A 142,959-nucleotide genomic window follows, 5' to 3' on the forward strand; every position below is an offset into this window, starting at 1 on the left:
TCAACATCTAATTTAATTATAATGAACGCATAAAAGTAAGCGAAAAGAGTTTTAATTATAGTTGCTTGTTACTACCATGCACTTTTATGGTTCATGTTATTAGTGTGGACTATGGAACAAGAACATAACTATAATTTACGTAATGTTTATGATATGTCTGTTAAACTTATAAAAATCATGCTTTTCTCCCTTTCAAATTATTTACATATTTAATATATTAAAGTGTATATGAAAAAAGTTTATAAATGGGATAATGCCCAAGTACTTCCTCAACCTATGCCCAAAATCTCAGAGACACATTTATACTATACTAAAGTCTTATTACCCCTGAACTTATTTTATTAATAATTTTTTACCCTTTTTTAGCCTACATGGCACTATCTGGTGGGCCTAACGATAGTTGACTTTTTTTTTCAAACTAGTGCCACGTAGGCTAAAACGGGATTGAAAATTACTTATAAAATAAATTTAGGGGGTAATAGGACCTTAATATAATATAAGTGTGTCTCTAGAGTTTCGGGCATAGGTTGAGGAGGTACTTGTGCATTTTCCCTATATAAATTGCTTATAAGTATATTTCTAATTGGACTAATTAACTCTATATGCTTAAATTAATCAAAAAAAAATCTATACATTAAGTGTTTATATAAATCAAAATAGCCAATATAGTTATAATATGAATGTCATCTATATTATCTACTAATAGAATGAATGTTCATATAAATATAATCCTTTTGGAATATGAAAATTTGAATTGTTAATTTTCACATAAAATAATTTTGTGCCACCCTTGTTCTCTTCTCTATATTCTCCATCGTCTCAAAATTATAACTTATCGTGATTTCTAAAAATAGATATCTCAAGTATTTATCAATTTAAAAATTCAAGATAAAATTTCATTTTTCATTTTATCCTTTGAGTAATTATTCTTGAAAATGGCAAACACTTCAATTGTTAAAAGATATAGATAAATAAAGGGATAATGCACAAGTAACCCCTCAACCTATGTCCGAAATAAGTGTCTCTCAAATTTCACACATAGATTGAGGGGGTATTTGTACATTTTTCCATAAATAAATAAATATTAAATAAAGAGAAATTATATTATACATTATAATTAATAATTTTTTTTATATAATTTATAAAAAGATAAACACAACAAATAATTTGCAGACATCTTTTTCAAATTTACTTAGCTGCATAATACTTATTTCCTCACGACTCATTTCAAATGAACTATGTTAATTCAATTATATACATTGATATTGTGTCAAATATTATTTGCATTATAATACGTCATATTCTTTTTTTTAAAAAAAAATTGATTATTCGATTTAGACTTGTATTAGTGATTGTATACATGCTATGATTATTCTTTTTTTAAGCTAGTTCTATTTTGTCTACAAAAAAGTTATTGTTAAGTTGAAGTAACTTATCAATGTAGTCTACGAATAATTGGAGACAAAAAGAATCTTATGACATGGTATTACTTTACTTATACAACATATACATACAATATGATTAAATAATTGACCATGCATATATAAAAAATAAAATAAAATAGGTAATTATTTTCTTGTTGGAGAGATCAATGCGATATGAATAAAATACACTCCTAAATTGTTGTCAAGTTTAACAGTGTTTTTAAAATTTTTCTCGACTTTTTAAAGTCTCATACTTCTAGAAGAGTTTGCGACTACTTGCTATGTCATGTGATAGATCGACAGTGTATCAAAGTTTAACTAGTCATCTAGAGATTTGTTTTTACGGCTACGAAATTCATAATTTGAGCTAAATTTAAAAAATGTTTATCATACTTTTTTTTTTTAATCTTATGATCACTTGAATACAACTGTAATATAGGAGCCATAATTTCAAGTTTATGGATTCAAAATTCTAACTCTTTAAAATTACTCAATTCTATAGATTGATAATTTATATATATTCAAACGAATTTAAAATTTATACCAAAATTATTATATTCAACTGATTTAATCAACACATTAAATTCGCGCCTAAATACAAATAGTACAAGCAATAATTCTAGTTATTTTTCGAACATGTGGAGAGGTACAAATGCCATAGAAACATAAGTAAGCACTAGGCCTCGAGGCATTAAGATCAAAAGAAATGAAAAGTACAACCTATATATAATAGTTGGCGTTTCAATTTATATGATTTATATTTATTTTTTGATTAATTAAAAAAACTGATATATTTCTATATTTTGTAATAAATTTAATTTTAAAATATTCATTTTATCTTAGTAAAACTATTTATAGTCACACAAATATTTATCACTTATTTTAGCTAAATCACAAATCTCGAAAGTTCTTTTTCTTAAATTCTATTGTCAAATCAAACTAACTCATATAAATTGAGATAGTGAAAATAGTAATTATACTGAACCAATAGTCTTCTTTTAAGTGTGAAATTATGATAAATGAAGTTGAAAAAGAGGTTGAGGTAGATTAATTAAGACGTACAATTTCTTAAAATCAATGCAATTTAACTAAAAATGGGATATGATGATTTTTTCTATTTATTATTATATAGATGACATATTTACTAGTTGAAAATAGATTTTAATCTTGTTAGTATAATTGATTTTGAACTTATTAAATACTTTTCTTTAAGAGTACTGTTTTGGCATTTATTTATCTAAGAAAAGTGAGAATAGATCACTTTTTTATTTTTTATTTTTTTATATATAATGTTTGAAGCTTGTATTAAAATTTTAACTAAATTTAAATTGTGTATTACTAAATTTACTAAAAATAATATTTTCAAACTTCAACAAAAAAAGAATTATATTCAAAATTTAAACTCGATACCAAATTTTTTCTTAACCCAACAAGTCATGTGAGAAATAAAGCAATCACCATAAACTCGACAACTTATCAATAATTCTCTCTTTTTTTCTCACCATCCATTATCATTATTATCATCATTATTATTCTATCTTTTTTCCCTTGTGTTTTTCTTCTAACAACAACATTTGTGGGCTATATGAAAGTCAAATATCCAATCAAAATTATGCTCATTTCACTACATTTAAAGTTTTTCGAACCCACCAATATGATACGTGGTAGAATAGTGATAAATTTTCAATCTTTAATCTGATATTTCAAATTTAAATTTTTAAAAATAATGAGAGAAAAATTCGTCGATCATCTCAGAAATATATCCTACTATATGTGAAACTGAATCTAAATGAGTCCTAATATAAATATGAAAAAAAAATAGAAAAAGTTTTCCGACCCCACACCTTACAAATAAGTACTACTAGTATATATTGCCTTATTATTGCTTCGCAACACCCTCGAAATGTTAATTTTACAATAATGTATAGATTATATTATACAAAATTCTAAAACTTAATTATTCCCTTATTGTACTTATATGTGTAAAAATAAAATGTTAATTGTTGGTTGAAAAGAAAGACAAACACAATATATTCCCTTAGATTATTGCTGATCAAAATAGTAATAATTTTGGCTGGCCAATATTTTGGTATACTGTGAAATGATTCTCTTCTTTTTCAAAAAAAAAAAAACAAAAAATTATTTTGGTGGATACTTATAAAATGACACTATTTCTAACTTACTCTGTATTCAAATCTCAATGATATTATTATATTAGATTATGAGAGACACATAAAAGAAAATCAAAATAAATAAATGAATTTTAATATCTTAATTTTTTTACTGTGGCCTTTATAATTAGATTGTTGTATGATACAAAAGTCCTTCTAAAAAAATGAAAAAAACACATATATTTGATGACTGAGATAGTATATAGGGAAAAGGGTCTGATATACCCCTCAACTTTGTTATTTAGAGCTGATATACCCTTGTTATGAAAGTGACTCATATATATCCCTACTTGTAAGCAAATGGCTCACATATACCCTTTTTCTCTAACGGAAATGAAAAAAATAATAATTTTAATCTAAATTTTTATTATTTTTTCTAAAAAATATATTCCCATATGAGTAAATTTAATCCTCGTCAAACATATTTTTTTTGATTTTTTTTATTTTAATGACTAATTTATAATTATTATTTTGATAATCAAATTTATTTATGTTTCACTAATAATCTTGTAAAACTTATTGTAGATAACCAAATTTTTTCTTCGAACACGAAATTAAATTACAATACACACAAAAAAAAGTTTAATTTTTTATTCTTTAAACTAAGGAATGAAAGAAAAAAATAAAATAAGAATAAGAAATTCAAATAATTATAATAAAAGAAGTCAAAAAATAATTTATGTATGAAAAAAATTAAAATATACCTTGAACTTTGATAGAAGAATCATATATACCCCTAAATAATTTTTTATAAAAAATTAGATGTAATAAATATAAATTTAAAACTAATTTTTTAACTTCCGTTAAATGAATTTAAGGGTATATGTGAGCCATTTTGTAACGGCAGGGGTATATGTGAGCCGTTTGTATAACGGTAAAAGCATATATGAACCACTTTTATAACGAGGGGTATATTAGCTCCAAATGACAAAGTTGAGAGGTATATCAGAACCTTTTCCCTAGTATATATAACAAATGCGATTTCATAAGAGAAAAGTATATCTGATCGCTAGTTTATGGCATTGGATTTATCTAGCGCGATTTACATTTTTTGTAATTAGCAAATTGTTACATAAGAATATATTGACCTATTGTGCGTCAGAAAATTATAAATTATATGATTTATAGGTCATAAGTTTAAATCGTAAAAAAAATGGTAAAAAATATCCTTAAACTATGTGAAAGGAATAAAAATGTTATTCCTTTATTATTTGACTCAAAAATACCGTTAAACTATGTGAAAAACAACATAAATAATCTTATTAATATATATGACTCTTACGATATTTTCGAGCCAAACTTCTTGATTTATGCATCGAACTGTACTCACATGTATCAAAATCATATACCCCACATGATATAACTAGTATATCTATTGCACAAGAAGTTATAACAACAAACTTTTAACAATTAAAAATTTCAAAATGCAGTAACCATTTTCTCAAATTTACACCCCCATGAAAAAAAAAAAAGAGTACAAATTACATTATCCCTGGATTTATTCTTTTATTATGTCTCTTTTCTCTCTAACCTTCCCATCCCTCAATAAAAAAAACTTTATTTTTTTTTTTCAAATTTCAAATAATAAATAAATAATGAAAATGAAAAATATACTTTTAACACAAACTAAAAATTAAAAACTATACCCCCTTACCAAATAAAAAAAAACATGTGTAAAAACTTAAATGCCTTTTGCATTAATTTCCAAATTATAATTTATTTATTTTTTTACTGCAGTCACCATCTTCTCTTGCCCAATACGACAAATCTCTGCACAATCTGTTGCCCAACTTGCCATTCCCAATGCACAGTAACTACTGCTGTTTATGTTGTTATCAATTTTAATTTTGTGCTTTAAACTGCAGCAGCAGAAGTTGTTGTTGTTGTTACTGGGGTAGCCGCCATTGATGATGATTGTTGTTTATTTGTGATTATTATTTCATAGCCATTACCTTCATCTTCTTCGTCCTCATCCTCGTCCTCTTCCAAATCGTGATCCATGCTGTCGCTTTCATTATCGTGATGATGATCACGATTTTGCTGTTGCTGTTGCTGGTGAAGTTGATTTTGAGGAATTGGCCATTGTTGCTCGGGTTGAGCCATGATGGGAGGAGGAGGAGGATTGTTTTGGGGTGTTAATCCGAAGATAGTGTTGTGTGGTACAGGTTCGAGCTTGGCTTTTTCTTTGTACAGTGCTTCCAGCTGGTGGAAATATGGGCAAGTTTTGGAATCTTCTGGTCTTTTTTTGTTGCTTTCTTTTACCTTCTTGAAGTACTTGTTGATGTTCTCCCATTTTTCCTTGCATCTCTTTGCATTCCTGTTGTATCCTATCTTTCTCATTCCAGATGAAATTTCTTCCCACAGTGGTCCTTTCGGTCCATTTTCTTGGTATTTTAGATCTAAACAGGTTCGGAGACTTATCAATGCTTCGATTTCTTCTTTCGGCCATCTTGACGAGCTTGCTGGAGAGAAATTCTCACCACCATTATCGGATTTTGGAGGTTCAAGTGATTTTGATGATACTACAGGTAATGTCAGTGTCTGTGGTGGTGCTGGTGTTGGTGTATGTATTGTCATTGGCAGTGATACCGCGATAGCTGATGGTTGTGGTTGTGGTGGTGTACTGAATGGCTTTTCGGACAATTTTAATTGAATTTGAGCAATTGGAAAAGGAGAAGGAGAAGTGTTATTTGTACTATTCGGGGTTTGTGTGTTTTGCTGTTCAGTTATTTTTTGCAAGAAGGCGATGATTGTTGCGTCTTTAGCTGCTGCCATTGATCTCTCTTGGACTAAAAGATCATGTTCCCTATTCAATCTAGCCATCTCTTGCACTCTCCATGCCTCCTCTCTCATCAACCTATCCCTCTCGCGCTTCTCGAGCGTTTCCAAAAACTTCTTCTGCAATTCCTCTTGCTTCTCAATCACATCCTTCATTAAACTCTCAAAGAATTCCTTCCATTTCCGCTTCTTCATCTGCCTCCTTTGTATATCCTCATCCGACGAAGTTGAAGATGATGATGAAGTTGAATTCGACAGGAAACTTGTTTTTGTAGTAGTAGTATTACCTTGAGGCCGATGCATCTGGTTCAAGTTATTATTACCTATCGGCACTTGTGACAGTGGCAGCGCAGGTGCAGCAGGCTGCGCTGCTCCTGTCACAACACTTTTCTGCGAAACACTAAAAAAATGATTATGATTTTGTGGAGTTGGCGTTGGCGTTGGCATTGGAGGATTTGCTGAATTGTTTCCTGATCGCATTGGCATTGCCATTGTTATGGGTGTTGCTGCTAATGGAGGTGGCGGTATGTTAGAATGAGAAGATGGATTGTTCTCCAAAGCCTGTAACTGATCAAAGAATCGATAAGTTTTTCCATCTGCTTTCGAAGCACGACCATCTTTGGTTCTCCTGTGATACTTGTAAACATTCTCGAATTTCTCTTTACATTTCTTAGCACTTCGATGATAACCCAACTCCGCAAGTTTTCTGATAAACAACAAAGTTCAAAATGGATACAAAAAGAAAAACACCTTGTCTTAATTATCTCATCTCATATTCATCATTCATTAGTAATAAAAAAACAAAATCTCATACTATTTTTATATACATAAAATAAAACATAATAAACCATCAATCATCAACATCTTAGCTTGAATTTTCTGGAAAATAGGGAAAAGCACAAAAAGTGTTGAAGATGAGTAGAGAAATTAAACTCATCCTAAATTTCTTGCTGGAATCAGCAGAAAATGGTATAACAACAAAACTAAAAAAAAAATAACACTTTCCATCAAATACGAATTTTAATTCCAAATATAATAGATCTTTTAATTTTCTGAATTCTATGCATATGATGATGATGATGAAAGAGTTAATCAAAATGACCAAAAAAAAAAAAAAAACAGTACCTGGAAACTTCTTCCCATAACGGTCCTTTAAGACTTGAATCTTTGAAAACAACATCCATTTCCGATCTAATTTTCAGTAAAGCTAAAGTTTCTTGCCTTGGCCATCGATTTCCAGCTGAGTTCCTTTCTCCATCTTCACCGCCAATCGACAAATCTCCTCCACCGCCACCACCTTCACTACTCCCACCACTCTCCGGAGCTTCTTGTGGTGGCGGTGCTAACTGTGATGGAGCTGCCGAAATGGCAGCTCCATCACCTGCAGCACCAGCAGTAATACTAGTATTACTGCTAGCTATTAAACTTGAAGAAACACCAAGCATCTTTTTTCTTTTTTTTCTAATACTAAAAGAGGAGTCACCCCTCTTCTTCTTTTTTTCTTCTTCTCAACAAGCAAAAAAAAAATTATTATAAATAAAAAATAAATGAAACAACAAAAAAGATTGGTGAATTCTGTGGGTTTTTATGAAGATGGGGTGTAGTGAATTTGTTAGTAATTTATTTCGGTGGGATCTGTCTGTCAATCTCACACCCCCCTTAAAATACAAAAGAAAAAAAAAAGTATACACATACACAAAATAAATAAATAAAAAAGCAAATGTATTTTCTTTATTAACAAGATAACCCAAAAGGGTCACTTTAGTTCATTCAAGCTCTGGTATAATATTAAAATACATACCAAATAATATGTATCATCTATTTATCAATATAATCTAAATATATACACTTTAATTGTGTTTTTATATATATATATATAATGTAATTTTTTCGTATATTTTTTTTTATATATATATGAAAAATATATGTATGAAAGAGGAAGAGGTGTAGAAAAAGAGGATGAGGATAATAAGTTGGTTTTTGTCTGTCCAGCTAAATATAGTTAAAAGCCGGCTCAAGTAGGTCATCTTTGCTTTTTTGGCATTTTGGATTTCAGTGGCTGTTGGCTATACTTGTAAAAAAGGCAAATAAAAATGAGAAACAAGGGACGGGAGTTACTAGTTCAGTTCGTTAACTATTTGAATTTTCACTTTGTTGGTGTAGTTTAGATTTGATTCCTTACTCTTAGTGATTCAATTCGTCTGCTATCTGAACTTTCACTTTGTTAATGAGAATAGATTTGAGCCCTCAATTTTTTTTCTGTTCGACCCAATTTTGAAAAGAGGGGGTGGGGTAAACTAGGGGTTGATAGGGGGGTGGGGGTTGTAATATTGAAAAGGCAAAAGCATCTATAACATGAATCCCATTGACCTTTTAAATCATAGATGCTAATCTGACTAATTTTATATTACTTCACCTGATGATGAATGATATGAGATCTCCTTTCTTGTTATACTTTTTAGATTAGTTTAATTGTAGGAAATTCCTAAAATGTCCTTCAAAGTTGATTTTTTTTAAGGCAAAAAATGACCTATTACTATAACTACTTATAAAATGATTTTTTTTTCCACACCCAAATTTCTTATATGATAAAAAATATATATATAAAATAGTCTAGTAGTTAATAAAGTAGTTGAGAGTCATGAGGTCTCATGTCCTAATTTCATCGAAGACAAAAATATTAGATGAGTTATATGGTACATATCACTTTTATTAAATACATAATAAAATAGTCTTACATTTTATTCTGAGATTACTAAATGGCTCCATAATATTACTCTCTTTATTTCATTTTACTTATCATATTTTATGACTCCTTGTTATAATAACTTGATTTTCTTTACATCAATACTTATTTTATGTTCTTACTTTTATATAAGAACATTCTATATATAAATAAAAAACAATGATATTTATTATAGTAATACACTTTTTGTAAAATCAATCGTCTATAACAATTGCATGCAAATACCATATAACAATATTTTATACGAATTATATTATGTAAGAACAATATGAAAATGTTGACGAATGATAATACTACTTGTTTTTTTTTTTTTATAGAAAACAATTATTAATAATCCTACTATTTTTTGAAAAATATTTTTATTTTTAATGGAGTGAGTAAATAAATTTATAAGATTATGGAGCTTATGTAGCCACGTAGGTATAGGGGACCCTACAGCTGGAGGGTGACAATTTTGGAGTTTGAAAAGAAGTTGGTTATAATAATTTGTTCAAAACCTAAGGGTTAAAAGATTAACGAATATAGTATTACTCGAATCGAATCGCAAGTTGTAACTCGCTTTTATTGAAATTAAATTATTTTTAATAAATAAATCGATTAATCAAATAACGGTAAAATTATTTCTATATTACATACATTCGCTACGCTTATCACCCACTGAAAATCGATCATAGTTAATTTTCAAATATTAAACTAGGATTATAAGTATTTTTCGGAAAAAAATAGTTAGAAATTTCAAATTCAAGCTTTAAAATGGAATTATAATTCATACAAAATATTTTAATTTTAGATTAATCAAAATTTAAAACAGATACAAAATATCGAAGCAAAAAAAATTAAAAATTAGTGAGATGTAGGTCATTTGATGTTGAAATTAAGTAAATTTTGTTAGTTAGGCTTGCAACCTACCGTAATAAATGGTTAGAGAATTTCAAGAGGAAGTTATCATCATTTATTCAGTGTTTATTTTTAGTGTACAAATGAAAAAAATTAATTTTTAGGGGCCATTTTACGTAGCTACTTTTTTGTCTTTTTATACGTATGCAATACTAGTTTTTTATATATATATTTTTCAAAAAAAAAACACTCGTATAAATCGATACAGCTAATTAGATTAAAAAAAAAGTAGTTGAAAATAATTTAGTAAGTAATTATATGTTAGGATAATTTTGGAGACCTTCTTTCAAATCTTTTATGATTTACGATAATATATTTATCTCTCTCATTTTGATTTTTTTTTAATAATAATTCTTTGTATCTATTTAAAATAAATACAATTTAATTATGATTTAATAAATTTATCCTTCTTTATGTTAATTTCTTCATATTAATTCATATTTTTTTTAAATATAAAATGACTTATTTAACAAGTATTTCAAAAATAAACAATATGAAAAAATGTGAAGTGTTTTTGTTGGAAAAAAAAGCACACGTATATGTAGTACTAACTTATTTGTGTTTGATTTTTTAAAATTATTTATTAAATAAGTCATGATTTTATCAATATGCATGGATATGAAGAAGTTAATATAAAAAGAAATAATTTCATCTAAGTTATAGCTGACTTATATTTATCTCTTATGAATTTAAAAAATAATTTAAAAATATCAAAATAAATAAGATTGACATAATAGGATCATATTGTAGAGTGAAAATTGAAGTGAATCCTCTAAAATGATCCTAATTAATTTTTTGTTTGGTCCAAGTACTTAGAAATATTTACTATTGTTGCTCTTTATAATTTATTTTATAAAAAAAGGAAAAATGCATAAGTACCTCCTCAACTTATGCCCGAAATCTCAGAGACGCACTTATATTATACTAAGGTCCTATTACCCCCTTGAACTTATTCTATAAGTAATTTTCAACCCCTTTTCGGTCTACGTAGCACTAGTTTGAAAAAAAAAGTCAACCAGCATTGGACCCACAAGATAGTATCACTTAGGCCGAAAAGGTGTAGAAAATTATTAATAAAATAAGTTCAGGAGGGTAATAAGACCTTAGCATAGTATAAGCGTGTCTCTGAAATTTTTGACATAGATTGAGGGGATACTTGTATATTAAACCTATAAAAAAAATTTAATAATTTGTGAATAATAAATAAACAATTATTTCCCCATGGTGGGCCTAATTTGCCTATGATTGCATATAGGTTAGTTAAATGTGTGGAGTCAAAACTTTTTTTTACCTAAGAGTTACCAATAAAATAATGTCAATTATAGACCCTACCAATCAATAATTCATGTAAATACAAATGAGCAATAATTACAAATGATTTATAATCAAAAAATACTAGTAGATAAATTATACATGTAGAATCTTGATTTATAGTTTACGTGAACAAGTGAGATAAGCAAAATATATTGTTTTGGGAGCTAGGCTGGAAAATTTTAAATAATGCATTATTTTGGGTTATTTCAACTAATTCCAAAGTGATTTGTTAGAGTAATATTAACGCGATATATGATTTACTTTTCTGTTTAGTTAATTTTGATTTAAAAAAATTGAATATTTTTATATTTAATAATTATTTCATTTTATTTTTAATAAATTATTTATAATAATTTTTTTAAAAAAATTCATATCAAATTAAATAACGTCATAAAATTGAGACAAAAGAGTATACAATAAGGTCTTAACCGACGTCTATTTAAATTTTTGGTAATAATAACGTCGAAATTTCATATCAAATTAAATAACGTCATATAAATTGAGACAAAAGAATATACAATAAGATTTTAACGGACGTCCATTTAAATTTTTGGTAAAAATAATGTCGAAATTTCATATCACTAAAAAATTTATGGACTATCACACGCGAAAATCAATAAAATAGGAGGTTTATTTACTGCTTTGAAGCTCGTTTGACCTTGAAAATGTATCGTTTTAATCGTTGTGACCAACTACCTCCATACCTAAAATCTTAACAGATATTTATATAATTTTTTGATAAAAATAATATCGAAATTTTGAATCACCAAAAAATGGTGAACTATGCAAAATGGGACACCATTCTTTTTGTTGCACATACTTTGAGAAAAAAGAGGAGAATGGCACGTAATTGATGATGAGAAGACTAGCCACCATTTTCTTTACATTTTACTACTAATCATATTTGCTTTTCATGAAAAAGAAAAAAAACAGTAAAAAAAGGAAAAGACAAATATATCCTTCAAATTATTATTTAAATAGAATATTTATTGTTTAAGAATAGTAATATATATTTTAAAGTCTGATAAATAATGTGTATTTTTTTTTGGTCAGTAAATGTATATTTCATTTTAACGTGTATTAAATATCTTCATATTTTGAAAATATTTTTTAATTGAATTTATAAATAGTTATAGAAGATCATTTCATCAATTTCTATTATTGTATGTGTGAGAGAGATTTGATTAATTATATGTATATTATGAAATTTTTTATGTATATATTATATGGAAGGTAATTACAAATTGATCCATATAATTAATTATTTTTTTGTAGCTCGTTTTTTAGCTTACTTTATTTTTCTTAATTTGTTTTATGTATGTGTTTCATTGGATCCAAGGTGTTTACCTAACTATATACTCTGTCCATATAGTATAATTTTATGTATTGTTATGTCCTCTTGACAGTCCATTTCGATTTAACGTCGACGGTCTATTAGAAATATAAAATGATATACTGAATATATTATTATTTAATATTAAATATTACTTCATTTATTCTATTTTATGACGCTTTTATATCAAAATAAATTCAAGCCCCAATTCTTTTGTGTTTTCTTTCATCAATTTTTTTTTCATGGTTCGAATTTAATTCTTCTTATATTAAATTAATTTGAATATCTCGAGTCTCAACCTAAACCATCTCAACAAATTCCAAAAAAATTTATGGACCTTTAAAAAGTTTGAAATTAAGGAATAAAATTCGAATACTCAAAATGAGGAATTGATTTTTTTACGAATACATGTTGTAAAACCTGACATCAACAATGAAAGACGGATTCAAAATTTAAATATCATAAATTCAAATTCGAGATTTTTTTACACAAATATTTGATTTTAAAATTTTATTATACATTTCATAAGATTTGAGCTAAAATAATTGAATTTTGATGATTAATTATAAGTTACTTTCTACATACGTCCACACTGACGAAGACAATAATATAATGTATAGATAATTAAAGGGCCATAATTAAATTAAAAGTATAGGGTATATATGTATAATTGATGCCAAGCACTACTTACTGTCAATTTAGTGGTGAGTAAGAAAGATTCTTCTAGCTGACATTATTAATTAAATTAATTAATGTGATTTAATCTTAATTAATTACAAATCCTTGTTGGCAATGTGAAAATGGATGTTGTTGGCATAATTGAGTTTACTTTTAGAAAATACATAAATGAAATAGTTGATGTCTTCATGTTAGTAACTATTATTACCTATTCGAGATGTGCTGCGATCGATGGTGTTGTTTCGATTTTAATCAGAGGTTTAAATTTCAAATTTTGAGTATAAATAAATTTTTAATAAAAAGTATTAATCCCACATAAATTATATTCAATATGAATTTAGATTAATCAAATATTAATATAAATATCGAACGTCGACGACTAACATATAATATGAGATTGTAATCATTGTAAATTAAATATACTATACCCATATACTATTGAAGAAGTTAATGCTATGAGTTGGATGAAGATGATGTGTCAACATCCATATTTTAAATTATTAAAAAGACACTTGGATATACATCTTTTTTTGTACAGTTGTAAATCAATTTAATATGTTTTAATTTTTAACTGAAATCACTTAATTGTTGATGATAGCATTATAATTTTCAAACTCTAGTTTTATTAATTGATTAATTAATACCCCCACGATAACCTTGCAATATTTATTATTTTTGTGTCAATTTTTCTTTGGGTCAAATTTTTCAGTTTGATTAATACTCTATTAAGGTATAGTGGTGGTTAGCTACCATGTATAATTGGAAATTTGGTATGATACCTTTCTATTTCTTATTTTTCTCATAAATTTCACGAAGGGTGTTCAGAAATAGCATAATAAGAACTCACCAATATTGGTTGTAGTGCACTGTAGGAGTGTTTCATCCTTAAACAGATTTTTTGGGTTCGAGCCCTTGGTTTGAAGAAAAATCCTGTTGGAGCTCCACCTGAATGGCCATGCAGAGCGCGATTCGAATTTAGTTGAAGCTCCAATTTGGGCTCTGGACACTAACAAGAAACCAAAAAAATAAATGCATAATAAGAACTCTTTTCAAAAAGTAGAACAGACGAGCATTACTTTATTTCAAGGAGGTGAAACACTAGGTTACAATAGCATGTTATGTTAAGGGTTTAGTGTTATGTTAAGGGTATCTAAAATATGTTATTTGATTATTTCGTATATCATTTTATTTGTATATATGGTATTTTTTCGACGAAGGGTGTCCAATTGAACACCTTGTGGCTACGCCACTGTTTGTTTGATAATTATTCTAAAGTTTGACTAATTTGAATTTATACGGAAAAGTCTCTTGATATGAGATAAAAACGATTGCTACTAAAGCCATATTAATTTGTTTTCTGGCTTTTTAATCTCAAAATCTTAATTTAAAAAAATACTTATTATTTCATCAGATTATCGTGTAAATTAGTTGTGTGATATTTTGATTATTGTCACGACCCAAACCGGGTTGCGACTGGCACCCACACTTACCCTCCTATGTGAGCGAACCAACCAATCTAACCTTAACATTTCAATATAATATCAACAGAAAGTAATGCGGAAGACTTAAACTCATTAAATAAAGACCAATTCATTAACTTCTAAAATTCAACATCTATTATTCCCCAAAATCTGGAAGTCATCATCACAAGAACATCTACGATGAAACGACTAAACTAAGAGTATTCTAAAAGCTAAAAATACATAAGAAGCTAGTCCATGCCGGAAGTTCAAGGCATCAAGACTTGAAGAAGAAGATCCAGTCCAAGCTAGAAGCATTAGCTCACCCTGAATTTCCGATGTAGTAAGACTGGCTTGAATTACTGTTGAGTTGAAGACGATGACACGTTTGCTGCACTCCACAAATAAACAAGAAGAGAACATAAAAGTAGGGGTCAGTACAAAACACGGGTACTGAGTAGATATCATCGGCCAACTCAAAATAGAAATCAATATATACCGAGTAATATCATAAAATCAACTATGATACTCAACATGTAGCAACAACAAATACTATATCATTAACAATTACCGTCAAGTTCACACATGAGGACTCAAGCCTCGATACCATACTCATTTGGGAATCATGTTCATTAGATTGAGTATATTAACATCTTTCAAGATTCATTATCTTTATTTCTCTTGTGTCGGTACGTGACACTCCGATCCCCTAAATCTATGTGTCGGTTCGTGACACCCGATCCCCTAATTCTACGTGTCGGTTCGTGACACCCGATCCCCTAAATCTACGTGTCGGTTTGTGACACCCGATCCCCTAATCTCCTTCCATCAATTCATTAAGCCTTCTTTCTTACCAAGGCATCATCAATCCCATTATTTTAGTTCATCACGCCTTCTTTTATACCAAGGCCTCATTATTAACAAGGAGATTAAGATTTTGCAAGATTTGGGATTCAATAATTTCATCATGCTTATATAATCACAATTATATAATTACATTCATGCAAGCATACAATTAAGCACATAGCAGGGTTTACAATATTATCAATACATATCATTCTCTATTAAGAGTTTACTACGAATATCGTAAGAGAAACCATAACCTACCTCCACCGAAGAATTGCGATCAACAAGCTATCTTCTCAAAATCCTTGCTATCCTCTTCGTTTCTCTCTCTCTCTACTCGTTCTCTTTCTTTTTCTGTCTCTCTTCGTTCTTTCTATTTTTCTTATTCAAACCCTCTTTCTTTTACCCTAATTAGTATATAATTAAGAATAAAAGATGGCAATAATACCCCACTAATTAACTTAGGATTACCTCTTTTAACCCCCAAGAATTTGAGTTATTAATATAAACCCACGAAATCTATAATTAAGGAAAGAATAGTCCCAAAACGTCCCTTAAAACGTGTAAGGAAATCCGATTCTGCCTGGGATTTGCGCAACCTGTGACGGACCGTCGTGCCTGCGACGGTCCGTCCTGCAGGTCGTCGCAAGGTTCAGAGACCCAATATTTCCACCAAGGGTCTGTGACGGTCCGTCACACCTGTGACGGTCCGTCCTGCCATTCCGTCACAAAGTTCAGAGAGTCGATTTTCAGTACCAAATTTCAGATTTTCTAAGTGTTTTGAAACGAGACCCTGCGACGGTCCGTCGTGCCCATGACGTTCCGTCGTGGGGTCCGTCGCTTCTGCCAGTTTTTCCAGAATTGAAGTCTGTTGCTCAAAACGACTAAACGGGTCGTTACATTGATTTATACTCAAACTGCTCTAGTAAAATAAATTAGAAGAATTATTCCACTTCCACGTTACCTGCATCATATACCAACGGTGGATTCTTTGTTAACTTTGTTAGTTAATTAATTATAATTAGTAGGTTTATAGATAAAATAATATTTGATATTTTAAAACAAAACTGTACTTGAAATTGAAATTAAATAAATATATTTTAGAATTAGAATTATTTCCTATGTACCAAAAAGAATTTAATGTTAATATTATACTCGTTGAGTTAAATAATTTTTATTCTTTTTTTTGATTTTGATATACTTATGTATCCGATATCTAAAATTTACCAAGTACATTTTATATTTCATAGAAGTAAGAAACTAATATTCGTACATCTTTCACTTTCAATCTTAAAATTATGCCCTCTATAAAATAATCGTCACTGATTGAACAATTTTTCAAATTTATGGATATTCTAAATTTTACTCTATTTTTTTTTTTCAAATTACGAATAATTAATTTTAGAAATAATTTTTACATATAAACACAAACACGAATTCACATGGACATTTTCTTTTTGAACGTGGCAAGAACTATTTTGCACAAACTCCATACTACAGCAAAGCACACCACATTATGGTAGGGTCCTTCAACTTTGTAAGTTGTAAATTGGGGGCGGATTTATCGAAACTCAGTAATTTTTCTCCATATATGTTAGAATATTTATTAAAATACTTGATCCTGAATCTTATTACTATCATATATTATCTGAAAGATATTATAAAGATTGTTAAAATTTTTAAATTTTAAATTCGAGTCTAATAGTAAAAAAAAACATTTTCCCTAATTTTAGTGAACTATGTAAACACAAATGGATGGCCCAAGCTCAAAGGGGGAATGTGGCAAAGGTTATCCCCTCTTGTTGACATCATAAAGATTTTTTTTTTCTTTTCAAAACATTGCATGATTTTGTCTTTTTATTGCAAATTTTTTATGGTCTTTGCATTTATGGTGATTAGATAAATTTAATCATAGAATTTTATTTATTCATAAACGATGTTCAACTGATTTTCCTTCATCGTATGTGGCTGAGCTATTGGCTTTAGTTCAAGTTTTATCTTTATATAAATTACATTCTATATACAAGTTATAAATTTTAAATCTATTATATTAAAGGATAAAAGAAAATTCAGAACTCATAAATTTTAAATTTGAATATCCAGGCAACACTCTTTATCTTAGGCGAAACTAGGATTTTCAATAAGGAAATTTGACATCTATTGTATATACGTATAAATTTATTTTAACCACATATAAATAATATAATTTTATATCAAAGAGAATTCAGATAAATCCCTTTGCATGAAGTAGCTCCGCTCCTGCCCTTTATCACTCACCAATATATAAAATCTATAAATAAAATGTTATTAGATTCTCAAAACAAGTCATGATTGTGGAGTTGTATTTAAATATGAATTTTCCCCTCTCTTTTTCTTTTTTTGATTCAATTAATCTCTATATTTTTATTCTTTAAAATTTAACCTTTTTTTTTTGCAACTTTAGTTGCTGTAAGTATCTATTATTTCTCTTTCATCCACCAAGAAAATTGTTGAAAAGATAAACAAAAACCATTAATAAACAAAGTTGAGAATTTATCTTTTCTTTTTGTTTTTTTAATTCTCTTTAAAGTATAATATATATTCGATTACAAACTAATTCTTGGTTGATCTAGCACGCAGTAACTTTATAAAAGAGTTATTTTTCTGTCTCGATCTATATGACATCTTTTAATTTTAAGTATCAGTTTTTCATAATTAAAAATAACTTTATTTTATTTATTTTTTAATCTTTAATGAAATAATTTACAGTAATATAAATACCTAAATCATGAATTTAAAAATTTACTGTCATATAAATTAGGATGAAAAAACATACAAAAACATATACTCTCAACTTTATCGGTATAACAATAAGAGTATATATGAGTCACTTCTATAATGAGGAACATATCAGCTTCAAATAACGAAGTTAAGAAACATGTTTCTGACTCCAATTTTTTTTTTTTTTTAATATTTTTGAAACAAACCAAGATTGTGACATGGACCAAAGTGAGTTGTCTATATGGAAAAGTTACAAAGGGTTTAATTGAACATGGTAGGCATGTGAATATTATTATAGACATAAACCATGTGTCATCCATGTGGATTTAACCCTTTCAATTAAACAAAATAAATAAATAAACTTTCAATTTATCTGTCATTAGCTAAGCAAACCACCCAACTACATTTTTCTTTTTCACCTTTTTCCTCATCCACAAAAATATAATTATTTAATTCTTGGTAAAAGAAAATAATTATTGATTTTCATGTAGTAGACAAATTAAAAGGGAAAGAGTAATTTGCAATCCACAATTCTTTAGGTAAGACTTATATGGAGATTTATTCTGGAATAGTTACGGACTCAGAATTATTTGATTATTTAATTTATAAAATATGTATACAATGTATACAAATACAAATATATAAAAAAGTTAAAAGAAGATTTAACATTTACTAATATATATAAAAAAAAATTAATATAATGTTATATAAATAATGTATTTTTTCAATACACGATATAAGGGTAATATATATATATATATATATATATATATATATATATATATATATATATATATATATATATATAAAAAGTTGCTACTAACATTATATTACCTTCAATTTGCTAATCATAACTAATTAAGTTGCTTTCCCTTAAATGAGAAAATGTAATTAATTTCACTTCCTCACATGGGTAGAAAGGAAAAATGGAGAGACAAACAATCAATAATAAGATATTTTCTTGAAAATTTTAAGTTGTTTTTAGTCAAAATGTTACTCCATCCGTTCGGTATTATTTGTCGTGATTTCTATTTTTAAAGTCAAACTATAAAAACTTTGACTAATATTTTAAGATGTATTTTCATTATATTAATATGCAAAAAATTACAATATATAATACTTTTTATATAGTTTTAGAATATCTAATTTTTTTGTTTAAAATATTAAATTAATATGATCTAATTTAACTTTAAATATTAATCAAATTAACTTTCGAAAAGCGCATATGACAAATAATACCAGACGAAGAAAATATTAATCAATTAAACGACAAATAATACCAGACGGAGAAAGTATTAATCAATTAAACGTAATTTTCTAAAAACATAATTTCAATGTCAAACGTAACTCATCCTTGGTTTTGAGATACCTAATGTTCAATTATCCATAAAATGTTTCTCGATATATTAGATGTGTTATTAGATACGGAGCTAAGTGGAGGTTTGTGGATTTAGATATATCAAATATATTTTTTTTGTAGACCTTGTATATGTATAAGAAAATTAAATAAATATATTTTTATATTAACTTGTGTGAACCTCCTAACAAAATTAATTGATGATTCAATGATAAGAAAAAGGTCATGAAAACGCTTTCCGCACAAGTAACCCGGATTCAAAAATATTTTTCTCTTCTATCCTAAAAGTTAGAAATTCTCAAACCCTTAATTATGGCTCCACCTCTGAGTGTTATAATCTCTCATTAACTAAGTGTGTGCATGTCTTTTTTCTTATATAAAATATGGTGAAAATAATTAAATATATCCTTGAATTATTTTAAATGGATCTTTTTTATTGTATGTTATATTTATTTATTTTTTTGGTTAAAAATGTTCTCAATGTTAGTATTTTTGGGGGTTTATAATATGTCCTCCAATTACTAATAAAATAAGTTAACGGTTGCTTAAAAACAAGAAAAAGTTATCTAATATCATTGAACTATTTGAATTAAGACATTTTTGCCCTCCATTTTAAAATTTGGAACAAGTTTTCTGATTCATAAAGAGTTTGAAATACTTATATCGGAGATTGATTTGACCGGCTCGGTTGACACCCTTAGGATCATCTTCCTTTACTTCAGAGTCTTAGGTGTAACTTTTCTAATCGAAAAAGAGTCTAAATTTATTGGATTTTTTCCTTCGGGTACCTCAACTACGTTATTTTTCTATTGAATCATTAAACCATCCATAATTTGTTTCTTTAAAACACTGTTGGTTGATTTTGATCGGCTTTTTTGTTGTAAATGCCTTCAATTGTGTTCGAATTGTAATAATTTTAATTGAAGGAAATGAAGACAAACCGTGGTAGTCTCATTTGTTTTCTAATGTGTTCAAATGACTTAAGTAAAATACAATTATTCTTAAACATTTTCACTATCAATTGAACTAATGACTTGTGGAACAACATATGTATCCTCTATCAATACCCTTCATAAATCTGGTTCAACATCAGACAACGGTGCTTGTTTAAACGGAACAAATTATGGGAGTTCAATGATTCAATAGAAAAATGACGTAGTTGAGTTACCTGAGAGAAAAAACCCAACAAGTTTAGGAATTTGCTTATGTATTTGGCCTTACTTCTATTATCACAAAAAATCGTGTGATTCTTTCTATATATCACTCATGGAATTGTATCCTCCTTTGTTTTTAATGTTGAAAAATAAAGCTTAAATAGTATTTACTCCACAAACTCTACAATATTAAACCAATTTTTTTCTGAGACATGAGAGAATACATTTTGTTCTTGACTTACAAAACCAAAATTTGTTTCAATAAAACCAAATGAGTTTTTCTTTCTTTTGTCTTTGAAAAACCTTTCTAATTAAGCTAAACACTAGAAAAGTATACAACCTAATATCTAATTAAAGGATTATGTTGGAGAACACATAGTCTAGAGGTAATTAATCAGATAATTCTAGTGTGATTAAGAAGCAAGACAAGCATGTGAAGAGATTTAATTGAAATCTAATATAGCTCTATGAGACAAAGCTTTAATAACACACATGAAAAGATGTTGCTAATTAATTAATATGTTTAATCATCAAATTATTAAAATTAACAAAAGTCATAATGTAATCCACATGCCTTTGTTTACTAACAATATATGTTAGCATCTACACATGCCTCCAACTAATTAATTAAGAGAATATACTAAAAACTAATTTTTCATATAATCACATCAAATTCAATTATCAGGGTGATTTTTATATACTTACATGATTTCCGAAGTAGAAGAATTATCCATTTACAAAATTGTCTCTTTAAAAATAATTATAGCACAAATTTGACGTTATATACACATGGGATATACAATTATGTTGTATCACGATGTTGCATTCTCGAATACTATTAAAGTATATATAACATGTGAATTTTACACTTCAAAAGTATACAATAGTTTAGTATCATTTATAATATTAGCCAATTTCATTTTATTTTTTTTTCAACTTATTGAGGAAGAATTTGTAAAATTATAAATTTGGTTATTTTTTTCTAAATAGATATAGAATATGATATTTTCTACGTCTAAGAGTGTTTTCAATCCCTATTAAAGAAGGTAAATACTTTTGAACACAAATTTATAATGAATTAGTTACAAATAATTTATTTTTTCAAAAAAAATCATCGACTAATATGGAAAGAGAATATTTTCAATTAACGATCCCAATAACACTACGATTTTATATTTATCTCTAGACATCTATTGAATGTGCACATTAGTAATTTAGAATTCAGTAATTCAAACGAGTTAAAATTTTAAATCAATGTTTTAGATTTTGAATTCACCTAAATTGATTAAAATTTTAAATTAATGTTTTCAATTTTGAATTAGCCTTTGATGGTCTGTTTTAAGTTCCTTGTGCATTTAAATACATTTTCAGTTATAAATTAAGTCTCTTGCATTGAATCATAACGAACTAAATATTGTTATTTGTCTAATTTATCAAATAGTATTTCCTTCATTTCTATTTATTTATCACATTTCATTTTATGAGAACAAATTTGACTAGTTTTCAAAGATAAATAAAATTCAAATAATTCAATATTTTAAAATTTTAATTTTCAAAAACTTTATGAAAAAATATTATAAATTATCTTTCCCACATTAGTACGATGAAAAAATATATATTTTTAAATATTAATTAAAATTTATATAATACGACTCTTGAAAAGCAAAATATAAGAGAGTAAACGATATAGATGGAGTATGTTTTTAGAAGCTAATTTATTCAAAGTTTTCGAAGAGAAGGTGAATATCACATAATGATATACATGTATAATAATATTTATTAATTGTTTTATTTTTTCCATGCTAACCTCATATTTTTATTTTATTTTTATTTGAGGATGGGCGGCGGAATATAAAAAGTTTTTTTTCTTCTTCATTTGTCTTTAATAATTAAAAAATAGAATTATTAAAATTGAAGAGTAAACTGCAGGCCAGCCATTTCAAGTGCAATCTGTTATTCTTGTGTCATGTCTTCTATTTTAATTTTTTTTGAGAAAATAATTATAATAACATAGCTTATTTCTTTCATAAAAAATAAGAACACCTAATAACCTAAGTATATAAAAGGTAAAGTCTTTGATTTGTGTTATCATTAAGTTTGTTATCATTAATTAAGAAGTTTATAACGTATATTGAGGAAGATATATCTAGATCCATTTTAAAAAATGAGAAAGGAGAGCGAGATGGAGAGGTAAGCGAGCGAGATATATAGTAATGTATCTCAGAATCATGTGAATCACATTAGATACATGTATTTGTATGTTATCTGATGTGATTCACATGTACCAAAGATATCATATACACAACAGAGTGACGGGCGAGACAGAAGGAATCTAGGGAAGTAAGCAAGATTCGCCTATGTATAGAGATGACAATGGGGCGGGGTTAGTGAGCTTAAGCTGCAAAAATTTTGCCTGACCTACTCTGCCCTGCACAATAACTTTTTTCATTTTCAATTCGCCTCGCATAAAATTTGATTCTTCTTCTTTTTAATCAAGTTTGATACAAAAATAAAATTCATAAAAATATATTCATTTTCTCATTAAGTTGTTTAATTCAATAGATAATGACTTAAAGAATTATGATTTTAGAGGTTAATCGGGAAGCATGTCAGAAACTATATTAATTTTGATTGTACTATTTTCATTTACTATCTTGAATATTTTAGTAACTTTAAGGAAGTCATCTTGATAATAAAGACCAATCACACTCTAGTAACATGCATGTGAAAATTTAAAACTAAATTTGAACCTGCATAAAATTGCATAGACTCACAATTCACCTCTCCCCACATTACTTTTTAAAAAATCCACTTCAACCGCGCCACATCCCACCCACCCACATAGCCTTAAAACCGCTCTGTCATGTATCCACCCCGCCCACTATCTATGTATTGCAGATACATATGAATCTACTTCGATACAGTACATTTGGGACAAGTTACACCTAATTTTGGCTCCATTATCACGAGATACATATGTCTAAATGCACCAAAATTAGATATATTTTCGTAATATTGTAAATTAGCGCGTGTTTAAATAATTAGCCCCTAATCTAGTGAGATTTCTATAATTTTCCCTTCCTATTTCTCCGATTTTTCTTGTGTCAAAAGGATATTCTTCACGATACACTTTCCTTTAACAAACCCTGTCTGATTCGTACAAATAAGCAAAAAAAAAAGGTCATACAGTAGATATATCGAGTTATCGCTCTAAAATAAGAATAATTATTTCCCTCAAAATGTCAATGTCATCTTAAACAAAGAAAATAACAAAATAAAACAAAAAAAAATGAAAGAAGGGAATCAATCCCCATTACCAAAAAAAGAAAGGAGCATAAAAAAGGTGAAGAAGAATAATTTACAAGTGGGTAATAAATTGAAAAGTGAGGCCCATGAAAATGAAGCTGCATGTTGAGTGTCACTATTAATGGGCCCATAATAAATGGACCAAAAGAAATGCCCACATTGAGCAGCTGTGTGTAAAAGGGACATTTTAAAAGGGGGAAAAATAAGTTCATGTTGACTTCAAATAACCAAAAAAAAATAATATAATCATTTACAAAATTGTGATGATTTGAAAATAAAATATTTATTTCATAAACATTTCTTTTTCTAATTTCATAAGAATAGTAGGATTATAGTGTTTTAGAGTACATGACCAATGTATATATATATGTTTGAGTATTTTATAAACATTTTTTTTCTTAAGAAGGTATGAGAAAAATATTTAAAAAATTAATATTTTTGTTTCATGGACATTTCATTAATCACCCAATAAAGAAATTCTTTGTGGGTATATGGTTGATGTTACTTTCAAAGTCTTAAGTCCACTTCTTGTTTTATCCTTGGTTTGATTTTACTCATATCAACTTCAATGTGATGTAACAAGAAAGGATAAATTAACAAATAATTGGATTAGCTTTTTGTTTGCAAACTATATTATTTTATGTTTTTTTTGGTTTATTCATAATTATCATATTATTTGTTCTTCAATTGACAATCCAAATTATAGTGCACAATTACATCTGGTTATTACTTTTTCAGTTGTAGTGTATGGTTCTTCTAACAATAAGCTCCTGTATAGATTCAGGATTTTCATTGAGTAGGTTTGAAAATAAAAATATAGCGCTTGAGACTTAAATTTATACCTTTAAGGTGAATTCTTGAAACCCCTAAACCACGGAGCTAGCTAGCTTCTACCCGTGTTCAGGGAATTCAAAATCTATACAGTGTTATTTTTTGCTGAGGGAGTTCGGCTGAACAACCTGGCAAGGCCCTATATCCACTCCTACCTCCGAACGGATGATAAATCAGAAATCCAGAAACAAAAACAACAATTGGACTTGCATTATAAGGACTCAATTGAACAAATCGAGCAAGCTTGAATAGACTAACATGAAACCTATTAGGCCAAAAGCTCCATGAAGAGAAACAAGAGTCTATAGACACCCCAATTGACACCAACGAGTAAAATCTCCTTGTACTTCACGAACCAAACAACAACGAATGTGTTAAGCGATTAGCAGGAGTAGAGACCGTGGCAGTTAGATGAGAGCCAGCTGAAGGGCTTCTACATGTTCGAGTAAGATGGAAGCCATACAGCTAAATGAAGAGGCTTTCCCCATTGTGAAGCTCGAAATATGGGGCAAAAAGTGGAACAGAAAATGGATACCTCTAATTTATCGGCGTCTTTGCTTGGAGTAGCTCGGGGGTCCAACACTTTGAGATCCTCTACCGGGAGAATCCATTGATCCTCTAAAAGAAGCATAAGCTGCTTTTGCTGAATCTGGGACAGAATCCGGAGAAATTGACTCCACAAAGCATGCTGTATTGATTCGTGTCCTCTCGAGTTCAGATTGAAGTAGGTCAGAACTGTACTGCTGTGCAAGAGCCTGTGAAATTGAGAACAATCCAAAGGTATGTAAGAAAAGGCGATGAAACACTTTAATGACAATGTCGAAACTAGATTGTTTGGTGCGAGGCAAATATCATAGCCAACTGGGAATTTGCTGGCTGGAATGAACCAACCTTGTGATGATAAACAATATTCTGTAAGAAAATTTATGTCTTAACGACGTTTAAAGCATATTGCAGAGAGAAAAGACATGACAAAAAATCTGGAAAAAAGTCTATAGAGAGTATTTCATACAATCAGATCATCAGGTGATATAGTCCCCCCTTGCTGCCTTTCATCCTGAAGTCCATCATCATTTCCACGTGTTTGCCGACGACTATTGGTTGGAGTCTCAACAGTCTCTGGGACACTCTCAGTTGCTTTCTCTAAAAGGACCCCTTGTAAAGTTTTTAGAGACTCCCTTGCTTCATGTGTAAAGTAAGTGTTCAATATGGTCTCAAAATAATCAAGCTGCAGGATTAAGCCATACAGTCTATCAGAGTCAACGCCATGCAGTTAGTCGTGAGAGAGCATGACCTATCCATTTCAGTTCCCTGTTTTATTCTATCAACTTTCAGTAGTCCATAAAAAATATGTAGAGAAACAAATGCAAGAACACGGAATCGAATCTGAACCATCTCTACATTTTTGTTTTAAAGTATACTTCTGCTTCTACTTGTTGCAAACAGCATAAAAGCTTAAGCAATACAAAAGCACTCAACAAAACAAAAGCGGAAAAAAATATTGTATTTGCACCATCCAAACAGAAAAAAAAAGTGATTCCGGGAAGCACTAACAATTTAACTAACCTCAAGCATAAGCTGACAAAAGCCATTCACGTCTAATACTGTAAAATCTGTTTCTTGGTTTTCATGGAAAAGGCTTAAGAAAGTGTCGATTAGACCTTCAACAAGAATACCAAGTGTCTTATCCAACAGAGGCTTACAACCGGCAAAGACCTGTAAGAGAAAAACCAAAATTAGAACGTTAGACTAAGCAACGCGGGAGAGAATGGTATAAGAAAAACACCAAGTAAAGATAGAGTAAAGATAGAGTTTGAGATTTAGAACTTTTTAAAACTATGCACCAGACAAATCGATTAAAATCTCCGTCTACCTAAACTATGAACAAGCAACAATATCCCCAGAAAAGAGTCGGAGAATTTACCTCTGCATGTACAGCAACTAAAGTGTGTAGTAAATCCACAGCAGCATCTCGTACTCCCTGCAATGCATAGAAAATCATGCTATCATTCCAAGTGGAAAACATTTTCTGCTATAGCAGGCCAAAATGAGAAAGACTTCTTGCCTTAACTGCTGGTGCAGCACCCCATTGTACACCACTCTCCAACAAATAGTTTACAGCAGCTGTTCTGAACAAATTTCTCTGACAAAATATTTCCAAAAAAAAAGGAAAATTTACGAATCATCCAATCAGGGACAAGGCAAAGTTTAAGAGCAATTCTCTATTCTTTTAGAAAAATCTTCTCCAATATCAAGCACAAAGTATCAATATCTTGTTGTCAACTTTTGGTTTTTTCAGGTTAAACCTCCCAATTATTGAGGATCAAGTCATCAAGGGTCCAGGAGGGGGGGGGGGGGGGGTTAATTGTTCCTTGAGGATACTGATAAAAGACACATTGTTTAGGGAAAAAAGAAGTAAAAGGACATGATAATTAGGAGAATACTAAAAGGGGAACTGACACTTTTTTCAGCGACAATAGGGAGCATAAACTTTTTATAGTTATGAAACCAAGAATGTTCTTAAATCATTTATTTCAAAAGGCACAGGTATCTCTGATAACAACTAACAAGTTGTGCATCTAGCATAGTGCTTTGTGCACCATTCATATACTTGGAATTCCTACAGACATGTACCTTAATTTACTATTATTTCTTTAAGAGTTCTCGATAACGATAACAAGTGGAAACAATAATGAAACAAAGCAAAAGGATATCCATTACAGATGAATACCTTTGCCAAAGTATACTGCTCAAGAACATTCTCTTCAAACCCAGAGAAAGATGCAATGAGATCTTGCATATCAGCGTCCTCTTCATCCTTGCCCCTACGGTAGCACAGCACTTTAGTATCAGTGTTAGCAAAGGTTAAAAACGTAGAAAAACGCCAAGTATCTTCTACGGCTTTTTACATCACACCCTTTAATGTGCGACCCTTCCTCGGAACCTGCATAAACATGGAATGCATTGTGCACTGGCCTACTGTTACTCATATCTTTTACGGTTTTATTAAGTACAAAGCGAGAGCTGAGTAAACAAAAAAAGTAGAAAAGAAACAAAGCTATATACATATTGCGTAGTCCAGGAAAAAGTAACTATGAATACAAATAATTCTATGGAAACAGAAAATATGGAGTGCAAGTTCAGTGACGTGATGTGTGAGAGGAGGTGGAATTGAAGATCATTATGCAAGTCATACTCAACAGAGGAATTTTCAAGTCTATTGTGTCTATAATCCAAAAAAACCGGGGAGATTGACGATGATATCACACATTGTATTGGAGCAGGGGTGGGCAAAATGGAGGCCCACAGCCGAGGTGTTGTGAGATAAGAATGTGTCACCAAGTGATAAAGGTAAGCTCGTTAGACTCACATTGTCGTATGTGGCAGAGCGTTGGCTAGTAAGAACGCACATGTTCAGAATATGAAGGTACCAGAGATGAGGATGCTCATTTGGATGTGTAGGTATACTAGGAGAGACAAGATTACGAATGGAGTGGTTCAGGACAAGGTAGTAATGGCCTCCATGGAGGCCAAGATGAAGGAAACGAGGCTGAGATGATTCGGACATATGAAGAGGAGGTGCACGGATGCACCGGCAAGGAGATGTGAGAGGTTGGCTACAACAGGTTTTAGAAAAGGTAGAGGTAGGCCGAGGAAGAACTGGAGGGTGGTGATTAGACAAAACATGACATATCTTCAGCTTACTGATGACATAGCCCTATATAGGAAGGTCTGGAGATTGAGGATAAGGATAAAGGGTAAAAGTACCAGAATATTTCATAACTTTATGTGGCATAGATAGGGGGCTAGTCTTCTCTTCTCATCTTCTCCTTATTTAGTAGTACTATTTAGTATCCACATAGTATCTTATTCTTAATCTTACTACTACTTTTTTTTTATCTCTCCCCGGAGCTCCCACCTTTTTTTCTCCCTTGATAACTCAAACCCACAACCTCAGAGTTGGAGGTGGAGAGTGTTACCATTTGAGTGATCCCCTCTTTGCTCCATTTGCTTTGTGTATTGCTAATTTGTTGTCGCTATTTTTATTTTGATTCTGATTTGATTTTACTTCTTTTGAGCTAAGGATTTATCGGAAACATCCTCTCTACAAAAAAAAGAAAAAATAGGAATAAGGTTTGAGTACATCTTAGCCTCCCCAACCCCCACTGGCGGGACTACTCTGGGTATGTTATTGTAGTACAAATACTTCTCTAGATCAAAGGATTGAAAAACTTAATAAATTGGGATATCTGAAGAAAACCATGTCAGCCAATTTCAATAATCATTTGAATTTATGATAAAGAGTACAGATAAGGGACTAGTTAAGATTTTTTAGTGTCTAATTTCCTATCCATACCCACTCAAATAATCCTAAAATCCGTATAGTACTTTCTCATTTCCCTTTTATTGTTTACTGTTGTTCATTTATGGATGAGAGCCAAGAACATAGAGGTACAATGCAGTGCCTGTGCTAAAAGCGCTGCTTGAGCAAGATATGTGCCTAGACTGCATTGCACCAACTCTCAAGAATGAAGAGCATCTCAGGTGGGGATCAAAGACAGTAGATGGTATGATGTTAGGTAGCTCGACAAAATGATATTCTGTCGAAATCTCTAAAGATGAGATGACTGCAAAAAAGAAATATTCAAGTGAACATTTTAGGTCCTAATGGCGCATTGCTACTTCTTTGTTCAGAGACATCTTTCAAATATCTGGAAATAGAAAAAGTTTTCCAACTAAAATGTTAAGAGATAACCCTTTAAAAAAAGACAATAGTTTCGGTGTTATCTTACAGAAAGTAGAAAAAGTTCGGAAAACAAACAAACTCCTATTGCCCAATCAACCTGGACGTAGTTCTGCAACACATTGATATAACGAAGTACCCTTAATCCTGTCAACCATTATTGAGTGGATTGTTCGCAATGTTTCTGACATTATATTCGACGAAGAAATCATATGAAGTGGACAAGCTATACAGTACTAGAGAGCTACTTGTACTGCTTAACTTGATTTAAAAGCTATAAAGTACTCGAGAGCTATTATTGTACCTCGACTGCTGCCAAGTTCGTCTGTACTTGCTGTACAATTCATGAGCAAGTTCATCTTTGAAATATCCAATATTACTTACGACCATCAGCAACTGTCGATGTGGATTAACAATACTTCCTGGAAGAGGATCCGATGATTTATCTTCTGGTTCAGCATGTCCATTTTGAAAATGTGCACTCTCTCTGTCATGTTCATTCAGAAGCTGATTGCCAGTGTGGCCCAGCTGGCCTAATTAGAGTGTAAAATTTTCTATTATATTCCAAACTCTATCAGCTACTGAAATGCTGAGGTATCAACTGCTTTACATACCGGCAAAATTAAGCAAACAGTTCAAAAAGGCAAGTCTAACAGATTCCTGAATTTCTTGAAGCAGCAAGAATATGTCCTCTAACTTCATAGCCTCATTCCTCAAAGACTGGATCAATCTGGAAAGAATAAAAATACAGAAACGAGTGTGCAATAATCGACCAAATGTTCGTACATTTTGCAAAATTTATTCCGAGTAACAGTTCCAAGTCTATTTCCTTGAGGCCTATATTAAGTGCTCAAGCAACTTAAGAAGACAAGAGTCACTACATCTTACTAACAAGAAAACTATGTATCTGCTAAGATAGAGCCAGAAAAAGATCTTTGGTGTATAATCCTGCATAAATGTTCCGGTACATAGACCAAATAATACAATGCAAGCAGAAGTTCCTAAATTCATGGAGATATAGAACAACATATAAGTCATCGTGTTTTCATATTCGTGTTTTGAGTCTTCAATAATTTCATATCGGATTTGGCCTTATGGACGAATATGTAAAGCAATATCAATGAGACTTCCCAATATAATGCTAAGAGTAGCTAGGATTTCCATAAGAAGATGCCATTCAAAATTGCTTCACTTATAAAACATTCAAGGAGGAGTTGTCGCATAACTAGTTACAATAAGTATCACCAAACCACAGTACAATTAAAATCAAATCCCCCTTACTTAGTATGTCTGGACACGAGCACGTATCAATAGCACTGAGGAAACACGAAAGTCTAACTTTAACATAATACATTTCTTCGCGAGCCTATGTATACTTGAATCTCTCTTGATAGCTTCACATACACATGCATTTGGATAACGTATTCTATATTTAAAATACTTGATGCTAAACTAAACGACTTCCTGGCAAACATTAAAGGCAAATTTTACAAGTATTTTGCGAATTGAAAAGAATGTACCTACAGAAAAACCCTTCAGCTTACCGAGATATGTAGCAGGAGGGTTAGATCACAGGTACAGATATGTTCAAATACACATACAGCATTTTGTGACATATATAACTTACGTATTGATCTGATCCATTGCAAATGTGATAATTGAACGGAAAGCCAGAGGCAAGGAAGAAATTGTATATGGAGATCTGTTCCTCTCTAAGATAGATACTGGGATCCAGGTCTCATCTTTTGTTATCTTCTCAGTTGTAGTACGCATCCAAGAACAGAGCCTCAATACATTGATTTTTGTGACCTCAGACTGAAGTGTGCGCAATGCCGTAACTGTTAATCACCAGAGATATCACTTAGAAACATTTCACAGACAATAGCATATGTCAACTTAGAAAAGTAACATACCAGCAACTGGAGGTGCTGATTCTTTGGCTTCAAAAGCACGACATGCTTTAGATATCTCTTTTATGGCATCACTCATGTATGGGCAAAGAATATTTGATTCTTCAAGATCTCGAAATGTGTTCTGAACCTGTGAGTAATTTCAACATTCAATGATGTACGTAAGGAAGAAGCATGATACATATTAAATCATAAAAGCTTATCCGATCTACTAGAAAAAGCTCCATATCAATTCTGGAATCATCGTGAGAATTTATATTTTGCAGGAAAGTCATTTCTAACTACCCCACTGTCTTTATCTTTCGATGAGATCTAAGCTAGTCTATTTTAATATGGATTGTGATAGTCGGATTCTCTTCCGAATTAGGCAGTGGTTAAACTGGTTGTTTGGCAATAATGATACTGTTTGTCTCAACAGAAAGTGATACAAAAGGTAAAATATAAAGACCAATTTTAGAGGAAGCATTTACCTCAGATCCATAAGCTGATAAAGTACTCTGCAACATCCCAGCAACTTCATCAAGAGAATGACTACAGTACTTTCCATCTCCTACTTTTTCTTCAGTTCTCTTTGCAGGGGCATTGACATTTGAATCAGAAGACACCTGGGATGCCTATTTACAAGAAAAGAACCATTAAATCAAGAGTAAGAAAATGGAAGCAAATTTCAATGGAAAAGACTGCAAAACTAATGCGCATCCACCCAAAATTGGAGAAGCAACAAATTTCTCTAGTAACGAGAAAAAAATGGCAATAACTAGATCTATCCCCAGGAATATACCACTTGAAGTTGCCAAGCATTACAAGAAGAATGAAAGTGAAACTATAATTAAAAGAAACAAGATAGATGGCCATCACAGATGGACACAGCCAAAAATCAGTGCGGCAGATTTCACCTAACTAATCACGGATGCTTATTTTCATAGTGCCAAGAATCCCAGAAGTTGAGGTCCGTGAGTGTGCTATTTCACAGTACTACCAACACAAAAAGTTGCAGAAAAGTAACGACACTGAAAAATAAATGGGTAATGTTGAGAATACTATGGAATTTACTGTCTACAGGGTTGTTTTGCATCAATAAAATGCTCGGGAGATGCAAGTTAAATTTTATATGCTAAATCAACTTCACAAACATGTGAGACCCGGACAAGAATCACCTATGATGAGCTGTAGCAAAAATCAAGGAACCTTTATTGTATCCAGACTGAGTTACCTAATGTGATTGGATTATATTTTACATTCCCTGTCGATATACTTATTGTAGAAGCAACAAAATTTCATAGCATTATGCTTTGACTGGCCTGTGTTAACGACCATCATTCAGATACTTATCCTTTTCATCAAACCTCCAAGTATATAATATTATAAAAATCACAATGTCTATCTAAAATGCCCACAACATCTAAACATTTAATTTAATACACCACAATAACATTTTAAAGTACAACCAATTGGCAGTGAAAAAAAAAATAAAATAAATAAAATAAAATATATATATATATATATATATATATATATATATATATATATTCATTTTCATGCTATACCACAATTGTTTTATCCTCTTCATTTTTGGGCAAAATGTTCCCTACCAACTTTATGTGTCTTTCCGTGAGTGCTTTACAATCTCCATTTTCATTTATCATCCTTTTATTTATCTGTTAATCCAAATCGCATGTCCAAACAAAACTTCAACTTCATCTCATCATTTCATTTTGTATGACCAAACGGGCTGTTAATATCTAATTTTTAGTCTTAGAATATATGGACCGAGGATAAGAGAGTCTCATTACCTTTGCAAATTTCCCACTGAACACTGAAACAGAAACTTTCCAGAAGGCAGGTACATGATGGATAACAACAGCAGTCAATCTACGTATATATTTTCCTCTAAAAGCATCACCTTGTTCACCGGTCATCACTAACAGTTCCGAATCAATGTCTGACTGACAATCATTTATAACATTTAATGAGGATCATTAATAAGTAGTCAAATTGATAACCACAACAGATTTCTTATTACAGACAGTAATGCTTACGGAGTGGTTCAGATCTTGCTGAATTTGCCTCCATTTTGCATCATATGAAGCTTTGGCTCTCATCTCATTCTGTAAATTCTCCATCCTAGCTTCATGATCTGAAGAACATTTCTCAAGCAAGCCTCGAATTCTGTGATTCTGAAAAATAGCATAATTACATCCAACACTTTTTCCTATGGTAGATAAGTCAGATTCAAATGTCATTCATAAAGCTAGATATCATTTGCCACATCCATAAAGGGGACACTATCTTAAAGGGGGAGACACTATCTGAGGGGTCCAAACCAAACACCTTCCAGCAAAGGGTATTGGATCTTGTGGGGGCAGAGCGCCCCCACACCCCTCTAATCCACCTAAGCATAATGTTAATATGTAATTAAAAGGATGATATTGGATTTGGATGCTTCACCTGTATATTTAAGTAGTGCCATACAGGATCTGATTCAGGTTCCAACTCCAACAAGAGCCTCACTATATTTTCAAGCTACAAGAAGCATTAAGTAATCACACATAAGTAAAAAGTGAAGTTTGAAATCTCAAAAAATTTTGATAACTAAAATATGAGTAGAACTGTCAGAATTTAAAAGGTTGAACCCAACGCCAAGGTATGTAGAGTCAAGCCAAATGGAGATGAAGACTGTGACTGAATCAATTTTATAAGAACAATGATAATATCAAAGTGTTTGGTGAATACTGAGATCTGACTCACCTTAACACAAGCAGGACAACAACAACAATAACAACAAACACAGTGTGATCCCACAAGTGAGGAACACAAGCAAGACAAAGATACAGAATTACTAAATCTTCCATCAGGTATAAGTGGAATATGATACAATTTTTATTGGCATCCCCCGTGTACTGCAAAGATAGATTTATAGTCCAGTAAGTATTTTCCTCTATCTAGTACCGCATGCCCCACAATATTAGCAGATAATCAGAAGTGTTTTACATCTAAAACACACTCTTGGCTGAGAAGCAAGATGATACATTTGATTCTGGCTGGACATCAAAAACCTTTAGATGTAACTGAACTAGGATGAAAAGGAAGCCAACATGTCAAAAAGGAAGAGTAAACACCACATAATCCGTTGTGATTGCAACCAACTTCATCCAGCATTGTTCTTAAATAATCTCTTCTTGCATAGTTCTTTGAGTAGATATATCTTATCAAGGACACTTTTAAATGGATTTGCATCCAATGTAAAAACAACATACTTATGGGCTCAGAATTGACATTTGATAGATGATATTGGTCCATGTAATGTGCACTAACAAATAAGATAGCAGGTAATAGGTAAAGAAACTGAGTTTACTTTGTTGCATCCTGAACGTTATTAAACTTAAGCAACCTTTCCGTGAGACTGAGGAGTCATCTCTAAGAAGCTCTTGGTAGATTTATAGAACCTATTTTCCTCTTCATTCTTCCTCCTTTTGACTTCCTTCTCTGCAACAATTCATGTATTTTTTTAAGAACTAGTAACATCATATTATCTCAGCATTAAGGACATGCTGGCAACCTTAAGAAAGAATTACAAACTAGGAGAAAATATTACAAGGAACCTAAAAGATCTAGTATCTGTTCAACTTCATCTATACATCCCTCTTTACACCAAAATAAAAGGGATATAATACATTCTATTTAACTTTACGAATGGAACTAAACCTATCTGCAGAACATCTCTAATTCCTCTCTCTCCACACTATCCACCATATGCATGTCGGGATTCCTATCCACTATTTCTTTTGGCTCTTGGTCCCACCCCTCCAAATCAAACAGCTCAATAAATCAGCAATATTGTTCTGGAATTGGCCAGTTTGTTTCTGCGGGACTTAGAAATATTGACCGATCCTTGAAGTTAATTTGCAATGCAAAAACAGGCGGTTGTTAAGTTTCTTCTTCTTCTTTACAAAAAGAACATCTGGAAACTATTTGAGACCCCCTTCTTTTCAGCCTCACCTGTGTTAGACATGCCTTAGCCACCACCCAGGAAAAAATATTTAACCTTAGTTGGTGCAACTTTTCCAGATCTGCTCCCATGGTCCTGTTTCCCCACCTGGTCACTCCCTCACCTCTTTTTTATATAATCTGTTCACTGAGAATTTGCCATCGGTATCAAGCCTCAACTGATGGTATCCGAAGTTGGAGAAGTTCCTTTGAAGGTGCTAATATCTTGTAATAGTTGATCTATTCTATCCATCTCCCAATCACTCAAATATCTCCTAAGTTGAATATCACATCCATTTACGGACCAAGTTTCAGCCACTGCAGCCTTAGGCTGTGTTGCTCCTCTCCATAATTGTTGCCGCACCCCTGTTGGATTCACAAAAATGCACTACTTTTGGAGTATCCAACACGCTCCTGTGACATTTTTTAAGAGTCCGAACAGCATAGGCCTCAGGGTTAGTGCACAAAGAAAAGAGAGCAAGGTGTTCTTCAATGCCGCCTGGCCATTCCATTCATCCATCCAAAAAATATTTCTCTTATCATTTCCACCTTATGAGTAACATTCTTCGAGAGTTTGGTCCAAAGACCCCTTCTTGACCTCCAAACTGAAACTCCGTAAGTACTAGTGACAATATTGCACCATGACCTGCTCTGCCCAAACATGTTCTGAACAACCTCCTTCCACTGTTTCTCCACAGATACTTCATCATCAAACATTCATTCTGTACCCTCAGATTCTGATACCAAGACCATTTGAGTTCTCGCTAAACTGTTGTCCATCTAACTTAGTGCATACCCTTACCTTCCTTGTCCCCAAGCCACATAAAATCCCTTCTCAGTTTGTCTAGCTTCTTGACCACTCTGGAAGGTATTGAAAATAAAGACATAATATACGTTGGTGACAAATCTAGTACTGCATTTATCACTGACAATTTCATATATTCTTTTTTGCCAACAGAATATTTAGAACTTCATATTAAAAAGTTACGATTTGTTTGGAAACTAAAGACAGAATATGTTAAGGAGATAAACTCGTCCTAAAATTAATTGTAGGATTAGTTATCCCTTATCCCTCGTCCCAAATGAGCCCTTAGAGAACCAACATCCCACGATTATGTCATGCAGCACTTTCCATATATAGTACCTCCCAAAAAAATAACTCAAGTTGGTAAAATAACTCAAGTTGGTAAAATAACTAAAGGATGACTTACGTTTGTCAGGTCAATATTAGGATCTTCCAGAGACTTGTAAAGCATGCCTTTAAACTCTTGCATAACTTTTTCAACCTCCCCAACGACACGCTTCAAAATTCCCACCTGAAGAAGACACAGAAAACAATTTGTGACCAAGACAAAAGCAAAACCTTCGAATAATGATGACAAAAATAACAAAAAAGGCAGAATCTATATGCAAAAAAGTAGAAAAACTAAACAAAGAAACTTAAGTAATTATCAGAAAGATAACCTCAAAAGTGTCAAGCATCACAAAAGTTGAGCACACATTTTTACTACTAATTCAAACTGAAGATTTCAAAAGCATGAAACTCGATCAAGTAACGTTTTACCATGTTAATGCCTACCCAAAGAATCTACATTTCAAGGAGCATAAATAACCTGCACTAGTCAGAAATAAGGGAGGCCTTAAAGCATTTCTTTTAAATAAGCATGGAGTCAGTAAACAAGGCAATGAGGACATTTTGTTTCATCTACATTGAGGTGAATACAGATGGGTTAAGCAAAGAAAAGACAGTAATTCCTAGCATATCGCATTCACATTTGCCAAAATGTATGTCATAGGAAGGACCTCGCTAAAACTTACAAGTAACTCTAAAATAGTTCTTGTAGTTAAAATTTTGCTACCCAAATTACTAGAGTTGAACATTGTCAACAGCCATGTACTAGTTTGGAGTATACTACGTTACTGTGACCACAAGGAATCTTCAATTAATTGATTACTAAGACCAGGAAACATAGGATGCCACACGCAGAGAGACGTGTACATGCATAGCTGCAATAAAATTTTGCATATTCTTGTGTAAGTATACCTGTTTGCAGGATTGAGATCAATTTAAAACAGTTTCAAACAGAAAGCAAAATCCTTTACTGCAAGTGTAAAAGTCACAGAATAACTAATTAAATCTTGCATACATGAGAAGGCAGCACAATTGAATTTGCTTTCCTGTACTCCCTGACTGCCAGGTCATATTCACCCTTACTAATGCTTTCACGAATGGCACTGGGTAAGTTAAACAATGTTCGGAACCTCTGAATCGTTCCTTGAACAGATCTTATCTTCTCAGCTTGAGCCTACACGGAAATGTTTCTATTTGTTACATACTAACAACAAAAGAAGAGTAAAAAAAATCCACACCTTACAATAATCAACTTCACTAAATGGATCGAACTAAAAAATACAGCATCACGTCCTATCTACCTGTCTTTCAAATAGTGACTCAAAAGCACGGTTAGCAATTGAATTGACTCCTTGCATACAATCATATAAGTGTTTAGTTCCAGAACCTTCAGGGTCTTCCTCAATGCGTCTCAACTTTGATTCAATATCTATAGCAAAAGCATCAAACTCAATTAGATCTTCCGATGATAAATCAAAGTAAGATGAGAACTCCATCCCAAACAAGATGTGAAGCTAACCATCAATCGTAGTTTTGCAAGATACAAAGCAATCAAAATTCTCTTTGACCAATTGTTTTTTCTGCTGCATACGTCCTTTAAGATCAGTCTTCAAAGAAACAGCACCTCCCTCTAAGTCTGCTGCACCAGTATCTTGGTGGATTCGGGATATAAACAATTTTGAGTCAAACTTCTCAGAAAAATAATTCAACCTCTCTGCAAAATTGACACAAGATCTTGTAAATAAAAAATCAGTTGATTAGAATCAAACATAACTCGCCTGAGATTGAGATACTATAGAAGGAAATCATATTTAAAAAGTGAAAATAGGAAACAAGTAGTCAATCAACAAGATCCTGTAAGTTCTCGGGCTTTAAGCAGTGAGAGAGAAACGACGTGTATGATTTACAGAAATTACAAAAATCACTTAACATATGAGAATCCAGTATTTATGACATCAAACTTCAATGAAACTATTAATTTAGCATCCAATATACAATAATGCCTACATTAACACAACAGCTCAAATGTAAACATCATTAAGATGTAATTCTAACTAGGCCACTGAGATATAACTCCAGCCCTTAGTTTTCAATAGTCACCCTTTAAAAGAACTGATTTGCAGTATTTAATTGCAATAGAAAATGTACTAAGGGATCATATAAAAGAAGCGTAGAATCAGAAGTAACAGCAGAAGAAGGCTTGCATGAAAGAAGGAGAAGAAGAAAGAGTCATTGTCTGAAGAAGAAGAAAAAGAGGACCAAAGAAGTAAATCAAAAGTGAAGCAACCTCTGTCTTTCTCTTCTTTTTCCCCCCTCATTTGAGCTTAGATCGAAAGAAATGGTAGATTCTCGCATAGATCACTTGGCACTTCACTATCTGAAGCACATTACTTTTCTCATGAAGTGACAGCCCCTGGCTTCACATTACTCTGTCGCTTTAAGTGACAAAACAATGTCATTTAACAGTGCCTAATACCCCAAAGTAAAACAACAGGACAAACCATTGCTTGGTTTGTGGGATACTGATGGGATAAGGAGAATAAAAATAGTATGCCTAGAACTTGTACATCACAAATTTTATTATTTTGATAATGTTCAAAATTTTATACATAATCATATCTCATGATCACTACCATCAAACTAAACAGTGCATTCAGATTTTTTTACTACTCTAGAATGATATAGACCAATCTTCAATTTCACTGAGGTTGTTCAATACTTCATTAGATTTACAAATTGTATTTTTTCTCTAAATCAATTACAGAATATTTCATCACATTTCACAAGGGACACTCTGATATTTGTGTTTTAACCTTCAACCTAAGTAATCAAAGCTCATTTCAAGGTTAGGGTAAGATGGGGATTCACCATGACTGCAACATCTTATAAGTCCAGAGCTATCTCTATTAAGAAGCTCCTTCCCACATACGATCGATAGAAGAAACCTGTTTGGGCTTCCAATATGAAGGCAGGTGTTAATTTCCTTCTCTTTTCTTTTCCTTTTTTGGTCTGTTGGGGGTGGACCTCTAAGGAATAGCTTCAGCAGTTTCTTCAGTCAAAGTCAAAGCATAGTTCTAGTGCAAGTCCTGCATTTCTGTCCACCGCCAATGATATTCTCAAGAGCTGCACGCATCACCAAGGGATCTCCCCACCAACAAAACTGAGGAAATAGTATAATCAGAAAATCATCCTGCTGTAGTCACCAGTTGTTAGGCATGTCTAGTAATCTAAATGCCTACTTCGTACGCATACAAAGTGCACTACAGCAGCACCCCCAGGCCCCATGCTTTTTTCTCTACCACAAAATGAGGAATGAAATATCTGTCTTAATCTGCTTAGGAGCCTAAACATTCACATGCCTTACCATGTGAACTTGAGATCGTAATATACGTACAAGCACTACAAAGGGAGCACAGCTACAGGCCTAAAGGATAATGTAATAAAACAAGTTCACTCAACTGTACTAAGAGTAAGTACCCACAGTTGAATCCAGAAGCATCCAATCGCTGTAGGTACATAAAGTGTTATATCATCCACCATACAAAGTGCATTATGAACAATTTTTTTGTCATGCAAATTCATCTCAAATTTCCATTGCATAGCACATCCAATTCAAGATGTTAATAGAAAGAAGCTGATGATAAGGTACTTTCTGAGGGAATACTAATGAATAAGGGAAGGCAAGGAAGCCCTAACACACTGAAGTAATTTGGTGACAGAATTAAGTACCGCGAGTTTTGGGGTCCAAATCGCCTACAGTTGGGGAACTTGATGAATGCTCACTGATCATCCTTAATGTTCTATTGTCAACTATCCTGTAAGTACAAAGAAACCTCCCATTTAGCACAAGAAATTACCAGTGAACAATATGAAATGCATAAAAAGTAAGATGATAGTAAGTACCCCAATCTTAGAGGATCTATGCATTCCATGCCACGAGGGAAAGACTGCAAACTCTGAAGTGCCTTCTTTGCCAATGCCATCTTCTCCTCCTCAGCCTTGATTTGAGTGGCTGGAATTGCTCTAGCCTCCCTCATGTCCCGAACATGACGTCTTAGCTGAAAAAGTTTTGATCTTTTAAGTTCAGCATGTATCCAAGAATGCTTTAAACACAACTAGCCAAGAAGAAAAATTTTCTGCACACATTTTCATTAACAATGATAAAGAAGACTATTTATCCACTTCCACATAGAATGTAACTTGAAATTCATATAGCGGAACTCACAATATAAAACTGACTCCTTTAAATGAACAACTCTCAAATGTATATCATACAAAGAGTAATCTCTGATTTTGTGTGTTTTGGACTTGCATTTTTTTGGGGATTTTGAAAATATTTATCAAATTTCACATTTAAACAGATATTTAACATACCTCATCTTCATCAACGCGTTTCCAGCAATCAGGTTCACCACCTTGCCAGTGTGCATCATCGTCCTTCCCACCTTTCGGAGCCCTTCTTTTCGAGGCACCTTTACTTTCCTTCTTAGAGGATCCGTGATCATCATCTCCAGACGAAATGCTGAGAATCTCTAAATCCGAATCATCTTCTTCCTCTTCCACTCCCTTCCTATGCTTCTGCTGCACTTTTCGATTCGGCGTCGCGTCTATACTTCCCACTCTTCTTCCGCCGCTCCTCGAGTTCGGCTTCGGCTTCGGCGGCGGCTCTGACGGCTTCTTACCAGTTGATTGCTCCTGCAATGCCATTTGTAAAAGCTCATCTTCATCACTGTCGCTTGACATTTTTTCTCAGTATGTGAATTTGAATTCTGCGATTTGTGAAAATTGAAGAGGGAATTTGGATATGCCATATCGAAACAAGTATGAAAAATCGCAATTTTTTTAGTTTGATCCTCTTTTTTAGAGCAAAAAGAAAAGACCTTTTCCATGGAGTATCAACTTTCAAATACTACTAATTTTATTTGGGATAAAGATTTTGTACACGTCATCTTCTTTTTTAGACAATAAATGTTATTTTTTGAAAAAAATATTGAAAATATTTTTAAATTTGGCGTGAATACCTAACTTTGCCAGTGAGGTACATGTGCACTCGTTAATTTTGAATGTGTATATATGTATATTTATCTCAAAAAACTGATAAAATTTACGATATAATTAACAGTGCTCTCGTAAGGAGCATAGGAGTGTTCTTGTGAAGGAAGAGGAGACAATTATAGGGTTGTGTATCAGTCAGTTTAGTTCGATTTTGAAGTTTATCGATTTAACTTGTTGATTATCGATTTATAGAGATGTTAAATCATTATAGTACCATTAAGATACTGACTTATTGGTTATTGGTTATCGGTTTTTTATCGTTATCAATTCAATTGTCGGGTTAATCGTTAAGATTTGACATAAAAAAAAATTAAAAATCACTTAGAAAAAGGTGACAAACCAAATAAACCATGCACATGAGTTCACAAGTTACATATTGCAAAAAACATAACACTTTTACATAGTAGAATAATTAAGTGTTTGAGACAACAAAAACTAAAAGTAGGAAACTAAACTCTAAGTCAAGAACTTTATATACAAAATAGTATAAATATAATTATTTAATTTACTATCGAATTATCGATTAATCCGTTAAAAAAAATAAAATCAAAATCATTGTTGAAACCGCTAAACAATTTCTTTTTAGTTCAGATTATCAAATTCGATTTGATTTTAAACCACTCTAACCAAGACTAGGGAGATATCTTTAATATTTCTCTCTTATTTTTATTGTTGCATTATTGATAAGTTCATTTTAATTTTTTAAATATTTAATTAAATATACTTAACCTTCGATTAGCACAAATACATATTTTGAATCAACTTATGTAGGAAACATATTATAGTCGAGCTATTTTCAAAGCTATATTAGTGTCGAATACAGTAAAAATAATATAAGCTTGAGAATTATATGAGTTATTAAGTGGTGAAATCGTAAATAATTATAGTAATTTTGGAAATAACTAAATAATTACATGCAGACAGAATACAAATTTTTTTGAAGATTGCTCATTTATATGCAGGTATTATTATCACAGTAGCCAACAAGCTAATGTGGAACATACATTTGTAGTCATAATTTTATGATTTTGTGACTTATAACAACCAGCAAATTTGCTATATTTCAACAAATTAGCAATAAGCATCAACAAGAATTGTAAAATAAGATAATGAATGTAAATGTACATCCATTAGTTTTTCTCTTCAGCAGCATAAAGCCTTTTGATCTCCTCCACATCATCGTAACTACCAAGGAATATTGGCGCTCTTTCGTGTATCTTCGTAGGAACTAAGTCCAGTGCCTGCATAACATGGTCGATCAGAGTTCATATAGTCAACCCCAACTTGTTTTGGACTAAAACGTAGTTGTTGGTTTCATGTTTTCACTATGAGAAATTCTTTGGCAACGACTAGAAGTTGAATCAAACAAACTCGAAGTTACTACATATTCAGATATCTTACCCGCTCCTTTCCAGTAAATGCTTGACCTCCTGCTTGTTCCATCAGAAATGACATGGGAAATACTTCATAGAGAACCCTGTTTCGAACGATTTTTCATTAGTAACATTTCAGAAAATTATCGTTGAGAAGTTTCTTCATGACTCGGGAGATGTTCATAACTTACCGTAGCTTTCCATTGGGGCTTTTCTTATCAGCTGGGTACAAAAAGATACCTCCGTAGAGTAATGTACGATGAACATCAGCTACCATGCTGCACGTTACAGTCCATAATCACGTAAAATGAGGTGTTCTTTTACATCAGGCAACATCTTTAACATACATCTAACGAAATGATTCTTATAAGAGCTGTGAGATGGTCACTAAGTGATTCTTATCATGCTATTCGCGTTAGCAATAGATGATTCGCAAGAAGTGTTTCATCTCTATTTCTACGTACATCACACATAAGAAACTAAGCAATTTAACACTTTAAAATCTCACACTATACACAGCTCAAGTATACCTTCCGATATATCTTAAAGATTTGGGTGAAGAACCATCCGTGGGGAACTTGCAGCTCTCCACATATCTGAAATTTGAAAAAGAGTAAAGACATCATAGAAACTGGAAAATGTATATCATTAAATTCATTAAACATACTTAGATGTTGGACCATCCCAGTTCTTGGCATTTCCTTCATTCACTGAATAAATCTTTCCTTTCTTCGGAATCTGCATGTGGGAAGCAATGTAATGTAACAAAAAGAAGCATCAATCTAAATAGAATAAACAAACAAATAGAAAACCATAAATTGGAATCTTGATACGCAGAAGACAATGTTTACAAAAGCTAGACAAAGAGGTTGATACGTGTGCACTTTGAATAGAAGTAAATAAAGCTGAGGAGTAATTACCTTGATATCTGGATGAGTTAAGATGAACTCGCCTAAAGAGGGGTCAAGTGTAAAACCATTAACACCTTTTCCAGTGCTCAAGACAAGCTGCAAACAACCGAGCCCAAAAAAGATATTGTCACTGGTACTCGTGATTTACACTTGGAAACATTTTTCAATAAGAATCGTATAATAATTCGTAAAGTTTTTGGATCTCAAGTCTTGCCAATGTAAGGCAATATACATACCGTACAAGAACTTCCATACATGCAGTATCCAGCAGCTAACATATTCTTTCCAGGTTGCAAGACATCATCTAGTGTTGGTTCATGAACATCTTTCATCATGTAAATCCCAAAGATCTGGATAAAACAGATGCATTTTATCATCGTGATATCACGTAATAGGTAAAAGTCATCGTAGTTAAAAGCCTGTGAATGAAAAATTAATAGCTCAAAGTGGAATGATACCGTTCCAATAGAAACACCACAATCAATGTTGGAAGATCCATCCAGAGGATCAAAAACCACACAGTACCTGTTTTAAATATTGTGTGAAATGCAGTCATATCAATGAAAACAACTTAGTTCATAAAAATGGGAAAACTATGAAGAGCTACAGTACGTACTTTCCACGCTTAGATGGCTCTACGAAAGTAGCTTCTTCGTCTTCTTCAGACACGAGAATGCACTGTATAACTAGAAATCTTTAAGATCGCGACCACTAGGTATTTTAGCACAGTACATTAAAGATGAATAGGTCTTACTGTTCGACCACTGCTGACCAAAGCTTTGATGAAAACTTCATTTGAGAGTACATCCAGTTTCTTTTGGTCTTCACCCTTCAATTAGTAATTATAACATTCCAATAAGAAACAAAAAGGTAAACGCTTTAAAACTATGCGTGCAAGCATTTCTAACAACTTGCCTGCACATTAGTCTCACCAGCAAGCCCAAGGAGTTTGGCCAAACCTGCCTGAAAAGATGTATCCACAGGTACATACATCAATAATGGAAGGAAGGATAAAACAAATTAACGTAAAACTAGTTTAAAGTGCACGCTTAAAGAGTCACTACAGCAAGGATTCTTATGCCTCTGAGCATTTACATAATACCAAAGGATAGTTCAGAGAGCAGCTCTAAATCCAATCCACCAGGAACTGCTGTAAATTTGAATAGAAAAGAAAGAATGAAGAAATGAAATTCCTTCATTCAACTAAGCACTACAAGGAAAACAAGTTCATCAAAGAAAATCCCAAATTCTTGCGATAAACTTGTAAAATTCAAGCTTTATCATAAAAAAACAAATTGACAACCGTAGTGTCCCGGTCAGCTTGCATGCCTAATACCTCCCACAAGCACAAGTACCGGGTAACTTTATCGATAAAAGCTTGGACAAATGAGAAGAAATCACCTACTTGCCTCCATTGGGAATTGAACTTAAGACCTCAGGATTCTCAATCTACTTCATTGACCACACCGTTGGGTGCAAATTCAAGCTTCATTTTCACGCTAATTAAGAGTAATTCATTTTAGCTTGACCCCAAAACTAACAGACAATGATGAGAAAACCTGAAACTGTAAACCGTAGCCATACTTGGATTACCAATAAAAATTAGATCTCTCAATAGCAAGATTATACATTTTCATGCATAGCCTACGCAAATCAATCCTTTTCTAAAGCAAACCGTCAACTCATCATACACAAGATATTTTTTTTAATAACTATTCCGTCCAGCCGCTTCCACGCACTATAACTTTTCCACTTATTACCTATTATCTCCCACCAGTACAGACATCATACACACAAGATTATCTTTTTACGACTACTCTGTCCAGTTAGCTTGAACACACTTCGACATGTAATCTCCCACCAGCTCACTCATCATAACAAGATTATCTCTTTTACGACTATCCTATCCTAGTAGCTCCGATCAGCTTGCACATACTTTAACTTTTCCACTTCATTCATGTTATCTCCCACCAACACATAAATCATACACTAGATCATTTTTTTTAATAATTATTCTATTCATGCAGTTTGTGTACACTTCGACTATTCAACTATATATCAACCCAATCATCATACACAAGATTATCTATTTTTAATAACTATCCTATCCATCCAAAAACCCAAATAACAAATAACAATTAGAGACGAAGAACATAACATATAAATGATAGGATTAGGAAATTGAGCATGGAAACAAATGTGAAACGATTAAAACTGACCTTGTTAACTGCAGTACAAACAAATTTGCAGCCAAGAACAATATGACTGAGCAAAATAGTGAAATCGCCGCGAGATTCAGGGTATTTACTCTGTTCATTCAACACGAACCTAGTAATAGTCATCAAATCAGTCCGATGAGCATCTGCTGCGTGATCCATCGCTCTGCTTTCTTCTCCAAAACTCTTCAATAACAGTTATACATCAAATTATAAAATTGGGGAAAAAATTGGGTGGCACGCAATTTCATGTTTACACCAGTAGCCCGCAATTCGAGGCTCCTATTTAGTTGACAGATTCGAGTTTGACATCATTTGTTAAAAAAATAAAAAATTAAACTAAATAAGTAAATATCTTTTTAAAATGTTTATAAATAATAGTATTAAAAGTTTCTCCAATCAAACAAATAAAATAAGTATGTGTAATTTTTTAATTAACGTGATAGATAAATAATAAATAGGGATATGAGATATGTGATATGACACGTGGAGAGATAAGCGAGAGCTCAAGGTGGCCAATGGTTAGCAGAAGATAATGTATTCTCTCTTCGATTTAAAAAAAAAAAAGAAGTTTATACTGAGTTTTTTACTTAAAAGAAAGTCAATTCTAAACTAAATTAACATCAGATGTACTAAATTATTTTTAAATTCTGTAACTTTAAAACATATAATATGAAAAGCTAAATTATAATATTATCGAGAATAAAATATATATTTTTTTAAATAATCATTAATTTACATTTAAAATTTTCATGTTTAAAATTTTTAAATTACATATATATATATATATATAATAGATTTCACCTTTTAGATCGAGCTGATCTCAATAAACTTATGGAATATGACTCTTTGTCAATATTTTGATGTAACACTCGTATGCTTTCGGGGGGCTTTTCTGTTTGATGTTGTATCACTTTGACTTTTTCCATAGCTCATGAACAAGATCGGGCCGAAATAAGGCAGTTTCACATGTTTCTGATCATATAAAGCTTCATAATGTGTCATTTTAATACTCGAATAGTAGCTATTGTTATAAACAAATTTAATAACTGGTAGGCCAGCTACCTTTGAAATCTAATATACAAGCTCGCAGCATGTTCTGTTTGAATTGTACGTTCTGCCTGGCCATCCGTTTGAGGGTGAAAGGACTGTACTTATATTCACTTGTGTTCCCAAACTCTTCGAAACAATTTGCAGTGAATTGAGCTCCTCTATCAGATATTATAGAAATTAACACTCCATGTAGTCGCACTATCTCTATAACGTACAACCTTGCATGCTCTTCAGTTGTATAAGTAGTCTTCACCGGCAAGAAGTGATAATGGGAAAAAAAACACATCTTGCTTTGTTAACTTTTGAGTTTTGAGGTTGTATTTTGTTAAAGGGGGTGTTTCTTGTTGTTGTAAACTAAATTATGAAATTGATTACTTTATTGAATTACAGAAGGAAAAAATGGAAAACCCTAGATCTTGATTTGGCATTGCATTGAATAATCAGATTCAAAAGACAGAACAATGAGCACCATTTGATATTCTGGCGATGTGATTCATGGAATGTACAATCTGTTTGTTTAGAATGAAGACTAGTTAAAAGGAATAATAATGGCAAGAATCGATTGTTTTGTAAGAATATTTGGGTACAACAACGTCATTTTTAAAAGGTAAGTCTGTGTTATAATTTGATTATATGCACCAATGTTGACATATGCTGATACATTATGTGACTAAATTTCAATTATTCGTGAAAACAAGAGAGTTTTGATTTTCATTTCCAAGTTTTTTCCATACATTTAAAGCAAAAAACCCCACTGAACCAACTCTGGCTACTATATTTTAAGCCCTTTCACCTCTAATACGTCTAGCTAATTGCATATCCTTAGGCATAATCGTAACTCTTTTAGCATGAATTGCACACAAATTAGTATCTTCAAAGAGGCCCACCAAATACGCCTCAGCCGCTTCCTGAAGAGCAGCTACAGCACTACTCTGGAATCTCAAATCCGTCTTGAAATCCTGTGCAATTTCTCTAACCAGTCTCTGAAAAGGTAGCTTTCTAATCAATAACTCGGTACTCTTTTGGTACTTACGGATCTCACGAAGAGCAACAGTTCCTGGACGGAATCGGTGAGGCTTCTTCACTCCTCCGGTAGCTGGTGCTGATTTCCTTGCAGCTTTGGTGGCTAATTGCTTCCTCGGTGCCTTCCCTCCGGTGGATTTTCTCGCTGTTTGCTTTGTCCTCGCCATTGGTACTAACTTGCTAGAAAGTGAAAATACAGAGAATATGAATGAATAAAGAGAAGTGTATATAACTATATATAGAGAGTAATTTGAAAATTTTGTTTTGGGGACGAAAATTTGAAATTTTTGTATGAAGTTTTGGCGCGGGATAAATCTGGACCGTTCGATTTCAAGGGACGGTAATGATTAGGTCTTAGAGAGATGACACGGATCGCTATCCATGTGCTTTTGTTAAAAGGTCTTCACTAAGGCTTGCATTGAGGGGCAATTATGTCATTGGCCGACAAGAGTTATTTGTGTGTTAATTTTTGTATGGTTTATACGACATTTGGTTGATAATTTAGAAATTTGCATAACTAATATATGTATAAATTATTATGGAATTCGTATATTATTTTATATGGAATAAGTAATATATTAGTGAAAATAATACATGGATTTTCTCATAACTAACTAATGCATGCATAACTAGCTGGTAAGAGTTATGTTAAGATTAGTTATTAGTGAATTTGTGTAATATTTTATGAAGCTTAGTTACGTATATTGTTTATTTTCAATTTCTATTCTACATAAAATTATACTGTACATAGATTTAATCGTAACTTATGTTTTTATATTGTAAATCAAACATCATATTGATTATATACATGAATAACTTACATCCTAATCAACTATCAAATATGGTATAACTTATGCACGATTTAACACACACACACACAGATATATATTAAGGAGTAAAATGTTACTGTGAGTAACGTATATCAATCTGACGCCATCACCTTTTAAAAAATAAAATATACCCTAAAACATTATCGTGGAATACTTTTATACTAGTTTTATAAAATTTTAGAAAAACATATTATTCTGATGAATTGATTTATATAATGGCTTAGTTTGGTTAAAACCTCATTTATCTTGGTATAGAAATTACTAAAGCCTTTCACCAAAGTGATATTGCTTAGATGCAAACTTTGCAAATTTATGTTCATATATATACACTATTTTTGAAAATTTTGAGAACATCATTTTTTTAAAAAAATCGACCAACTTAAATATAATTATCATATAATCATGGACACACATAGTTCCTTAAGCAAATAGTGCAATACATGCATGTCGAGCAAAAATCACAACAACCAAAGTTTTTTTTTTTCTCCTCCTTGTTAAGATTACATAATTGATGAGACAAGATTACAACAACGTAGAAACTACATAAAAAAGTACACGTACGATTGATGATGATAAACCTGACTAAAAAGCTCAGTCAACTTAAAACCCTAATAAGCATCAAACTAGTACATACTGAATATATTGTTATCGTCGTACGTAACGTATACTTACATATTTAAGCAAAATTAATAAGCTAAGGCAATTGATTTCCTCTCAGGAAATTGCACTTGATAATTATTGCTACTAAAAACTCTTTCCTCAGTAGAAGAAACAGGATTCACTTGAACAATATTAGAATGTGGATAATATCTATAAACACAAGTTTGTATTGGTTCTTCTTGAGATGATGATGCAACCCTTTGTGGACTAGAAGAAGAAGATGATGATCTTCTTTTTCTACCTTCCAAAAAGGAAAGTCCAAGATCTCTACTTAAAGTTTTCACAAATTCTATTTGAGGTGCCATATATATATATTGTAGAAATTCAAGAAATGAGTTGTTTTCTATTGTATAGAGATTAGAGACTCTATATATAGGCATTGAAAGAGGGGACTCAAAAGAAAGAGTATAATGACCAAAAAAGTCCCTTATGTTTGAGGGTAGATTCAATATAGTCTTTTAAGAATGGATAAATCACTTTGGGTCCCTTAAGGTTACCACAAGTTAATAATTTTGGTCTCGTCAAATATTTAATAATTTATGTTCGTTAGATTTGACGAAAATAGTGGAAAAAAGTAAATCATAAACACCAAGAAATTAAAGTTTTGTCAAGTCCTTAAATATGCAACACAAAAATCTACGCTAAATACTAAAAGAAAAAATCATAAAGTTATATTAGAATCTAAAAATACGTTAAAATAGCATAAACTGCAAGAAAAAAATAACCTCTAGATATAGTTCTCACTAATTTGCTTCATTTTTATTGTTATTCACATCAAATATAACAGACGATGTTCGATAAATATTTGATAGAGACTAAAAATGTTAATTTGACAAAGATAAATGATCAAAAGTATTTAGTGCATACTTAAGAGGACTATTTTCAATCACTTGCAAATATAAGGGACCAATTTTGTCATTTTCTCTTTAAAAAGTTCAAAGAATCTAACTAGGGAATTTGCCTCATAAACTTTATTGTGATTCTTTTAAGATAAGAGAGTTGTGAGATGCTTCACATTGTATTTTATTTCTCAAAGAGACTTGAGTAAACACAAGTAAATATCTACATAGTAAAAATCTATGTCAACATATAGTTATATAATGTGGATAGGAAATATGATATTTAAGGGAGACTATTGTAAAGTGGAGATCGTGACTCCAATTATTTGTAAAATTCGAGTCAATTTCTCATAATACATAAGAGTATTCGAACTAATACTAATAAGATTATGCATTAGAATTTACTTATGAAATTACGTTGATTGCATTAAAGTGAATTCTCTTACATTGATCAGTATATACAGTGAACTTACTTTTTACGCTGTAATTAAGAATAGACATTTTTGGTTCTTGTCAATTCCACAAGACCTTAAAGTTGTTATAATTTCATATAAGAATATATAGGAAGTTGGAATATATATATCATGAATAGTAACTTAAATGGACCATTCACAAGTCAAAAGATGCACATCATTTAATCCATTATTCACCTTGAAGGGGAAGCTAAAGTTTGATTAGACATGGCTCATCATAATTAGAAAGAATATATGTAATTAAAAGTGAAAAATCCTAATTCTAAAGTGACCAATATTTTTACACCACGTGATGTTGAAAGGATAAATTCTAAAAGTTGGCTTCATCTTCAAGTTAAAAAAAAAAGAGAGTATATTTTGAGGATATATATAACTTGACAGGATTTTATATGTAGTACTGGTAATTAAGAGGGGAAGACCAAATAGAGCCGTATTTAGAATTTTGAGATGATAAATGTACTGTTATAAAAAGATTAATTTATAATATAAATTTGGTCGGTTTGATATTTAGGTTTTTACTATTAAAAAATATTAAAAATTTAAAATTATAGGTCTAAAATTAATTCTAACATAGGGAAGTGTTATATAATTTTAAAAGAAAAATAAAACACGATAAATGTAAAATTCATATTTCTAACCTCGCGAAGAGAGTTGCACCCAGTCATAGTCGCATTTTATGATACTACGAAAGTGGGTTAATACCTCTATATTTAAATAATTTTTAAAAATATAACAGTACTATATATGATCTTAGGAGGGGACCATGGATTCACGTGAACCCAGTGACCGCCTTATATACGCCTCTGGTTTTTGAGGCCAAACATGGATTCCTATTTTCATTTTGAATTTGAAGTTAATATTATTCTGGTTCAATATAGAAAAATTACAACAATAATATATATCCAATGTAGTTTCATAAGTGAGGCGCGAAGAGGATGGTATGTACACATAATTTTACTTCTATCTTATAAAGATAAATAAGTTATTTTTAATAGAGCCTCGAATTAAGTATAATGTAACAAAATTAAGTATGAAATATGTAATATAATAGTGAAAAAGTCAAGTTGAAAATAATAGAGAAGAGCACGTGACCCTAGACATGAGGATATGAAGATCAAGAATTTTGATAGAAGGCTAGTATGTACGTAGTAGATAATTACCCTTATCACTATGTTATTGTTACTCTACTACTATCTTTTCTTCAATTCTATTATTATATGTTGTTTTCTTTTCTTCGATTATCATTATTAAGCTGTAAATGTGTCATGTGATGTTTTATCACCTTTCTCTAATACTTCTTCGGTATATCTCTCCTCTCTTTATACCCACCAAAACCAACTTCTCACACCTTCTTAGGAAAACATTTGTGCACCTCTTTACATGACTGAATCATCTGAGTTCCATCTTCCTCATTTTATCCATCATGGAGGCTGCTCCACCTTGTCCTGAATATATTTGCTCTTAGTTAATCCTATTTCTTTTAGTATGCATACACATTTATCTCAATATCCTCAATCCGCTACTATACAACATTCATATTTTTGGATGCACAAATTCTTAACCGGTCAACACTATATCCCATACAACATACTTGATACGACAACCACTTAAGAAGACATACCTTTAAGTCTGTGACACATTCTTATCACATAAGGTACCATCCCGCTCTAATAATATATATAGCATCATCGTCAAATCTCCCACGTATAAACCTATTTTCTCAAATTTAAATTAAGTATTTAATAAGTATTTTCTATATGTTGATTAAAAAGAAGAAGATATTTGTAATGAAGAATTAGAAATACTATTACGAATACTAATACAACAACAATATAACGAGTGAATTTCCACTATAAGTGAGTCTATCTAAATCTAAAGAGGATAGAGTGTACGCAAACCTTACCATAATCTTGTGGAGGTAGAAAGACTATTTTTCGAATTTTGAATACTAATGTAATAAAAATTTGTTAAGAACTCAAATTCCATAGTGGCAAATATATTGATTCCACATTCATGTCGAAAGGACAAATTCTAAAAGTTGCCTTGGCTTCATCTTCAAGTTTATAAATAATATATGCTATAAGAAATTTTCAAATTTAATAAGAATTATGTAGTAATAGTGAAAAGCCAATTAAACCTCCATTGTTCAGATTCACCAAACACTTTCTTATAAAATGTTCAAGATATACTTTTTCTATTTGATCATCTTCTCCAATTGTATCTCCGAGAAATTTCTTTAACAGTTATTATCAGTAACTGAGTCAAAATTTTTACTAAAAGTTTTTCAAAAAACATGAAGAAGAAACAAAAGAAGAGGCCAAAAGGGATTGACATTTCACCTTCTATTATATATATACATAAAAACTAATTATAATTATTAAAAAAGTATAATTTAATTTCTATCGAGGGGTTAACCTTACCTGGCTCCGCCCCCGATTCCCACCATCTTTATGCAATCTACTAGCTCCTCTAATTTTATCAATGCTTTGTTTTGTGTTTCCTCAAAGCTTTTCATGCATGAACCTCATAATTCCAACACCATACATATTTGCAAGAATTACATTAATAATTGTTCTTCTTAATATCATATGAATTCCACCAAATATATGTATGTAAGGAGATAGTTGAAGCTTTTATTATTTATAGTTAACTTCTTTAACGTTAATATGATATTATTATATTGTTAGAAATTATGATGTTTGAGTCTCACATTTATATATAGCATTGGATTATCTTACCTTAATAACTAGATTTTGGAGTATGATTCTGATAAAGTCGTATCAATAATATTAGTGTCACTCACTACTCTTTGTGCCCAATATATTTTCTCATAGGATCATTTTACAAGATCAATGTCACTCATTTTTTTTTGTGTGTCCAATATGATTCTCATAATGTCTTATCAATGATATTAGCGTCATCCATCACTTTTTGTGCTCAATATATTTCTCATAGGATCGTATTAATAATATTAGCGTCACTTATCACTCTTTGTGCCAATATGATTTGTCATAAGGTCGTATCAATGATATTAGTGTCATTTATCGCTCTTTGTGACATGGTGCCTCCCTAATTAGATGGTAACATATGTATCACATTGAATAAAGTATATTAATAATTTTTGTATTAGTTACATTTGCATTAATTATGAAAAATTATTTTTTTAAAATTGTGTGATAATTTAATATATTAAAAATAACATCTATTGCATATATTTTTTAACAAAATATTTATGTACAAAGATATCATCCACAATATAATTATGCTAAAAGAAGATGAAAAAAATTTTGAGGCACAATTGAATTTTTAATCAAGCTAATGTATATATTAAAAACTCATTCATTGCTAATACCAAGAATTTTGATGCAACGACAACTATTTTTTTAGTTTATTGGACAAATAAAGAAGTATATTGCCCCTTTGTTGGAATGGTATACATGATTAAAATTATAATTTAAAAAATAATCTCAATAGTCGAATTCATAATTAAAATGAAAAAAATTAACACTCAAATTTGAGCGATACTACGTATATTGAGACAAATAGAATTAAGGATTGGGGTCCAACCTAGGGGCGTAAAATATGAGTCCAGTTGTAGGTAACTCGTTCATAATTGTAAAAATTGGGCTCAAGATAATTTGAGTTGAGTTCAATCTCAACTCAACAAATCTTAATCAATTTTAAGAGAATTTCCACTTGAGCCTAATTTAACCTCTAATTTCAATATGTTTTAAGACTCTTTATTTTTTATTGATGTAAGGTATGTTACAATATCAGATATATGGTTGCTATCTATTTTATATTTTTGAGGATTTATCTATTCATTTGTAACTTCTTTTTTAAAAAAATTATTAAGTTGAAATTCAAATTGTGGTCATAAAACTTAAATAATAATATAGTATAATTATTAAAATTAAGCGAGTCAAATTGGACAGGTCAAGACTCAACCTGCTTTGAAGTTCATTTGAGCCCAAATCAAATTTGGACGGGTTAGAACTCAACCCAACTTCTATTTTAACATATTTTAATATCTTTAATTTTAACTCAACCCTCTTATCTTAGACATGTCGATTATTGATTAATGTGATATTACTAATTTCCCACTCTTCTTTTATATGATTATTAAGAACCTAACCCAAATATTATATTCATTTGACATGCCATTATATATAGTCTCAATATTGATGTTACAATTATTAGCTTAAATAATTGGAAGTTAAGTCGTTAATCATTCATTTGACCCTTTGTGAGATGTTGAGATATTGAGAGTGACTTCTAATATATTTTAAAACCCAACAAGGAGAAGGGCATCTTATGTAATTAGGTAGGTAAAAAATAATTTGGTTAAAATGGCCGTATATACATGTAATATATTTGGATTGCATAAAATATGGTGTATAACTATGTATATATATTATTATTATACAACATTTATACATTGTCGTAGTTCATCTTTCTCAATGAGTTGAATTATTATTTTTTGAACCCTTTAAACAATTCCAAATTTTAAAGATGAGTTTCTCTTGATGTTTCAAGTCTTTTGATACATTATTAACTCGAATAATTTATATTTGCGACAAGTCAAATTTTAAAAGTTGAGCTTTGAAGCTTTTTTACTCGAGTTGAGGTTCCTCCAAACACAGTCTATTTACCTCTATGATGTAAAATAAGATATGTGTATGCTTTAGCCACTCCAGTACTCACTGGTGAAATTTCACTAAATATGTTATTGAACTTTGAATTTCTTCAATGATGAATTTCAAATCTTTTCATGTTTTTCATGGAATATAATTGGTATTCTCCTCAAAATATTATGGTTCTTAAGACGCCAATACATGTTTTGAACAAGAAAAGTGTTCAATAGATACACCTCTTAATTAAGGTGTCCAAGTGAAATATGCACATAATTTAAGAAAAGTGTTCAATAGATACACGTCTTAATTAAAGTGTTCAAGTGAAATATGCAAACAACTTTAAGTGGTCATTAATAACATAAGCGTTAATTAATTTACAACTCAATTTTAGTTCAAGTTTAAAAAAGTAATAGAAATTCAAGCATTCATCATTTTATCTTGTGTGACATGGACAATGCCAACTATATTATAATATGGATTAACTTACATTTGTATTAATATATATATATATATATACTAGTATGCATCGACTTTATAATAATATATATTCACAAAGAGATTTATTTGAACTTCGAAAATAATAATGATAAATATAAAAAGCTGAAATAGATATATATATATATATATATATATATATATATATATATATATATATATATATTATATATATATATATATATGAGTTAATCTTCTTTACAAATTGAAGGAATATAAGAAGAATCATTGTTCTAATAACTCCATGGAAAGTTGATCTCCTTGTTGAGATGATAAAGAAGACTTAAATGACGTAAGTAACGGGTCGATTTCTCATATTGTCACTCAATTAATAATTATTATCTTAGAAAATTACTTTTTTTTTTATTTTAATTTTTTCGATAACATAAAAGACTTTATAATAATTATTATTATTTGAATAACCATATGAAGAATCAACTTCTTAAACAACCATCATTCTATGGGTATTATTTTTTATTTTTGGAAGAGAAATGCCAATTTTAGTGAACCATTTGGTTCCTAATTTGGCAATGACAGATATCTGAGAAGTGAGCACTCTTCTAATAACAATTTGAAACTTAAAAAAAGCACTTTCAATCTTCACTTGAGTCTCCATGATTTACACTTCATTTGTCTTGATGGATTCATATTTGAGTATTCAAACACATTGAGAGGCAGATTTAGAGCAGGTTCAAACGAATTCAACTATTTTGTATACTATGAATCACATGAACGTATAAAAACATTTAAAACCTGAATCTGATTCTAAATTCTGAATTTGTCTCTGCGCAAAACATGAATTCGGTGATCATTTGGCATTTCCATTCCATGGCTAGAGTAGATCATGAGCTTATAAAGCACAAGATCAAAAATTCAAAATACATGAATATTACTTTGATCTATATATGTTTGTGCATGATATATATATATAGTGACTTCTCCATTCTTGAGAAGCCAAAAATAAGAATATGCTCTTTGATTTGATCAAATGATTATAATCCTAAGTGCCTAATATATGAAAAGAAAACAAAACTTTTACTCATAGTTAACATCATTGCGGAGATCATCATCAATGACGACTAACTTTAATAAACTCATATACTTTATGAAATAGAAAGAAGTCTCACGTAATTTGTGTCATTCATTATAAAATAAAATTTCTTACGTTATAATTAATTGTATTTTTCCTTTTCCTTGATTTGTTTTTCTTGTATGTGGGGGACCGGAAGGGGGGGGGGGGGGGGGGGATCTTTAACATTGATTTGTAGGAAAAAAATTCATTTAAAAAGGTAGCCACCTAATCATAGAGATTAGTTTAATAAGATCAAGATTGTAACATCATTGGAAGAATAGAGCAACACAAGTACTTTTATAAGTAATTATCTTAATATATCATGATTCATGTGTATAATGATAGCAATCATGTTCTAAGTCTATTTGTTGCTTTTCATATGACAAATGTGATAGACAAAAGGGTATTAGGATAATTTTTGTATATCATATACCACTTGAAAATGGCTTTTTTATAAATTATATACGAGTAAACATGAAATATTTCGTGTATCAGATTATTGTGATACTTACAATGTTAATAATTTTCTTATGTATCAATCGATCGAGACGGAACTAATAAATTGAATTGAATTTACAAAACCCTATCTAGCTAACCTTTTGGCATTATATAGCTATCCCTATATATATATATATATATATATATATAAGTTATATAAAAGAATGTGGGTGGTTGGGCTCATAATGGCCACCAAACCTTTTGAAGATTACATATATTATATAATAAGGCAAAGTTTGAGAATTGATTTTCTGCAAATATTCTTTTTTCAAGTGAATACTATTGCAAAAAATTGGATACACATTGAAGAGTCCAAATCTGAAAATTAGAGTGATTTGATGTAGTTTTTGAGGTATTTTGAATGAATCTGATGCTTTTGAATTTAAGAAATAAGAAGAAATCATTTTTTTAAAATATAAGTGTATAAACAACACTTATAATTTTGTATAATATTTTATAGTAATATGTATATAATATTGTATATCAAAATTTTAAAGATTGTTGTAAAAGAAAAAAAAAACTATAGTATATAATATTGTATACTGAATTTTTTAGCTACTATTGTAAGAAAATATTTGACAATGCAACCAAAAACTTAGAAGCTTGACCGCCTAGATGCAATGTAATATTGTGGAGGTGTACTTTATTGTATAAAATTTGTTGTATACTCAATGTATAGTATGTATACTCGGTGAGTATACAATATAATTCGTGAACTGCGAAGGGTTCCATTATTACTTTTTTTCTTTCGGAAAATTTCACAAATAGCCACTATAATAAACTTAATTAGACTCCTTAGCTATAGTTTGCATATTTACAGGTTGTAGTTTTAGCTTACTCATTTGTATACTTTGAGGATACATTTATATAATTTACATGCATTTGTATAATTGAATTATTTTCATCTGTTGTATTTGTACAAGTACAATTATGTTGGCAGTCTTATGTACATATGTTTTGTTGTATAAGTAAAATATAGAAATATAAAATTACAGATTCATACAAATATGGGTACAACTATAGATTTTAAATTTGATTTGTTTTTCAAAGTAATACAAATTTTGAAATTATACAAATATGATAAAGCTTGAAATAACGAATGTATACAAACACAAATAATAAACTTTAAACATTTCTACAAATTATATTATACAAAAGTTATACAAAATATATTATACAAATTTCGAATATAATTCTAATACTATATATTTATACAAACTTAAAAAAAATTGCAAAAAATACTATGAGTGGAATTGGAGGTCGCAAGAATAGAAGTAAGATGACGTGGTAAACTTGAAATTTTACTTATAATACTTATTTTTTTCATACTTTAAAGGAAAAAACGATAAATATATCTCCAAACTATTATAAATGGCATGCAGATATCCTCCGTCATATTTTTGGGACAATGACGCTCATATCGTTTAAAAATTAGAGCATATATGCCCTTCACTCTAACGGAAGACTAAATTGGGACACGTGATACAATCTTGTTCATCGATCTGATGTCTTGTAAATGTCAGATATGTGGACAAGATTATGATACATGTATGTACGTTAGTACAAATGGTATGTACACTCTGTTTTTAGACGACAGAGGCACCAATACCCCAAAAGTATGACGGAGGATATCTACATACCATTTACGATAGTTTAAGGATATACCTATCTTTTTTCGCTACTTTAAATTATGAAAATATTTCCTTATTTTTAATAAATTAATTTTCTGAGTCAACATGAAAGAAATTTGAAACTAATTTTTGGAAAATATTTTTCTTTCCTTCCAAACACACTTTGAACAATCTCTTTTTTTTTTTTTTTAAATTGAAGACCAAAAGAAAATTTATGGGGTCAACAGTTTGGTCTAAGCCACATCTCTCTTCAATCAAAGTGGGAAATTTTGGGAGTTTGGACCAAAAAAGAAGGAAGAAAGAAATTGACAAGTTTTAATATTTCTAATCTTTGTTACATTGTCTACTTTTAATTGTTATAATTTTATTTTTAAAATTAATAATCATCATAATTAATATTTATGGTATATTTTTTTATTATATTATGATGCAAAAAGTTGTCATTTATAATACTTTCAATATAATTTTTGAATATTTTCTTTTTTTAAGTTTAAGATATCAAATTAATAAAATATAATTTAATTTTGAAAAATCAATCAAACTGACTCAAGAAAAAAGCGCAATATAATAATTAAAAGTGTATGAATGAAGTATCTTTAATATATTGACATTAAAATCAGCTTTTGAGATAGACTAAAATTTGGAATTTAGAGTATGGTCTAATTCAATTCCTAATAAAAAAATTTATTTTAGAAAGGACTTGTGATCATTTTTCATTACCCTAAAAGGTAGATAGATATATAGTTTACTTTTGGAGAAGACAAAAAAAATGAACCACAAGTTTTGTCACTCTTTTTGTGGGGTTTTCTAGTTTATTTATGATGCTCTTTATTTGATAGGAATTAATACACAACTATAGGTTTATTGATGGTTAGCCGCGATGAATATGGATTCTGATGAAATGATTGTAATTTATTAACTTTTATTTATTAGATTTGAGGTTTTAAATTTAAATTCTAAAAACAATTTTATTGAAAGCGTAATGTATGTATCGCGAATGTTATAAAATTAATTAGTAAGCGCTAAAAAAAGCAACAAAATTGAAAGGTCTTCACAAAAATTGATCAGTTATCCAAACTCAATACATTTAACTAGTTAAAAGGACCAAAAATGAGAAAGAACTATTTATGCAAATTTTTATGAAGATTCTACCCATGTTTATCTGACTTCTCAATTTTTTCTAGTTTTTATCGTCCTAGAATTTCTATTGTATTACTATTATGTAATCAAAATACATTTTCTATAGAGAATTATATTCTTTACCTCACGCAATAAATGAATGATGTAATACGTAAATTTAAATTTAATCAAATTTAAGTATAAATATAAACACCGAATTAAAAATAAAAGAAAAAGTGTAACAGATATCATGGTGTTACGTTGTTCTAGGCTGGAAGGATATGTTGAAGGGTGTGAGACCTTTTACAAAAAGAATGGTTAAATAAATTAAATAAGATGTGAAAAGAATATATTCTTTTTCTTTTTACAAAAATATAAACACTAAACGATAAACTTATATGTATAAAAAATAATTTAACTACAATTTCATTGCACAATTTAATTGACTAATTAATTGAAACATGTTAACAATAAGATATGATTTTCACAAAGAAAAATTAAAATACAAAGACTAGAAAGTTTTTAAAAAATTAATAACATATACATTTTTATTCAACACATATATATATATATATTTATATGTTATAATTTTTGATATTTTCTCAAACAAAAATAACTCTGTTGCTGATCTTAAAAATAGATATTTTATTAAGAAATACATATATTTTTTCTTAACTAGATCATACACGATACGAATCTATTAATATACAACCATTATTCAATCTTAACATTGTTTTTCAATTATTTTTATTTACAAGTTGCTTATTTATTTATTTATTTTTCTTTTGACATTATTAAAATTAAAGGTTGAAGAATTAATCTAGAAGGAAATTATTAGTACTCCTTCAAATGTCCTAGGGATACGCGCCAACGTAGACTAACTCCTGTCCGTGTGCATGCAATTTTTAATGATTTTTATTTTTTTGTGTAATAATATTTTTAATGAATTATCATTATTTCACATTTGGTCAAATTTGATCCAAAAACCTAAAACTAATTTATTAAAGACTCATTGATATTTAAATTTTTTTCTAAAAAAGAAACTAAAAGAAACCTGAACCATTTTCTTGAATATTAAAGTATAATTTTTTTTGAAAAATATTTTCTTAAATATTATTTAAGAAAAAATTGTTTTTCGAAAACTTAAGCTTCCGTTTGATCGAGACAAAGAAACATAGTTTATTCAGGAAATTTTGATCATTTTTTAAAAATTTATCTTTCAAAAGATTCAAGATAAAATTATTCGATTAATTATATTTGTATTGTTAAACGAATGAGATATTCAAAATAATCTGATCAATTATTTAATAAACTCTTCAATCAAAGATATGGGGATTTATTATATGACTTACTTGTCTTTTAGTTAGTATAAAAAGGAGAAATTATGTGAATAAATAAATTATACTAATTAATTAGTTAATATTATTTTAATGTGAAATTTTATTTGCTACTAATTTTTAGGTAAAATTAAGTGGTTGAGTTTTAGTTGTATAAACGCACAGTTTTATAAATTTGTACAAATTTTGTATAATATAATTTGTATAAATATTTAAATTTATATGTTTATATTTTTATAGATTTGTTATTTCGAATTTATACGCAAATAAATATAAATCAATTAATGCTAATCAACTTATACAACTACAGATAAACACACGAATTATACAAATTTACATGAGTTATACTAATGTACACTTAAACTATACAAACGAGGTCGTACATAACAACTTACACTATAGCTACAACATGTAGATATGAAAAAAATAATTAAAAGCCTAATTAAATTTATTGTAATATTATTTGCGAAATATTTTATTTAAGAAAGAATAATACATTTATATATTTAGTAACGATTTAATTTTTAAATGTCAATTTTATTTTAATTAAATGAATTCTAGTCACATAAATATATATATACACATAAATTATTTTAATTTTACAAATTTTAAAATTCTTCCTCTCTTTTTTTTTAAATTTAGTATTAAATTAAATTAACTTATATAAATTGAGACAAAAAAATATTAGATACTTTGTGCTTTTAATTTCTTTTTGTTTCACGTTCTTGCTTGGCCCATCTCCATTGGTGGTAAAACGTGTCTGATGCGTGTAAGAGTCCAATGTAAAGTATTTTTATTGTTATTATTATTATTTTTAATTTTCAATTTTAATTTTTTAGTAATAATATTTTTATATTCGTAAATATGGATAAGGTTTGTGTAAATATTATCCTCCTTATATTTTACTTTTGAAGTTATAGGGGTCAAAAATCTAAATGGTGATATTTAAGAGAAAACTTCCATTTATACTAAATTAAATTTAATATATTATTGTTATTATAATGAAACTCATTTAAATGATAGAAGAGCTGAAGATTAAATAAGATAGTATTAACTATGATAAAAATTGATTACTTACTAATATTTACTTAATTTTTAATTTTATATTTTTCTACTTTAGGGACATTCTTTAATTAATAAGTTAAAGTTTTGTTATATATGTCTAATTACCTTCTTTTATTTTTTTCTTCGATCCACATCTATATTTTCTAACTCATGTAACAATTAATCTTGCACATCTCTTTTACTATTGATATATTCACATATTATTTTTTCATATATTCAATTCAATCGTTTTAGCGTTAGTTTAATTTCTTCTTTTTTCAGCACATATATCATGCTTACATCATCTTTATAACTGTATTATTAACAAAAAAATTCATCATCATTCTCTTCTACTTAAATTACAATTAGTCATATAATCTCATCGACTATAATTTCTTTGAATTTTGAATCTTTCACAAAAAAAAATGAGATTTCAATCACAAATACGTAAACATATTGTTGATGATTGTTGAATTAGGATATTAAAATCTCACTTAAAATCTAACCTTATTATTTTACAGAGAAAGAATGTTTGGTTGCTATTTTTTTTTTAAATCTTAAATAATATCCACAAAAACTATATGAAGATTCATGTATTATTTTATGTGAAAAGATCATTCAATAGATTATGAGCACAACTAATAATTGGATTAAAACAATTTAAATAACAAAACTACTTCTCATAATAGTGAAGAAACATTTATTTTGTTTAAAAGTACACACGTATTTTAAATATATACATTGTATACTTGTTATTTTTTTTAATGATAACATCTACCAAAAAATAATTCAGCCGTTGTAATACTCCAATATCTGCATTATATTTATTCCTAAATAAAAAAAATACATGTTAATGATTATAATAGCAATAAAATAATGATAATTTTACTATATGCCTATTGATATATAAAAAATCAATATTTCGAGAGCTAAACATTTATTTTAATATAATACAGTGAACAAAGATATTTTAAAAATAAATAATTATTTCTTTACTTTATTTAAGCTGAATAAATAAAAATAAATATTTGTTTTTAGTATAATGGACAGATAAAAATAGACGAAAGAGTATTGATTAACTACTTTATCTATTTTTATTTATTTATAATTAGGGGTGTTCATTGTTTGAATTAAAAATGAACCAAATCGACTAAATAAACTGATTTTATTTGGGTTTGATTTGATTTAGTTTTAGAATTTTAAAAACTGATAGTATTTTATTTTGATTATGATTTTTTAAAAAAATTAAAGAAATAATTGGATCGAATCGATAAATCGTATACATAAATTTTATTATTATATATACATAATATATTATTTGAGTAAACAATTTTAAAGATCTTATATACGTTTTTATAAAAAATTATTCATAATTTACTTATAAAATCAAAATTTCCAAGGTGAAAAAAATTATCTTATTATTTCATGTATATGACTAATATGAGAATCTATGATAATTTTTTGTGACACTGGAAATGTCATTGTTCTTCCTTCTAGGCAAAAATAGTAAATTTAAAGTTTTATTCATGATAAATTTAGTGATTAAAAATTTTATAATGTCATCATTTTAATTATTTTTCGTTTTGATAATTGTTTCTTTCAATTTTATATATGGTCGATAACCGAATATTAAACTAAATTGAACTGAAATCAATAACAACTAAATCAATAAACGTTTACTATTACATTTAGTTTGATTTGATTTTGATATTTTAAAAACAGATTAAGATATTTTAATTTAAATTTTGAGTAATAACCGACTCAAACCTATCCATAAATACTCTAGTTTATAGTATTGACCTAGCAAAACTTTTAATAAGCAATAAATAGAGTTATTATTCTTTTAGACTATAATTAATAATAAGATGATATTTGAAATTATTTAAATAAAATTAGACATTTATTTTTAGTATAACCGCCAAATAAAAAGCGAAAGAATGCCGAATTTCTCTTTTTCTTTAACATCCTTTTTTTTCGAACAAACTAATATACGCGGTCCAAATCGACCACAATATAAGCCCCTTTTTTAGGGTTACAAAAAACATCCTTTACCTTTGTCGTGTTTTTTCTCTTTTTCTTGAATTTTACAATCACTTTTCCCCCCTCTCATTTTAGTGAAAGTAAGATTTGAGAGCATTGATTGAGTATTGGAGGTGTCAAGGTAAAAGGGTTCTTGAATTTTGTGAATTTCATATCATTTCTATCAATTCTTGATCATAGATAGGTGGTTGTAGTGAAGAGCTTTTGTGGGCTGGACACTAATTTCTGTTTAAAGTTTTGATTTTTTGTATTGTGTTGTTTTCATTTTGTCAATTTCAAATCATTTCTATCAATTGTTGATCATAGTTAGGTTGTTGTAGTGAAGAATTTTCGTGGGGTTATACTAATTTCTGTTTGAAGTTTCGATTTTTGGTATTGGGCTGTTTTCATTTTGTGGGTTTTGATCAGCTGAGGAAAATATTGAATGGTTCATCTTTGTTTGATCATTTTGTTATTTGGGAATTTGATCTTTTTGGTTTGAATTTCAAGATTTGTTTTGGGTGTTTGATTGTGTCATGTAAAATTTTAAGAAATGCCAGCAACAGATTTTTCAACTTTTGGGAGGTCTATTCTGAGTTTACGTCGCGATCAACAAGTACATTCTATGGAATCTGGTGGTCATGAGGGAACTAGCCATGAGCTTGAGCTTGAAGCTTTTCAAAAACAAGTAGCTGAACGTTTCAATGATTTGGCATCTGCTGACTCTGATCAGCTTTTGTCGATTCCTTGGATTCATAAATTATTGGAAGTGTTTCTATCTTGCCAGGAGCAGTTTAAGTCTGTTGTGTCGAAGAATAAGGGATTGTTGAATAAATCCCCTGCTGATCGTTACGTAATGGAATATTACGAAAGGAGTGTGAAAGCTTTAGATGTGTGTAATGCGATACGTGATGGGATTGAGTTGATCAGGCAATGGCAGAAGCAGTTGGAGATTGTTTATTATGCATTGGATAACCAGAGGAGTATTGGGGAAGGTCAAATTCGTCGTTCAATGAAAGCTTTGATTGATTTGGCAATTGGAATGATTGATGAAAAAGAGAGTAATTCAAGTTTTGCTCATAGAAACAGGTCATTTGGACGAAACAATGCTCAGAAGGATAATAATTCGTTGGGCCAATTTCGATCATTATCATGGAGTGTATCGCGGAATTGGTCTGCTACTAAGCAACTTCAAGCAATTGGTCAAAACTTAGTTGCTCCAAAAAATAATGAAATTAGTGCCACCAATGGATTAGCTACAGCTGTTTTTACAATGAGTTATGTGCTTTACTTTGTAATGTGGACGCTTGTGGCTGCAATTCCTTGCCAAGACCGTGGCCTTCAAACGCATTTTCATGTTACTAGGCAATTCGTTTGGGCTGCTCCTGTTCTCACCCTCCATGATAGGATTTTGGAGGAGTCAAGAAAGAGGGAGCGTAAAAATGCTTGTGGATTGTTGAGGGAGATTAATAAGATTGAGATGTGTGCCCGCCACATGAATGAATTGACCGATACCATTCACTTCCCCCTTTCAGAGGAAAAGGAAGGAGAAGTTAAGCAAAGAGTTCAGGAGCTTGGGATAGTCTACTATGGTCTAAAAGATGGATTGGGCCCGTTGGAGCGTCAGGTACGAGAAGTGTTTCATAGGATTGTTCGAAGCAGGACTGAGGGGCTCGACTCTATTGGATGAGGGATTCATTAGTGTTACAGGTAAAAAGGAACCACGATTCCATTTAGAGTTGTAGTAGTCGAGTGTGTGCGCCTCTGCAACCATTAGAAAAGCAGATTATGCTCTTAGTTTTCCCCTTGTTTCTTTTCGTTTCATTTTGTTTGCCCTTTTTTAGATGAGAAGAATAGGGAGGATTAAATGGTGCAATGTCCCAAAATATTCTAAAGAGGTAAACTCATGTATTTGTCGCTATGTATTATGTAAAGAATGCAAAATAGTTGGATCTCTGGTCCATGTTGTGTTGTTCATCTTGTGTAAGGTTGTTTAGTCAGTTACCTCTGTAACAGAGTTTCATTTGAATATTTTGCTTCTGTTATATATTATGCATTTATTGAAGTTCTTGCATTAGTCTCCAAGTTACTATCTTGTCCAATTGTAATGTGTGTAAGAGTTGTTTAGCAGCTCTCTATGAATAACCATCCATACGAAGAATCTCTTATTTTTATTTTATTTCTCTTATAGTTTGGCATTTTCTTTATCGTATTTCAATGATGATGCCAAACAAAGTTTTTTCTATTCTTCTGTCATGGTTAACTGTCGGGTATGTTCTCCAAATACTTATAGTACGATGTCTGATCTTTCATTGCACAAGTCTGTTCTCTTTACATTCCATAGCCTGCTGGTCACAAACTACTTTCTCTTGTTCCATGGGATAACATTTTTGTTTTTTGGTTCTCATTTTCTCTTCTGGAATCTCAAGATCTTTGATCTATGGATTTTGGACCAGTGTTCTTTTCCTCTATACGGGAGCCTTGGTGTAACCAGTAAAGTTGTTTTCAGTTTTCACGTGACCAGGAGGTCAAGGGTTCGAGCAGTAGAAACAACCTGTTGCAGAAATGCAGGGCAAGGCTGCGGACAACAGACCCTTGTGATCCGGCCGTTTCTTGAACTCCGTGCATCGCGGGAGCTTAGTGCACCGGGTTGTCCTTTTCTGACAGGAGTACTGGCTTTGTCATTGACCGTCTTCGTGGTCAATAGCAGAACGTTGTCAATGACTTATTATAAGGTTTTGTTGACCAATGCCCATCTGAAGTTCTTGTTTTCTACTTGAAATTGTCTGATATTTCAGGTTAGTATTAAACAATTCTCATCATGTGAGCTGTAAGGAGGTTGTGGTCTCAAGATATTGGTCAAAGGCTTTTCGTTGACTGAGTCAAATGTCTCGATAATGGTAGCCACAAAGTTAATTTTAGTCAAACAAAAGCATCTTCAGGTAATGACTAATTTCTCACTAATTTGCCTGCATGTTCTTGCTTATCTATATCACAAGATATATTAGTATTATATATAACAAGTTTTTGTACGTTTATGTCTTGAGCCACGTCTCAATCTCAGCTGCTATCGTTTAGTAAAGATGTCTTTTTGTTTTACAATATTGTGAACAAACAACATGTTACATACATTGATAACGTAAAAATCCTTTATACCGTATAGTATAGCCTGTAGGTGCTTAAGTTAAACTCGGTAAACTATTGTTCCATTTAAATCAGGACCCAATTTTAATGTTTAACAATGTATTCATGTGTTTGGAATCAAACGCTAAATCTTGTTTGAAGGCGAATTTGGACGAAACTTTGTAAGAAGACTTTCGTCCACATAACCTCATAATCCAAAGTATAATTGTTTATGAAGCAAAGCATTTATGCTTTTCTCTCAAATCTAGCATATGCTTTTGTTAGTTCTTGACTTAAAATTAGTATTTTAACTTTGCTCAATCAAGTTTTCCTCAACAATCACCAAAAATGGATACGGAATTGAGATCCAAGGTAGCAAGAGTTTCAGATGAATTCAACTCCAATGAATTCTTTCAGTTTCCGAGAGATCGAGCTGGCGTTGCTTTCCAGTCTACAGAAACAAACTCTATGTTCGTCGTCACTGCTCATTTGAAAGGTTTATCTCTACCTTGTATGTTTGACTTAATTCTATGAGAATGCCGTTTCCTGGTATTTGGTTACTACAGGGGCAGAGGTAGAAGCCTAAATACGAGTTCTGCTGAACTCAATAGCATTTGCTCGAAAGTATTTATGCAAAGACATTGGTTATTTTTATTTGATTGTGGAAAATATTTGTGTAGGTTATACGCGAGGAAACATAAAGGTTGATCTTAACGAGAACAAGACTAAACTGGTGGTAACGTGTGAGAAGCCGGTCCAAGAAACTCTAACGATTGGGCATGAAGTGATCAAGAAAGATGTACAGATTAGAAAATTTACAAAGTCAATCCAGATTCCAGATGGGGTAATCGTGGACGAAATTATAACTAATTTCAATGAGGAAACCTCCAACCTGACTATTACAATGCCAAAGAGGTTGAAGGAGCCAGAGCTTGTTACCCAGACGCCTTATACAATTCTTAAAAGAGCGAGATTTCAAGAAGACGAAGGATCAGCTGATTCAGTAACTGCATCTCGAAAAGGACTAATCGAACAGCATGATGCTAAAGATGAAGTTCCCGAAAGGAAAATCGAAACAGGTGAATGTAGAAATTTGAAAAATGATGAAGTTTGTGAAAAAGAGGAGGATAAACTGCCTAAAAGGAGCAAGGTATGTGTTCCTGTTATTGTTGGATCAGGTGTAATGTTATCTGTAGTTGTCTTTGTGATTCTTTTTATGAGAAAAAAGAAGCAACCTGGAAAAAGAAAAGCATAAGACAGAGAACATTTGTTGAACCTATGTATACATTCAATTTATTGTGTGACCTCGAATATCATATAAATTCTTGCGATATTCTTAAAGAGATCAAGATATGTCAGACTCTTCTTGACAACCAAATATTTCAAGAAAATCATTCATGGAAATAAAGTCCAACTCATCCTAATTCGAGAAATATGTTATTAACGACTCTCAGATCAGAGAAATCTTTGAAGATAAGAATTAAGGGAGGAGCAAAATTGTTGTCATACTGTTTTATCAATAATATTCTTGTTTCTTCAATAGGTCAAAGATAAATTTCAGGAATCACATAGTTTTAATATGAAATTTTAATGTGAAATTACAATATATCCCTCTTTAGTTTCTAATTACATTAATTCATTAAAAAGTAACACAAATCAGCTATATTAATATGTAGCTCTGATACATTAAAGAGTATCTCGGATACATTAAAAATTAGCTCGGATATATTATTAAATAAGTCGAATATAATATAGATCGTATACCGTAAATATTGACTTGGATACATTTCTCAAATTATTAGTCTAATAAGTTTTATTATAACTCATAAATATTAGTAGATTAAATAAAGTTCAAATCAATATTAATGCAAACAAAAAATGTGCCACCATGTTTCCCTAGTAGTACTTTCTTCCAATTGCTTCCAGAGACTTCAGATTCAAATAGAAGATGCTCCATTGTTTCATTAAATATTGGTTTATAAAATTAAAATATGTAACATAATTTTATTCTTTTTAATATCTAGTCATATAATTAATAGTATTAGATTTATTTTAGCATGCATTAATACTTTTAAATTATCACCATTTCTATTTTGACTTATCAATATGCACTATTTGTTTTATGTGATTTTTCTTTAAAAAAATTGTTATTGAATATTTTATTGCCATCTCTTATTAGATATATTTCTTTGCACATTATACATTATTTTTAGGACAAGCAACACAAATATATATACGTTATTTTTAGGACAAGCAACACAAATATATATAGAAAAAAACTAATATTATAAAAAAAAAAAATTAGCTAAGCCACATAGTTTTCCCCAACTTTAATGAGATTTAGGTCCCACGAGATCATTAAAATTACATCAATTTTCCTCAACTTTTCAACTTGGCTTCTTACGTAATTAAATTTGTCATTTACATGTTCTTAAAAAAGTAGGAACAAGCTATATATATATATATATATATATATATATATAAATAAAAGATTATGATTTAACTAGTTAAGATATTTATCGGAAAGTAATACAATTATTTAAATTATGACCTAATTATAAAAATTTAAATGTCATTTATATTGTTAATGTATAGATCTTAACTCGTGTTAACGACTAAATATCAAAGCATATAGATATAGTCTCAACGGGATAGAATAGTCTTTGTTTAAGGAGAGTCAATCGATACCTTTTCATTAAAAATATATATTATGTTGATACGCTAACTTATTTTTGTGTGTATATATTATAAATGTTAACATTTTTTCTTTCTTTCGTATTTACTTTCTTTAGATTCTATATTTTCTTTGTGACAATCTTGACTTCACAACATAATAATAATAACAATAATAAAAACACATTTCGCTTGGATCGATTTAATAAAAACTTATGTAAATACTCAATATCTATAGATCAGGTGTAGTCTTTTATAAAATAAAATAATACGGGGCAAAAAGGAAAGGAAAATAGAAAAAAGCCGAGATCACAAAAAAATTAAACTATTATTAATAAGATGAAAATTCAAATAGCAAATACGTTATAGAATTTCAAAGATAAGATATAAGGTATAGTCGTACGTTTAGATATACATATAAATAAAAATATTCTTAGACGTTACAACTTATATATTATTGCAACTGTTAACAAATAGTACCTAAATTACTTAATAAAGCCTGATTTAATAAAACTATACTCTTTTTTTTCATTTTTTCCCTCTTTTTTTGGCCTTTTGTTAGGTTTTAGAATCTTATGAAAACGTCATAATTAGTTTTCTTTTTTTGGTTCAAGTTTTGTATCAAAAGTAGTAATATTACAGTTTCAACTGCCGCCATATTTAGGGGTTCATATAAATCCACTAATTTTTGCCATATTAGTATTAATCCGTCGATTTTAATTTATTTGTTATATTTTGATTGCGTATATATTTTTAGAAATGTAAAAATTATGAATTTTTAATTTTAATTAAAAATATAATAAATATATTAAAAAATTATTTAATTTCGTTAGTTTTAAATATATTATATAAAAAATTAAAATAAAAAAATTATTAATTTTTTAAAAATAGAATTAAAAAGAAAAGAAAGACAAACGATCAGACATAGAGCATATATTATAAGAAACTTAATAAATTTTATTAATATTTACTTTTGAACTTTGTCATCGTTATATATATATATATATATATATAAAAGGAGTTTATCCGAATCCTCTTTAGTGGAAAATTATATTATTTATATATGATTAAAATAAGTTTATATATATATATATATAGTAGATGTGGAACCTCCTTTGGCTATCTATTATTACAGATTTTGAACCATTTATTGAAAATTCTGATTCCGTCTCTGACTATAACAATTTATAAATTTTAAATTTTAAATTCATTTTTATTGTACCTAACATCTTACGTATCATGTATAAGAGTTACGATTAATACAAGACTCAAAAAATATTTAAGTAAATTAACTATACATCTTTTTAATTTAATTTTTAGAAGATTAATTTTCTTGATTAAACTCTCGTCGACACAAATTTTAAATTTTTTTTTAATTTTATTTTTCTTGATTAAACTCTGTATCAAATCACGTAAAGACATTAAATCAAAATGAAAGGATTAAATAACTAAACCTCCGTCGCAATCACCATCTTCTGTTTGTCAGTAATTTATATTAAATTGCGTGATTATTTCATTTAAAAATATTGGTATAATAATTTTATTTTATATATTTTTAGCACTCTCGTCACATTCAGAATTCTTTTAGTTTGATTTTAATAATATTAAAATCGATTAAGTTAATTTTGATAATTTTAAATTCAATCACAACTAATCTAATAAATATATATTATATTTGATTTGATTTAATTATTATAATTTAAAATTAATAAAGTTAATTTAATTTTAATCTTAATTAATAACCAATCCAAACTGATCCATGAACGTCCCGAACGACTACTAAGAAACTTGAATCCACGATATGTTGAAGCTAGACATAATTAGTTAGTTAATTTAGTATGATTGGATTACAATTAAGGAAATTTGTTTTCCAAAAACATTTTTGTTAGGTTTTTTTCAAAGCCTACCTAATTATATTAATTAATTGTGGGGAATTACACGTGTCATAACCCCCTTCCTGAGTAAAAGAAGAAAAAACATAAAAATTAAATAGGATGTAATATGGGACACTAGCTAGGTAGGCAAAACTCAACAGGATCAAGAAATAAATACTAACGATACGGTGGAGCAGTAAGTATTCTTTAACAAAAATAATTATTTTGAATATCAAATCATTTTTAATAAAAGAATATTTTATGCTCAAAATAAGATATTTCAATGTAAATATATATGAATTAATTCAATTTAAAGAAAGAAGTATTGACAATCAAATTTTTAAAAAATGTAATACAAGTCATCAATAATTTGAACCTTTTATGTATACACAATTCTATGGAGTATTTTTTAACTTTCTATTAGGGTGTTATTGGCACAAAAGGGTATTTTTTTCCCACAAAAATGTCTTTCTTAAAAAATAAGTGATATTAATTAATAATAATGCACTATAAAATACTTATACCATTAATTCCTTATAATAATAATCCGATTATATTGTTATTTTCTTAATTATGTAGTGGAAGACAGGTGTTAATTTATGCATTTCAAGAAAATTAGTTCTGTTAAGTGAAGTTGCTTAACAAAATTGTTCTGCCAGCCTAACTTAAGTAAGTTGGGTTGAGGGGGTGGTGCAAAATTAACTTTGTTTTTTTTTTCTTATTCAAGGTCGGAGTTTACATTAGAGTTTCGACTAAATTTAAATCACGTCCTGCATGATCTATTCGGGTGTGGCACTTCCAACAAGATTTTATCTCTATCCAGGCTCGAACCCGAGACACTTGGATCACTCGGGGTTCAGAGGCCACATTGGAGCTCCGACTAAATTCTAATCGCACTCTACAGGACTCATTCGGGTGTGACGCTCCCAATAAGATTTTTTTCCCTACCCAGAGCTCGAACTTGAGACATCTTGTTAAGGGTGAAGCAAAATCGGCTTTGTTATCTGATGACAACATGTGATATTATTGATGCTATGGAGCTCGATAACTAATATTATTGTAAGTTAATGAATTATTAGTCAGTTAAGTTTGATAAAAGCTTAGCCACATGAATGAAATTATCATTAAAATATATGGCGTAGCGTTAAATAAACTTTATAAAATACAAATTTAAATCTCAATACAAATATCAAATATCATATATCCATCGAAAAAAACTTATGTGATGGAGTTGTTGTGGCCTCTTTCTCAATTTATGTAATTTCTCATCGACATATTATTATTATTATTGCTTAAGGTCCACTCATTAGCCTATTTTTGTAAATATATCTCACACTATTAATTCTCCCAAGTTGCTTAATTTAATTATTTTTCAGTTTTGTTATGTAACATGATTCATGCACCATTTTATTCAAATAGCAAACTTGAATATACTCAATTACATATATATATGTAAAGCATATACTTTTTATACATAAATCATGCAAAAAAGGCATATAACCGTGAAAGTAAAGTTGTGAGAGATAAGGTTAGCTTAACTTTAATTAATTTCAAGAACACACCTCTTATTAACCCCATATTAGCCACAACCCTAGCAAATATATGGCATAAGTTATTTCTTTCGACGAACTGATCTGTTATAACTACTTACAAATTGAATTTGAAAAGAAAAAATTTCATAAAAATTAAAATCTCACCTAAAAAGTTATATACATTAAATTAAAAATAAATTTGTAAAGAATTACAAAATAAAATCTCCATACAAAAAACACTCTTTTCCTTTCTTTTTTAAGAAAAAAGTGTGAAATATATCTGAACTTTGATTGAAATTTCTGTTATCATACTCAACTTTGAAAAGAACTTTTTACACCCTGCATTTTTTTTGTAGTGTATTTTTAAGGTATATATGTACCTACGTGGACACAAAAATATTGCATAATTATAAATAATAATGTGTCCACGTGGGCACATAGTTATCTTTAGAATACATTATTAAATAGTTCAGGGAGGCAAAAGGTCCTATATAAAGTTTAATATCGTAACAACAATTTCAGCCAAAATTTAAATATTTTTCAGGCCCTTTTCATTTCTTCTTACTTAGAAAATGAATGAATGATTAAAGTTTATAACCACAAAGGGATAACGTAAGATACAATATTTAAAACTATAAATCTTATTATAAGTGGTTTTAAAAGGTTCACAACTCTACCACACAACCTAGGATTTAATTATTTTGGTAGCTCTCTCTCATCATCTCAATTTCATTGCTTCTTATAAAGTCTTATAATGTGATACACATATTTTTTGGAGTGATACATCACAAACTCTTTTTATTACTACTATATATATATATTCCATTAGTGCATTTGAAAGCAACTTAGATTTTTAATTAAACAATATATTATATCCATCCATCTATAAGCTTTAATAATTGATTGAAGAGTTTCAAGATATGAGTGGAGAAGACAAAGCTTGTAAAACCATCAAAGGTAAGTTAATCATATGATTATATTACTAATCTTTTGAACTTCCAATTGTTAAAGCAATGAATTTTCACGAGTTTCTTGAAAAAGTTTAATTCGTACTCTCTATCCTATTTTAACTGTCGTTTTAAATAATATTCAAGTTCATTAAGAAGAAGAAATAATGAATATAAGTTACTTTTATTTATCAGATATTTTCTTTTTATAATTGAGCAATATTAAAAAGAATTGTGTACTACTTCGATATGAAGGTATATATAGTTGAAAATAGTTGCCAACTTTGGTCTTGAATTTCAAAAACGATATTTATTTTGAGATAATCTTTTGGGCTATAATTGTAATTGAAATGGGATGAGGGAATACTAAATAATTGAAATACATAAGGTTAGCTAGCTTTTCATTAAATTAGGATTTAATTACATTAAACACTTCTATAATATGTTATATCATATATGACACATTTTCATTTACACTCCTTATATTTTAAAATTAAATATTTATACCTTATATACTATGGAAATTTTATATTCACATCCCATGTGAGGTAAATTAGAAATTAAAATTATACCAACATATATACTGAATTAATTTATTAAAGTTTTTTCTTATATAGTTTTTAAATACGTAAATTTTATTTTCAGATACGAAAACCATGATGAGAGAGGGTAGAAGGAGCCTCAATGTCAATGAAGAGTACCAAGGTGCATTAAGGACAAAATCATATGGTGAATTTTTTATGAAAGCTCATGACCTATTAGTAAATAATAATAACAATAATATTAATCAACCATTATCACCCAATTCTCAATATTCATTATTTTCAGATATACTTCTTGAGCCAGGCCAAGAAACAATAACAAATATTCTTGAATCAACTAATATTTTTCCAAAAAAATATAATCTCAAACCCCTTCTTTTAAATTACTTCAATATTAGTGCAAAAGCCTCAAAATTTTGTAGCCATATTCTCAAAACAATAAATCAAGTCCAAAATGACTATGATTTCGTTGAACAAATCCTCGAATCGATCGATAATAATTTTTCCTCTCACCTTATACTAGAGCTAAGATATTATATTATCCATAACAACCAGTTTTCGGACCTCAAAAAACAAGATTTTACGCGAATCAACGATGAATATTCGTCGATTTTGCAACGTTTGAGTTTGAAGAGGAAAAAAATAGCTAGGAAAATAAAATTTATTGAATGTGTAAATAAGGTTTCAGGGGTATTTGTGACAACAACATGTGGATTAGTAGCTGTTGCAGCTGTGGTACTAGCAGCACATACACTAGCTGCACTTATAATGGGGCCAGCTATTTTGACCATTATACCCTTAAAGCGATCGAAAATTAATAAATTCACGAATCGTCTACGATTCTTGAAATGTGGATTTTTAAGAAAAATTGGAGCACAACTTGACGTAGCGGCAAAAGGTACATATATTTTGAACAGAGATTTCGATACGATGAGTAGGTTGGTGGATCGATTGCACGACGAAATTGAACATAATAAGGCCATGATAAAGTTGTGTTTGGATAGAAGGGAAGATAGCATTTCATTGAAAGTGTTGAAGGAGTTGAAAAAGAGTAATGTTGGATTTAGGAAACAAGTGGAAGAGCTTGAAGAACATGTTTATTTATGTCTTTTAACTATTAATAGAGCTAGAAATTTGGTGATTAATGAAATTGGAAAATCTTGTGAGTGAGTGAAAAATCAAATATTAGACATGTATATTGTGTATATATATGTATATTCTTTGATTTGCAAATGTAAGTCTTTATGCATTTACTTAACTTATTTAATTAAAATTTAGCTCATTGTTTTATAACTATAAAAGAAATTTATATTTTAAGTCCGAGAGATCTTTATCATATAGTATAGTAGTCCTGTCCTTCCGACAAAAATATTAATTTGTTGGCTTAATTCATTTATGGGCTTTTATGGGCCTAGTGTAGTGGGTCATAGAAGTGGATCCCAAGTATCATACCCATGTAGACTAATCTTTGTTTTTTTTCTAGGCAATTGGTTCCAATAACCAAAAAACCTAAAGGTATAGATAGTACAAGAATTTATTTACACTCGATATTTACAATGAAACATATTAAATTTATAGTGTTAAGAGCTAATTATATTTCATCGTAAGAAATTTTTGATATTCAAAGCTTGAATTCGAGATCCTTTGGTGATAATTTTACCTATTTTTTTCTTTACGCAAGTAAAATTATCTAAAAAAGGAACCAAGCGAAGAGGTGAGAAATGACGACCTTTCGAAATAAAAATTATTAGAAGTTTATGAGTTAAGAATTTTAGTTAAAATTTAAGTTACTGAGTCTTAAATTATAATTTATTCATATTTAATGATAAATATAAAAATTTTGATCAAATTATTCACTTCAACAAAATAACCAACATGTAAGTTTGGAAATAGTTTTTATTTGTAATCATCAAGACTTGTATAAGACTACATTCATTGCGCTCTTATTTATTTTTTTAATTTTTAATTTTAAGAAGAAAAAAGAAGAAGAAATGGTCGTAGACCACTTCACATTTTATAAAAAAATTAAAGAAAAAACTGCGATATTTTTATAAGAAATCTTTATTATGTCTATTTATTAAAGAACTGAAAATGATTTTTTTAAAAAAATAATTTAATGTATAAGTGGTCAAGAAATCTCATTGGATCACTTTTAATTTTTCTATATATATATATATATATATATTTATTTATTTTTTTTCCAATTTTTTTTTGATCGATGAGTTTCACCAACTCATTCTAAGTCATAACCAAACTATGTCGACTATTTCAAAGGCATATGTACCACGCTTTTCTTCATCAATATTTTTAATCAATCATATTTAGTTTTATTTTAAAATAATTCGCCACAATTATAATTTATATTCTTTGAATGAGCACATTATGATAAATATTTATAGGCATTAAATAAACTTTTCACCGTATAATAATTTACTAATCATACTATAAATCATATAAATCTTAACATTGTTATTATTATTATTAACTATTGTTGTTAATGTTGTTGGTTTTGACATATATACAAGTGTTTGGTATTTATTTTCTAAGTGTTTCGATAAGTAAAGAAAAGAAAGTATTTTTTTACGTAATTTAGTAAAATACTAGGAGAGACGGTAGAGTGGAAGTTGGGAGCGTTAGATCATGAGTCAATTGTCACTTGTAAAATTTGTTTTCCTTATTTTCATCCAGGAGGTCGGTTATTGTATTTAAAAATTTATTTTTATTAGAGTTTAGAGAAAATTATCGAATTTTATATAAGAAAAATTCAAATTATTTTCGTCAAAGATATTTTTATTCCTACCAAATCCAATTTTGAACATGGTTCCGATTTTCAAACAATATGTATACTTGATCATTTTAATTTTATAACTAAAAGATATCTTACATTTTGTTTTAATTTAAACATACGATACATGACATAAAAATCCTACATTTTATTGTACGATATATCACATAAATCGAAACGAAAAAAAAAAATTAAGCATAAGTAGCCAAATTTAGACAACTCAAGAGGTGTTGGTTGACACCTAATAAAACCAACACATCAAACATCACTCATAATTTCTCTTTTAAATGTCGGTAGTGGGCCCACAATAACATGCCACGTGGAATTTTGTCGGCATACCACGTTTGTAAACTTTGATTTTGGACCCTAAAGATATGACTATTCCACTTTTATCCCTTTTATTGTTTTTGTTTTTCTATGTCGTGTGATAATCAAATATTTTTCGATCGATTTATGATAGCGCGGTAAGTATTTTTCTTTTTTGATTTTAATTAAAAAAAATTTGTTTATGCTTTAGATGTATAAAATCATCTTGAATTTCTCGAAGTATTTTACTATTAAGAAAAAATTAACATATTTTAATTTATTTATAAATATTTCAAGAATTTACTTGATTTTCGAAATTACTTCTTAAAAAAAAGATAATATTTGATGTCGTTTTGATTCGTTTGTGCTTATTTCATGAATTTATAAGAATATTTTGAGATTTGATTGTACAAGTAGTATCTTGATTTTATTATGAATTTTTTCTGTGACTTGAATTAAATTAATTGAGCCTCAAATTAAATATCAATTTTCAAAATGAACTTGTTTTATATTAGATTATCATAATAATTTAAAAAAAAAAACACAATGATGAGAGGACTCTTATAATTAAATTTCAAAGAAAAATATCATTTGTATTATAAATAAACATATTATCATATTTTTAATATGGTTGATATACTCAGTTTCACAAAGAATGATCTAGTTTGACTTGACATGGAATTTAAGAAAATAAAGAAAATTTTTAATCATGTGGTTCTAAATTAAAGTTATGTCAAATGTATAAAACTGTCATTTAATTTTGTGGCATTAAACATGTCAAGTGAAAAGTTATTACCAAAAAAATAAAATCATTTCTTTTAAACATACTAAAAAAAATTATTATTTTTTAAACTAAAGAAATACTAATTTCTTTCTATTATATAGTTAACTAACTCGAAAATAGGAGGTTGAAGACTGTGGAGTTTTTTTTTTAACTCATACGAAATGATAATAAGGTAGGAAATTGTTAAAATAATTATTGTTTTTTTAAAAAAAGTAAATCCACAAAAATATAAAAAAAAATTATAATCTTAAATATGCTATATAAAAAATTTAATTATAAAGTATATATTAAATCGTCCAATTTTCACCGTCATGTTGTCCTCTTGATTGTTTGTACTAATTATATACTATTTTACTATGATTTGTTAATTTCTAATCATTATATAGTGTTAATATTCTTGATTAAGGGAATTGCTTTTTTGTTAATCACTCACGAAAATAATAAATAAGTCTTTTAATCCAATCAAAAATTGGCTGGCTGCTTTGACTATCTTTAATTACTACTTTTGGCAACTTTAGTTCACGTTACAAAAAATCTTAATAGTAAATTATAATTTATCTCTTTATAATTTTATGCTTCTTGAATATTTATATTAAGGTCTGACTAATGTAAATATTTATATTATAGGACTCAGTTTTAGAGCAATACTCCCAAAAAGATTTTTAACTCTTATTGTCCGATAACTTTCTTCTACCAATCCATTATTTTCTGACGTTATCAAGTCACTAAATCAATCGATTTAACGTTATATATAATTGAAGACGTCTATTAATTTTGATTCTCTATTTTTATTCTATATTTAGTAAAGTATATTTATCCTAGTTCTAGAAATGATGTTTATAGTTTGATACAATAATTGAATATAAGTTACATTTATATATATATTTGAATATCATATTTAATTAATGAATTAATTATTAATCTGAATTTCTTCTAAAGTAAATTAGTGTTTTAAAATAAAATCATATATTCAAAGACTTTATAAAAGTTCAAGAGAGATCATACTACATTCATATTTTAAAAAAAGTAGCATATTTATTTATTTATATAATAAGATACGAAAGTAATTATTATTATTTTAAAATAAAAAGCTATAGGATGGAAAGAGTGGAGGTTGTTGGACTAATTGCTAATTTTAAATTATTTTGCTAATTAGCTGTACGTAATAATGATCCTTATCTTGACAAATCAATTTCTAATAAGAAAAAACTTTTCTTTTTTAATGTAAAGTTTTTCAACAAAAAATCATAGTGACGTAATAATTACAACAATAAATCTAATTAACCATTTCTTAGAAACTAGATTACATAATTAATGGTCAAATTTTCTTTTGTTTGGATGCTTCGTATTATCTGAAAAAATTAATCAAAAATGGAAAAGCTTTTTGAAAACTAATTTTGGTAACCACAACAATAGTATATGAAAGTATTATTCTATTACCCATGATATAAAGATTATTTTCAATAAATTATCAACTAAAAATAAAAAAAAGAATTCAAAGCTTAGTAGCAAAGATTAAGAAAAATTTAAAATACTAATAAAATTGTAAGATACAAAAACAAATTAATAAAAATAAGGAGGCTATGTTTTATCATTATTACTTCTTCATATTAAGTGTTATGTTCTCGTTGAATTGAAGTTGTGTCTATGTGTCATGTCATATCCCTTTGTTCGAATTTATTTGTCATATTAAAGTTATCAAAAGTTAATTTAACTAATTTTTAAAGGTAAATTAGATCACATTAATTCGATATTTTAAACAAAAAAAATTAGATATTCTAAAACTATATGAAAAATACTATAAATTACAACTTTTTGGATATTAATATGATGAAAAAATATATCTTAAAATGTTAGTCAAATTTTTTATAATTTAACTCTAAAATAGAAACCATGACAAACAATATCGGACGAAGAAAGTATAATCATCTTCTCTCAATTCTTTCTCGTCCCACATAGCTATTTTCATTTCATTTAATTTATCTTACAGTTAATCTCTCACACTTTCTTACTAACACATTTATGCCCTTCCTCTTCACTTATTCGAACCATCTTCATTAATTTCACTTTCGTAACCTCTTATTCGCCTCTAAAATCACTCTGATCCCTTCTAATTCCATATAACTTCATTCCTAATAATAATGTCAAACATGGCTCTTCTATACTAACTCAAAGGTGCACTAATCCAACATAGTAACAAAACTTCATGAGGTAACAATTTATTTATACTTATATAAATATATCAAGTTGTTTTAAGTAATATCGCATGTAAACGCACCATAAATTTATATATTTTTCTTTATGAATAAAGTGGTTAGAACATGTTATTTTTAATATTTTTTTTATTTTCGTTAGAACATGTTTTTCAATGTCACATTCTAAGACTTTGACATTAATTTGCATGTTACTTTCAACAGTTTTTTAAAAAATGATTTTTTAAAACTTAAATAAACTAATAATGATATTAAATTTCTCAAGTATTTAATAAAATTTTTAATGCATAGATATACTGAATATAAATAAGAATTCCACTTAATATTTTGAATCAGACTCTAATTTAAAGACATATTGTGCTAGATGTAATGCAGACTAAATTACTATAATCTATCGAATTTAAGCTGTAAAAATATATCTTCTCATCATTTATTGTTCTTACTAATATATATTATTTTCAAAACTCTAAATTGAGATAAGTGATTAACCTAATGCATGTTGTTAATTAACCAAATATGTAAACATTAAAAAAAGTAGATCTATTCTTAAAAAATCAAAGTAAAATGCTTTAAACACAAAAAACAAATTCACCGATTGTGGAACGTAAATATTAATTATAGTTATCCAAAAACGAAAATTAATTATATTACTTTGATTTTATATATGTAAAATTATTACTTTGTTACAATATTTAACGGAGAAAACAGAGTATACCTAATTCTTATTTTTATTTTTAAAAATAATCTGAGGAGACATTTGAACATAATTTACTTGATTTTCAAAATCATTATTCAAAACAATGTTCTACTATATATTTGACTGACTTTCTACACATTCAAAACATAACTTCAATTTTTGAAAAACTTTATTTCAAATGCTATTTTTTTTTAAAAAAAATATTTTTATTTTTTATGTCGAAACTCTAGAAACTAAAAAAAACAAAATATTAGAAATAACAAATATAATAAACATAATAAGGCTCTAAAACTCGATAATTGCGCTCCATAATTATAACTCTATTTGCTATGGAAGTTGTAGTTTGCATATTTTTGTATGTTTATATATTTCACCTGCAAATATACAAATAGGGTAAGTACATACAAATTCTATATTTATACATTTATGATTTTTTCAGAACTCTAATTTTGTATTTCGCTTGTCAATATATAAACTTATTATGGATTTTTCATAAATCGTACTATATTATAAAATTCTGAAATTATACATTCAGAAACCAAATATACAAATTCTGAATTTATACTAATCAAATGAATTATACAAATTAAGCGAATAACAAAAATAAAAAAAAATAATTTTATTAAACTATAACTATAATATTTAATATAAGCTAAATATTTGGTATTCTCCATAATTTTTCCAATTAAATACAAATTTATGTACACTAGAATAAGTCAGTGAACAATTTAATATGGTAACCAAGAGATCTGGTGATTGAAAACAAATAAAAATAAAATTGAGAGGGACAAAGCTGGTGAAGAAGGATCCATATGGTCCACTTTGCTGTATTATTAGTAGCATATAATTTATTATATGAATTTAATTAAATAGAGCAAGCTGTGTTCTGAGTCTTTTGTTGTGAAAATATAGAGGGCATGTGGATGCATTTCTGTACACATGTTTAGTCTTTACTATATCCTACTATTTAATACCCCTTCCCTACCTTCACTCGGAACGGATTTAGGAGAAGACGAGGGTGTTTTTAATCTGAATCTTTAGATGGAAAAAATAAATGATTCATATATATAATTTTGAGATTTTAAGTTCAAGTACGAAATATTAATCTATTATTAAAAATCATAAATTCATCATTGTCTCACTTCAGACGAAAGTGTTCTCAATCTGAATCTCTCGATATCAAAATAATATGAGATTTTAAATTTAAATATCAAATTTTACTTTATTACTAAAAATCATGAACTCGTCACCGCCTCACTCCATCCCACCCCCACCCTCCTCTATAATATGATTTTCATATCACATGCCTGCATTGGCCTTTGAAGTGTTTACTTGCTAGTGTTATTCATATTCAATATGTTTGGATGGTTATTACTTATTGTATAGCGTGTATTTTTTTTTTGTCTTTCTGTTATTAAGTTTTATTGTATTGTTAAAGTTATAATCGTATAATGTTTTCTTTAAAAAATTTTATTTATTTGATTTTAACTTGATATATAATTTTAAAAATAAAATTAAAAATTGACAGTATAGTTCTAGTAGATAGTCAAAAATAGCTTTTGTATAAGAATTAACAATATAATTTTAATCGATCGCTAAAAATAAATGAATATAATATCAAAGTTTATTACAAAACTGTTTCAAAAAATTACTATCATTAATTCTTTATGAATATAGATATTCAAGCAGATCATGATTTAAGATATCTGAAATAATAATTTTTTAACGATTCACAATAATTTATAAGAAATTTCAAGAAGACATTTTTATTTCAAAATTAATTTTAGTTTGTCAATATGGAGTCTAAATGACTTCAAATATAATACCCTAACACTCTAATTATCAAATTTCAAACAATTTCTTATATGATTTCATCAATAGAAAATAATCCCTAGTAATACTCTTTCTCTCTCATTTGACTAAACAGAACCTTAAATACAGTAAAATAGATTAGACATCATAATCATCTTCATCATCATTAATTACATTTCCTTAAGTTTTGGTTACAAAATTACTAATGTCACTCTCATTATTAAAAAAGGCAAACTCAGCGGTTATGGTGCAGTACTGAAACTGCTTTACCCTCTATCAGAGATTTTAAATTTAAGTTTTGCATATGAAGAAAATTCTGTTAAAAATATCACTCAAAGATAGTTATACCATACACTATTTTAATTGAAACATCAATATGAACGTCGAACAAAAACAGTTCATTACAAACGTTATCCTCTCCCTTCACTCCCACCCCCACCAAGTTGGGTCCCACTTACACCCTCACCCCCCTCCCTCTATCATAGTCCCCCACCTCTTGCTCTTCTGTCTCTTGTGCATTACGCGTTGAACTTTCAAACATTTTTTTTCTTCCCATTTTACCCCTCTTTGTCTTTGTCAAATCCTTAGTTATTCAACTCTCATGTTAATTGATTCTGTGATCCATCCCCACTAACAACAGCTCAACATTGAGAGGAACCCATTATACATTAACTTGGGTTTCTCTCAAACAAGGAAAAGAATCTACCTACTACCCCTAACCCCACCCCACCCCACCCCACCCCCCACACATAAAAAGAATTAATTTTTCTACTAAATGTGTATTTGTACCTCATTTTCTGTCATTCTTTAAGTTAAAAGGGGAAAAGGGGTTGTTGTTTCTTGTATTGGGTGTTCAAGAACCCATTTTTCTTGATGTGTAGTGTAATGGGGTTTTGGGTATGTTGATAAGTGAAGTGGGTTTGTGTTTCTTGTATTGAAGTTGATTTTTTTGGTAATGGATACTAAAGGGAGACTTATTGCTGGTTCACATAATAGGAATGAGTTTGTTCTCATCAATGCTGATGAAGTTGGAAGAGTAAGTGCTATAAAAATCCAATCTTTTTTTCATTTTTAGTATATAATTGCACCTCCATAGTGAATTAATTCAAGAGATTTGAGGATCTGGTGTGACTTTTTGTGTCGGTGGTAATGTTCTTGACCTTTTTCAAGTTGCCTATTTTCTTTTTATGTGCTAAAGTTTACTTCTTTTTGTAAATCCCTTGTTTCCTCTTCTTTGTCTTGCTTTGTTATGACTAATGACTGTAAAAAATTGGATCTTTCAGCTCATGTTGATTTGTTGTAGTAATTTCCATTAGCTATTAGGTTATTGAAATGTTAAAATGTGGATGTGAATTCAAAGTATGGAACTTCTTGATCTGAGGAGTTCAATCTCTTGTTTTTGTTGTTGGTTGATGGCAGGTAACTTCTGTGAAAGAATTGAGTGGACAGATTTGCCAGATTTGTGGAGATGAGCTCGAAATAACGGTAGATGGGGAGCCATTTGTTGCTTGCAATGAATGTGCATTTCCTGTTTGCAGACCTTGCTATGAGTATGAAAGGAGAGAGGGGAATCAAGCTTGTCCTCAATGTAAAACTAGGTATAAGCGAATTAAAGGAAGTCCTCGAGTTGAAGGGGATGATGAAGAAGATGAATTTGATGATCTAGACAATGAGTTTGACCCTCATCAAACTGCTGAAGCTGCCCTTTCAGCTCGCCTTAACGTTGGCCGGGGTAATCCTAATGCTTCTGGATATGCTACCCCATCAGAGATGGATCCTGCTGCCCTTGGCACAGAGATCCCTCTTCTTACTTATGGTCAAGAGGTAACGATACAAGATTTGGTATGATGGTTTCATAATTTTGCTAGTTTTTACATAAATAATTAGTCTATTGTTTTGCAGGAGGATGGAATTTCAGCTGACAAACATGCTCTTATAGTCCCGCCATTTATGAGTCGTGGGAAGAGAGTTCATCCAGTCGCGGATTCCTCCATGTCTTGTAAGTTAAATCAGAATCTCTTGTTATAATTCTTTGACCAATTTGTGAACTCTAAGAGGCTTAATGTGGTGTTTGCAGTTCCTCCTCGCCCCATGGATCCTAAGAAAGACTTGGCTGTTTATGGGTATGGTAGTGTTGCATGGAAGGAAAGAATGGAAGACTGGAAGAAAAAACAGAACGATAAATTACTGATGATTAAGCACGAAGGAGGTGGTAACAATGATGGAGATGAGCTGGATCCTGACTTGCCCAAGTAGGTTCCTTTTTCTTTTATTCTGTTAATCTCTTAAGTGAGTCCCGATGATGATATGATTTGTTAATTGTTTGTTTTATTCTTGGCAATGGTAATTTGACTTAGCAAGTGCACACTGCTTTTAGCATTCTGAGTGATTGTGTGCCATAGACGGTAGCGGAGTTTGGAAATTTATTGAAGGGTGTCAAAATATGAAAAAGTAGACATATGTAAAAAGTAAGGGGGGGGGGGGGGGTAACATATAGTATTCATACATAAATCTTAAATTTTAATCTTGCTAAACATTGTGATTTTCCGACAAAGGGGTGTCAATTTACACCCCTTAGAATAGACAAAGAAATGTCATGGTGTCGGTAGTTTAGTATGCGGCCAAAGGGTCGGTATCACGTTTATCTTTTGAGGTCTTGCGCATAGAGACAACCTGTTTCTTAAGTCATGGAATTTGGGACCTTTCAAGGCGACATCTTAGCCTCTATCCAAGTTTTGGAATTTTCCAAAATTAGTTAATATTAGCACAAGTACATATATGGAAATAACAGCTGTTGTAAGTGGCGATAAAATTTAAAAATAACGGATGCGCCTCCATAGATGTTGGTTTGCTTGGATTGTTTGACGACTCGCTTGTACTTTCTTATTCGTCAAATCAAATCTCCACACTAGTGGACACTGGGACTTGTTCTGCTGGTCCCCACTCTTGTAGGAGGACCCAGGGTTGATTTGGACAAAAAATAAACCGGGTATATTTAACTTATTGTTTATTGGGCTTTGATCAAAAGCTATAATAAAGCGGATGCGAGTTGAAAATGGAAAAGGAAGGGCGTGTTTGGTTGAATGAAAATGTTTTCTGGAAAATGTTATCTTGGAAAACAAGTGGATTTCTTACTTATTTTTTAGGTTTTGGTAAGTAAGCAAAGATTTATTCCAAGAGCATTGTATATAATCTAGCTAAACACTATGGAGGTGAGATGGGATGTTATTCTCCGTATTTTTAAGGAACTTATTTTCCAAGAGAAAAAGTTTTAAAACATTATTGACCAACCAAACATAGGAAAAACAACCTTCAGTGAAAGAATGTTGTAGGATTTTAATTTCATTATTTTAGTTAGATTAGTAAGAGAAAAGGAATAAAGGAGAAGAAATGGAAAGCATGATATGCAAATATAGATTCTGCTACTGGATAAATTCATACCTTGTTGTTTTTCCTTGATTCCCCTTTATAGGCTGCACTTTCCCTGTAGAAAAAAATTCCTGCTAATTTGATACTATGAACCAAACATTCTTCAAGAAATGCATATTACTAAATAAAATAGGAATTACTAATCGATATTCTAGAATCCTTGTATTATAATCTGTGCGGAATGGTCAATGTAATAGGATAAAAACATGGGAGATCAGGGTAAACACTAAGTGAATTTTTCCCATTTGCTTAAAGCCTTGTTGGACAGAGTGATAAAGTATCTTTGTTGTTGGGATGATCAGGTACCTGGTGAAATGGTCGAGGTGTCTACAAGCTAGCTTTGACATCGATTCTTAAAAAAATAAAATACACATTTTACACGAGCTTTTTGATAAACTATCCATTGGAGCCCTTTGAAATAGGCAAAAATCATGCATTGTGGGGACATCCACTTTCTCCCTCTCAATATCTTGTCTTCTCTAATTGTTCTTTGAGTTCTAAATGTTCCATGCTCATTTGTTCTAGTGAGGACCTTTTATATTCTAAATGTTGTTTAGTGCTTTATTTGTATGTTTTTTGAAATCCTGAGATTTATCTTTCTTCCTATAACCACGTTGCAGGATGGATGAAGGCAGACAACCACTTTCCAGAAAGAAGCCTATTGCTTCTAGCAAGCTAAGCCCATACAGATTAGTCATTTTACTTCGACTTGTAATTCTTGGGCTCTTTTTCCACTATAGAATAATGCATCCTGTCCATGATGCTTATGGATTGTGGTTGACATCTATTATATGTGAAATATGGTTTGCCGTATCCTGGATATTCGATCAGTTTCCAAAATGGGTTCCTATTCAGCGAGAGACATACCTAGATAGGTTATCACTGAGGTAAACATTTTTTTATGGCATGCAACTTGTAAATCAATGTCTCAATCGTCCTAACCTGTTCTCTGCTGTATATTTTTCTCAGGTATGAGAAAGAAGGGAAGCCTTCTGAGTTGGCCCATATTGACGTTTTTGTTAGTACAGTGGATCCTTTGAAAGAGCCTCCACTTATTACTGCAAATACTGTTCTCTCCATTCTTGCTGTGGATTATCCGGTGGATAAGGTTTCATGCTATGTCTCTGATGATGGTGCTGCCATGCTTACTTTTGAGGCACTCTCTGAAACATCCGAGTTTGCAAGGAAATGGGTCCCATTTTGCAAGAAATTCAGTATAGAGCCTCGAGCCCCGGAGTGGTATTTTGCTCAGAAGGTTGATTATTTGAAGAACACAGTAGATCCATCATTTGTGAGGGAACGCCGTGCCATGAAGGTGTGCAAGTCATTTAAATTTTTTTTCTGCTTCCTCGTTTTCCAGGTGTATGGATATGATTGTTTAATTACTATTGGTGGAGACATAAACTTGGTACCATTTTTTGGTGCAGAGAGACTATGAAGAATTTAAGGTTCGGATAAATGGATTGGTTTCCATTGCACAAAAGGTTCCTGAGGATGGTTGGACCATGCAAGACGGAACTCCTTGGCCAGGAAACAATGTTAGGGATCATCCAGGAATGATTCAGGTTTTGTTTGCTCTCCTTCATAAACCAATTTCAAGGGGAAAATTTAAGATTATAAAATTGTGATTTAACCTGTTTCATTTCTTTACGCAGGTCTTTCTAGGCCATGATGGTGTCCGTGATATTGAAGGGAAGGTACTTCCTCGCCTTATTTATGTTTCTCGTGAGAAGAGGCCAGGATTTGATCACCACAAAAAGGCTGGTGCCATGAATGCTTTGGTAAGCCGCCTTCCATTTTCTTCCTTTTTCCTGAAAATATAGCCTTAGTTTAAATCCTATTGACTCACTTTGAAACTTGTGATTGTAGATGCGGGTTTCAGCGGTCATCTCAAATGCTCCTTATTTACTCAATGTGGATTGTGATCACTATATAAATAACAGTAAAGCACTGCGAGAATCTATGTGCTTTATGATGGATCCCACTTCAGGAAAGAAAATATGCTACGTACAATTTCCTCAGAGATTTGATGGCATTGATCGACATGATAGATACTCAAATCGCAATGTGGTCTTCTTTGATGTGCGTAAAATGCCTTTTAGTTATTTTGTTATGCAGTGTTCCACAGATCCATACCTTATTATCTGTTTATGCTTGTGCGTATGGATATGATATGCATCCTTAGCTACCTTACTGAAGCTCATTTTATGCTTTTGGGACAGATAAACATGAAAGGACTTGATGGGATCCAGGGTCCAATTTATGTGGGAACTGGATGCGTCTTCAGGAGGCAAGCACTTTATGGATATGATGCTCCAAAGAAGGCAAAACCTCCAGGAAAAACATGCAATTGTTGGCCGAACTGGTGTTGCTTTTGTTGTAAAGCGCGAAAGAAGCATAAGAAGGGGAAAACGACCAAGGATAAAAAGAAGATAAAAGGAAAGGATGCTTCAACTCAGGTTCATGCTCTTGAGAATATCGAGGAAGGAATTGAAGGTAAGAAAGAAGAACTTTGATAGTTGATTTTGGAGTGATTTTCTACTTGCATATTGTGGTAGTAACTATTATCATTACAAAATAACTTCCTCTTTGCTTACTTCTATAGATGATATTCCCTTGTTCATGCTAGAGCTTTTTGAGATGTATGTATTTGTATCTTTTGCTAACCATCTATGTGATACAGGAATTGATAGCGAAAAAGCTTCCATCATGCCGCAAATAAAACTCGAGAAGAAATTTGGACAATCACCAGTATTTGTTGCTTCAACACTTCTAGAAGACGGTGGTGTTCCTCCAGGAGCATCGTCAGCATCTCTCCTGAAAGAAGCCATCCATGTAATTAGTTGTGGTTATGAAGACAAAACAGAATGGGGTAAAGAGGTAAACAGACTGCTTAATTTCTAACCTTTTTAGATTTGCTTGCATTTTCTGTTTGGGCTCTCATTTCATGTTTACTTTAATCAGGTTGGATGGATTTATGGATCGGTTACTGAAGATATCTTAACTGGGTTCAAGATGCACTGCCATGGTTGGAGGTCTGTGTATTGTATCCCCAAAAGGCCTGCATTCAAAGGGTCCGCTCCTATCAATCTTTCAGATCGTTTGCATCAGGTTCTGCGGTGGGCCTTGGGATCCGTTGAGATTTTCTTTAGTAGACATTGTCCCATTTGGTATGGATATGGATGTGGTCTTAAACCATTGGAGCGGTTTTCGTACATAAACTCAATTGTCTATCCATTGACCGCCCTCCCTCTGATTGCATATTGTACATTGCCAGCCATCTGTTTGCTTACTGGGAAATTCATTGTTCCTGAGGTAAGGCTTCCCCTCTATCCGTAAATGTTATTAACTTCTTTGATCATAAACAAAACATTATAAACTTCTATTATCAACTCATATCGTGGACTTTTTTTGACTATATCTTACTGTCTGCAGCTTACCAACTATGCTAGCCTTGTATTCATGGCCCTTTTTATATCAATTGCTGCCACTACTATTCTGGAGATACGATGGGGAGGTGTTAGCCTCGAGGACATGTGGAGAAATGAGCAATTTTGGGTTATTGGTGGTGTTTCATCCCATTTCTTTGCTCTTCTCCAAGGTCTTTTTAAAGTTTTGGCTGGTGTCAACACTAGCTTCACCGTCACATCAAAAGCAGCAGATGACGGGGAGTTTTCTGAGCTTTACGTCTTCAAGTGGACATCCTTGTTGATTCCCCCATTGACCTTGTTGATTATGAACATCATTGGAGTTGTCGTTGGAGTTTCAGATGCAATCAATAACGGGTATGAGTCATGGGGTCCTTTATTCGGAAAGCTTTTCTTCGCCTTATGGGTCATTGTTCATTTGTACCCCTTCCTCAAAGGTATGATGGGGAGACAAAGCAACGTTCCCACTATCATTATTGTGTGGTCTATCCTTCTAGCTTCTATCCTTTCGTTATTGTGGGTCCGAATCAACCCATTCTTGTCAAAAGGTGGACTCTCGTTAGAAGTATGTGGGTTGGATTGCGACTAAGAAGACACAAAATAGAGACACATAAATGTATATGAGAACGGAAAGTTCATATCGTGGGGAGAACTTTAAGTTCATTCCCCTAACTCTGTTGTTTGATCAACGATGAATATGAGGAAGAGCATGTGATGGTTTTGTATAGATTATAAAATGCAGGTAGCAGCAGCAGCAGCAGACACATTGATATTCGTTTTGCAAAGTGTTTCTTGATTCTTTTTCGATACGTTTTTTTTGGGATTTGTGGCCTGCATTCTGTGGAGTTTCAATATCTGCAATCCCAATAGAACATAAGATTATTTGTCATAAGTTATATCCCCTTCTCAATAAGGGATTTTCACACTGAAAGCAAGTGTGTTATTGATTTCTGATGTTTCATTCTGTATGTTGTAGTTGATGGTCTGAACTGGTAAAATCTGTTTGTTTATCAACTTTGGTATTAGTTAGTAGTTGCCTATGAAGTTGCAATTTGATTTTCAGAAATGTTAATGTTTTTGTACTGTTCATTCAATTTTTGCTACTTGCATTTGAATGCTGCTGCTCTAATAAGTCTAGTTATCATACTGATACTGTGTTGGACTTTATTTGCTTCTTACCATACATAGATTTTTCTTTTCGAGTATAGTCCTTTTCTGGTAGGAAGACTATAAATATAGGTTCGTCCTTTTTTCATAGGAAAAGTTTTAGACTCAACATTCACAACGTAATCCACCTTGTATTTCGATTGAATTAGTTGAACTTGTTTCTCTCTATAATTTGTTTTTTCATATTTATATTGGATTGCTCATCTCCTTTGTGTGGATGTAGGTCGATTGACCGAATAACGTTAAATCTGTCACTTTGGTATATTTTTTGGTTGTTTCTTACAAGAAAGAGGTTTGTTGAGCTAGTTTTCGCATTACACCTCAATTAAAAGTTCTATAGATAATTGCAACGACTCCAGAGTGAAGTAAAATAAAAAGAGTAAAGGGAGAGTCACGAATCTCGTGTGATAAGATATTTGGTATACGACAATAACATAGTGAGAATGATGTAATCGGACAATTAAAAATTCTATAGATAATTATAACGATTCAAGAGCGAAGTTAAAAAAAAAAAGACTAAAGGGAGAGTCAGAAATCTCGTGTGGTAAGTGCCGCTCACTGCATCAAGAGGATGCTGCGTTTGCACATTGCAAAAAATCTCATCATTCTTTCCCCCAAAAAATCAAAAAAATAAAAATCATAAACACAAAATTAAAATATATTTCTTCCCAAAAAATAATAATATAAGAAGATATAAAAAGAATTTTTGAAGAACAAGTATAGCCAAATTATTTGACAGCGATTGCTAATACTTAGCTAGCGATTGCTAATACTTAGCTAGCGTTTGGCTATAAATTTTCAAATATTCTTGGTAAATATTATTTGAATGAAAATTTGGGTGAAATTTTACCATGTGTTTGGCCATAGGATTTGAGAAATATATTTCACCTTTTTAGAAAAATATGATTTATACCCATAAGTTTTAAAAACTATTAAAACTAACTATAAGTTTGTATTACCAGTCAATTGGATGTTCGTTACAACAATAACAAATAGTTTTCATCACACTAGAGCAATGTGGTAATTTGGACCGAGTGCAACAAGTATCATTCCATACATCGTGAAGTAGATGAAACACATGATTTTATTACCTTGAGTTAATTTTTCATCATTTTCATCAACAATCATATCATTATTTAATATTCACTAAATATTTCATCACCATTTTGGTGTTCACGTAAAAAAATTTATGTAATACAACACAAACAACTACTATAGAGGGTATTTTTGTAAAAGATAAAAGTTTGGGGTAAAGTTTTAATTTTCAGAAGATCCCAAATAATGAGATTTGGCCCAAATACTAGAAAAAACTAGTTGGGAATTTGGGATATTTGCTAAATAATGAAAAATTGTATGGACAAACATTATTTGCTAAGTTTTTCCCCAAATATTATTTGGGAAATCTATGGCCAAACGGGTCCTTAGTGTGGAAGTCCCTTTTTATAATTTTACTTTGTGTTTGCCCTAAAACACTTATTTATAGGGCAACTTTCACATATAGCAAACAAAAAATTGATATTTGTATGCTATACAAAGTTTTGCATAATTGCGCTCCATAGCAAACTGTAACGACCTGTTAGTCGTTTTGAGCAGTAGAGTTTATTTCTGGTAATAACTGTCTGGGTCGACGGATCTCACGACGGACCGTCATGGGCACGACGGACCGTCGAGGGTGTCTCGTTCCAAAACACTTAGAATTCTGAAAAATTAAGTACTGAGAAAAACTCTCTGAACTTCGCGACGGAAGAGCAGGACGGACCGTCGTAGGCACGACGGACCGTCACAGGGTCTTAAATAAAAATTAAGTCTCTGAACTCTGTAACGACTCAGCAGGACCGACCGTCGCAGCCACGACGGCCCGTCACAGACTGCGTAACCCTGACCGGGTCGGATTTCTGTTAAAAGTTTTAAGAGGCGTTTTGGACTATTCCTGCTTATAAGTATAAAGTTAGGGGTTTAATGTTAATAATTCAATTACTTGGGGGGTTAAAGGAGATAACCTTGATTTAATTAGTGGGTTACTTTTACCATCTTTTATACTTAATTATATGGTAATTAGGGTAAAAGAAAAAGAGTTTGGATAAGGAAAAAGAAGGAAAGAGACAGAAAGAGAGGGAGGACGATCGAGAGAAGAGAGAAACGAAGAGGAAAGCAAAGGTTTTGGGGGATAGCTTGCTTGATCGCGAATTCTTCGGTGGAGGTAGGCTATGGTTTTATGCTATTTCATAGTAAACTCTTAATAGCGAATGATATGTATTGGGTAGTATTGTAAACCCTTCTATATGCTTAATTGTGTGCTTGCATGATGTGATTATATAATTGTGATAAAATAAGCATGATGAGGCTGTTGAATCTTAAACCTTTAAAAACCTCTTTGTTAATGATGATGCCTTGATATAAAAGAAGGCTTGATGAACTAAAAGAATGAGGTTAGAGGATCGGGTGTCACGTTCCGGCACCAGGATAGTATTAATGGATCGGGTGTCACGTTCCGGCACCAGGATAGTATTAATGGATCGGGTGTCACGTTCCGACACAAGGATAGTATAAATGGATCGGGTGTCACGTTCCGGCACCAGGATAGTATTAATGGATCGGGTGTCACGTTCCGGCACCAGGATAGTATTAATGGATCGGGTGTCACATTCCGACACTAGGATAGTATTAATGGATCGGGTGTCACGTTCCGACATCAGGATAGTATTAATAGATCGGGTGTCACGTTCCGGCACCAGGATAGTATTAATGGATCGGGTGTCACGTTCCGACACCAAGATAGTAAAGAGAATGAATCTTGAATTATGTTAATATACTCAAATTAATGAATCTATTTCCCAAATGAGTATGGTATGGAGGCTTGAGTCCTCATGAGTGTACTTGGCGTTATTATCAATGATTTTTGTACTGTTTGCTGCTACCTGTTGAGTATGTAGTTGATTTTATGATATTATCTGATATATATTGCTTTCTATTTTGAGTTGGCCGATGATAACTGTTTGCTGCTACCTGTTGAGTATGTAGTTGATTTTATGATATTATCTGATATATATTGCTTTCTATTTTGAGTTGGCCGATGATATCTACTCAGTACTCGTGTTTTGTACTGACCCCTACTTGTATGTTTTCTCTTTGTTATTTGTGGAGTGAGCAAACGTACCGTCGTCTTCAACTCAACCGTAACTCTAGCCACTCTTCATCACGTCAGATTTCAGGGTTAGCTAATGTTTCTAGCTTGGACTGGATCTTCTTCTTCACGCCTTGATGCCTTGAAGTTCTGGCATGGACTAGCTGTTTAGTTATTTTAGCTTCTTAGATACTCTTAGATTTAATAACTTGAGGATAGAATGTTCTTGTGATGATGACTTCCAGATTTTGGGGATAATGATAAGTTTTGAGTTTAAAAAGTTATTTATTGGTTATATTATTGAGTTTTAAGTCTTCCGCATTTTATTCTGTTTATTATGGTTGAAATGTTGGGGTTTAGATTGGTTGGTTCACTCACATAGGAGGGTAAGTGTGGGTGCCACTCGCAGCTCGTTTTGGGTCGTGACACAGACATAAAACTGTATAATTCGCTATACATATACAATTGTATAATTCGCTGGGCTAAATTGTATAATTCGCTGGCCTATTTCGCTACAATTGTATAATTCGCTATCCTATTTCACTGCGGTTGTATAATTTACAATTGTATAATTCGCTGCCTATTTCGATGCAATATTTTTATAAAATTTGCATACAGTTGAATCGAATTAAAATATATGTATATTGCATAATTATAAGTGTATAGCAAGAAGATATATATTTTTCTCTCGCTCTATACAAAAACAGAAACACAATATATACACTTGTGTTGTATAAAGCTAGAGAAAATTGTATTTCACTGCAATTGTATAATTAATTGGCCTTTTTCTCTGCAATATTTGAAGTAAAATGTTTGTAAATTGTATAATTAAGTGTATAACACGAAGATATATATTTTTGCATGTGTATATACAATTTTCTCTCGTTTTATACAAAACGAAAAATAAAATTTATACACTTCTGTGTATAAAGCGAGAGAGGCAAACGAGAATGGAGAGCGGCGAGCGAGATTTTTAGGAGAGATACATTTGGCAAACTTTAGCTAACGTTTGCTATGGAACACAATTAAATCAAACCCTAGCTACTCCATTTATTTTAGGTTATTAGTTTGCTATTATATACAATTTTTCCTTATTTATATTCATGAAAATTATTATAAAAGCCATTCTAAATTTTGTTTAAGAAAAAAAAATCAAGTTCTCCCCCTTAATTTTAAACAATAGCCTTTTTCTCTCCATTATTATATGTGGTATTAATTTTCGTCAATATTTTCAATCCTCCATTTATGTAATAAAATTAGCCCAAAATGTATAACATAAACATGATATATGTAATATTATGTATATATCTTAACGTGTGACTCAGTGTAAAGTATTTTAGTTGAGCAGTTAAATGTGTAACTTCTCTTTAAAAAATTAGTATATACACAAAAATATCAAATATACCCCTCTACTTCATTTTGTTGAGCCTTATTATTTAGTCAGCGTGACACACCTAAATTTCCTATAATCAATGCACAAGGCTTCGTGCGACTGGAGCAACCTTTGTTGGTGTTCGACTTTGTTCACCCTTTCAGTTAAATATTTCGCTTTTTTTCTCGAGGAGAGTCGAGATTCAAAATATATGTGGGCCTTCATCGCCTAAAGAAGATCTATCCAAAAATCGTTAATTATACAATTCGTCTATTTTTACCCTCTCAGACTTAGCATATATACATTCTTCCATCAATAGTGGCGGATCCAGGATTTAAAGGTTGTGGATGCTCACTTCCTTTAACATAAACTTGTTAGCAATCACAAACGGTAAATGTATACAAACGGTAAATGCCTTTGTTCTATGGGTGCTCATTTAAGTTATAATAACATATATATCATATTTTCTATATATCTATACAAAAAATTTCGAAAATCAACGAGTGCTCGAGCACCCGCGTTTGGTTTACTGGGTCCGCCTCTGCCATCAATGATATTGCCAAGATGAGCTAAAGTAAATTTACTCATAAAAATTGCACAGTATAAAATACTAGAGACTAATAGACATTTTTTTTAAAAAAAAAAAAAAAAACTAATAGCTAGACATTTGTTCATCAATTAAAACACATAAAATGGGGGGAAAAAGATTAACAAATTTAAAGAGTTGGCAACTAAGTTATGGGGCAATTTATCATGTGGAGTTTCACTACTTTAATAAAAATAGTTTGGTAAGCCAATTCTTTTTAAAAGTATTATTTCACTATAAATAGAAGAGAAATGCATATTTATTTGATCATCCACAAATTAAATATCAACAAAATCTTACAAAATGGCATTCAAGGCAAATATTTTGCTTATATTTTCTTTGGTTCTTATGATTATATCATCAGAGGTTATTGCAAGGGAAATGGTTGAGGGTAAGTTGTTCTAATTGTAGTTTTAAGTACTAATTACAAATTTCATATGACAAATTAAATTAAGTGCATAATGGGGTATGGTCAAAAAGAAAACTTTTACTTCATGAAATATCTTAGTTTTACCCTTTGTTTTATAGCTTTGTTATTAGCAAATCGTCTCATATTATCTTTAATCTTATAAGTAAATTAAAAGTCAATGAGTAATTTTGAACTTTTCTTTTACGAAGTATTGTAATATGTAAAACTCAACGTCTATATTGAAGCTCACTTAAATTTTAAAATTAAGAGCAAATATAAGAGAATTTACTAGTGTAAAACTATATAAAATAGACCCAAAATATAATTAAGGGTAAAATTAAGAAATCTTATATAGTAGCATTAGTTGACTTGTCTAAGTAACCATTGATCCCACATGAAAAAGGTGGTATATTTTTTGACTATATAGAGAAAAAAAGAAAATTATAATAATTACTATTAAAATTAACATGGAAGAATTAAGAAAATGTTATGAACTTAATTATTATATTTTGATTTTTGAATATATTTTATTTTTTCTGTTCTCTCACAAAATTGTTTATACACATGAATTTTGATGCAGCAAATCAAGTTCAAAATACATTTGAATTGGACAATCCGACGCTCCAGAAAAAAGGTGGTGGTGGAAAAGGCGGGGATCATTATTTCCTAATATAGCGCGTTTGGGTTGCAGTTGCCCAAAAAAAGATAATAATAATAACAATAATAATAATAATAATAATAACAATAACGATGACGATGATGACGATGACAGTTTCATTGGTAATGTTTGTAAAGCCATGTGTTGTTAGAGAAACAAAAGATATATCATTTTCTTCCCATCCGCTGCTCAATATTATATGGTTATGTAATAATAATAATAATATGAGATTGGTTGAATAAAGGAAAAGTTTGTATTATATATCGTTATGTTAATTTCACTTTTGTAATAATAATATGAGTGATCTGAGTCAAATTCAAACTTTAAAATTTATAATTAAACAAAATATTGAAATACAGTTTTTATTATTATAGTTTTCTTCCTTTCAAATCTTTCTTGTGAAAATTATATAGCTATCCTAATTGATGAAATGCTCGAGCAAATCAATTTTTGTTTCACTAATTTTTTTTAATTATGTCGATTCAACCGTTAATGTTTAAACCTTATTCATTTAACATTTAACACAAATTGATCCATGAAATATCATGTGATTTTTTTTCTTCAAAAAGTCATTTTAAAAATTTAATATGTTATAGATTCTGATAATAAAGAATAATAATAATTCTTTTAAGTAATAAAAGATTATAAAAAAAAAAGCAATTAAAAATTAATAAGAATTAAACGCGTTTGTTTTGATCCACTTTTTAGCTCAAGAAATTTTTCGGTAAATTATTAACCCACTTATTTATTAACTCAACGAATTTTGATCGGCTCACAGTCCTATCCACCCGCTAATTTGTCATCCGTACATAAAACTAATAGGGAAAACATACTGAATAAAATGCTAATTTGAAAGACTGAAGTGAAATTTTGTAATTAGTTTGTTAATTAAATAGGTTTAAGTGTATACATTAATGACGTAAAAGTGTCTTTTATAAAACTGACTCATTTAAAAGATGAGTAATTATAATTTCAAAGAAGCGCAAATAAAATAAAATATATTTGGACAATCAATCACTTATTATATAATGACATATAATTTGTTAATAAAATATAATTTGTTTAAGTAAATATATATACACACACAAGAGTTAAAAATTCTAATAATTGATTTAATATTAAATTTAATTAATCAAATTCTTAATACAAATACTAAGCAAAAGTTAATTAAAAAATGAATTAAGAGTTGGCGTGAAAAGAAAAATAATGAGCTTAAAATGTCATTTATAAAATTTAACTATTATACTTGCAATAGAAAAGTAATCATTAATCTGATTTTTGAAAAAAAGAAAAAGATAATTTGATCAATCAAAACATATAAGAAAATTATACAAAAATTTTCCTCGATACCATGAATAATACTAATAATAATATTCTTAATTGATTTTATATTGTTATTATATATTAGTAGAAACTAATGGACATTTGTCCATCAAGTTAACAAAGATAATAATATAATACTATTTTTCATTGAATAGGGATTTTTCTAAGACAGATTTAAATAGTTGGCAGCTAAATTATGGGGCAATTCATCGTGTGGAGTTTCACTATTTTGTTTAAAAAGTTAGGTAATTAAACCAATCTTTTTAATTTTAAAAGTCTATAAATATGAGAGTAATTTTTTTTTTATCAACAAATTAAATATCAACAAACTCATACAAAATGGCATTCAATGCAAATATTTTGCTCATGTTTTCTTTGGTTCTTATGATTATATCATCAGAAGCTATTGCAAGGGATATAGTTGAGCCTTCATTTCCATTGCTTGAGGGTAATTAAGTTGTTTTTCAATTTTAGTTTTTCTATATTTAATTTTTGAACATATATATATATTTTTTTGTTATCGATTTAATAGAGTTGTACGTGTTGGTGTAGCAAATGAAATCCATAATACAGAGCTGAACACTCCAAAAAAAAGATGGTGGTGGTGAAGGTGGAAAATGGCCGGGATGGATTTTTGATACAGTCTGTTCACGTTGCCCTTGTCCAAGCAAAAAAAATAATAATAACAACAACAATAATGATGACGATGATCTCATTACTAATGTTTGTAAAGCCGCTTGTTGTTAGAAGCAAAAGAATCATAAGATCATTTTCTTCTGATCGATAACAAAATATTATATAATTTTTTGTAATAATATGAAATTGGTTGAATAAAGGAAAAGTTTAAATTATATATCCTCCTGATGTTAATTTTCACTTTGTTTGGTTATAATAATACAAGCTGTTATAAAAGAAATTGTACGTGAAAGTAAATAAGAAATATACATGCTTTCAGTTTCTCCATATAAAACATATCCCACCCACGTCTTAGTGGGAAAAAAGTTTTTGTCTCACGTATAGTTTAAAAGCAAAAAGAGTAGAATTCATTCGAGAGAGCTTGGTGTTCTTAAGAATGGTTCAGGTGGGGATTCTTTAAGAATAAAGAATTCGAATAGAATCTAATTCATGTTCATGTTAACAGAAGAACGGATTCAATATCGAAACGCTTGAGAGAAAAGGCTAGCCTTGTATATATGCAATTTTTGTTTATGTCGGAGGTGCCCAAAGCTAAAAGCAAGATTTCTAGTAGAGGCCCCTTTAGCTTCGGGGGAAAATTCTGTCTTTCTTTCATCCCCTCTCTCTGTCTATGGCTTATGCCAATTGGTCTTATTCGGATAAATTGCAAAATATCTTTTAAATTTAGCAAAATAGTGAGGATTTAGTGCATTTTTTTTAAAAAAATCTATTTGCTTTCAAATTACAACTATTGCAAACTTGAAGAGAAAAATTGGGCCACATTGAATAGAAGGTATGGGGTTTAAAAAGTTTTATATGCCATTTTAAAAAAAAGTTTATAAATAGGAGTAATATATATATATATATACGACAAATTAAAGTAAGTGCATAAGAGAAGATGATTAAGAGTGTTTGGTATGAAAGAAAACATTTTTTGGAAAATGTTTTTCAAATCAACTCATTTTTCTCAAAATTAAAAAAAATGACTTTCCTTAAAAAATTAAGGAAAACATTTTCCAAAACTCTCCTCTAATTTCAAATTACATTTCTTTTTTGAAAAAAATCAATTTAAAAAAAAAATTCAAAATCAAAATTTTATTTTTTCACGGATCCCTGACCCCCTTCCTCCACCGGCCAGCCCCCCTCCCCCCTTCCGAAAAGATTAATTTTGCTTTTTAAAAATATTTTCAAGTTTAAATTTTTGTATTTAAACTCTTACCCCCTCCCGCCAGCTCCCTTACCCCCTTCCCCCCCTCCCCCCACCCCCCCCCCCCCCACAATTTTTTTTTTTTAGTTTTTTAAAATATTATCAAGTTCAAATTTTTATTTTTTAACTCCTACCCCCTACCCCCTGCCTCCCCCCCCCCCCCCCCCCCAAAAAAAAATAATTTTGTTTTAAAAAAATATTTTCAATTTCATTTTCTACTCTAGTAAAAATAAAAGATGTCTCTTAAAAACATTTTTATTAAAAAATCAAACACAAAATCTTTTCCAGAAAATATTTTCTACTCACCAACCAAACATGAGAAAATAAGTCTAGAATCTACTTGTTTTCCACTAAAAAACATTTTCCAAGAAAAACATTATCCATCATACCAAACGCACCCTAAATCAAAAAGATTTTTTTACAGTACAAAATATTTTAATTGAGAAAAGAAAATAATACTAGTATTATTAAAAATAGCGTGGGAGAAGAAAAAGCTATGTATTTTCTATATTTAATTTTTGAACATATCTAATAAAATTGTACATATGAATTTTGATACATCGAATAAAGTTGAGAATACAGAGGTGAACGACCCAACAGCATGTGGAAGATGGGGATGGGTTCTTAATGTAGCCTCTTTAGATTTAGATTGCACTTGTCCGAACAAAGATAAATATAATAACAATAACAATAATAATAATAATGATTTTGTGACTAATGTTTGTAAAACCGCTTGTTGTTAGAAACAAAAGAATCACAAGTATATACTTTGCCTAATAATATGAAATTGATTGAATAAAGGAAAAGTTTATATTATTATATATCCCAATGTTATTTTTTCACTTCGATTGTTTTTAGCCTAAATTGATACTTGAAAAATCTTATTAAAATATCTTTTGAAATTTAATGTATTATATCATAATAATTAAAAAATAATTCTATTCGATATTAAAAAAATAAATAAAAAATATATAGAACAATTAAAACTTAATAAGAATTGAATTTTTTTTATTAGACACCACTTATAATTGCGTTAACATTAACAACATCTAGCATGAGTTTAATTAAACGTCTTAAACTTAGGGTATATTTAATACGGAAGAAACTAGAATATTAAAATGAGGGTTACTTCATAGTTTTGCACATGATTGTAATATAACATTAAATTGAACCGACATGGATCGTATGTTGGTGAGATTACTTCACTCTTAATCAAAAATCTCGAATTTGAGCCTCTAGAAATGGAAAAATTCATGTAGTGAGCGCACCCACATCCCCCCCTTCCCCCTTCCTCCTAAGTAGACCCTGCAATGTACAATCTGAATTTAGCCGGAGCTCGAATGTGGACACCAAATAAAAAAAATAAAAATAAAAGAGAAGACGATTATAGTGAAGGAAATATGAATTTTGTAAAAACAACATGAACTATAGTATATTGGTAAGACTGTTCCACCCTTAATTAAATAGCTCGAGTTTGAACCTATGAGATATGGAAAAATTCATGTTGTGAGCACCTACATCCCCCCCCAAATAGATGCTGCAGTGCACAATCTGAATTTAGCCGGAGCTCGATGAAAAAAATGAAATGAAACAGAAGACGATAATAGTGACGAAAAAATGAGTTTTGTAAAAACGCTACCCCGAAATAAAAGGGAACGTTTCCGCCGGAGCCATGGAAAAAGTATTCACTACTGCTTACAGCGCCTTCATTCACTCGTCTTGCTACTTCGGAACTGTTCAGCGGACACGTGGAGTCGAACGTCTCTCTAGACCTTGCAGTTGTAAAAACGCTAGAAGGAGGGCTTGAACCTCCGACCTTGTGGTTAACAGCCACACGCTCTAACCAACTGAGCTATTCCAGCTATACATTCTATATATACGCCAATGTTAAATATATCAAATTTCTGGTCTTTGCTATGTTACGAAATAATTATCTAGATACCTTTAAAATTTACATATCACCTTTGTGAATAAGTTAGATTATTTAATTATCAATTGAAATCATCTAAAGATGTTTAGATATACGATACATTTTAAACATATATTACTTTTATGTTTTGAATCACCTTTTAAATGATTAACTCAAAAATTTAGACAAAAATTCCTAATATTTAATAATGTGGTCGAGGTTCTAGGTATGGCATCATGGTTCTACATATAATTCACATTATACCTTGTGCAACACATGTTTTGGATTTTTCTTCTTCTTTTCATTAATAATTATTATTCGAATTGATAACAATTTCTTGTCTTTGTCAAAAGATATTCCACGATGTAAAGATTATTTTGTATATGGTAAATTTTGGACACGTTAAATTAATTTTAATTAGCTAAGAAATCAAAGTAGGTAGCTAGTAGGTAGGTAAATATCAATTCAATCTTTACTTAAATTCTTTGTTCGCTTTTATTTGCCTATTATCTTAATAAAATTTCCAATATTACATATTTATTTTAGGCTTTTTAGCATACGATTAAGAAAAAAAATAATTTATTTTTTTATTTATCTTCAGTATTAATTACTCATTTTTAAATATTTTGTAAATCCATTAAAGATTATACATCGATTAAATTGAATACTATAATAAATATAAATATATCCAAGAAAATATATGAAATTTGAACAAATAAAAGTAAACGAACAAATTATAATTCGTCAATTTACAGGATTGTATCAAGGTGACACAACACCCCATTATGTTCACCTTTTTTTCTTTTCCGCTTTATCTTTCTTTCATCCTGTTACTTACTGATATATTAACGTTGATCATTAAAATTAACTCGTTAATTGTATAAATTTATAGTATAGACATAAAGGATATTTTTTTCTTTGAGTCTTTATCGTTGTCAAGTTGCACCAAAAAACACATCATATAATAATACAACAAAATATTAGGCTAAGATCATGGTTTTTACTAGTTGTTCCACTTGGTAACAAAACTTTACAACTTTCAAAATTATTAAAATATCCATTATTGACATGGACGCTTTTAATTATTTTTTTTTTAAAAAAAGTTATATCTATAGAAATAACAAGTTACTTATTGTGACAAAAAACAACTTTTTAGTCCTTCATTGATACTTTCTTACTTTCACCACATATATTGTTATAAAATGTTTCGTATCTAAATTATTGAACAGAAAAAATATAATCGATAATAATCAACTAATGTCCAGAGAAGCTAGGTGAAATTGAAGACGTTAGACATTAAAAAAATCGAAACTTTTTTATTAAAAAGCGATCAAGATTAATTAATTATTTATTTTTTAATCTTATTTTCTTTTATTTATGGTTTCTTAATAGACATAACGATAAATAAATAGTATTGAGGTAAGTTCAACTACTTTGACAATTTATTGTAAATTAATTTTTTTTAGATATTATTAATGTTTGGCAAAGAGCCGTGCTTTGACTGTACGGAATACTATATAAAATTAAATTAGATCGTTGAAACTTTTTTCAAAAAAATTAAATTGAATCGATTTATAATTTACTAGTTTTTCTAATGTCGACAGGAAATAAATTATATTGATATAAGAATAACTCCAAAAGATTATTCAATCTTAAAATTTGATATTTTTTTTAAAAGAAATAATAATGGTGAGATATCTTATATTTGGTGACGCAATTCTAACTCATTTGTCAATCTATTGATGTCAACATTTGTTTCATAATTAGAAAATGACTTGATTTTATCCAAACGTCCAAATTAAAGTATAGAGAAAACACATATCTAAAATTTTTTAGGTGTACATGAAGACATTATTGAGGAGGCTTGTTCTAATCGTTAAAGAATTTCTATTATCAATCGATGGATTGAAAATTCGGATTTACTGTTACTGAAGGATAAGAGAAAACATTACTGATTCTCCTCGAGTTTTTTTAAATCTAAGATGATAGGAAAAATGTTGAATTTCAAAGTTTAGAAACAAAAGGAGTTCTAACTATTGAACTCAGGGTCATGTTGTCGCTATTATTATATATATATATATATATATATATATATATATATATATATATATATATAGTTTTTAAAAAAATAAAATTTATAGCATTATTTATCGTTTCATAACAAATTTTAAATCAGATACAATATTTTGCTATTAGATATATTAAAATTGAGAGAGAGACGAGTTTCTGTTTATGAATTTCAGATACACATGAATCATACAAAATTATACACACAAGAGATACATGTATTTGTATGTACCTGATATGATTTACATGTATTTAGAATACATAGAAGAGTGACGTCTATGTATCACAGATACATGCGAACCCGTAGAGGAAGGCGAGCGAGATTTGTCTGTGAATTCCAAGTACATGCGAATTTACTTGGATATAGTGCATCTAGAATAAATTATACCTAATTTTTATATCATGTATCTCGAGATACATCCATGTAGTATTGCAAACTAACATATATCTAATTAATTAACTCCTAAACTAGTGAAATTTCGATAAGTTACCCAATTATATTTTGCTTTTACACACTCTTTTAAAACAAATTCGAAGTAGTATTCAATTAATTTACGGGATAATGCACAAGTATCCCATAAATCTATGTTCGAAATTTCAAATACACACTTACACTATACTAAAGTCCAATTACGCCCTGAATTTATTTATAAAAAACTTTCTACCCCTTTCGACCTACGTAACACCATCTTGTGGGTCCAACATGTGTTGATTTTTTTTTAAAATTAGTGTCACGTAGGCCAAAAGGGGTAGAAAATTATTTATAAAATAAATATAAGAGAATAATAGAACCTTAGTATAATATAAGTATGTCTCTGAGATTTCAGGCATAGATTGGTGAGGTACTTATGCATTTTCCCATTAATTTACTTATAACTCTTTTTGACGAAATTCATATTGTTAATTTTCAAAAATGAACAAAAAAAGAGGAGATTTATTCAACAGTTGAACATTGATTAACAATTAAATATGTTGTTAGATTCAAGTCACTTTAATGGAATAAAATCCTATGAATGGATAAACGTGAAGACATATTCTTCTCTAAATTAACTTTGAAAATTATAAGAGAGCTTACTTTAAGTATATAATAATGAATACTTCTAGTATTTTTATTTGAAGTCAAACCTTTGAATATTCTTATGGTTTTTCAATTATATAAACATTATAATAATTATTATAACATTATTATCATTATAAATGTTGCTAATATTCTTTTAAGTATATTCATTTAATTAAAGGAGAGGAGAAATTAAAAAAAATACGAAGCTATATATAAAGTTTGAATCTCGAATTTCAATAATTAAAAAAAAGTGCAAATTAACTTTCTTTTATCAATTTTAGGAGCAAATATTTAACGCGTAGAGGATTTACTTTTAACAACGAGTAATTATAATTGTCAAGAAAATTAAATAACCTTTTGTCATAATGAGGAAATTTTTTTGGTATGTCAAATAAGATTTCTCATTGTTATTGAGCTAAATTTGATTTAATAATAAGTTATGTTGATCTTGCTAGAAATTTTAACGAATTGCAAATATCTTTTTTATTATTTGTGATTATAATTCTGATGATCCTTGTTCAAATTTTAACGATCATCATAATTTTTAATATATAAAAACTCACGAACACAATTTTATTTGAAAATTGATCAAAATTAGCTCTAATTAACTCCAAAATGGATACACTATTCCCTCCGTCCACTATTGTTTGTCATGGTTTTAATTTATAGAGTCAAACTTTAAAAACTATGACTAATATTTTTAGATGTATTTTCTCATCATATTGATATGCAAAAAATTGCAATTTATAGTACTTTTTATATAGTTTTTGAATATCTAAGTTTTTTATTTAAAATATCGAATTAATATAATTTAATATAATTTTAAAAGTTAATCAAATTCACTTTCAAAAAGCTCAAAATGACAAATAAAAATGGACGAAGAAAGTACCTTCTAATATTAATTTCAATTGATATATTCAACTAAAACATTTAAAAATAAATAGATCTATTTTATATTTTCTAACATGTCTTTTTTTTTTTTCAAGATGAAAAAATCAATAATGGTGTTCTTAATTTATTTAATCTAACTAGACCAATTCAAATAGTTAAGTATATATGGAATATTACCAACAAAATTTCAATTATAAAAAAAGAAATGGAAAAAAAGGAAAAAAAGAAGAGTAGGAGATGAAGAAGTGATTTTCTTGGGAGAATCAAAATCTGTTTGAAATTTTTATGACTTTTTGTAAGGTCAAAAATTAATTATGGACTAACCCATATTCAATATTGAAGATTCAACTTGCAGCCCAAATGGAAGTCAAAGCCCACTGTTTTAATTACCCGCTGTTCTGTCATGTTTGACTTGATACGTAATTTAAAAATTAATAAATAAAATAATAGCTTTTATTAGATTACTTTTAACTAATTATCACAATTCAATTCATTTACTCGTGCAACACTTGCTCTAACATTTAGATAAGAGAATCCTCAACTTCAAACTAAATCTTAATATGTGAAAGTGAACAAAATATAAACTTAACACTCAACTTATATATACTCAAATGCTTTTTAACTTTATTTACAACCAAAGTTATTTGCAAGAGAAACATTGTAATTTGTGATAAACATTGCACTTATCTGATCACTCAAGATCAATTGGTGATAAACATAACATAAATAAGAAACTTGGTTCACATAAATCAACATAAAAATTCAATTTTCTCATGAAATCCACACATAAATTCTTAATGTATCAATGATAATGAACCAACTTGTGTTAGTGTTTCATATCAGCCGTGGTACACGAGGCAATCGTGGTAAAATAAAGTACATCATATGATTACTAATGTCTGATTCCATCAATCCGTTATAGCAGACATACATGCGCTACTAGGGCTGCGTATCTGTCAGTTCGGTTCAGTTTTGAAGTTTATCGGATTGTGTTATTGGTTATCGGTTTGTGGAGATGCTTAACCGTTATAGAATCATTAAGATATTGATTGACTTATCAGTTATTGGTTTATTGGTTTTTCATCGTTATCAGTTCGGTTATCGGTTTAACCGTTAAGATTTGACACAAAAAAAAAACTTGAAAATCACTTAGAAACAAGGTGACAAACCAAATAAACCATGCACTTGAATTCACATGTCACATCTTGGTCAAAATCAAACACTTTTACATTGTTGAAATAAGCAAGTGTTTGAGACAACCAGAAATAAAAGTAGGAAATCAAACTCTAAGTCGAGGACTTTCTATACAAAATGGTATAAATATAGTTATTTAATTTAGTATCGGGTTATTAGTTAACCCGTTAAGAAAAAAATTCAAACCGTTAAGAACCGATAACCCGATAACAAAAAACCATTATTAAAATCACTAAACCAATAACTCAATACTATAAACCAATAACTTTTTTATCGGTTCGACTTATCAATTTCGATTCAATTTTGAACAGACCTAGGCGCTACAAACTATGCCTTCATACTAGGAGGCTTCCCGCTATAATAAGGTGATATATACACACAATATTAATAAAAATTCATATTTCTAGACTTACCTAATTTCTTAAAGGACTTAAAATTTAAAATAATAACTAAAAACAGAGAGAAATTTTTTTAAAAACATTCACCACTAGCTTGAAATAGATGGATCTAAAAAAAAAATTCACCGCTAGTTTGAATAATAAATTTGTCAAACAAATTAAATGAACCAAGTTGGGTGTTTGAAAACCAAAAATTAAAATTGAACCAAGTTGAAAATGAAAGTGACCAAAAAAAAAAAAGAAAAAAGAAATCAAGTTGAAGACAATCTCTTTTTTTTTTTTTTCTCTATAAAATAAACCGACACTCTTTTTAAATAGTTCGAAAGGGGCGTAAGCATATAGAGATGCATGTAACTAATCAACAGTGTGAACATATTAGCTTAAGTCGGCATCTCTAATCTTCTTTTATTTTTTTTATTATATATAAAAAAAATTGTTTTGATTTCTACTTTATGCATGTGCTCAAAGAGAAAAAACAAATCATATGAGCTAAATAAAAATTATTTTTTTTCTTTTTGTTTGTCAGTTTCAAAATCGGTGAACAGGGTATTTATAATTAACAAAAAATTAACATCTGGGTTTTTTTTTTTTTTTTGTATTTAATTTTGTGTATATGTGCTTTTTAAAGGTGGCGAATTCAAGAAAATCAAGTGAATTTGTTAGATTTACAGATACAGATGATACACAAACCACCGCCGTGACTGCGATCGGCGGCGGTGTTGAAGGCGGTGGTCAGTTTGATTATTCGATGTATTCAGGGTATTGTGATTCTCAGGCGAGAGATATGTCGGAGATGGTGACGGAGTTTACACGTGTGGTATCGGGTCAGGATTATCGACCCGATACCAGATGTTATTCGGTTAATTCACCGTCTCCGGCTTATTCTTCGTCCAGCTCGGGTTCTAGAGCTGGACTGAAGAGAAGCCGTGATCAACAAGAATTTGGAACTGGGTTGTCATCTTCTTCCTCTGTTAAAATTGGTGAGCCAACTATTATTTTTTTTTCCGAGTTTGATATCTCAATTATCAATATTTCATTATTAGTTAGTGTCCGTTTGAATTGACTTATTTCATTTCAGATATGTTAGTTTTGAAGTGTTAGGTAAAATAAAAATAACAAAAATAAATTAAAAGTTAATCCTAATAAATAGGTGGGGGAGTTTTAGTTTTTAGCTTTTTAAAAATGAACTAAAACACATTTTTTTTTGAAATTTTTAATTTTACTTTCATCACTTTCAGGAGGAAAAGGAAAAAAATAATTGATAGTTGAGATTAGTTTTATACCTAAATAGTTATGATTCAACTGTAAAATGAAATTTCAAAATGTTTTTTTCCTGTTATTTCTTATTTTTTTAGTTTAGATCATCCTTTTTTGAAAATCAAAACTAAAAGAATGGACAATTTTTTTTTAAAAAAAATTGCTTGCTTAGTTTTATTCAATGGTACTATTTTATGTATTTGAAAAAAATGTAGACATTATTTCATCATTACCATAACTAGGAAAGTAATTAAGTAAATTTAGATATATAGAAATCCCAAAAATAGTTCAATATTTTGTTCTTCTATCCTCAATGTAAGTACTAAGACTTATTATGTTTGTATTAGAAGAAGCTACAAGTATGGTTGCACCAATTCCCGCTTTCACAACCACAATCACAACCACGACCACAGCAGGTGAGGGTTCGAGCGAAGAAACAGGAGGAGATAGGAGGAGGAAATACAGAGGTGTACGACAACGACCATGGGGTAAATGGGCAGCGGAAATAAGAGATCCACATAAAGCCGCCAGAGTTTGGTTAGGAACATTCGATACAGCAGAAGCTGCAGCAAGAGCATATGATGAAGCTGCATTGAGATTTCGAGGAAACAGAGCAAAACTCAACTTCCCTGAGAACGCCAGATTGACATCGTTACCACAAATACAAAATACTGTAACGTCAACAATCTCCAATCCATCCCCTCTAATAGCTCAACCAACTTCGTTCCTCAATCCTATCCAGAGTTCAGATACAACAAGAGACTACTGGGAATACTCACAATTGTTGCAAAATCCAGGAGATTTTACGGATCAACAACCATCAAACTTATTGGAACAAATGTTCGTTGCCTCATCGATGGCAATGTTGCATTCAAACACATTGCCATTAATATCTTCGTCTTCATCGTTAGCTACATCAGCAACTTCTTCAACGTCATATCCCCTGTTATTTTCGAGTTATTACACACCACAAACTAATCAAATTCAAGGAACCAACACAAGTAGCACCAGCACCACTAGCAGCTCAAGTTTTTCTACAACATTTTGGAGTAGCTCTAGCCAATATCCTCCATCTTCTAGTTAAATTCTCAAAATTTTCTTGCTTTTTTTTGGGGTAATATTTTCACTAATTAGGGAGAAAATTAGGGGTTATATCTATTGTTTAGTAGTTGTCATTATTTTTGAATAGGTAAGAAATTTATACTCTTTAATTCTATTACTCTTCCTCATTTGAGTTTGTTAATTTTTATTTTGTAAATTTTTACATTTTGAAAGTGTTAGTAGAGCTTGCACTATCGGGCCTACTGGTCAATGAAGTAGTTGAAAATACTGAAGTTTCGGTCTTCTCAGGTTCGAGATCTAGTCAAGACAAAAAAATATTAGAGGATTCCTTTCTTCTTTCTAGGTTTAGTGCTATTTGATATGTGTTACTGGTAAGAGGTGCTCATTTGGTAGAATTAGTGAAGGTGCATTTAGGGGTGGTTGATTATCGTGACTTGAGTCGATGAGAAAAGTGAATTTTATAGATTCATGTAGAAAAAGAAATAAGTAGAGCTCATTTGCTGCACTTTCTCTGCAAGGTTCGGTATAGGATACTGTTCGAAAGTCCTCTAAAGATGACATATAGAGGTCATGTCGAGAGAAGATGATGAAAGCTGATTCGAACATTACAATCATAAAAATAAAGTTAAAATAAAGTTAGTGTTAGATTTTGTTATATAAGATGTAATATGATTATTATACTCCATGAAACATGACATAATTAGCATTATTAAGAATAGCAAATTAATGAAAATTCTATGCAATAAAATATACTCCTTGTAAGTTTTTTTTAAAGATCTTTCAAATATTTTAAATTATTGATTCTTGTTACTTATAATATTCTTTACATAGTTACAATAATATAAATTTCAATTTTTTAAAAAAATAAAGATTTCATCATGTGCAAATTTCTAATTAAATTTATAACATTTTGACTCTTGAAAAATGAAAAAAAGAGCACATAGGTTAAAATAGAGGGAATAATTTCTTTTACTCATTTTTATCAAACCAATTCATTAGAAAAATACATAAAAAGTAATTTTTTATTAAAATAATGGAGAATTTAATTATTTGATAATTTCTATTTTTTTATTAATTTAATTAAAATATCTATGAAAATAGTCACTAAATATACTTTTTATAAAAAATAATAATTTTCTAATAGTGTAGTCCATAATTTAGAGGCTTAATTAGTGTTTTAGACATAGTTTGGTACAAAGATTTTAAATTACGCATTCAGTACAAAAGAAGAATATCTAGTAGGTTTCTTAGGAGAAGTTTGGTATGAAAAGATTTGGATGTTTATGTCATATTCTTGTTGATTTCTTAAGGAAACTTGTAGAAATATGTCAATTTGTCAAGTTGTCTATTTTTTTTTAATAGCTATGCAAGTTACTAATCTATTCAACTTAAAAGTTGTCTATTAATATTAATATAACATGTCGGTGGTGAGATAGTCGATGTTTTTTTTTTATATTTAATTAAAAATTTTAAATTTTTTAAGTTAGTAATAAATTGTGATAGGATGATTGAGATTCTTCTATACAGTAAAGCTCAAGTTTTAGCTCCTGATAAAGTTTCATTGAAAGCGTTACTTTTGTAAATATATTAGTGTATCGAATATCGAGAAATAAAAGGGAAACTTGTCTATTTCTTCTTGTAAATTTTTCTTAAGTGACAATTCAATCTACTAATTACTAATGTTTTTGCTTTGTTTGTGGCTGTAGATTTATTTTTTCATATTTAAATCTTTATTTTTGGCCTATGCTTTATCCTTGATATTGAATCTATCTTTTATGTCATCTTAGGTCCCATTTCCTCCATTTTTATTATGTTAAATTTTCCCAACCCAAGTAAGAAAATCCATCCATGTGTTTATGTCATCTATATGTAAGATACCAATTGAAATTACTATGTTAAATTTGTACTTGCTTAGGGTTTTGTTTTGTTAAACTAATACTATAGAAAAAGTTAATCCTCATCCAAAACATATTTTAAACAAGGGGATTATCTAGGTTTTAGTGGGACTAGCAAGGTTACTAGTATTAGCTTAGTGGGTGAGCTTTTAGCATAAAATACATGTGATCTAAAATAAGATGAATTTATAGCGAAAATTACATTTCACTAAGCGAATTCAAAATATTACTAAATATCTCATTGGAGAGTTAAGCTTAATTTTAGTATTTTGTATGATTTAATCAGTTTCTAATTGATGAACATATATATAAATTATGTTATAACTTTATACTTGACCTAATGATATAGTGAATATTTTTTAATTTCTTTCAAAAAGACTACTTTTTTTTCCCCTAACCAACACATCCTTAATGATGTATTTATTTGATAAAACAGCATGATGCATGTACTTTGTGAGACATCTTTTAAGTGGAGACTGTAGAGATACTAACACCTGTTACATATTATATACAAATATTTTCTCCTTTTTTTTTTTGGTAAGTTTAAAATGAAATGATTGTTACTTCTAATTGGTGTCTTGATGCATTCTTAATTAACACAAAAATATATCAAATTATCAAAAATGTTAATAGAGAAATTGTTTGTCATACTTTTGAAACATTGTTGTTTCTATCGTTATAAAATTAGAGCATATATATTCTATATATTAGTGAATATATACATGTCATAATCTTATCCATCGACTTGACATTTATTAAAAATTGGATCGACGGATAAAATTGCGTCACATATCCCTATTTAATCCTCCGTTAGAGTGAAAGACATATATACTCTAGTTTTAGACGATAGAGACATTAATATTCTTAAAAATATGACAAAAGTATCTGTATCTCATTTATGATAATTTAATTTTTTTTTACTGGTGAAAAATCTATTAAGAACATTTACGATAAGTCAATTTCTGATAAATTTTATCAAAAAGTTTCACATTTTCTAAAAGTGCTTGAAGAAGTGGTCGAACTAATGAATGACTTACATTCATAAGTTATTTTACTATTATAAATGACATAAAATTATCATTTTTATGATGAGTCAGTTACTATATTATTATCCTAAAATCATAATGTATTTAGTAAAAAGTATGATTAGCACATTATTATTAGTTATTATAATTTATCAAACTATCATTAATTATGAAAATTCACCTGAGAAAATAAATAAATTATAACAATGATAATAATGTTATAAAACTATATAAATTTAGAAGAAGAATAAAGTAGGAAGAAGAAAAAAGACTTCTTATTCATCTTAAAGTATAAATTATCATTTTTATGATGAGTCAGTTACTATATTATTATCCTAAAATCATAATGTATTTAGTAAAAAGTATGATTAGCACATTATTATTAGTTATTATAATTTATCAAACTATCATTAATTATGAAAATTCACCTGAGAAAATAAATAAATTATAACAATGATAATAATGTTATAAAACTATATAAATTTAGAAGAAGAATAAAGTAGGGAGAAGAAAAAAGACTTCTTATTCATCTTAAAGTATATTTAAGATTCATAGTTCTTTCACAAATCTTCTTTACAAGGAAGGAAAACCCTTTTATTTATAAGGGAAACCTTACTTGGTTCCCAAATGGATTCCTAACCATATCCTACAAGGACTCCACACAACTAGACATTCTTTATAATACAAATACGTTTATAATACTTCCCCTTGAATGTCAGTAGATTATGTGCCTCGTTAAAACCTTACTAGATAAAATCCGATGGGAAAAAAATCTAGTGAAGGAAAAAGAGTACACATATCTAATAATACGCATTATGGATGCCTCATTAAAAACCTTAAAAGGAAAATCCAATGGGACAAAATCTTGTGAAGAAAAAAAAGTACATCACGTATTAACTCCCCCTCATGAGAACATCAATCCAGAGACTTGGATCTTTGTTTTCTAAGCTTGAGCATCATCTTCTTGAATGTTATAGTTGGTAGAGACTTGATGGATAAATCAATTATTGTATTACTTGAACAGATATGTTGCATGTTGATATCACCATTCTTTGGAGCTCATGAGTGTAAAAAAACATTGATGAAATATGCTTTCTTCTATCTGCTTTTGTGAATCTTTCCTTTAGGATCAAATATTTCTGCAAGTTCCTTAATTCTACTTTTTTAAGCAAATAATCTATTGCCTTTTGAAAACTCTTTAAGAGTTTCAATTCTAGTCATCAACTTGCATAATAATACTTGTATATGCTCTATGCATTTTGAATCAATTTAATCCTTATGAGGACGATAAATAAGTTTTCCAAAAACTTGTATATGCTTTAGATTTTGAACTCATCAGATATTTTCATCTCAATTTTGTTAAGTGACAACATTCAATGTTAGATGTATGACATCTTCTAGTGCCTAGAGTGCAAGTCAAATAAGTTTTACGCTTACCAAGATGCACCATTTCACTTTCCATTTGATAGTTATTTCTACACCAACATGCTTTAATAGTCGTAGAATTTATATCATGATAATCTTTTACAATATTGCGTGTTATTGTATCAAAAATACTGTCAACGATATATTATTTTGCATTGATTCACAATACGACATAATTTATTGAGATCTCATCACTTCATTATTTTTAGATAGCTACCCCTCTCATGAGGTTTCATAAAGTGTTATGTCGTAAGCTCCCCAAGAGCACATTATCTTCTTTTTATGGTCATTTTGATTCTTTGATCCTTTCCTTTTTTCAAGGATTATTTTATTTAGAATTGATTAGTCCATCATACTTCATGCATGTCATATATTTTATACTTAAGAGACATTCAAAAGGAATATTTACAACTCTTGTATTGCTTCTAGTCTCCTCCTTATGTTGGACAAACTAACAAATTCTCAATCTTTTGATGAATCTATCTTTGTGAATCATTGTATATTCGTTGATTATATGCTACATACCAAAATAATCAGATGAAAAATATTTGGTCCCTGACCATAAATCAATTAAAAGAAAATCTCATCATAATTTATTGGTTAGATGCATACAATTACTTTTGTATGCAGTATCATATTTCAGATCAACACATGGATATTTATTTTCACAAACAATGATTTCACTATCTCAGACATTTAATATCACAACATCTTGAGTATTTATCAATATTATCAAGATAAATTGTCTTGATTACATATTCTGAAATTGTGCTATTAACTCAATTATTTTTGCACAAACAATTTTGTGAATGTCAAACTACATGTTGACAACAAATGCACATGTGATTATCTTATAGATGCATCTTTTTATCATGTCACATGATAATGTGCCCATATTCTCCTTTTATACTTTTCAGAATTTAGAGATTTAATCTCAACATTAGTTGATCCAATCAACTTGTCATGAGAACAAACAACAAAAGAATTCTTGAAGAATCTTCTAGTTTTTCAATGTATGTCTATTATATTGCCATGTGCCTTTTTGCTTAGTAAATTCTCAATTTATTACTATTATATGAGAAAAGTTCAACTTTAATACTCTGAGAGTACATTTCAAAATTTTTTTTCTCAATTACTCTACCTCTTCTAAAGGTGAGTCGTGATCCCATCACTGAATAGGCTACTCTGATTATTAGAAAATTATGCATGTAATCGAATTATTCGTGCCAAACATTTAAACATCAAGTTGCGAGATGACAATCGATACACATGAGACCATCAAGAAGAAACATCGATTAGGACCATAAGTATCTAAACAATCCAATAGGTAAATGAATATGTCTATAAATATTTGTAAACGTTCCTAAAAGCAGAGGATTCAATCTCAACTTTCGTTTATGATGATCTCACAATTAACTTGTCTTACTAACAAATAGTAAAAAAAAAATTCACCATTTAAAAGAATCTATAAGTTCTTTAATGGATGTCTATTCAAATTATCTGGAATTCACTTCATCATTATAGACTCATGATGTCCCGTACAATCATGCAAAAGTAAGACAATATTGGAATTAGTATTAAAATGTGCCTCAGTTGCACTAATTATTATCTAATAAAAGTCGAAAGATAAAGTATTAAACTTTTCTTTAATATTTTTCTGCCCAGAGACAATCTTGATGGTGATACCACATCTACAACCAAAGGTTACTATCTTTTCCACGTCTAGCATGGTGGCTTATCACCTCATTCACTCTAAAGAATGGATCTGTATTTTTACCATTTATCAAAGGCTCTCATTCTTCATGAATGGAACACAATCATCTAAGTACATCAAATTTTGATAACTTAGTACCTCATTCCATATTCATGTGCATCATTTAATCAATTGTCTTTTTTTAAATATGTATGCACTGCTATATTCACTTCGGGGAATGGATCTTTTTCAACGAGATATATTTCATGATTAATTTTATCAAAAACTCATTATTTCCCTTAGTCATCATTATATCATCAATATGGTGTATCAAGACTCAAACCTAACGTCTTATGCCATAAATCAATGAGGGACTTGAACCCAACATCTTTCATCACAAAGCATCAAGACTTCTGATGTCTTACCCTCTTGGTGCAAGTGATTGTAAATCCATTGTCTTATTCTTTTGATGCGATATAACTTAAATTTATTGTCTTACCCACAATGAGGTTGAACCTCAAGCCTTTGAAAATAATTGCAATTTTATCACTTTTGACGATCATTAATATGATTATATATTATAATTACACACAAAGTTGAGACTATTGATTTCTTATGATCAATATTAGCAGTTAATAGATATAGTTTAATATATCACATACCTCATATAAAGATTGAAAACATTCCACTCACTAAATTGTCCTTATTTAATTATTAAAAATTAAGAAATTCTCTTTCCAATCGATTAAAATTAAACGTATTGAAAATCGACAAGTCTCTTTAAATACTTACTTTAGATGGTACCTCCAAATCTGTTACATAAATAATTATAACATAAAGATAAATCATACCTTGAAGATCTAAGAACCTTATTTCATAACTTATGCAAGATCTCTTTTGCATTTTTTCCGTCTTCTTCATAATTCTGTAAGAATAGAACAATCGTGCTGATAATGTGTTATGAAAATATATGAAATTAGAAGAAGAATAAAGTAGGGAGAATAGAAAAGACTTTTTATTCATCTTGAAGTATATACAAGATTCGTAGGTCTTTCATAAATCTTCTTTACAATGAACCCCTTTATTTATAGGGAAAACCTTACTTGGTCCCCAAGTAGGATTCCTAACCATATCCTACAAGAACTCCACACAATTAGACATTCACTATAATATAAATATGTTTATAACAAATAACTAATTATTTTTAATATAAATTTTCACATTCTACAAAAAATAATTTTTATTATAATCTATAAAGTTGGATTTTTAAAAAAAATTTTACCTTTATAAATGAGCATTTGGTTAAGAGAACTGGGGGAAGTAACTTGAAATGAAAGTTAACATTTCTTTTTCTCATTTTTTAATTCTAATTATTTACTTATTTAGCAAAAATAAATAATTTTTGGTTTTATTATGAATTTGTAGTTTTGGAATTATAATTTTTTAATCAATTTATTTATGATATCAAATAATATCAAGTTAGATTGAACAAATGAATATTGATAATGTTCATTTAGCTAAAATTCAATGAACATTGAAATAAAAGAGAGTCTCAACTAAAATTTAGGTATATGTTTTCTTCCACTCAAAAGGACCAACACCAAACTTTGACAATAACATTAATTTAGGAGATTTTTTTTTTAAAAAAAAGGTGAAAATGCAAATTAGGTTTTGACCAACACATTACAATATCCAGTCCAAACTCCATAATTAGACTAAACAAGACTAAAATATTTTCCTATAATATTTGAAAAATACTAAAAACACATTTTTTTACCAATTAAAACTAAAGTCACATATATATAGTCACATAATATTTAAGAAAATTGAAATAATTGGCATTAATGACAAAAAGAGAAATCCATTATTTGAATCAAGCAAATTAAATAATATCTATCCAAAGAACATGACTTGATTAATTACTGAATTATTATTTATTTCCCCTTTCTTTCCTTATTTGTTGTATGTATTATTTACTAGTTAGAAAGTTTGTTTAGGCATTAAAAATGAGACAATTGAATAAATAATGTCAAATGTGTGGTACAAAATCTAATACACAAAGCATGTTTGGTGAGAAACATTGAATGAATAAAAACAAGCCAATTCATTGCATTTTCAAAGTTAAGAAGCAATCAAGTCAACATTAAGTTTTAAACATATATTCGCTTCGCTCATTATTACTTATTCATTTTAAACTTTATACGTATGTCTCTTAAGAAATAATGATTGATTTAAGTAATTTATCAACAGTATTCATATCAGTTAATATATAGTCATAAACCTTGAGAAATGATTTGAATAATTAGTAATTAATGTTGATGATAAAAATAAATTTCTTTTTCTTTCTTAATATTTGAAAAATGACAAGTTAAAATAAACCTCAGTATCATGAAAATAACTTTGAAAATATTTGCATGAGAATATTTTCATTAGTTTTTAGATAAAAAGATTGACATGTCATATAACTATAGTATGATATATCTTACATGATGAATAAAATCAAAATGATTTTATGTTTTTACAAAAAAAGGCAATGGCACCCCACTTTCTTCAAGCAATTATTTTGTACAATTTTTTTACAAGTTGAATTTGTCCCAATACTATTGAAATTGATATAACATCAAACTATGTGCACCTTTAACATATCAAATTCATAATACAATTTGACTCATATCAGTAGCCCAATTGTGTATGGATCCATTTTGGCCCATGGACATATGTAACACATCTAGTCTAGTAATATAACATGCTTAAAAAGTAAGGGGAAAAACTACTTAATTACACGAACATTTCTACGATATTTATTAGTTCTTTGATCTTATAGCTTAAAATAATTACATATTATCTTACTAATTAATAATTCACATCGCATACAACTAAATACATATAATTTTTTATATCAAATACACGTATTATAAAACACAAATACATAGGGAGAGAGGTGAACGAGATAGGACGGAGGTGATTGAGAGAGTCAGTGTACATCCCAGATACATGAGTCACACTAGATACCTATACCAGATGCATTCAGAAATACAAATACATACATATATATATATATATATATATATATATATATATATATATATATATATAGAGAGAGAGAGAGAGAGAGAGAGAGAGAGAGAGAGAGTCGCGATGAAGAGAGGGAGAAAGGCAAGGGTGAGAAGAGAGAGGTGATCCAGCGAGTACTCAGTGTATCACAGATACATGCGAATCTACTTGGATACTTACACCTACTTTTGACCCCATATATATATATATAAACGCGTTGTAAAATTAGATGTATATATCTCATACCAAAATCTGTCTAAAATTATAATTCGAAATACTCAAGAAAAATTACACCCTAAATTAGTAAAATTTGTTTTGTTTTCAATCACTTTTATTTGTACTATGATTTGCTAATAACGGTTTTGATTTATGCATCCTTTGTAAAAAAAAAAAATAAACTCAAATATTATTATTGATGAATGTAAGAATATTATAACAAACATTTCCATTATAGTACCAATAATCATAAAAAAAAACTCCAAAAAAATCCCACTCATTAATTTACAACAAACAATAGTACAACAAGATCAAACATTTTTGGGTACGTACAATACATCAAATCACAATACAAAACGATACATTAGTAACATAATAGAACGAAAACATATTTATTATCAAATAATCAATCATTTTTTTCTTATTCGTTAAATTTTATTTAATTAATCCCCGTTGCTTTTGACTTAGATGTGTCAATGCACTATAGGCAGACACCATTAATAAGCAAAACTTACATTCTAAAATCAAAATCTAAAGCAAAAAATATCATTAGTGGACTAGACCGTTACGTATTCATTTAAAGTTGTTATTAGAGATAATAAGACTACTACCAATAATTTAACGGGTGCATTAGTCTTTTCTAGTTATGGATGAACAATTTTTTCTTTCAAAGGTGATATAACGTAATAAAAACTGATAGGCTCATGAAATAAAATTATAATTCAGGTGGCAGCGTGACCAAATTTAACCTTACTCTATATGTGAAAAATTATTCTCAATCCAATGAAAAATGTTTTTCTAAGAGAAATACTTGTAGAAAAAAAAAATAAGTAGGGATTATCCTTACTTGTTTTTGTATGTTGTAAATAAAAATATTATTATAAAAATTATTTGTATATTAATTTAGATGAATTTTATGGGAGGTGGAGATATGAAGGAATGAGTATGGGATTTGGAGGTAGAGGCGAAGATTGTTGAAGAAAAAGGGAATTGATGATTGGAACATGTTAAAGGAATAAATCGAACGCAGTTGATTGACTAGTCTACAACAAGTGTTGATAGATAGTCTAATTCTAGTGCAATTTTAATTCTTCAGTAGTGTTGTAACTCATCAGTCAGCTTTGTCGGACTTGTTCCTTCGACATGTTCCAATCCGTAGCTTCCTTCTTCATCAACACTTGCCGTAGACAAGTTAGTCAACCGCGTTGGACCTGTTCCTTTGACATGTTCCAATCGTCAATTTCCTTATTCTCAAACAAAGATGAGGTGTATCAGAAGGTGGGAAGGACATAATCAATGTGAAGTCATATTATTAATAAATCTTGTATAGAATATAGTTGTGCATAGGGATGGGCATGACATGATATATATCGAAATATTCTACATGTCTAATGTGTTAGCATAATACAATTGACACCTTTTTTAAATTGTCATAATCCTAATATTCTATCATAAAAATATATGTTAATTAAAGTTGAACAAATTATTATTATCGATTTACCACATCGTAAAATACTAAAATTGAACTTTAATATACCAAATCATATCAAATTAAATTGATATTATAATAATATAATATTTTAAAACCAAATATTAAAATCACAATATCAAAACTTTCAAATATCGTACCGATGTCCATTCGAAAATAACCTCCTTACTAAAAACGCTCGTAAGGACAACAACAATCAATTTCAAGTTGGAGTCCAACTTACTTCAATAAGCTTTAAGCAAACACATGAGAATATAAGCATGTGCTAAGTGCTTATCAATCAATTTGAATGGACATTATTTGCGTCGGGTTTAAATTTATAAATCAAATTAGACTTAAATTTTGAGTTTTTCAATTTTGGATTTTTGATATTTTTTATTTAGATTTTTTTGATATAGGTGTTTCTTAAGAAAATAACATGAAATAAGAAATGAGTGATGACACTAGAATATTTGACAAAAAATAATAATGAAATCATATGAAATAGATATTATAAATTGATATGTGATAATGAAATTAGTCATAATTTAAAAGTAATAAATCATGCTAAAATATGTCTAATAAGTATTAATAAACTTTACGGAAGAAATTAACACTTTATAGGTTATGTATTTTGAATGACTAACCCAACGTAAAACTAAAGAAAAAATATTTAACATTTTTGTCATTTTCAGTGTTGGAATAATAATTATTTTTTGTTAGCTTTAGTATGAATTTGATGTGAGAGTTATTAGAGTTATTAATATCTATGAACTATAGCTTTTATTGGAACATTCAAAAAATTTAATCTAAAAAACTTGAAATAATATGTTTAAAGATAAAATTAAGATAATTGATAAGAAATATTTAGAAATTATATCAAAGTAAGTATTTTTTATGCATAAAATAAATTTTATATACTATAATTATGTTGGATTGATTTGGTATCATATTGACATTTCTTTTTAGTTAAAACAAAACCAACCAAGTATAGTTAGATTCTTTTTTTTAACTGCCAAACCAAATCAAATCACACCATTAATTAATTTTTCAAATTTGATTTAATTTACGATTGAATTTTATTTTCAGTTTTGAATTTGTACACCCCTATCCATATATACAATGTCTTCATTTGCAATTATTTGGAAGAAAATAAAGTCTTCATTTGCAATTTATTTGTAAGGAAAACAGAAAATACGTAAGTACACCCAACCTATGTCCGAAATTTCAGAGACACTTATACTATATTAAGGGCCTATTATCCCCTGAACTTATTTTATAAATTATTTTCTACCCTTTTTCGGCCTACGTGGCACAAGCTTGACAAAAAATATTAACACGTGCTGGGCCTATAAGGTAGTGCTATGTAGGCTGAAAAAGGGTACAAAATTATTTATAAAATAAGTTTAGAGGGGTAATATAAGATCTTAGTATAATATAAGTGTATCTCTGAAATTTTAAATATATATTAAGGGGATACTTGTGCATTTTCGGTAAAAAAAATGAAAAATAAAGTGTTATAAAATCAAGCTCATAAGAATATGATCTTAACGAAAGAAGATAAGAGAAGTAGATGTAGGAGAAATTTTTCTTCTTATTCAAGTTTATATCAAATGGTGAGTGATATCTCTATTTATAGTGGTGAGATATCACTCCCAAAGGTCACCAAATAAATAGATACATAGTTATCCACAATTGATCATAAATATACATACATGAATTCAAGTAATTTATGAATATATCCAATGAACAATCCACTTAATTAGTTCAATGAATTTATAACACTCCCCCTTGGATGTCCATAGATAATGTGCCTCGTTAAAACATTACTAGGAAAAACCCTGTGGGAAAAAATTATAGTGAAGGAAAAAGAGTACACATATCTTTTGATACACACTATTTGTTGCCTCATTAAAAACCTTGCTAGGAAAACCCAGTGGGAAAAAACTCGGTCAAGGGAAAAAGAGTGCAACACGTATGGTACTCCCCCTGATTAAAGCATCACTTAATTTTTTGCAATGATGTATCCAGTCTTCGTGCATTATGGTTGGTATATTCTTTTTTCAAAGAAAAATCACACATTTCTTGAATATGGCGTGTCATTTATCTCAACCAGACGCACTCTCGACTTGCTTCATGGAGGGCTTTTATTTTTGCATAGCAACATTTGCTTCATTGATCGCCAGGATATTATTGTGCCTCCATATGCGAACAAATAGCGTATTTGAGATCATGCTTTATGCGAATCAGATAAATATTCTGCATCTGCGTAACCAATCAGCTCTGACTTGAATTCTTCGGAATAGAATGAACCCATGTCTATAATCCTTCAAAGATATTCAAGTATATACATAATACCATTTCAATGTCCTTTTTCAGGGAGAAACCGAATCCTGCCAATTTACTGCAAAACAGATATCTGGTCGAGTATTGTTAGAAAGATGCATTAGTACTCTGATTGCACAAAGATATGAAATTTATCAACAAGAAGCTCTTCATCCTTCTCTTGAGATAAAGATGAATCACCATTTATTTCAAGCGATCTCGTAATCATTGGGGTACTCAATGAATGTGATTTATCCATATAAAATTGCATCTAAACTTTTCTGTGTATGTTGCTTGATAGACAAATATTTTACTCGTCAAATTATCAATCTGTAGGTCAAGACAATATTATGTCTTACCAAGACCTTTTCACCATTTCAAACACTCAACAACTTTTAAAAGCTCTTTAAGAGTATTAATAATGTTCAAGTCATCAACATACACAACTATAATAACAAATTCATATCCTAACCTTTTCATAAAAATTCAAGGGTCATTCTTTTTGGGGAAAAGGATCTGATATACCCCTCAACTTTGTCATTTAGAGCTGATATACCCCTTGTTATGAAAGTGACTCATATATACCCGTACTTGTAGACAAATGGCTCACATATACCCTTTTTCTCTAACGGAAATGAAAAAAAAATTTAAATTTAAATTATTATTATTTTTTTCTAAAAAATATAATCCTATATGAGTAAATTTAATCCTCGTCAAACATATTTTTTTTTTACTTTTTTTTGTTTCAATGACTAATATATAATTATTATTTTGAATCAAATTTATTTATGTTTCACTAATATTCTTGTAAAACTTATTGTAGATGACCAAATATTTTCTTCGAATACGAAATTAAATTACAATACACACAAAAAAATAGTTTAATTTTTTTCTTTAAACTAAGGAATGTAAGAAAAAACAAAATAAGAATAAGAAACTCAAATAATTATAATAAAAGAAGTCAAAAAATAATTTATGTATGAAAAAAATTAAAATATACCTTGAACTTTGATAGAAGAATCATATATACTCCTAAATATATTTTTTTTTTAAAAATAGAACTAATAAATATAAATTTAAAACTAATTTTTTAACTTCCGTTAAATGAAGGGTATATGTGTGCCATTTTGTAACGGCAGGGGTATATGTGAGCCGTTTGTATAACGGTAAGGGCATATATGAGCCACTTTTATAACGAGTGGTATATCAGCTCCAAATGACAAAGTTGAGGGGTATATCACACCCTTTTCCCTTCTTTTTGTACCCTTTTCTTCCTTGGTTATTTCAATCTATGTTAGGATTCTTGAAGCTTTATTAAAAAAGTTTCCTTCAAACTTTTATATGCTTCAGACACCTTAATTGCTTTAAGGATTTTCATATAACCTTCATTGTCTAGCTAGATATTACAATTATTCATTACATGCATTCAAGTTTTTCATATGCTGCCAGATCAAAACAAACCTCGTTGCATCCATCATAGGAGAAAACATCTCCAATGATGTCAGAATTTTTGCGACAAACCTTTATGCCCCAAGGAACAAACCGTACTTGATATCTTACGGTTATACTATCGCATGATAATTTATTTGTACCCCACTGATATTATACTTTGATTTATGGACTATCAATTCAAAACGTCACTTTTCTAAGTGAAATAAAATATACTTGAATTATGCATTTTACTTGTCCAATCATTTATCTGCCCCACTCTATGACAAATTTGAATTCAAAATACTCGTCACAATTTATATCATTGAGCGCTACCTCATATCAAAGATACCGTCGATGGTTATTTGATATCGATTCCAACATGACATAACTTATTGAGATCTCTTCATTTTCTCATCATTTTCAGGTACCTGAACCTTTTCCAAGGTTTTATAAATTGTTATGTCGTGGTGCTCTCTTATAGCACTTGCCTCATTATTATGACCATATTGATCATTTGCTCCTCTCCTTCTTTAAGGAAATTTATATTTGGAACCGATTGGTCTATTACGCTTCGGCGTATCATAGACTCTGTTCTTCAAGGACTTCGAATTGAAGCATTTGCAGGTGAATTATATATAGGGTCAGTACTTTTATCTGGCAATTGATTTGCAACATTATGCAAATGAATTATCCCTTGAACTTTCAGTTCATATAAACGAGGATCTAGATAATTCATAATTAACCTTACACATAATTTTCAGCTGTCAATCATCTCTCCCCCTAATGTTAGCTAATCTAACATTCATTCTAACCTTATTTGGGAATTCATCTTTGTGCGTGATGGAACAATTAGATCATAACCGCACATTCAACCTTTTAGATGAAAATTATTTTGTTCCTGACCCTGAAACCAATTTTAATGGGGAAACTTTGTTGGCTTGATGCATACATCTGTTGATACATGTTACATATCTCATACCAAATCTCATTTGAGAGTTTTGTTCTCATAACCATGATTTGGCTATAATTGGAGACATACAATTTTTGCTAAATTAACCAGCATTATTAATATAATTTCATAGTTTGGAACTTTGCTCTTAATTTTAATAATTCAAGCAAACAACCTTACAAAAACCAATTTGTAAGTTGACAACAAAACACATGTGACCATCATATAGATGCATCGATCATATAGTTGCAAATGATCCACATGACAGGTGAACGGCTACATATTTACCTTTTTATATGTTCCAAAAATTTTAGGGAATTACAATCCCAACCTTAACTGATACAATAATCATTTTGTATAGAGAACAAGCAACACATGAGAATTCTTGAAGAATCTTTTATTTCTTCATCATATAATCCACATGAATTCTTAATTACATTTGCATCACATTTAAACCAGAATGGTCAACGGGTCATGCCAACTAATCTTTATTTCAGTACACTTATAATTTACTTTTGCATGTGATTTCATCAGCATGCCCACATTTGTGTGCAACAAACAAGAGGAAACAATGGATAACCTTTTACATAAATATTTATAACCACTTCGGTTATAGTGATTTATAGTTTTGATATTTATTTTCAATTCATCCAAAATTTAAAATTTTTCTTTTGAGACTTACTACAACCCCAATATTATTCCCTGATAATAGCACAACTCGTTAGAGCTTGCAATTAATTTTGTGTAGTGTCACATATTGTATGACACCATCCCTATGGTGAGCATCTCCTTTAAGGAGGAAATTGTATTATTATTGTCACGATCAAAATCATTACGAGCAAGACGTCTTTCTTGCTTTACTTTTGTTGTACCATAGGTACACAACCAATGACAAATTTGTATTGCCACACGATAATGACCACGACCCTTATGGGTAAGAACTATTTCTTTCTTTTTTCCTTTCGATAGTTCACAATAAACATACCATAGCGACGTATAAACGTACAATACGATTAGCCATTTCTGTCAAATAAAATTTATTTCCTCTCAAACCTCCTGTAGAGGTGAGTTTTGGCATATCATTTTTTTTTCAAACCTCCCATAGAGGTGAGTTGTGGCATATATTCAATCCATAATGATTTTATCACATATTCACTCATTCTCTTAGAGAATGCTCGAGCATTCACGATACTCATCACAAGTCACATTCTCTTCAAGGAATGGACTAATCATTTATATGTACTTCATAAATTTGCATTATAAGTACGTTGTCATGGTTTTAAAATTTATCATATTTTAATGACACACCTCAACATCACTTTGAAAGATCAAGTGTACCATCACTTTATCTTCTTGGCTCGTGATAGAGAATTTATAAACTTGTCAAATTATTGGGTTGACAACATTCACAAGTCTAATGACATTTCATACCATTTTGATGATAAAAATTGCCTTCATATTTTGAAGGACTATTTGAAGAACCCATAGTGTTCTTCCTTTTATCATTACCACAATGATAACTATTGTAGTTCCGTTGCTCCACGCCCTTATTCATATCATTAACTATTTCTCATCTTTCAGACTTAATATTCACTACTACCACATTCATATGATTAAATGGAGCAAGTCAACAGCGGATTTCAAAGTTATCACATGTTGCTACCACATTCTTTTCAAGGAATGAAGCAAATTCAATATGATGAATTTCAAGACATTTCATCAAAAATATATTATTTTTGCCTTAATCATCATTTTATCACCACTATGGTGCATTGAGACTCAAACTCAATATCTTATCCATACAAGGCACATTTAGTCATAATTCTATGGGACTTGAACGCAATACATTATTATCACGGTGCATCAAAATTGATGTCTTACTCTCTTGGTGCGATGGAATTTGAATCTATCGTCTTATCCTCAAATATTTTTCATTATGTGCATGTGGACTTAACCTGACGTCTTACCTCTTTGGTGCGATGAGACTTGAACACATCGTCTTACCCTTTACCAATGGTATAATAAACCGAAGTACAACATGATTCACCCTTTGAGTCTTTCAAAACAATCAAAATAATATTCAAACTCATGCGATTAAAATTTTATACATTCTTTTATTTAAGAAATTTTGTATAGCATGTCATATTCAACCAATAGTAGTATACGTCTTTGGTTCATGATAATTGTTAGTGACTGAATACTAGTTTATTCTAAATCATAAAAATATTTTAGAAAATACATACCTGATTTTATGCATATAATACCTTGATTCTCATAACGAGATCAACCAAAATATGAGTTAAAGAAAAACTAAAACTCAATCTTAATTGGCTAGAGACTCGTGCTGATAACGTGTTATAAAATTAAGCTCATAAGAATATAATCATAAAGAAAGAAGATAAGAGAAGTAGATGTAGAGAAGATTTTCTTCTTATTCAAGTGTATATCAAATGGTGAGTGATATCTCTATTTATAGTGATGAGATATCACTCCCAAAAGTTACCGAATAAATAAATACATAGTTATCCACAATTGATCATAAATATACGTATATGAATTCAAGTAATTGATGAATATATCCAATGGATAATTCACTTAATTAGTTCAATGAATTTATATCAGTCAAGTGTTTATTTTGTTCTTGAAACTTTTTGCAACTTTTATTTTGTTTTGCATGCAAAGATATTTCAAGGATTGTGTTTCATGTACGTATTAGACCATGAATTCTATCATAATTTACTAGCGTCCTTGCAAATTTTAGTTGGGACCTATATGATTCATTTCACTAAACTACTTTCGTTTTAGTAAAATAATATGTAGCGGTAATTAATTAACACTAATAGTATAAGCATCATTAAATATATTTTTAGAGATACGTAACATTTTTTCTAAATATTTTTAAAGTCTATATCGACAATGACTTCATGGCAATTAATGTTTTAACTAATATAATAAAAAACTTTTGTAATCTTTGATAATGTGTGTATTTATTGTTGTTGGAAACTATTTTTTTGATAGTGTACCCTTAGTTGGAAATTCAGACTTATCCACATTGAGTATATATACCGAATTATATAATACAATCAATTTGAAAGGATATTATCTGTGTCGTATTTTAAATTTATAAATCCGATCAAATTAATAATATTTGAGTTTTTTTTATTTATTTTGAGTGGTTAAATTATTTCAAAAAGTTTTTTCGATAAAGATGTTTGAAGAAACCTTACAAGCTCTTTATCATCTATTAAAACTACAAACTTCATGTTTTCTCAATTTCTAATAGTGTTTATTAAGAAAATAATATAAAATATGAGATTAGTGGCAACACTAAAATATTTGACAAAAAATAATAATGAAATTACATAAAATAAATATTATAAATTAATAAGTCATAATGAAATTGATCATAATTTAAAAGTATAAATTATGCTAAAATAAGTCTAATAAGTATTAAATACATGAGTAAACATTAAATAAAAATTAATATTAGGTTATATATTTTAAATGACTAAATCGATGTAAAATTAAAGAACAGATATTCGATATTATTGTCCTCTCATTGTTGAATCAATTAGTTAATTTTCATTTCAGATTTATTAGAGTTACTACTATTTACGTACTATAACTTCTATTGAACTATATAACTTTTACTCGACCAATCAAAATTCTGAGTCTCAAAAACTTAAAATAATATTTTAAAAGAACAAAATTAAGAAAATTTATTAGAAATATTTAGAAATTATATCAAAATAAACAATACATTTTATGTATAAAATAAATTTTATAAATTATAATAATATTAGATTGATTTGATATTGTGTTGACTTTTTTTTAGTTAAAACCAAACCAACTCAAGTATAGTCAGATTTTTTTGAATACCAAACTAAATCATCAATCGAATTTTTTTTTATATATGATTCAATTTACAATTTAATTTAATTTTGGAATCAAATTTATACACCCTTATTAATATATTCAATGTCTTCATTTGTAAGAAAAAATAAAGTCAAGTTTTTGTTTTGTTATTGCAACCTTTATTATTGTTTTACAGGCAAATATTTTTAGACCATGAATATATATCATATTTCACTAGTGTCCATGCTTTTGGTCTGCTAAAAAAATTTGGGGCCTATATGATTCATTTCACCCACTACTTTTGGTGTGCTAAAAAATTTGTAGCTGTAATTAATGTTAATAATTTAATCATTGTTAAATATATTTTTAGATGTAATTAATATTTTTTTTGTAATATTTTTAAAGTCTATAGCGATATTGCACCAAATAAAATTAATTAAAGTCAGAAAAAAATTATAGCGATCTTTGTTAATATGTGTATTTATTACCGTCGAAAACTGCTTTTTATGATAGTGTACCCTTAGTTGAAGATTCAAACTTATTCACATTGAGTATTTATATCTAATTAAATAATACTAATTTATTAATGTTGATTAAGGTGAAACATATATAATATCGTTTGTCTCAATGTCATATCACTTTTATTTATTTATTTATAATATAATATGTCCTAAAAATGTTGCCCTTTTTTATATTTAAAAATAATTTAATTTTTTTAACTCTCAATAAAATAATTTATAATTACATAAATATTTAAAAAAAATTAAAACACAATTTTTTTTAAAAAAATTCTTAAATAGTATATCATATCAAACAATGTTACGTAAATTAAAAGATATACTACTAGTAGGTGTTTTTAAACACCGGCCACTTCAATAATTCAAACAAAATGATAAGAGAAACTCAAATTGAACTGCTCGTTCATTTTAACTTGCGTATTTAATTTTAATTTCATATAAAATTTTAAAAAATAATAAGAACTTTTAAATTTTGGAGTTCTAAATTAAAAATATATATACTTATTTTATTTCATAATTTTAAATATATTATGTTGAAAGTTAAAATTAAAAAATTACTAAATAAGTAATAATATATTAATAAAAAAAATAAGACGAATAAATTGAAACCGAAATAAATAAATGATAGGAATTTATAACAAATTCAAAGATGAACACTTTGAATAATAGTTTTGTTTTTGTTTTTATAAACTTATCTTTACTTTTAAGTCTTGCTCGTGATATTTTTATTATTATTTGACGGAACCATCGACAATCCCTTCAAGTTGTCATCAATTTTCACTTAGATTTAAACACCTCAAGTAGGAAGTCACTGTGTCATTTTAACACCTTTTCGTTCATCAACTGAAATTACAAAGTGTATAGTACACTAGCGGATGACATGTCATGATGACTAATTAAAAGTTTACATATGACATTTAAGTGTAAAAATAATAATTTTAAAAACAATAACGAAAAGCAATTAATTTTTCACTAAAAATAAATAAATAAAATTACCTATTTTTTACTATTCCATCTCACCCCACCCTACTAATTCACCTTACTTCTGTCCCTTTTGCCTCCCCAACCTCCCGCCAAATTTTGGGTGTTCTTCCATTTTTTCTTTTAAAAAAATTCATTAGATATTTTTTTTTTTGTGAATTTGATTTTGAGAACCATATATGGCATTTCTTCTTCCATTTTTTTGGGGGAAAAATGTGTTTTTTTTTTCAAAATTAGTGTGATAATTTTGTTCTTATAATTGTTTTTAAAATTAGTGCGATAATTATTTTATTTTACTTTTTCATATCTTTAAAGGTTTTTATCAAAATGCGTGCAGCACACACAATACGCCGAGTCAGCAAAAAGTGTCAAACTGACATAACGGAATATGATATGAGATGTCTAGAATGAACAAAATATAGTTAAGATGTCTAAGTGAAAATGTATGTCAACTTTAAATGGCCACCGATGAATTAGCCCTTATTATTTTACTCGTTATCTAATATCCATATTAAACACGTCTTTTTCATTTTAAAAAAAAAAATGATACATTTTTTTTTCATACCTAACACACCTTTGCCTATCTTTTAACAACTGTTTTTTTAGACTTTGGCTGTGCTATTCTCTTATAAATAGAGTCTAAATATTTTTTACAAGAACTCATTAACTCTCAAGTTTGACAAAATGGCCACCCCTTCTCTTCAATCCCCAATAGCCAAAAAGTTATTTTCTTTCTTTTTCCTAATTCATAGTTTTAATTTTTTCTACACACTTAGAAAATAATAGTACTAATTTCTATTCGAACTTATTTTTTATGCAGGCTAGAAGGTAAGGTAGCAATTATAACTGGTGGTGCTAGTGGCATAGGACTAGCTACAGCTAGACTTTTTATTCAACATGGTGCAAAAGTAACAATTGCAGATATTCAGGACGACCTTGTAAATTCATTAGTAAAAGAAAATGAACACATAATGTTCGTCCATTGTGATGTCGCGATTGAATCAGACGTTCAAAATGTGGTTGATGCAACGGTTGCCAAATTTGGTAAGCTTGACATAATGTTCAGTAACGCTGGTGTAGCTGGTAAGTCGATTTCCAGTATTTTAGACGTAGATACCGATATAATTAAAAACGTGTTCGATGTAAATGTCGTTGGGGCATTTTTATGCGCGAAACATGCTGCTAGAGTGATGATTTCGAGTCATACAAAAGGTTCAATTATTTTCACGACAAGTGCGGCAACGGTAGTATATGGTATCGTCCCACATTCTTATGCGGCATCAAAAAGTGCGGTTTTAGGGCTCTGTAAAAACATCGGAGTCGAATTAGGAAGATACGGAATAAAAGTTAATTGCGTTTCTCCTCATTATATAAGCACAAAACTTGCGTTGGACGCGCTCGGAATAGACGAGAGAGAAAAGGCAGAGAGATGGTTTGGTGAAGGGGGGAATTTGAAAGGAGTTTTATTGGAGGAACAAGATGTAGCAAATGGAGTGTTGTATTTGGCAAGTGATGATTCCAAATATGTGAGTGGTTTGAATTTAGTTATTGATGGTGGTTATAGTACTACAAATGTGGCTTTGGGTGAGGCCTACAAGAAATTGTTCCCTTCTGGTACAACCAATCAAGTTATGCAGATTCTTATTTAAATTTGTGAGACATTTAATCTGGTCCGTTTTGTATTGTTTTCTAGCCTTATAATTGTCACTGTCTTACTTTATGTACACGCTCTTTTCTTTTTTCAATTCTAATAGTTATCATTGTTTTTATAATGTACTCGATTTGGAGTATTACATTACCGTTGAATAATTTTCTTAAACTCCATTGGCTTCATTAATACGAGTTCGGAGCCTAAAAGGTACAAAATATTAACAAAAATTTCAAAACGGTATATAAAATTTTATATTAATCATAATGGTAAAATCGTTGCACCAACAGCGACTTACCCCCCACCGGAAAAAGCAAAATTGCTGCCTCTGCAGCGATTTTGCAAAATCTGATTTTTTTAAAAATAAAAAATAAAATTGCTGCTTTCGTAATTTTTTTTTTAAAAAAAAAAATTGAAAAAAAAAATTCTATAAATCACTGCTTAGACATCGATTTCATTTTTTTTTAAAGAAAAAAATTAGATTTTGCAAAATCGCTGCCTCTGCAGCGATTTTGCTTTTTCCGGTGAGGTAAGTCGCTGTTGGTGCAGCGATTTTACCCGTTTGGTTAATATAAAATTTTATATACTGTTTTGAAATTTTTATTAACATTTTGTATCCTTTAGATTTCGAACTCTCATTAACACTACTGTATCGCGGAATATCAATATAAAATCTTAAAATATCAAATCATATCAAATTAATTAAATTGCTGTAATGATATATATTTTTAAAGTCAAAAGACATGAATTATTGAGCTTAAAGTTTTCAATATCATATCATGCCCTACCCTACTTATAAATATAATGATACGAGTAAAGTGTGGAACAAGAGTGATCATTCGAATATCATCAATTGATTGTGAGCCATTAATGTGGGTTCAACTTGACCCTACTAAGAGAGTTAATACCTCATGCTCACTCAACTATGCACTCTTCCCTCAGAAAGTCACTCAATTTTCAATTTTCACTCAAAAGTCATTCAACTATGCACTTCTTTCTCAGAAAGTCACTCAACTATCCATTCTTTCCTCAAAAAGTCACTCAATCTATTAAATTATTTTTTAATTAAAAATTGTTGATATTAATTATTTATATAACAAACCAAAAATTTTTAAAAATAAATTAAACCATTTAGTGATCCATCCACCTAACCGACCCATTAAAAAATATAATATGACCCATTTTATTTTGTCTTTAATCCTAAATTAATCCTAAAAAAATATGATATATAAATAATTAATATCAATAACTTTTAATTAAAAAAAATAATAGATTGAGTGACTTTTTGAGGAAAGAGTGGATAGTTGAGTGACTTTTGAGTTAAAATTCAAAGTAGAGTGACTCTCTGAGAAAGAAGTGTATAGTTGAGTGACTTTTGAGTGAAAATTGAAAGTTGAGTGACTTTCTGAGAGAAGAGTGCATAGTTACGTGACCATATGAGGTATTAACTCCCTACTAAGATCATAAATCCAAAAAAATGTACAAAATTGGAGGGAGGCATTATTACCACAAGAAGGATATATCAGCCTAAAAATCCTACAAAGTAAGAGTCATGTTTAAATTTATATGGACCAAAAATAGCCATGTTGAAATTTTAAGCATCAACATATAATAAGTGATAAGACTCTAAAATATTGCACAAAAATCTTATAGAGTACTATGAGTGTATTTGGACTTTTTCCCTTTAAGTAACCAAGTAAAGATATCTTTAATTAATATTAATTTAATAAAACAAAAATTAATTTTAAAATTGATACTGTTTCTGTTTTCGGTAGCAGTAAAAATGTAAATGAATATTTTAAAAACAAAATCTATATATATATATATATATATATATATATATATATATATATATATATATATATATATATATATATATAAAAATGAGGACCATAGAAAAGGTGATGTGGCACCACTCTATGGCTTCCATTCTTTTCTCTTTTTTTTTTATATTTTTTCTTCAATCTTTTCATGAAATAATTTGTTTATTAATTAAAAAAATTCAAGCATATTTATTATTGTAATTATTATAATGAGTTACAAAAAAACCTTCATATATTGATATTCTCACTTTAATAGCATGTCTTTTCAATTTTCTTCAAACTATTTGTATGGCTTATCCAATCTATAAATACATATCATCTATAGAGATGTTGAATGTTTATTTTCATTTTTTCATTCTTTCTTTTTAGTAGTATAGGTTTTTAATTTTCTTTTCTTCGTCTTTTTTTTCATCAATCATGTACATAATAAAAAGAAGACATAGAAAAGATGATGTCACAATATGATCTTCACTTTGATGAAGATCATAGATATATTCTTTAAAGATTTATCACATTATTTGGTATAAGTTCAACAAAATGAAGAAGGAAGCATAATTATCTTGGAGATTCCGGAAGATAGAGTCATAGTAGTATAAAAGTTTGAATGATTTTCGAACATTTTGAAAATTCATTGTTGTATTAATTTGATTCCAATTAATATTATTCTATTTTCTTTTATTTTATTTCTTTGATTTGAACAAAAGAATGAATATTCTATTCATTGTTGTTATCGTTGGAGATGAAAAGAAGCACATTTTTATTATTTATTTATACGTCAATTTGTAGCTAATTAATATTTTAAATTTTGCCATGATTGAATTAAAAGTATATTACTTATGGTACAATTCTTTTAAATCTACTGGATATTGTTGCCCCTAAAAATATATGATTTGGTCTATCATATTAGTAATCAATCACAAAATAAATGAATAATAGTAAACAATCACAAAATAAATGAATAAATATTATTTTTAGTATTAAATTTTTATAATAATATTTTATGAATGGGCACACTCGATATCACTTTGTATACATTACATTATTGTAATTTGTTGTTTATCACATTTTATGTTTCTTCATTAGTTAAAACCTTTACTTTTTCATTTTATCCTATAAATAAATGGGTAAGGGGAGCTAATCCTACAAAAATAATTAGAACTTTAAATTTATCATTTCCTAAAATTAATCTCATTAATTTTCTCTTCTTAAACTAAGAAATATGTATCTCTTTATCTTCATAATTTATATTTTCATAATCTCTATAACTATTTGTAACCCCTAAATTTAAATGTGTAAACTTATGATTATTTATTTTGTTTCTTTATATATATATATATATATATATATATATATATATATATATATATAGTAAGCGAGTTGATACACAAATCATGTTCTCATTGAAAGTTGAACAGATCAAGACTTAATAATCAGTAGCGTAACGTTTTAATTACTTTCTAAAAAGTCGTATTTAACAAATGCAACACAACATTTATCTTTTGATATAATTGCAACTAAAAAATCTAAAATATCAATTGATGTGATTTATGCAAAAATCATACAAATCTAAATTGTATAAAAAAAGAACAAGATTGATTGAAAAATGAGATATTTAAAGAAGTTTTATCATATCAATATGACAAAGAATAATAAGACATGTAGACGTGTTTCATTAGTATTTTCAGTTACTTCACATCATAACTTTTAGATATTCAAGAAAAAAGGTACACCGTTATAATGGATTATAGATGTTAAATTTGTTAAGCTTATTTTAATTGTCATCTCAAATGATCTTCATAATTAATATATAATTAAAAAACATAGTGATAATATTATGTTTGTGCAACTGAGAACATATAATTAATTAAAAAAGTAATTCTTTATCGTTTATTTCAAAGACCGCGCGAAGCGCGGCCAAATTCCCTTGTACGAGGATATATTTAAACTTTTTTCCTTTTACTATAAGTAAAACGTTGAATTTATGATTTTTCTTTTTCAATTTATGATATTACAATTATGTGTAACGACCCATTTAGTCGTTTTGAGTAACAGACTTCAATTCTGGAAAAACTGGCAGAAGCGACGGACCCCACGACGGAACGTCATGGGCACGACGGACCGTCGAGGGGGTCTCGTCCCAAAACACTTAGAAAATCTGAAATTGGGTACTGAAAATCAACTCTCTGAACTTTGTGACGGAATGGCAGGACGGACCGTCACAGACCCTTGGTGGAAATTTGGGTCTCTGAACTCTGCGACGACCTGCAGGACGGACCGTCGCAGGCACGACGGCCCGTCACAGGCACGACGGCCCGTCACAGGTTGCGCAAATCCCAGGCAGAGTCGGATTTCTGGTGAAGTTTTAAGGGACGTTTTTGGACTATTCTTTCCTTAATTATAGATTTCGTGGGTTTATATTAATAACTCAAATTCTTGAGGGTTAAAAGAGGTAACCCTAAGTTAATTAGTGGGGTATTGTTGCCACCTTTTATTCTTAATTATATACTAATTAGGGTAAAAGAAAGAGGGTTGAATAAGAAAAAGAGAAAGAACAAAGAGAGACAGAAAAAGAGAGAGAGAAACGATCGAGAAGAAGAGGAAAAACACCAAGCTTTGAGGATTAACTTGCTTGATTTCAATTCGTCGGTGGAGGTAGGTTATGGTTTTCATGCTTTCATAGTAAACTCTTAATAGAGAATGATATGTATTGGTAGTATTGTAAACCCTACTATATGCTCAATTGCATGTTTGCATGAATATGATTATGTGTTTGTGATAAGTTAAGCATGATGAAAATATTGAATCCCAAATCGTGAAAAGAAACTTTAATATACATCATTAATGATGATGCTTCGGTATAGAAGAAGGCTTGATGATTTACAGAATGATATTAGTGGATCGGGTGTCACGAACCGACACGTAGAATTAGGGGATCGGGTGTCACGAACCGACACGTAGAATTAGGGGATCGGGTGTCACGAACCGACACGTAGAATTAGGGGATCAGGTGTCACGAACCGACACGTAGAATTAGGGGATCGGGTGTCACGAACCGACACGTAGATTTAGGGGATCGGAGTGTCACGTACTGACACAAGAGGAATAATGAATATGAGGGAGCGGAGTGTCACGTACCGACACAAGAGAAATAAAGATAATGAATCTTGAAAGATGTTAATATACTCAATCTAACGAACATGATTCCCAAATGAGTATGGTATTGGGGCTTGAGTCCTCACGTATGAACTTGATGGTACTTATTGATGATTATAGTACTTGTTGTTGTTACATGTTGAGTTGTATAGTTGATTTATGATAATACTTGATATATACTGTTCCCTATTTTGAGTTGGCCGATGATATCTACTCAGTGCCCGTGTTTTGTACTGACCCCTACTTTTATTGTTTTCTTCTTGTTTAATTGTGGAGTGCAGCAAACGTGCCGTCATCTTCGACTCAACAGTAATTCAAGCCAGTCTCGGTCACACCGGATCTTCAGGGTGAGCTAACACTTCTAGCTTGGACTGAATTTCCTCCGTCATGTCTTGATGCCTTGAACCTCCGGCACAGACTAGCTTCTTATGTATTTTTAGCTTTTAGAATACTCTTAGTTTAGTCATTTGATTGTAGATGTTCTTGTGGTGATGACTTCCAGATTCTGGGGATAATGATAAGTTTTTGAGTTATAGAAGTTGATTATTTATGAGTTTAAGTCTTCCGCATTACTTTCTGTTTATATTATATTGAAATGTTAAGGTTTAGATTGGTTGGTTCTCTCACATAGGAGGGTAAGTGTGGGTGCCAGTCGCAACCCGGTTTGGATCGTGACATTATGTGTCAAAGTATTTCAAGAGTCTCTTTTCTTTTTTAGCGGACTTTTTAATAATATTTTTGGACTTTAAAATTTAAGATATTGATATTAACAATCATTAATAAAGAATTTTTTCGTATAATTACGGAATATGATATTTCCACCACAATTTACAACCAGACGTACTGAATGAGCTATCCAAAAGTATGGTTCTGCACCTACAATTTCATACGTATTCGTAAATATATGGTCTAAAAAATATTTTAATTTTGATTGAAACTGTCGTTAGGATACTATCTTTACCAAACTTTATGGAGGATCTTTTTACACTATGAGTTATTTAATAGTGTATTTTAAAGGTATATATGTGCATACACGTGGATACATTACTATTTAAAATGATGGAGAATTTATGATGTCCACATAGACACATATATATCTTTAAAATACACTACTAAATAATACATTGGGTAAAAGTCCTTTACAAAATTTGATATCGTAACAATAATTTCGATCAAAATTAAAGTATTTTTCAGACCATTTTCCCGTTAATAAATTAATACAGTGTAAGTATTTTGGATAGTAATTGTTTTAATCTAAAACTCAAAATTTCAAACTAGAACAATCCTAACATCATTTCCTATTTCATGTATTATGTAAACCAATGCCTCAAATACGATGCAGAGTCCAATAATTTTCAAATATATATTCAATTTTGTTTTACACAATCAATATTTGTTTATATCACCAGGACTCCTTGGAATTTTGAGGCTATGTGAATGAGACTCTTCCAATATTGGAAAACAAACATTTCTATCAAATTCTTTCACAGGAGATATGCGCCAACGTTATATGGATACCCCCATTGCATTAGTGCAACATTTTGGATGCGTGTAGTTTGAGACATTGTTGGACATATTGTCACATGTCATCCAACAGAAGGAGAAAGATATTATTTTCGATTACTACTGAGGCATGTATGTGTAACGACCCGCTAGGTCGTTTTGAGACCAGGACTAGTTTGACTCCTTTTGGAAAATGAAAAGGGTTTTTTTAAACTATATGAAGACTAAGAGTATTTAGTTGAAAAAAAAAATAGTGAAGAACTAATATAGTAAATAATTAGTGGGCTGAGTCCATAACTCACTTTGTATCTTTATATTTGGCCCATGTATTTAAATAACTTAGAGGGTTACATGTATTATATCATGATTAGAGAAAATCAGAAATAGGAATAAGTTGTCATCCTCGGCGTTGGAGAAGAACTCGCTGCGCAGGTAAAAGGATACCATCCTTGTCTAGTTTTTTTTTCTTTCAAATTTTCGTTGAATAGGATTACACTTGAATTAGATTGAATTGTATATTAATTGTTATTATATTGGTAATGTGGGTTAAAGTATAGTTGTCAGTAGGGTGTAAGTTTGGATCTGCAATTGTTTTTCTTTCTTATTGAGAAAATATAGTAAGTGGGGACAAGATTATAAGCCAATCATTTGGCAATCATGACAATAATGACAATAGAAATGTATTTTGTTTTGTTAGGCATTAAACAATACTTTGCGAGGGGTTACGTACATACTAGTGCAGTTAGTAATCAGTTGTGTGAGGTCGATCCTTTTAAGTTAATTATTAAATATAGGCTTAAGTTTAATATATGCATATAGATAATTAATTATTAGGTGTATATTATATAATTTAACATTGAATTCAAGGGTATTGGGAGATGTTAAAGTTAAGTTCTTGGCTTGAAATTTAGCAAGTATGAAAAATTTTGGCATTACCAATATATATCAAGATTGGGAGTTTGGTTGGAAATGAGTGAGTTTAGCATCTATGATAGACATATAATAATTTGAATGTCTACAAAAAAATTGCTTACTTATGAATATTGCAAAATTGGTAGATTGGGAACGTTCTGAAACCTTGCGAAAAGGAAAGGAAAAATCTTAAAAGATTTCTGGCACAAGTTCGGCATCTAAGGTATGTTAAGACTTTTTAGACTTGTTGAAGGACGTTTTCCTAATTAAAAATTAAAAATGTAAATAGACAAAGGGGTAAGGGGGAAAGATGGTGGTCTCGTATCAATGGTGTGACGGGCATTGGTACGAGTACCGGTGTTATAAAAAGGAAAATACTATTATAGAATGTGGATTGAAATTTGAGAATGCCAAAGCATATGGGCATTAGCTGATATATTATTGACTTGAATTCCTTGTGTGATTGTGTTTTATTTATTTCACCCGTATAGTTGAGATAATTGAGGTGGTTATGTATTATATTCATATTGATTGATTGAGATGCATCATCATTCCCTCTATTGAAACAATATTGTGCACATGCATCGAGATGAGACTGAGTATAAGTTGGGCACGTGGAGATCGTCCGTGCTGGGGATGGTGAGATGTTAAGATTGTAATTTGGGCACGTGGAGACCGTCCGTGCGAAAATTGTTTGATATTATGATAGTGCGTTGAGATCGTCCGCACAGACACGTGGAGATCGTCCGTGTCGGTATATGGACCTCGCGAGTCCCCATGGGTCATGAACTCTCGATGTATTTTCGAGGAGTATCGTGTATATACGGTTGAGTTAGTACTGGGTATTCTGAGACATATCATTACATGGCATCATATTGCATTGCATTTCATCCCATCATTCATTCTTGATGACTATATGTTTCGTCTGGTGTTTGGAAAATATTAAATGTTGATTTCCTTTATTGATGAAACTTAAATAGTGAGTGTAATATATATATATGCTTGTATAATTTAAGAATTTATTTTCTTATATAAACTCCCATCACTACTTCTTCGTTGTCGGTCAATGAGACATACTGGGTACACGTGGTTTCGTACTCATACTACGCTTGTTGCACTCTTTGTGGTGCAGATTCGATTCCAAGTAGGAGCACATCTCGTGGAGCAAATTGAGTCCGGCTTGAAGTTCTTGGAGTTGTGGTGAGCTGCTTGGCTGTTCTGTGGCCCACACCTCCCTCTATCTTTACGTATTCTGTTATTCAGTATTCAGACAGGATATCCCTTAAGTTAGATTTGTCATTTTAGTTTCAGACTTGCATCGTATTCTAGAAGCTCTTGTACTTAAGACACCAATTCTTGGGGTGATATATTTTATCTTCCGCATTTCGTACTTACAAGGAACTCAATGTTGGAGATTCTTGCTAAGCGTTGGTCTTTTTTTTACTCATTGTTAGTTTAGTTGGGTTAATAT

The 142,959-nt window shown here is 29.8% G+C and overlaps 10 protein-coding genes, 1 non-coding gene and 1 pseudogene across 18 annotated transcripts; 7 read left to right on the forward strand and 5 right to left on the reverse strand.

Annotated features, from left to right (window-relative positions):
* Positions 1-4,982: 4,982 nt before the first annotated feature.
* LOC101262091 (trihelix transcription factor DF1-like) lies at positions 4,983-8,348 on the reverse strand. Its single transcript, XM_010316178.4, has 2 exons — positions 7,499-8,348; positions 4,983-7,079 (listed from the first exon to the last, which is right to left on the reverse strand). Exons 1-2 carry the CDS (start codon positions 7,816-7,818, stop codon positions 5,450-5,452), a joined length of 1,950 nt encoding a protein of 649 aa, XP_010314480.2. The 5' UTR covers positions 7,819-8,348; the 3' UTR covers positions 4,983-5,449.
* A 16,897-nt stretch (positions 8,349-25,245) lies between these two features.
* Positions 25,246-41,725, reverse strand: LOC101257344 (exocyst complex component SEC5A-like). Of its 2 annotated transcripts, none has more exons than XR_011213483.1 (21): positions 41,203-41,725; positions 40,732-40,886; positions 40,558-40,643; positions 38,348-38,542; positions 38,130-38,257; positions 37,844-38,002; positions 36,908-37,012; positions 34,158-34,232; positions 33,749-33,886; positions 33,503-33,655; positions 32,180-32,323; positions 31,713-31,839; positions 31,427-31,637; positions 30,414-30,529; positions 30,104-30,332; positions 27,787-27,880; positions 27,121-27,198; positions 26,980-27,036; positions 26,622-26,771; positions 26,068-26,366; positions 25,246-25,810 (listed from the first exon to the last, which is right to left on the reverse strand). XR_011213483.1 is itself a non-coding variant. In XM_004252591.5 (21 exons), the coding sequence occupies exons 1-21, from the start codon at positions 41,569-41,571 to the stop codon at positions 25,598-25,600; spliced, it is 3,198 nt and encodes a 1,065-aa protein (XP_004252639.2). In that variant the 5' UTR covers positions 41,572-41,725; the 3' UTR covers positions 25,246-25,597. The 2 variants fall into 2 exon arrangements, 1 of the variants encoding a protein (XP_004252639.2); XM_004252591.5 differs by having other exon boundaries at positions 26,068-26,283.
* Positions 41,726-42,971: 1,246 nt separating this feature from the next.
* Positions 42,972-46,879, reverse strand: LOC101262700 (fructose-1,6-bisphosphatase, cytosolic). The gene is made up of 12 exons (XM_004252531.4): positions 46,387-46,879; positions 45,083-45,130; positions 44,922-44,996; positions 44,784-44,845; positions 44,626-44,692; positions 44,404-44,517; positions 44,177-44,263; positions 43,924-43,994; positions 43,787-43,852; positions 43,448-43,534; positions 43,285-43,360; positions 42,972-43,124 (listed from the first exon to the last, which is right to left on the reverse strand). The coding sequence occupies exons 1-12, from the start codon at positions 46,543-46,545 to the stop codon at positions 43,014-43,016; spliced, it is 1,023 nt and encodes a 340-aa protein (XP_004252579.1). The 5' UTR covers positions 46,546-46,879; the 3' UTR covers positions 42,972-43,013.
* Positions 46,880-48,033: 1,154 nt separating this feature from the next.
* On the reverse strand, positions 48,034-50,291 carry LOC101268556 (histone H3.2-like). Its single transcript, XM_004252552.5, has one exon. It carries the CDS (start codon positions 48,624-48,626, stop codon positions 48,216-48,218), a length of 411 nt encoding a protein of 136 aa, XP_004252600.1. The 5' UTR covers positions 48,627-50,291; the 3' UTR covers positions 48,034-48,215.
* Positions 50,292-63,151: 12,860 nt separating this feature from the next.
* On the forward strand, positions 63,152-69,576 carry LOC101257050 (protein BYPASS1-LIKE). Of its 3 annotated transcripts, XM_019211605.3 has the most exons (4): positions 63,152-66,820; positions 67,620-68,052; positions 68,560-68,729; positions 68,914-69,576. In XM_019211605.3, the coding sequence occupies exon 1, from the start codon at positions 65,664-65,666 to the stop codon at positions 66,798-66,800; it is 1,137 nt and encodes a 378-aa protein (XP_019067150.2). In that variant the 5' UTR covers positions 63,152-65,663; the 3' UTR covers positions 66,801-66,820; positions 67,620-68,052; positions 68,560-68,729; positions 68,914-69,576. The 3 variants fall into 3 exon arrangements, with proteins under 3 accessions (XP_019067150.2, XP_004252585.2, XP_019067149.2); XM_004252537.5 differs by having other exon boundaries at positions 67,567-68,729; XM_019211604.3 differs by having other exon boundaries at positions 67,620-68,729.
* LOC104644273 (uncharacterized) lies at positions 68,582-69,488 on the forward strand. The gene is made up of 2 exons (XM_069292248.1): positions 68,582-68,744; positions 68,914-69,488. Exons 1-2 carry the CDS (start codon positions 68,582-68,584, stop codon positions 69,486-69,488), a joined length of 738 nt encoding a protein of 245 aa, XP_069148349.1.
* A 5,510-nt stretch (positions 69,577-75,086) lies between the features above and the next one.
* Positions 75,087-77,118, forward strand: LOC104645133 (UPF0496 protein At1g20180-like). The gene is made up of 2 exons (XM_010316175.4): positions 75,087-75,269; positions 75,905-77,118. The coding sequence occupies exons 1-2, from the start codon at positions 75,233-75,235 to the stop codon at positions 76,969-76,971; spliced, it is 1,104 nt and encodes a 367-aa protein (XP_010314477.2). The 5' UTR covers positions 75,087-75,232; the 3' UTR covers positions 76,972-77,118.
* Positions 77,119-84,783: 7,665 nt separating this feature from the next.
* LOC101260024 (cellulose synthase A catalytic subunit 2 [UDP-forming]) lies at positions 84,784-92,349 on the forward strand. Its single transcript, XM_004252522.5, has 13 exons — positions 84,784-85,434; positions 85,818-86,222; positions 86,301-86,397; positions 86,476-86,650; positions 88,448-88,714; positions 88,797-89,142; positions 89,255-89,392; positions 89,483-89,608; positions 89,697-89,909; positions 90,050-90,323; positions 90,511-90,707; positions 90,792-91,142; positions 91,263-92,349. Exons 1-13 carry the CDS (start codon positions 85,354-85,356, stop codon positions 91,842-91,844), a joined length of 3,252 nt encoding a protein of 1,083 aa, XP_004252570.1. The 5' UTR covers positions 84,784-85,353; the 3' UTR covers positions 91,845-92,349.
* Positions 92,350-97,787: 5,438 nt separating this feature from the next.
* On the forward strand, positions 97,788-98,886 carry LeHT-A (HT-A; annotated as a pseudogene). Its single transcript, NR_144373.1, is given in 2 exon segments — positions 97,788-97,895; positions 98,494-98,886. The product of NR_144373.1 is annotated as an HT-A (transcript).
* A 4,678-nt stretch (positions 98,887-103,564) lies between these two features.
* TRNAN-GUU (transfer RNA asparagine (anticodon GUU)) lies at positions 103,565-103,638 on the reverse strand. The gene has a single exon. It is a non-coding gene; the product is annotated as a tRNA-Asn (tRNA).
* A 5,914-nt stretch (positions 103,639-109,552) lies between these two features.
* ERF-D2 (ethylene response factor D.2) lies at positions 109,553-111,781 on the forward strand. Of its 4 annotated transcripts, none has more exons than XM_069291831.1 (3): positions 109,553-109,679; positions 109,924-110,275; positions 110,903-111,781. In XM_069291831.1, exons 2-3 carry the CDS (start codon positions 110,044-110,046, stop codon positions 111,634-111,636), a joined length of 966 nt encoding a protein of 321 aa, XP_069147932.1. In that variant the 5' UTR covers positions 109,553-109,679; positions 109,924-110,043; the 3' UTR covers positions 111,637-111,781.
* A 21,324-nt stretch (positions 111,782-133,105) lies between these two features.
* On the forward strand, positions 133,106-134,192 carry LOC100750250 (short-chain dehydrogenase-reductase). Its single transcript, NM_001251868.2, is given in 2 exon segments — positions 133,106-133,171; positions 133,270-134,192. Coding segments are annotated over 2 exon segments (867 nt in total). The 5' UTR covers positions 133,106-133,133; the 3' UTR covers positions 134,099-134,192.
* Positions 134,193-142,959: the final 8,767 nt, after the last annotated feature.

This window comes from Solanum lycopersicum, chromosome 12 (assembly GCF_036512215.1).
Source record: "Solanum lycopersicum chromosome 12, SLM_r2.1".
NCBI classification, from domain to species: Eukaryota; Viridiplantae; Streptophyta; class Magnoliopsida; order Solanales; family Solanaceae; genus Solanum; species Solanum lycopersicum.

Bases quoted from the DNA above. Each gene is read 5' to 3' on its own strand.
- LOC101262091 (XM_010316178.4), bottom strand. From the start codon at position 7,818: ATGCTTGGTGTTTCTTCAAGTTTAATAGCTAGCAGTAATACTAGTATT. The intron at 7,080-7,498 runs GTACTGTTTTTT...GTTGTTTATCAG, and splicing joins TTATGGGAAGAAGTTTCCAG to AAAACTTGCGGAGTTGGGTT.
- LOC104645133 (XM_010316175.4), top strand. From the start codon at position 75,233: ATGAGTGGAGAAGACAAAGCTTGTAAAACCATCAAAG. The intron at 75,270-75,904 runs GTAAGTTAATCA...TTTTATTTTCAG, and splicing joins AGCTTGTAAAACCATCAAAG to ATACGAAAACCATGATGAGA.
- ERF-D2 (XM_069291831.1), top strand. From the start codon at position 110,044: ATGTATTCAGGGTATTGTGATTCTCAGGCGAGAGATATGTCGGAGATG. The intron at 110,276-110,902 runs GTGAGCCAACTA...TTGTATTAGAAG, and splicing joins TTCTTCCTCTGTTAAAATTG to AAGCTACAAGTATGGTTGCA.
- LOC104644273 (XM_069292248.1), top strand. From the start codon at position 68,582: ATGGATACGGAATTGAGATCCAAGGTAGCAAGAGTTTCAGATGAATTC. The intron at 68,745-68,913 runs GTATGTTTGACT...ATATTTGTGTAG, and splicing joins GAAAGGTTTATCTCTACCTT to GTTATACGCGAGGAAACATA.
- LOC101257344 (XM_004252591.5), bottom strand. From the start codon at position 41,571: ATGTCAAGCGACAGTGATGAAGATGAGCTTTTACAAATGGCATTGCAG. The intron at 40,644-40,731 runs GTACTTACTATC...TTGTACTTACAG, and splicing joins ATAGATCCTCTAAGATTGGG to GATAGTTGACAATAGAACAT. The intron at 38,003-38,129 runs GTAGATAGGACG...ATTTCCGTGTAG, and splicing joins AGTCACTATTTGAAAGACAG to GCTCAAGCTGAGAAGATAAG.
- LOC101268556 (XM_004252552.5), bottom strand. From the start codon at position 48,626: ATGGCGAGGACAAAGCAAACAGCGAGAAAATCCACCGGAGGGAAGGCA.
- LOC101260024 (XM_004252522.5), top strand. From the start codon at position 85,354: ATGGATACTAAAGGGAGACTTATTGCTGGTTCACATAATAGGAATGAG. The intron at 89,143-89,254 runs GTGTGCAAGTCA...TTTTTGGTGCAG, and splicing joins GGGAACGCCGTGCCATGAAG to AGAGACTATGAAGAATTTAA. The intron at 90,708-90,791 runs GTAAACAGACTG...TACTTTAATCAG, and splicing joins AAACAGAATGGGGTAAAGAG to GTTGGATGGATTTATGGATC.
- LOC101262700 (XM_004252531.4), bottom strand. From the start codon at position 46,545: ATGGATCACGCAGCAGATGCTCATCGGACTGATTTGATGACTATTACT. The intron at 44,693-44,783 runs GTACGTACTGTA...TATTTAAAACAG, and splicing joins GAGCCATCTAAGCGTGGAAA to GTACTGTGTGGTTTTTGATC. The intron at 43,361-43,447 runs GTAAGTTATGAA...CGTTCGAAACAG, and splicing joins AGCCCCAATGGAAAGCTACG to GGTTCTCTATGAAGTATTTC.
- LOC101257050 (XM_004252537.5), top strand. From the start codon at position 65,664: ATGCCAGCAACAGATTTTTCAACTTTTGGGAGGTCTATTCTGAGTTTA.